The sequence below is a fragment of the Amborella trichopoda genome, chromosome 6 (assembly GCF_054954075.1).
Source record: "Amborella trichopoda isolate Santa Cruz 75 chromosome 6, AtrichopodaSantaCruz75HAP2 v2.0, whole genome shotgun sequence".
Taxonomy (NCBI): Eukaryota; Viridiplantae; Streptophyta; class Magnoliopsida; order Amborellales; family Amborellaceae; genus Amborella; species Amborella trichopoda.
The window spans coordinates 42,110,464-42,225,307 of NC_142341.1; the positions used below are offsets into that span (position 1 = coordinate 42,110,464).

General features: G+C 36.1%; 3 protein-coding genes and 1 long non-coding RNA gene across 8 annotated transcripts; 2 read left to right on the forward strand and 2 right to left on the reverse strand.

The window, feature by feature from the left end:
• Nucleotides 1–18,993: 18,993 nt before the first annotated feature.
• LOC18429904 (large ribosomal subunit protein uL13w) lies at nucleotides 18,994–24,578 on the forward strand. Its single transcript, XM_006840076.4, has 4 exons — nucleotides 18,994–19,346; nucleotides 20,002–20,118; nucleotides 20,254–20,341; nucleotides 24,210–24,578. The coding sequence occupies exons 1-4, from the start codon at nucleotides 19,075–19,077 to the stop codon at nucleotides 24,351–24,353; spliced, it is 621 nt and encodes a 206-aa protein (XP_006840139.1). The 5' UTR covers nucleotides 18,994–19,074; the 3' UTR covers nucleotides 24,354–24,578.
• Nucleotides 24,579–36,204: 11,626 nt separating this feature from the next.
• On the forward strand, nucleotides 36,205–72,782 carry PBS2 (cysteine and histidine-rich domain-containing protein RAR1). Of its 4 annotated transcripts, XM_088870927.1 has the most exons (6): nucleotides 36,205–36,382; nucleotides 41,060–41,142; nucleotides 68,029–68,183; nucleotides 68,301–68,566; nucleotides 68,683–68,811; nucleotides 69,004–69,221. In XM_088870927.1, the coding sequence occupies exons 1-5, from the start codon at nucleotides 36,281–36,283 to the stop codon at nucleotides 68,776–68,778; spliced, it is 702 nt and encodes a 233-aa protein (XP_088727053.1). In that variant the 5' UTR covers nucleotides 36,205–36,280; the 3' UTR covers nucleotides 68,779–68,811; nucleotides 69,004–69,221. The 4 variants fall into 4 exon arrangements, 2 of the variants coding, with proteins under 2 accessions (XP_088727053.1, XP_088727051.1); XR_016058594.1 differs by lacking the exons at nucleotides 36,205–36,382; nucleotides 68,029–68,183 and adding an exon at nucleotides 72,511–72,782 and having other exon boundaries at nucleotides 41,028–41,142; nucleotides 69,004–69,045; XR_016058593.1 differs by lacking the exons at nucleotides 36,205–36,382; nucleotides 68,029–68,183 and having other exon boundaries at nucleotides 41,028–41,142; nucleotides 69,004–69,045; nucleotides 69,204–69,301.
• Nucleotides 44,738–51,307, reverse strand: LOC148781781 (uncharacterized). Of its 2 annotated transcripts, none has more exons than XR_016058596.1 (2): nucleotides 50,449–51,307; nucleotides 44,738–46,382 (listed from the first exon to the last, which is right to left on the reverse strand). It is a non-coding gene; the product is annotated as an uncharacterized LOC148781781 (long non-coding RNA). The 2 variants fall into 2 exon arrangements; XR_016058595.1 differs by lacking the exon at nucleotides 50,449–51,307 and adding an exon at nucleotides 46,603–47,206.
• A 1,552-nt stretch (nucleotides 72,783–74,334) lies between the features above and the next one.
• LOC18429908 (26S proteasome non-ATPase regulatory subunit 1 homolog A) lies at nucleotides 74,335–100,173 on the reverse strand. Its single transcript, XM_006840074.4, has 14 exons — nucleotides 99,907–100,173; nucleotides 88,464–88,527; nucleotides 86,954–87,059; nucleotides 86,704–86,815; nucleotides 86,452–86,620; nucleotides 80,024–80,161; nucleotides 79,563–79,918; nucleotides 79,326–79,461; nucleotides 78,946–79,194; nucleotides 78,612–78,832; nucleotides 78,248–78,506; nucleotides 77,383–77,615; nucleotides 76,508–77,033; nucleotides 74,335–75,100 (listed from the first exon to the last, which is right to left on the reverse strand). The coding sequence occupies exons 1-14, from the start codon at nucleotides 100,050–100,052 to the stop codon at nucleotides 74,783–74,785; spliced, it is 3,033 nt and encodes a 1,010-aa protein (XP_006840137.1). The 5' UTR covers nucleotides 100,053–100,173; the 3' UTR covers nucleotides 74,335–74,782.
• Between the last annotated feature and the right edge of the window lie 14,671 nt (nucleotides 100,174–114,844).

Below are 114,844 nucleotides of genomic sequence, written 5' to 3' on the forward strand. Positions count from 1 at the left end.
TTTAAAATTTATAAATGTTTATCGATTTGCTCTATCTAGACCATTTTTTAGAACTTTAAAATTTATAATTGGGGACACAAATAGAATTTTAGACCAAGATGTATAGGTGCACCTCATTTTGCTCATTTAAGGTTGGCACGATATGCAAACCACACCCCGTAATAATGATACATGATTTTTGGTGCTTCAACCGAGCAGTTCCTAAATATCTATATAAACATATATTTAGACTTAAAATTTTATATATCATCAATTTGAAAAAAAATAAAATAAAATAAATTGAATAATAAATAATCTTAAATTTTATTTTTTAGAATGTTAATTTTAACTCAAACATGATAAAATTGTACAATTTATTTGACTTATAAAAGCATAAAAACATTTGAAGTGACTTAAGATGCTTTTGAGATCGTAAACCTATCTCTAAAGTGGAGATTTGGAAATTGATTGATATCAAATTGGACCACTTTTTTTCCTTTTTACGGCGTTGGTATTGAATAGGACCGCATTCAAGCATTTCCTCTTTTCCTATTGTGAAGAACAAAGATACATCCAACGTCCAATGTTGTGATAGATGAATAAATATCATTAGAGAGGCTACAGGGACATCGTCAAGATACATTAAATCTTCCATCATCTAGAGTTGGTAATGGGCGGAAGGTTTGGCCCAACCTCATGGGCCGGTCCTACAAATCAGGGTCTAGGCCAAAAAATGTCGCCCAAGCCAAAAGCCAGACCACCAAAGCCTAAAGGCCAATGCCGCACAGGGTTGGCCCGGCCTAGCCTAACCACGGGTGTCCTTTTTTTTTTCTTTGAGTTTATTATGCCCAAGCGACCCCTTTGGCCACGTCCAAGCCATTTTGGACTTCGTCCAAGGGTGGCCAGGCCCGTCCCAGCCCATTACATGCCCTACCACCATCCTTGTGTGAAAAAATCATACGATGCCGCTTGGACTATCGTACCTTGCCAACACGTTAGACTGCAATATACCTAAGAAACAACGACTAGGAATGCGAAGTACATGCCTAAACTCGGGTCAAGCCCATTAGGCCAAGGGAGCTTTACATTCAGGGCCGCCTTGGGCTGTCAAGGGCCAAAACCGGTCATATCAGCCCTGCCAGGTGGCCGTTAAATTGAAAAGTTACAGAACAAGGTAAAAGTTTTCTCAATTTGCACTCACTGTCAAGTAGCCGTTTCACATAACAACCAATTTATAGAGGTTTATCAGAAAAGTTATAGAACAAGGTAAACATTTCGACTAACACAACATATTACCACCACAAATATAACACATTGCACCACCACAAATATAACACATTGCACTACTTTAAGCAGTAGATACAAAACAATCGTATTTTATTAAAAATCTTCTGATTTAATTCAAATCACGTGTGAAACATATCTCTGCTAGCAAAACTAAATTCTTAATGTAAATTTTGATGGAACTTTATAAAAGCTTATATCAATTTATCAATGGGCTTTTAAAGGAAAAAATAATCTAAGATGTTATTTCTAAGATGCCGGACCTCTTAGATTTTATTTTTTGAGTTCAATCTCCACACGTCCTCGTAAGCTTACCAAATTAGGGTTGGCAACAGGCTAGGCCAGCCCTGGCTCTAGCTCGATGCTAGACCTCATAGGGCTGGCACAGGCCCAGCTTGATCCTGACCAGTTCAGAGAGACCTTGGCTCGGGCTGGGGCCAAGCAAACAAATAATAATAATAATAATAATAATAATAATAATAATAATAATAATAATAAGATAAAATAAATAGAAAAATAAAGAAAAAGAGGGTCCGGTTGGGCTGGTCTTTGCTCAGGCTAGGCCAGGGCCTACTATCAGGTCACGATTGCTCGGCCCTTCAGGCCACATTTTGTGGCCCAAGCCCTGGTTTTTAGGGTCAGGCTAACCCGACCGATTACCACTCCTATTAAAATTGGCAATTGACATATTTTCCCCTCCTTGCATTTGAAAATTGAAAATATCGTTTTTTTTCCTTCACTTTTTGTTTCTAAAGTATCGTCCCTATGCTCTCTCTCTCTATAAAAATGTCATACCCTCGTCTCTCTTCTCTTTCAAAACATTTATGTACAGGAATCCTTATAGTCCCTTTCCCCATCTTTCTTGGATGATGCATCATTTGTTGGGCGTCCCATTCCATGAGGGAGGGACACCAATAGAATTGTCGCAGCTTAAAAGGGTAGTTTGAAAGGTGGAATAAGGTGACTTCTTCATCAAGTCACCATACCACAAACGTAGGATCTCACACATATTTTGGTATGGGGAAATATTCTCTTATTTCTTTCAATAAAGGAAGATAGAGATGGACTTTTTTTTTGGAGGTTATGGATATACTTCTAAGATTGGTAGTTATCCTTGGCCCATATACAAAAGGGAATCACATGAGACGCTTCTTGATTTTTGTTGGTTTAGCCAAAGTCACATCTCTGATCATTTTTTGGCGGACTCTTTGGATGTATCAGAGATACAGGAAGCCTTCTTTTGAGAAGAATAAGAGAGAGAGAGGGTTCACTCTAATTGGCCGTAAGGAAGAAAACAAATCCCAAGTCTTTAATCTTAGTCACCGCTTTGGGCTTTTGCCCCAACTTGACTTTCGATTAATTGGGCATACGGGATTTCTTTTGGGATTCAAACTCTCATGCGGAAGCTTTGCCAAAATTTTGTGAAAATTTTTGCAAAGGCCTAATAGACAGTGAATACTGCAACTCACAGACAATAATTAACTGCAACTTACGAGCGATAGTTGACTGCAACTTACGAGCTATAGTTGACTGCAACTTATGAGGGATCGTTGGCTACAATTATGAGAGATAGTTGACTGCAACTTACGAGCTATAGTTTACTGCAACTCATGAGTGATAGTTGACTGCAACTCCCGAGCGATAGTTCACTGCAACTTATGAGCGATAGGTGACTGCAACTTATATGTGATAGTTGATTGGAACCCACGGGCGATAACTAACCATAACGCACGAGCGATAGCTAATCGTAACACACGGGGGATAGACAATGTGTGTAGATAGATGGATTCCAGTACCAGAAGCAGAATGATATAACTCAATGGAAATAACTGGATCATCTGGAAGCCAAAGATGAAAGATCTACTATACTGTAAAGACTTGTACACACCGATTGAAAGGGTAGAACACAAGCTTGAAAGTATCACAGATAAGTGGAAGAGATTAGACTAAAAGACTCTTGGAACTATCTAACAATGGTTGGAAGAAAATATGTTCCACCATGTATCAATGAAGACATCCTCGATGTCATTGTAGGATAAGCTACATGACATGTACGAGAGAAAGACTGTCGAAAATAAGGCGTTATTGATCTGGAAGTTAGTGAACATGAAGTTTAGGGATGGAAAATTCGTTGCGGAGCAACTGAATGAGATCCAAAGAATAGTTATTCAACTCGTGATGATGAAATTGTTCCTGAAAGATGAGCTACAGGCTCCGTTTTTGCTCGGTTTACTGCCGGACAGTTGGGAGACTATGGTGGTCTCTATGAGTAACTCAGCACAGAAAGGGATAGTGACCATGAGTCAGGTTACTAGAAGCTGGCTGAATGAGGAGGTGAAGAAAAGCCTCCAACACATCAAACTCACAAGCCCTTGTCACAAATAGAGGAAAGTCCAGGAATTGGGACCAAAACCGATCAAAGACGAAAAAAGGGATCATGTGTTATCATTGTGGCAAGGAATGATACTTTAAGAAAGATTGCAGGAAGCTCAAAAGAGAGCGGAATGAGGATGATGCCAAGGACAATGGCAGGCAAATCACCATAATTACCATAGATGTTGGCGTGGTCGAAAAATGTGGTGAAGGGTGCATTAAAATTGCATCTTGCAACTTGGATTGAGTTGCGGATACCATATCATTGGAATCGTCTGGTGACTCATCATACCTCGTCACCTTCATCGATGATGATTCATGAATGGTATGGGTGAAATCGAAAGATCAGGAATTTTAGATCTTTTAGGATTTCCACACAATGTGGAAAGGAAGACACACGAGCTGTTAAAGTTTCTTAGAGTTAGGAGCATTTATCCACCACCAAGGTGTATTGGGGTGAAGCAGTCCTCACAACATGCTACCTAAATCGATCCCAGTTGCTTCTTCTGGATGGTCAGATCCCAGAGAGAGGTTAGACCGTAAAGGATATCTCTTTTTGACACTTGATGGTGTTCGAGGCATTGGTGCACGTGCCAAGGAACAAAGATCCAAGCTGAATGAGACAGCACTCCTACGTATCTTTTAAAGGTACTTAGATGAAAAGTTCAGCTGTAGGCTGTGGGATCTTGAGTAAATGAAGGTGATCAGGGGTATGGGTGTAGTCTTTCAGGAAGACCTTACTATTGAATACGTGAAGATGACATCAAAGCCATGAATCTTCAATGGTTCGGAATCAATCATAGTTTCTCCACCGTGGTAAATGAAGACGGGGAAGAAATGAAACAAGAAGATGGGTCCAAAGACTCGACATGTCAGTTCAGAGTGATGAGGAACAGGGAGAGCAGCCTGTTCAAGAAGTGCCACCTACAGTTGAACTAAGGAGGTCCTCTAGGGGACACAAACCCTCTACCAGTTACCCTACAAGGAGTGGAAATCTACCAGGAAGTCAGATCGATAAATACAAAAGGGTATGAGTTAAAGCTATTTAAGATGTGATATATCATTATAAAAATCACACCTATGAACTGCTAGTGTTGCCAAAAGGCAAGATGGGATGAGTTGAGAGTCAGGAAGTTCCTTCAACGAAGAGGAAGAAGGTAAAGATGCCATAGGAAGCACACGTAACAGATGCGTGGTGAGCTCAGTTAGATACTATCGGTGAGTGCCCACTGTGTAAAGAAAGTTTTGAGCAGTAGACCATTAGTCATTACCTTGACCAACAATGAATCATCATTGTACAAAGAAGGTATTGACTAATGGACCGTCAATCACCACTTTGACCAACAATGAATCACTTAATCGCCAATGACTTTATGGACTGACAATAACATCGTGAGCAGATTCAAGTATCGTTAATCTTGACAATGAACACTAGACAATAGTCAATTTGATATTCAAGTATCTCAGATGAGCATCCAAAGTGTGTTTGTGCTTTAAGAGAGGAAACCTATGTTACATGGGTACACAGATGAAGACATCACTGAAGAACTAAACTCCAAGAAGTCAATATCTAAATACTTGATTGCTTTTGCAGGGGGAGTTGTTGTATGACAGTCCATGCTGTAAAGAGGTGAGAAACTATATCAACTAGGGAAAATCCAAACCGACAGGAGAATACCAGATATGATGACGAAGACCTTGGCTAAAGAGAAGTAATAATCATGGAGAAGCATGGCTGGCATGTGTGTCATTTGGGTACCTGGCTAATCTACGAAGGGAGACCTCCCTCCTAGAAATGAAAGGGGAGATTGTTGGGCGTCCCATCCCATGAGGGAGGGACACCAATGGAATTGACCCAACTTAAAAGGGTAGTTTGGGAAGATGGAACATGGTGACTTGTTGACCAAGTCACCATACCACAAATTTAGGATCTCATGTATGTTTTGGTATGGGGAAATATTCTCTTATCTCTTTCCATAAATGGAGATAGAGATAGACTTTATTTTTGGAGGTTATGGATATACTTCTAAAACTGGTAGTTATCCTTGTCCCATATACGAAAAGGGAATCACGTGAGAGGCTTATTGCTTTTGATTGGTGTAGCCAAAGCCACCTCTCTAGGCCATTTTTGGGCAAACTCTTATTGGTATATCAGAAATACAAGAAACCTCTTTCTGAGAAAAAAAGAAGAGAGAGAGAGAGAGAGGGTTGACTCTTCTTGGTTCTCACATAGAAAGGTAAGGGGGTGAGTTGGTCAGTTGGTGTAGGGGTGGGTAACGAGTCGGTACGAGTATGACCCGCCAACCCAATTGGTTGACACGACTTGGGTCCATGTTTGGGCCCTATTTTTAGACCTGATGGGTCAGGTCTAGGTCAAAAAATAAGGACTTGACATCATGTCGAGGCGGGTCCAGGTCTAGGTTGACCCAACTCAACCCAACCCGAATATTTTTGATATACTATTTGTTTTATCATAATAATATCGTACATTATATAATCTACTTTTTTTTATTATATTTTTTATACATGGTATGATATCATCATCATTATCATCCAAGTTTTATCTCAATTATTTCTTCCACTTTCTTTTATCAATGGTTATACCCTCAATAAGACCAAAAGTCACTTTCCTTCATCTTATCATTCCAAATTCTATCATTTCTTGTCTTGACACGCATCCATCTCAATATCCTCATTTCAGCAACACTCATTATAGCCATCAATCTTAACTTCTTCCTTAATTATACTATTGATATTGCTAAACTTGCATTCCATATATTTTGGCTTAGTCTGGTTAATTTTTAAGCCCTATGATTTTAGAGCATCCCTTCAATGTTCTAATTTTGCATTGACTTTGCCTCTAGTCTCATCGATTAAAGCTATGTCATCCGCGAATATCTGCCACATTACCTCATCTTGTAGGCGTCTAGTTAACTTGTTCATAATCAAAACAAAGTGATATGGACACAACACTAACCCCTGATATAAGCCTATTGTTGTTGAAAACTCACTTATCTCTCTACCAGTTGTCCTCACACTATTTAGCGTTCCCTCGTACATATCTATCACCATGTTAACACAACCTTTTGTGATTCCTTTCTTTTCTAACACCTACCAAATTCAATCTATAGGTATTTGTTATATTCGCTAAATCAATAGAGACCATGTGGAGGTCTTTTCACTACTCTGTAAACTTCTCAATCAATTGTTTAAGTAAGAAAATAGCTTCGATTGTTGACTTTCTTGGCATAAAATCGAATTGATTTTCTGATGCAATTATGTCTTAGTCGTTGCTCAATCACTCTCTCCCATAGCTTCATAATTTTGATCGTAAGTTTGATCATTTGATAGTTTGTAGAATTATGTATATTTCTTTTGTGCTTATAAATATGTACGATAATACTTTTTGTCTATTTGTCAGACATTTTCTTTGTTCTCAATACTTTGTTGAACAACTTGGTGAGCCAAGATATACCGATCTCCCTCATGCATTCTCAATCCTCTATCCATATACTATGTGATCCTAATGCATTTTTTATCTTTATCTTTCTCAAAGCTTCTCTCACTTCAAATATCCTAAGCACGCAACCTCTGCCATCATTTATTTTAAATGTTCACCTTAATGTTGTCTTTAAATAGTGTTGATAGTTTGACAATTTTTGAAAATAAATTCTCGTCCTTTTGTTGACTTCATTATATTTTACCAAGACCCTTTGATCCTCACTATTAACACATCTAAATTGATCTAGATCCCTATTCTTGCTCTCTCTTATTTTTGCTAATATAAAGACGTCTTTTTTACCTTCTCTTGTCGTCAATTTTATTGTATAGATTATCATATGCCATAAGATTGCCTTACTTATTATTTCTTTAGTGTTTTTCTTACCATTTTTATTTATTTTAAATTTTAATCATTTTTATTATATTGCTAAGCTTTATAACATGTTGCAACATGTAGTTTCGAATGAATGCCCTAAATAACCCTAGTTCATTTCTCACTACACTAGGGTATCGGCACATCGCATCGCGTCGAGAAAATGCCCTAACTACCCCTTACTCATTTCTATTGCACCCAAGATATGACACGTCGCTTAAGGGGAATGCCCTAGCGTTAGCACATATAATATATGATAGGTGTTTATGATAAAATGTACAAAGTTTTACATTTGTTTCCTACTTATGACAACCCTCGTTCTATACCCATGCTTGGGACCGGCATGATCAGAATGGGGCCAGCCAGGGTGTATGCACTATATAACATAATTTGTAGTATAATGTAATATAATATAATAGCTTATAGCTTGGAACTTAAAAGGTATTCTTAAGAAGACATTTTCTCGCTCTTCCCCTCAACTATTTTATTTATTTTTGTCGTTGAGAATTAGAGGCATAAATAAGAGTAAGAGAGAGGAGTAAGCTAATTACATATCAATTAGTATAAATTACATATAAATAATATTAATTATATATATATAGAGAGAGAGAGAGAAGAAAAGTCTTCCCAACGTCTATAGGCGAAAATGAATAGTGATTTTACCTACCGTTATCACCGTCCAAAGTTTATCACATGGTCACGATTATCTGATAGTGTTTCATTTTTCATTTTTTTTTTACAAATCGGAATGACTTAAAATTTGGAGCATATGTACATATTAGTCAGGCACACCTAAAAAAAATATAAAACTAATAATTCGTGAAAATTAAATTGACCAAAATACCCCTGAAAGGTTTTAAAGGTATTTTGGTCAATTTTTTCATGTAAAATATTTTTTTTGATATTTTTAGTAGATTCGCTTATGCTTAATAAACACACACGTTAAATTTCATGTCATTTTAATTTTTTAAAAAAATAAAAAATCAAACACTACTGGACAATCGCGATCGTACGATAAACTTTGGATGGTGATGAAGATAGGCAAAATCATTGTTCATTTTCGCTTAAAGGTGTTTTGCAGTATCTTCTATATATATGTTTTGCAGTATCTTCTCTCTATATATATATATATATATATATATATATATATATATATATATATATATATATATATATATATATATATATATATATATATATATATATATACTATGAGACCATCTCAGACCCATGTGTATAAGACCCTAAATGATCATCATTAAATTTGGCACAGAGCTCTAGAAAAGTCAGCCCCACATGTCCCACACCCATGTGATAACTTTTCTAGATATCTGTGTAAAATTTAATGGTGATCATTTGGGATCCTACACATATGGGTGTGGGGAGGGTCACATAGAATCATTACTCATATATATATATATATATATATATATATATATATATACATAGGGAAAAGTTTATATAGAGCCTACCTCCAAAATTTTACTAGAAGAGGTTATTTTGATGTCCAAATATCATCAAATTGATCATCTTGACAACAAGATACATGAACATGAGGAAAAAACGGATTTCAAATTTCGAAAATAGAGCATCTTGTAACGCATTTTTTTACTGTCAATTTTCAAGATTTTCAAGTTTTCATATATCTGCTTGATCTACATTATTTTTAAAGCTTTAAATTTTACAATTAAATATGAAAATATTTTTTAAGGCTATTATAAAATTTTATAGTATTGAAACCATATTTCTCGACACTATTTGAAGGTGGGCTCAAATTTGATTGTTTAGAGCCTCGGTTCTATACAAACCGCACATATATATATATATATATATATATATATATATATATATATATATATATATATATATATATATATATATATATATATATATATATATATATATATATATATATATATATATATATAATGATATTATAAACTTCATAACCCTTCAAATTACAAAGGTTCAAGATAGAGAGGGTTGTGAATGGTGAATTTACTAATTTTGCAGTCTATTTCTTTAAAAAAGTTACTTTTGTGGGGTAATTTTGTAAATATTACTACAAGACAAATGGTATTTTTGTCATCTCCATAAGGGGTAAAATTGAAATTTTAACTAAAGGATAAGGGCACTCTACAAACAAAGTTTCAAGACACTAACTTTCAAAACGCCATTGTACTTTTGTGAAAATTTCAAATTTACCATTTCTTAATAAAAAGTTACATATTTAAATAAATTTTTAATAAAAAAGCACTGATACATTTCTAATAAAAAAGCACTGATTGTTTTGACAAATACACCCATCACAACCCCTTATATATATATATATATATATATATATATATATATATATATATATATATATATATATATATATATATATATAGAGGAAAGGATAGTGTACGCAGGCTTCATATTTAACTGAAATATACCAAGGGTGATTAAGAGATGGCCATGGAATGAATAGCGGGGAATATGGCGGCAAAATTCAAACCGTAACGTCTTCTCTCTTCTGATAGCTGACATATGACAGCTTTTTCTCTCACCTTAAAACTCTCTCTCATCAAAATACCTAAAATGTCGTACTTTTTCTCCTCTCTCTCTCCCCTATACCTGCCTCTTCCTCTCTCTCTCCCCTGTGAATGCGGCACTACCATCGCCCAGCCCTACCTCCTCTATTCTTGCAAAACCCTTGCCCTGCCTCTTCTTCTCTCTCTCCCATGTGCTTGCGGCACAACCATCCCCCAGGCTGCTGCAACCTCCCACCTTAGCAAAACCCTCGCCCTGCACGCAATACCGTTGAACTAGGTATGCTCCTCGTCTTTCTCTCTCTCTCTCAATAGAGAACTCAGGTCGCACTTATTTTGGGTATGGGCATTGGAGCCATAGCTGCACTTTCTCTCTCTCTCAATATTTTTTTGGGTATATTTGGGGCATAGGCATTGGACCCATGGCGGCACTTTCCTGCACTTTCTTTGTCTCTCACTCTCTTAAGATTTTCTTGGGTATATTTGGGATATAAGCATTGGAGCCATAGCTGCACTTTCTCTCTCAAGATTTTTTTTTGGTATATTTGGGATATAAGCATTGGAGCCATAGCTGCACTTTCTCTCTCTCTCTCAAGATTTTTTTTGGGCATATATGTTTCAACAATTTAGTGATCCCGACCTGAATTTTTTTGGGTATATATGTTTCATTTCTTTTGAGTGTATGGACATGTAGGAATATTGCTTCTTCTTTCAATTTACATGGCTAGCCTGGTGGGTCGATAGACAGTAAGCTTAAGGAACTTATGGTTGTGATACTCAAAATTGGTTTTGGTTTTTTTAGCACTTTCAACAATAGGGTTTACTTGGGTCATCACACTCCAATACAGCGACTGACGGTGATGGAAGGGGAAAACTTACAACTAATTTAATGATTTGTTTCATGGAACTAGGTTTCAGTGTTTGTTCCTTCTATTTTGTTTTAATTATCACCTTTCGGCATAAAAAATTCAATGAGTTGCTGCCTTCACATCTACAGGACTGGGTTAAGAACAAACCATTCATCGTTTTACGAAGTGGAACATCAAAAATACCCACCTCCAATAAAAAAAGACTTGCTTACATTTTATATCTAAACATGAAGTGATAAAGTTTCCAGAAAAATGTTTACATGTGCCAATGGGCAATTGTATCTTCAATCCCGAACTTGGATTGTTTAAATTCTTCTAGCTAGCTAAAAGACCATGTCCCTAAAGCAAACCAGTAAAGCACAATAGGACATTGTCTCTAGGCCACTCCTTATAACCCACAGCATGGGTGATGCAATCAATTCGGTATATCTCAATAGATCCAAATTTTTTCAACTTGGCAACAAAAAGAATCGATTCTTTTAAGTGCACAGATAAGGCAGTAATCTTTCATCCATTGGTTTTTTTAGTTTTAGACTGTTAAGAATCATGCAAATACTAATGCTTAGATTTTTTTTGTTTATTTCATAATTGATACTTCTATAGTTCTCCATAAATCGTATGGAAAGAACCATGAGCTTGATTTGTTGGCATAAGATGTAATTTCTTACTTTTTGAATAACTTAAATGAAAATGTGTACACAGAGTTATGCTCTAGTCTGTTGATGATTTTAATAAAAATTATGCATGTTGTACAAGGATAGAACCCCGAATTTTAATAAAAATTATGCAAAGTGTACACTGAGTTATCCGAAATACTTAATGATTAGATCTCCTTTGGATTCATTTAAAGTGAAGTGCTTTGTTAGTCATAAGTTCATATAGATGTTTTGTTTTGTGTAGGTTGATTCAAGTACCTGAGATGGGCCGATCTATTTCAGGCAGTGTGTCATCTCCCACATTGTTAGATCAAGACAACATGGGGGACAACATTGAACCCGTCGAGCAAGATCACATGCTCGTAACCCCCCAAAAGAAATTTACAAATACGGAAATCGAAGAACCCCAAATTGAAATGAAGTTTGGTTCTGAAGAAGATGCATGTCAATATTACAAGGCATTTGCATTGGCACATGGGTTTGGCATTCGAAAGGGAACTACACACAATAATAACGATGGACAAAGAATAGATAGATAAATTAATTGCTCTATGGAAGGGTTTAGCGTTGAGAAAGATGTCGTACGTAAAAGGAATATCCCTCTATCAAGGTGTGGATGCAAGGCTAAACTATATATAAGCTTAAATTCTACTAATGAGCTACTAATGTGTGGTTAGTGACTAAGTTTGTAAATGATTACAACCACGACCTTGTCACTCCAAGGAAAGCTAGACTAATTTAATCACACCGAACAATATCGAATGCAACAAAGTTGATGATAAATTCTATGAACTCTGCTTTGGTAAAATCTAGGAATATTTATGATATTTTCACAGAGCAAGCTGGGGGGATTGAGAATCTCCAATGCTCACAAAAAGATATCGAAAACCAAATAGCAAATAACTGTAAAAAATTGAAAGGAGAAGATGGCAATCGTACTAAGCAATGGTTGCAAGAAATAAATGAATCAAACCTTTCATTTTTCTATGGGGTTAAATTAGATGAAGATGACCATCTAATCAATATGATATGGGTAGATGCCATGTCAAGGGTGTTGTACCACTCCTTTTCAAACGTAGTGACTTTTGATACGACATATAAGACGAACTTATTTGGCATGCCCTTTGCTCCCATACTTGGTGTGAATCACCACTTCAACACAACTTTTTTTGGGTTTACACTTATATTTGATGAAAAGGTGGAGTCATTTGTATGGGCATTTGAAACGTGGCTAGAAGCAATGAGTGATCGTCAACCCGGTGTAATTATCACTGATCAGGATCCTGCAATTACTACTGCAATGAGACAAAATCTAAAAGAAAGTAGGCATCACTATTGCAAATGGCACATACTTGCAAAGGTGAAAGAAAAATTGTGCCATGTATTGCGTTGGCATCCCACTCTTCCAGAATTTTTACGAAGTGTATAACAAGTCCAACCGTAGAAGAGTTTGAGACAAATTGGAAATCCCTTATTGAGAAATATAATCTTCAACAAAATGAATGGCTCATTAGGATATACAATTGTTGAATGGAGTGCGTTGATGCATATGTTACTGATGCATGCACAACCGGTATGTCAACGACTCAAAGAAGTGAAGGCATAAATAAGCCCTTTAAGATATACTTAACCCCCACAAGAAGCTTGCACTTTTTGTTAGAAATTACTCAAAAAGTACATGAAAAGAAGCTTTACAAAATGAGGGAGAATGACTAACAAAACATCATGTTTACTCCTATTTTGAGGACCTCTACCTTCATAGAGGAACAAGTTTCGAAGATCTATACACACAAAATGATGAAGTTTTTTGGGGAAGAAGTTGCAGATCCTGTAAATTACAAGATTGAATCCAATGAAGACAACGACATTGTTGCCACCTATAAGGTGACAAAACCTGGAAGTGAAACAAGCGTATTTGTTGTGAAATTCAATAGTCATAATCAAACTGCTTCTTGTACTTGCCACTTATATGATAGGTTAGGCATTCTATGCAGGTATGTGCTTAAAATCTTTTCGGTGAATAATATTTTTCAGATTCCATCACATTTCATAATGAATCGATGGAAAAAGGATGTGCTGAAAGGGGTTGTAGTTGATGAAAAAGGCAAGAAAATTCAAGTATCTCCTGATCTAGCCCGGTCCATTCGTTATAATGAAGTTTGTCAAATGGCTCGAAAATTTACAGAGAATGCCGCACAAAGTGTGGAACTCTATGAATTGATAATGTCTGATTTTGCTGCTACACGTGCAAAAGTAGATGTCAATATTGCAAGTACGATAGATTCAATTGATGTTAATAAGAACCCAGTAGCAGCAGAAGAAATGAGGGATGCCCTCTTCAAAATATCCTTGAGCACCCAGTGGTACAAACAAATGAACAACCTTGCCTTACAAGATATAAATCTCGGTCTGAGGTAGACTCAAAGAAAGCTAAAGCCACAGAAAATGATGGTACTAGAAAGTGTATAGTATGTAAGAAGAGTGGACATGACACAAGAAATTGTCCATCATTCGCTCATTCAAAGTATGCATAAATAATTGCTTCATATTTGTACACTTTGTAAGTGTAACAAGGATTTATTAAATGTTTATAAGGTGTTTTCTTATTACAGGTTAAACGACACTATGGTAGCTATTGATGGGAGTTGTGAAGACATGAAACATATATAGTAATGGTGATGAATCATGTAAGTGTTATGTTATATGCTACTGAATTTGTTGTGTTCTAATGTTGTGTTGCGCTCTTTAGAAATACGCTACATACATTAATGTGATGTAATGATCTTATATTACAGGAAGTAGAGATGTAAGTGTTGTGTTGTTTGACATTTTTGCAGTCTATCATTTGGAATAATTTATAGTATGCAACGCTTAGTGCATTGAGGAGACTCTCATTGGATCCAAAGAATCCGACATTCCTTCATCGAGCCATTCAGGGGTATAAAGATTTTAATTTTATATTCTTTGCTGGAAGGACTGTATATGGTCCATCTTGCCATTAGAATGAAATTTCACCTTCTTATTATTTTTATTAAATAAAATGTCACTAAATCTCTGCCTTGGAGATACTTGCGTGAATCTTGTTGTATCTCAGACCCATCATTTTTTTAGTTGCCATCTCTTTGAAGTTCCAATGTTAATCCATATTGTTTCCATTTTCTGATCATTCATTTGCTTAACTGAATTTACAAATAAATTACATAGGTTGGTATAGAATGTTTACATGTTTGCATGTCTTTGAAATGGGGCTTGGTACATTGCAAAATATTGGACTGACCTTTCTTTCCCTTTGTATCGTTTATTAGTTTTGTTTTCTTTTGGTTGCAGCAAAGCATGTAGGCCCAGGAGCTGGGTTTGCTTCTTAATTATTCTTTTAGTTGTCTTATTTTCATATATTTATAACTGGATAATGACATATGCCAATTTGTGTAGTGTTGTTTAGAAATATGCTACACACATTAATGTGATTTAATGATCTTTTAGAGATGGATATCGCCTTTCAATATTCAAGAATAAGCTAAGAAAAAGCCAGAAGCAGAAAAGCCAGCTATGAGCTTGACTGTGAAGGACCACCCATTGGTGCCTATCTCATTCGCTTCCAATACCAAAGCTGAAGGGCCAAAAAAACTGTTATAGTGACATTTGATTTTCTAGATTGCCCCTTTTTAGTATATTTTGGCATAATTAATGTACAATGATGATTCACATATAAAGCTTCTTTGTTTTTCTTTACTTCTTTTAGTAAGAAATATCAACTTTGATGAATGATGATGCATTGCATCTTGTGGTTGTAACTTTTCTGTCTAGCCCAAAGTTGTTTGATGTAAATTTGACGCCCAGCATTTACAGTTGAAGTTACTGTCTCGGGTGCTCCACTTTTACGTGTTCATATAATTGTATAGTTCAATTGAATGTGACACTCCCCTCCCGCCCCCCCCCCCCCTTCTCACATACGCACACACAATCTCTCTCTCCCTCCCTCTCTCTCTTTCTCACACACACACAAAAGGCACGCATGCGTTCATTGTATCATGAGAATTTGAATGTCGATAAGTAGATTCTGTCGTCCTTATCTTCAATTATGGGGGCTAAAATGGCTTCCTCAGCAATGACAAATTTTTTTTCTCTCTCTCTCTCTCAGCTCTCTCACATATTTTATCTCTCTCTCTCATCTCTCACTCACATACACACACATGCACATACAATGAGACCAAGCAAAATAATGCCTTAAATTGATGAAAGTTACAATGTTTTGTGGAATGACCATTGTTCTCGGATATTGCAAATGACTAAATAGAAGGCTGATTTGCTGTAGAACTTTCAATAAAGATATTACAAACTGTATATTTTCTGTAGAACAAACTGTGTATTTCTTGTAGAACTTCCCATAATGATATTGCAAATGACTAAATAGATAGCTGATTTTCTCCTCCCTTCCCTTTTTCTCTTACTAAACCTGCACTTTTGAAGCCAACTATTAGCTATTCAAGTGAGAAGGTACATTATGAGATTAAGTATTTTACACAGACATTGGATTTCAATTATGTTCCATGGTGCTATGAAACTTTTCAGCAAAAGTATCTCATTAATACTCAACTTTTCAATTATGTTCCTATGATAAACTCTTTGATATTTCAAATTTTCAATAGCTAAACCACAGTGACTTCAAGTACCCTGTCCTACTCATATAGATGCTAATGAGATCCCCCCGATCAGACCCACATGCATTTCCTATAGGGTTCATAATGAAATTTCACGAATGCCTAGGGTTAGGGGCTTATGCACGAGTAACTTCTAGGCCAAAAGAATGAAAGACCCATTGCTTTTTTTTAATGCAAAATGTAGTTTATTTACGATTAAGTTAGAAAACTACACATTACACCTTTTGTATAAGGAGAAAGAAATATACAATATGAAATATTTAAACTCAAAGCTAATATGAATAAAACTACGCACTTCTCAAAATTCTCTTGGGTAATCAAACGTTGTTGGTTCTCTAATAACTTGATCAATGACTTGAAGTTGGATGTCGTTGGCTCCAATATATTGCAGTTTTGGGAGTAACGGAGGTGCATATCAACCCACCAATTCCATAAATTACATGATTTGCACTTAAAGTACTTCTTGTTTGGATTTTGTTCTAGATATGCAGATCTCACATTTGTAGCCACAATTTCTGCAATTCTTGTCTGAATATGTCATGGTATTGCTTGTGGATGAACTTGCCATTTTCCCACCTACACTAATTAGAACACAAATTTGTGAATGACAGAGAGAGAGAAAGTGAACAATTCCCCCCAAAACACCCCAAAACACAAAAAAAGAGAGTAAAAAGCAAAAAAAAAAGAAAAACCAAAATGAAAAAAGTTCCTAATCCTCAATACAATGTAACCAATTCTCCAAGCCAAGTACAAGAAAACATTGTTTTCAAATATGTTAATGGAGTGCACCACACTCGAGCATAACTCAGTGTACACTTTCCATATTAACTGACGCTGCCAACAACTGTAGTTAGGCTCTATCTTAGCAAGTGCACACATCAGGTCACAAACTAAACCAGAAGATTCAAATTACAAGCAAAGCAACTTTGCACTATACATTTTACATCAGAGAGTGTGGACTTCTTAAAATTAACAAACAAAAGAAATCGTGTGATTTTCCTAGAATACACAAAGAAAAAGAAAGAAATACTCTTCCAAGGTCTAAGCTATACCGTAACATAAACAACCCTTCTCTCGTGCCTTTTCCATCTTCTCATATCCCAAATCGACATGCTTCTTTCCACTAAAACCTTGCTCTCAGGGCTCCTCTTGGGCGGAACACGATAACTCTTTTTTTCTCTGTGCACTTATAAGAATCGATTCATGAAAACTCTTGACCTCTTGAGTATCTAAAAAGAAAAACTGGAAATCAGTCTGATGTTCAAGACTCCAACCAATTTGGAAATAAAAGCATAAATAGATACCAGCTAGATGTAAAGTCTTTAGAACTTGGGAGTATGATCCATATGATCATCGGAATAAATGAATGGTGGTTCCATGAAACAAATCATTAAATTAGTTGTAAGTTTTCCCCTTCCATCACTATCAATCGCTGTGTTGGAGTGTGATGACCCAAGTAAACCCTATTGTTGAAAGTGCTAAAAAAGCCAAAACCAATTTTAAGTATCACAAACGTAAGTTCCTTAAGCTTACTGTCCATCGACCCACCAGTGCTAGCCATGTAAATTGAAAGAACAAGCAATATTCCTGCATGTCCATATACTCAAAAGAAATGAAACATATATACCCAAAAAAATTCAAGTCTTTGGGTTCACTACAAGGTTAAAACATATATACCCAAAAATAATCTTGAGAGAGAGTGTAGGAAAGTGCAACTATGGCTCCAATGCTTATATCCCAAATATACCCAAAAAAAAATCTTCAGTGAGAGTGCAGTTATGGCTCCAATGCTTATACCCCAAATATACCAAAAAAAATCTTGAGAGAGAGACAGAGAAGAGAAAGTGCAGGAAAGTGCTGCTATGGCTCCAATGCCTATACCCCAAATATACCCAAAAAAAATCTTGAGAGAGAAAGAGTGTAGGAAAGTACAACTATGACTCCAATGCCTATACCCCAAATAAGTGCAACCTGAGTTCTCTATTGAGAGAGAGAGAAAGAGGAGGAGCATATCTGGTTCAACGGTATTGCGTGTAGGGCGATGGTTTTGCAAAGGTTGGAGGTTGCAACTGCCTGGCCGATGGTTGTACCGCAAGCACAGGGGAGAGAGAAGAAGAGGCAAGGCGAGGGTTTTGCAAGAATGGAGGAGGCAAGGCTGGGCAATGGTAGTGCCGCATGCACAGGGGACAGAAAGAGGAAGAGGCAGGCACAAGGGAGAGAGAGATGGTTGTAACGCAAGCACAGGGGAGAGAGAGAAGAGGCAAGGCGAGAGTTTTGCAAGAATGGAGGAGGCAGGGCTAGGCAATGGTAGTGCCGCATGCACAGGGGAGAGAGAGGAAAGGTAGGCATAGGGGAGAGAGAGAGGAGTAAAAACATGACATGTCATGTATTTTGATGAGACAGTTTATAGGTGAGAGAAATATATATATATATAACTCGACCGAGTGGGTCAGGTATGGGTTCAATTGACTTGGACCCGAATGGATCCAAATCAAGTCCGAGGTCGAGTCAATCGGGACCCGACCCAACCCGGCCGATTCCCACCCTTAATTTGATAGGTTTATGTTGAGGTGAGAAGGCTAAATTAAAAAATTTAAGCCTCAAGGCTCCAATATCTTAAAAATTGCAACTATCAAATAATTTCTTCGATTTCATATAGTAAACTTTCAACAAAATACTACGAAATATTTATTTCTTTACCAAATGACGAAATCACCCTTTAATAAGAATGCCGCATAAATAGCTCTCAGAAACCCTAATTCGTCTGCTCCCAAGAGAACCCTAAATCGTCTACTCCACTTGTAGAGAGAGAGAGAGGAGAGAGGAGCGTGAGTAGAGGGAGTAGCAATGGTTTCTGGTTCAGGGATCTGCGCAAAGGTGGTGGTGGTGGACGCCAGGCACCACATGCTCGGCCGCCTCGCTTCCATCATTGCCAAGGAGCTATTGAATGGGCAGAGAGTGGTCGTTGTGAGATGTGAAGAGATCTGCCTCTCTGGTGGCTTGGTCAGGCAGAAAATGAAGTATCTCAGATTCTTGAGGAAGAGGATGAATACTAAGCCCTCTCATGGCCCTATCCACTTCCGTGCTCCCTCTAAGATCCTATGGAGGACCATCAGAGGGTAATACATTACGTTTCTCTCTCTAGCTACACACTGCTTCCTCTATCTGTTAAATCGGTTGCTTTGTGGGTATTTTTTGGAACCTATTCATCTATCTATCCATCGATGCTTTTGGATAGTTTCATTTTTGGGGATGAAACCCAGCTCTACCGATGCGTCTCTGTTTATAAATTTGTGTATTATTCAGTGATTTGTTTACATTTGTTATGATTTTGTTCTGAACAGTTTATTAGTCATTTCGAACCTATCTGTCTCTATCTGTGTATCACTTCTCTTCGCTGATTTATGTAGCCTTTCTTATGCCTGATTTCTGGTTATGTATTTAATCAAAGTGGTCTCATTTCTCTCAGTGATTTCTTAAGCATTCTTGTGGCTTATTTTTGTATTTTTCATTAATCCAAGTACCCATTGTTTTGTCTCTCCGTCACATTGTCTCCCATTGATTTGTAAGACCTCCCTGTCTCCATCTTTGTCTATATTTCTAGATCTGTGCAGTTGTTTCTCCCTTAATGGTTTGTGGAACCTTTCATATGCTCATCCCTCTTTGTCTGTCTACCCTCTCTCTTCCCCTTACTTATATTGCATTCTCTCAATATAATTGTAAATAAAGCCTCCATTGTACCTGACTGTTGAATATTTCCGTTCCTGTTTGTAGGATGATCCCTCACAAGACAAAGCGTGGAGCTGCTGCTCTTGCCAGGCTCAAAGTTTATGAGGGAGTCCCCCCACCATATGACAAGACCAAGAGAATGGTTATCCCTGATGCTCTCAAGTATGGTTTCTCACTCTAGATTCCTAATTGCTTTCAAACTGTTCTATTCTGTTTCTTTGTTTTAAGTTTTCCTGGCTTTGTTCATGTTTTTTTGTTTTTTTTTGTTATAACATTTGTTGGTTTGTTTAACATCAGGGTTTTGAGGCTTCAACCTGGACACAAATACTGTTTGCTTGGTCGCCTGTCATCCGAGGTTGGCTGGAACCATTATGACACAATCAAGGTAATATCTAACTCCTTTATTGTGGTATCAGTGAATATTCTTTCATTTTCCATCATGAATCTTTTGAAGGGACTATTTTAATCATTTTTAAATATTGTTTGTTCGTGCTTTTTTTTTTTTTTTTTTTTTATGTATTGTATTTTCATGCTTAAATTGAGTAAATTGTGATGCAAGTTGCATGGAGTCTTGCTTACCTGGATAGCTCCAATCTTCTATATTTAATTTTATAAGAAACTTTATACCCATGCCACAATCTATGTTCTGTTGACTTTGATGCAAAGTGGAAATGGTTAACTGCCCTAGTTGCTGTATTTTATCTCTCTGCCATATCATAAGTTTGATATGCTTTTATCTCTCTGCCATATCATAAGTTTGATATGCTTTTATCTCTCTGCCATATCATAAGTTTGATATGCTTTCATTTGTGAGCTTCAAGGAAGCTGCGAAGCAAAGATATTTTGTAAGTCAAATTGTTGTGATGATTTGACGATGGCCTTGAGCAATATGCCACATGTAGTATTCTTCTAGTTTGCATTTAGAAGCTTAATCTTTATTTTGATTCTGAGTTTCAAACAATGGTTCATATTCATTGCATGTAAGATAGTTTGTTGTCCAGAAGATTGGTCGTATAACTGCCAGATAACATGCTGTTGATAAACGATTTAAGTAATTATGTTTAAGGGCCTATGTCGCGTGTATTTACTTTTTGGTCTATATTTACATAGCTATGGTTTCATTTTTCCCTCTGTGATGACAGTGTATATCATTTATTGCATCTGCTTGATTGGTGATTTAGAATAAATGGCTTATTATATGGGCCTGAATAACACCACTCACATATAATATGAGAAGATAAGGCTGTTTTCAATAAATTAGGTTACTGGATTTCTATCTCTCATAAAGAATTGGTAAAATGCTGTTGTGTTTGAAACCTTGTGGTTCGTGATAATGGTTCAAGTGAATTTTAAATTATTCGACTCATTTTTGGCTCCTATACAACTTATGGTCTATTGAATATCTACAGCTTTCATAGTTTCCAGTACAAAGTGTCACATTGTATTACTTTTTCTATTGAAAATCTACAGCTTGCATAGCTTCAAGTTCAAAATGTCACATTGTATTACCTTTTGTTCCCCATCATATGTCATAACATGAGTTTTTAAGAGAATTTTTTAGTTTTTTTGTTAATGGTTATTGAATTTAGGCTCTGTTGGTCTGCCCGGACTTATTAGATTTCTAACTAAATTTAAGGTTATCTCAGCCATTGATACTTTCTCATTCTCCATATTTTTGTTAAATGATGCCTTCAAAGCTCTTTTGCTTCTTTAAGTTGGTTTATTATTGTGAATCAGTTGATTCAAAGGGGGATACATAAGTTTGAAAAGTTTTAGTTGCATGGAGGTGCTTGGAGAGACAATATGTTAACTGTTCCCCCTCCACCCCCAGGTGTATAGATGTCGGGCAGGCGGCCGACTTTTTCAACACTGGGTGGAAAGAAAATATTAAGTAAAAAGATGATTATATTAGTTGGGGTTTTGAAGAAGTAGAGATAATAATGAAGAAAAAGAGGATATTATGGGTGCCTTGATTATGCTGAGATGATCTATGATCCTTGCTCTGATATCATGTGAAAAGAGTGTGTGTTAGAGAGAGAGAGAGAGAGAGAGAGAGAGGTTACAAGTTGCTCCACACCTTTACAGATTTGTGGGAGCATCTTGTTAACTTTGTATCGATGTAAGAGATAGTGCAACAATTTGCTGCCTGAGGCTCAGGAGCTATGTACACCAAATATTGGCTCCCATCAAAAGGAAGCGCTCTACAAAAAGATCCGAGGGGGGTAGGACAATAGAAGAGAGGAGGTTAGAAACAGGAATCAGGAAACGGTGGGATACAAGCCTCTTGAGGAGGGATTGGACTCAGGCTCCAGATTCTGAGCTTTTGACTCCCCTCATTTTACTCCTGAATATTGGTATATGAAGTAATAGCAGGTTCTAACGGGAATGAGGGAAATGTTGGAAGAATGTGCTGGAAACTATGCAAGCTGTACAGAGGGAGGGAGGGTGGGTGGGTTGGGCTAGGCGGGTTGGGCAAATAGTTGGGGTGGATATAAGGAGGTTATAGTCACTGTCTGTAGGTTCAGAAAATTTGAGGCAGTCACTCTTTGCTATAGGGGTTTTATAAGCTATTTTTCTCCGCTGAGGGTTTCTGGTGGGTTATGTAACCTACCATATGTTGATAGGGGTTGAGGTGGCAGCCCATTCTTTTTCTTCCATAAGAGTTGGGGTGACTTGCACTCGGTCACTTATTGATTGGCCAGTTACCAAATCTCTCTATCGATCAATGATTAAAAGTTGATAAGCTGGTGACAACATGTATCAGAGGTTTCAAAGCTGCATGTGGGCACCAGAATATGGATCAACCCTTCTGGATTTTCTCCCTTTTTGTCCAAATTTCCTATCCTATACTTGTGGTCTCAAAGTGGCTGTACGATTCTTGCCATGAAATGAGGTTCTATCCTTGCTATTGCATGATACCAATGGTCTCCCCCCTGTATTTAGGTGGGATAACAATTGAAGCTGTTAGGCCACATTTTTCTTTCAGGCCCTTTGATTTGCATGGCAATGGTTAAACTTCAAAATGATTTTGAAAACAATGGTTGAAATTAAGAGTTTGGACTGGCCATCAGGCTATGTTTCGTTCAGGCCCTTTTACTTCACAACTCTCTGGACAGTTGGCTGTTTCTGCTTTTGGTAGGTTGTAGGTATTGCATCTAAATATATAATGTGGATCCGGTTAAAACTGCAGTGTCATAAATTTCTGATCCTTGATGAGACTCTGGATGGTTAAACCTTAAGGAGTTGATATTTCTGCTGGCTGTCTGATACTTGTGTATCTGGTTGATTGAGCTATTGGGTATTATTAGTCTTGCATAACTGGGTTTCTGGATTGAAAACTTGATCGTCTACTAAGAAAATTAGTATACTTGATTCCTCATATCTATTGATTAGTGATAACCTTCTAAATATCTCCAATGGAAAACATATCAACATACCTGCAGTATAAGATATTCTCTGCCACTTTGATTTTATGGAAAATGTTTATTCTCAGTTTTTGGTATATGCTTCTTGACTTGATGAGGTGATCTGTTCACTTGCCTGTCCACTGTGTGTTTGTTTGGTTAGCAATTTGACCATTACATAATCTGCATCGGTTAGAAATGTGGTTTGGTCTAGACAATTAATGCCACTAGCTGCTTTCATTTACAGTTAATAGATGCAGTGTCAATTAATAGTGCCATATGGTCCAATTAATTGGCAATTGGGCTCTCATGACATGTTAAGGTGGGCTAGCTAGTTTAGTTCCAGAACTTTCTGGTTGTCTTGTTGGAGGCCTTTATTGTTTCATAGTGGCTGGTTCAAAAATTAACTTGTTATTCATTAACTAAGAAAAGTAACGTCTTAGTTAATAGTGGTCCCATTGTTTGAGTGTTATGCTACTGGATTTAGGGTTTAGCTTTTTATTTTCTTAGCAGAATATTGTTTATGTTTTAGTTGTACCTCTACCTTCTAAGGGAAGGTTAACATTTGAGTAATTTAATTGCCATCTCTGCAGTAACATACAAGAACGAATTGTTTCTGAAACTCAAGAGGCATGAAAATTGGTAGTTTGGGCATCTTTTTCTCACTTGCCAAATATAGTTTCTGTAGTTAAGGTTTTGTCCCTACTGTGCTTGTATTCATATATGGTGTGCAATTCAGACCAACAACTTAGTCAACTTCCTCTGAAAAAGTTTAGATCAACAACTTGTAGATTGTTTATGTCAGAGTGGCGTTTTGGTCTTGCCCTGAAAAACATTGTGAATGTGCAGGAGCTGGAGGAGAAGAGGAAGGCTAGGGCCCAGGTGGCATATGAGAGGAGGAAGGAGTTGGCGAAACTCAGAGTTAAAGCTGAGAAATCTGCTGAGCAGCAGCTTGGTCCTAAGCTTGAAATCCTTGCCCCATTGAAGTACTGATTAATCACTCTTTTTTCTTTAAAACAATTGAAGGGTAGTTTTTGAGTGTGTAGTTCTCTAAAACATTTGTCATGATATTGGAGGGGCTTGTCTTTGCATGTTGCTTGTTTTTTATTTTTCATTTGATTCTAAGGTACCAACAATTTTGACTCGTCATATTAATCATCTATCTTTTGTAGACTGAAAGGCTTGCATTTTATTTGACACTTCTTGGTGGCCTCCAAATATGCAGGCGAGGAAGCTTAGTTCTCTCTCTCTCTCTCTCTCTCTCTCTCTCTCTCTCTCTCTCTTTAGCATTTGGAACAATGAGGGGATGGGAAGGGCTTGCGTTATACTTGTTCTATTTATCTGCGTTTAAATGAAGCGATTCCATAATGAAACTGCAGATTATATCCATGGCTATTTACATTAAATCAAGACTTGCCCAACCATTGTTCGCAAACTTGGCCGGTCCAACTCGGAACTCGCCGGTCGGCTTATAGTTTTGGTGGTATGATTGGGTATTTTAAACAAATAAAAAAATATAAAATCTCAAAAATAAGAGATTTTTTTTGTGATGTGTTCTTTGAATGTTACTTGTCATTTTGGCAAAGATTTGCCATGAACATGTATTTTTATATTTTTTCATCTTTTTTTAAAAAATTTCAAAAATATCATTGGGTGCAAATCAATTTTTTAAAGGAAAAAGTTTATACAGAAAATTAGAGCCCATCTCACAAATTTCACTAGAAGAGGTTGTTTTGATGTTCAAATATCCTCAAATTGAGATGTCAAGATGCATGGATATAAGAAAAAAAAATGGATTTCAAGTTTTTGGAAATAGTGCATTTTTATAAATCCACTCGATCTAAATTAATTTTAGAGTTTTAAATTTTATAATTAAAAATAAAAATATATTATAAGGTTGTCACAAATATTATTGAAACTGCAATACTATTTGAAACTAAGGTTTACTTTGATTGTTTAGAGCTTTGGCTCTATATAAGCTGCATTTTGTTTTAAAATCCATTTGTTTTATGGGATTGTCTCATAGAAACTATTTATTTTTTGTATATGGTTACAATCATTCTCACTATGACAAATTAGAAGTCTTGGGGTGAGTTGGAAGTTGAAATATATATATATACATCTTTTGAAACGTTGTGTTTATTCAATGATACTCTTACAATTACCCATTTTGAAATTTAAAGAACAAGAATGATGGTGATCTCTATGTATAAAAGATAAAGGGAAAAGTTTATATAAAGTTGAGATTTTAAACAATCAAATTTGAGCTTACTTCAAAATTTTACTAGAAAAAGTTGTTTTGATGCCCAAATAGCCTCATATTGATCATCTCGACATCAAGATACATGAGCAAGAGAAAAAAATGGATTTTAAGTTTTGGAAATAGTGTATTTTGTAATGCATTTTTTGACCATTAATTTTCAAGATTTTGAAGTTTTCATAAATATGCTCGATCTACACTATTTTTAAAGTGTTAAACTTTATAAATAAATATGATAATATACTTTAAGATTATCATAAAGACTTCCAGTATTGAAACCACATATCTCGACACTATTTGAGGGTCTAATTTGATTGTTTAGAACCTAGGCTCTATACAAACTGCATCGAAAGATAAATGAAACTACGGACACTATTTGTAGGTAGGCTCTAATTTGATTGTTTAGAACCTAGGCTCTATACAAATTGCACGGAAAGATAAATGGTCTCTTTGTAGATAATTTTTTTAAAGAAATCTTTCTATGTTCCCCTACAATATAGAAGTTCTATGTTCCCCCTACCAGCCAGTCGTCCATTTTTTATCGAGAGTGCCACTCATCATTTGATCTTAGATCCGATCTCTCAAAATATTTTATTTTTAATTTTTTTAATACAAATTCTTTTTAATATGAAATTTGGTATGTGCCATCTTCTCATTGGGGCGCACCTATAAAAAATATTAAGAATAATTTTTAGATAAAAAAATAATAACCAAAATACCCCTTGAAACTTTTAGAGGTATTTTGATCATTTTATTTATTGAAAATATTTTTTTATATTTTTCGTTAGTGCGAGTTTAATATAAGAATGGACATTCAAAATTTGGTATCAAAACAGTTTATAAAAAAAAAATTAAAAATAAAACAATATAGAGATGTGACATTATGATTGGGACAATCTTAACCCTCCATTAAAAAATGAACGTTTGGATAAGGTGGCCTCTACTTTGATTTTTTAGAGCCTAGGCTCTATACAAGCTGCACTTAAAGATAAATAGTCTTTTTTTTAGACTTTTTTTTATTTATTACCTCCCAACTTCATTTGAATTTGTTTTGTTTAATCATGTTTTAAATGTAATTTTTACGTTGTTTTGGAGTTTTTGTAATTTTTTATTTTTTAATACTTTTTGGACTGGTCAGAACTCGCCTGATTAGGCAGGCTTACTGGTTACTCGAACCCGGCCCTTGGTTGATTTTTGAAGAGGCTGGTTCGTTTATTTTTAGCAGTGTGCCCAACATATCCATGCATGTGAGGAACAAGAGCATGTCCTTGTTTTGTACTTTTTGTTATTTGAATATTGTTTGATATATTTAGAGAAGGGTGCGGTTTGTATAGACCCGAGGCTCTAAACAATCAAGTTTGAGCCTACCTTCAAATAGTTTAGATCAATGTCAGGAAATTTTGTGATAGCCTTAAATTGTATTTTCATCTTTAGTTATAAAATTTAAAATTTAAAAAATAGTGTAGATCAATCAGATCTATAAAAATTTGAAAATCTTAAAAATTAACGGTCGAAAAATGCGTTACAAGATGCCCTATTTCCAAAACTTGAAATTCATTTTTTCTCATTTCCATGCATCTTGATGTTGAGATTATTAATGTGATGATATTCAGACATCAAAACGACCTATTCTAATAAATGTTTTGAAGTAGGCTCTAATTTAATTATTTAGAGCCTAGGCTCTATGCAAACTTTTACCCTTTAGAGAATCAAACTACTTCTTTCTTTTAGTACAAGGAAACTACTAGGTTACAATTACTCTTTTTCATTAGATTTTAAATTGGGTGGTAGTAAGTATGTCATTGAGAAGTTAAAAAAAATAAATAAATAAGTAAATAAAATTATAGATACCCCCAATTTTAACTTCCTATACATCTTACTCTCAATATTTTTTCTATTATACCTTAAACCCAACATTAATTTTCTTTATATTTACCACTCAATCAAATAATAAATAAATTTAAAACAAAATTGTCCTTTTATCTCTCTCTTCTCCTTTTCAATATATTGTTTTATATTTATCATCTCAAACTATGTCTCAGGTTACCAAAAAAACAAACTTGCCCGATTTCTCTCTATCTACTAACCCAAAAAATTTCTCTTTTTTTCTCTTGTCCCGAACTCTGTCCCTATACTAATCCAAGAAAGCTCTCTTTCTCATCCGAACTCTATCTATCTCTCTCTCTACTTACCAAAAAATCTTTCTAAGAAACGAAATCTCTCTCTCAAACTTTTTTTAAAGAAAGAATGAGAGAATGCAGAGAGAATGTTAGCCACTGTTGCAGCAAACTTGAGTTTCTCACTAATGGTTAGTCAGAATTAGTAATCAGAATTGATGAACATGGAATGAGAAACAATGGCCAAGGCCACCTCGAATTTCACAACCTTCTTCCCATTGATCTCATCCCCCATTAACTCTGGTTCAAGGCCTCCTGGAATCCACAAAAGACCTCACCTCCATTGACAAGCTCCATCACTTGCAGGTTCGGAAACTATTCAGCCATGATCAGAAAGGCCAATCTCCTTCAACTCCTATTTGAAGATCTTAAAGAAACCCTGGCCCCACTGCCCCCTTCTTCATTGCTATGTTTCAGAGAACTTCTCAAAACAATAGGGAGTATGAGAGAGAGAGGGGGCAGGTAGAGAGAGAACGGGAGAGAGAGGGAGAAACATGGAGAGAATGAGAGAGAGGGCGGGTAAAGGGATAAGAAGGGAGAAACAGAAAAAGTGAGAGAAGCAGGCACAGAGAGAATGAGAGAGGGTGGATAGAGAGAATGAGAGAAAGGGTGAAGATAGACTCGAAGAGAGTGAGATCAAAATAATAGCATGTGAATGAACTTTTGAAAAGGAAAAGAGAGAGAAAAAAATGTTTTTTTTTTTTTTTTCAGTCCAAAAGTTCATTAATTATTTAATTGAGAATAAATGTATGTAAAAAAATAGTGTTTGGGTTTAAGGTACAAAACAAAAATACTGAGAGATAAGATGTGTAGAAAGTTGAATTTGGAGGTATCTATAATTTTCCTAAAAAACAAAAAAATATATTTGAACTTCGTGATATACCTAAAGCTATCTAATTGGACTTCTAATTGCTATGAGTGATTGTAACCTCTTGTAACAATCGTAAATGATCTTATTGTGTACATTAGTTAAACTGCTCAAAATGAAATTCACTTTTATTTCATATGATGTATTTTGTTTAAAGGATTGTACATAATGAGATTATTTATTTTTGGTATAAGGAGGTCACAATTACTTACAATCATTGAATGTGAAATTTGATAGCTTGAATGTGTTACAAAGTTCGAAATAATTTTTATTTAATATGGGCGAAAAAGCTAGAAAAGCAATATTACATTTGGCCACCCAAAATGAAAAGGGTAAAAGCTAAAATGAGATTCTATTAAAAATGGATGCCTTTGCAAATACTCATTTGGGAGATGGATTTAGGTTCTGACGTACGCTTTTAGTCACTTCATGTGTAATTCTGCATTGGATTCATTAAAAAAAGTAAATAGTTTATATAGGTCGCAACTTTAAAATGTAGAACTACATATGCACCTCAAAAATCTTTCGAAAAAAGTTGTTTTAATATTGAAAACCCCTTTGATTGATCATCTCGACATCGAGAAGTACGATTTTGAAAAATAAAAAGATTTTGAGTCAAAAAATAGTGCATCTTACAACATACTATCTAGATTGTCCATTTTCAAGATTTTCGTATGTTTATAGATCTACTTGATTTTAACTATTTTTGGAGTTTAAAATTTTATAATTAGATATAAAATTAGATTTTGAGATAATCTAAAAAATATTTTACATCAAAATCATATGTAAGTGCACTTTAATTGAATTTGAAGGTGCACTTTAATTGAATTTTTTAAGGTTGCAACCTTATGGAAACCACACCCTTAAAAGAATAGTACAGATATGCTAGGGCTGTTAATGGACCCGACCAGGCCTGGGAATTTTGGGTTGCTAACCAGCTTCGGACGGGCCGGGCCATAGCAGCCACCAATGCTTATCAGGCCGGGCCTTCAATGGGCTAGCCCAGGAAAAGCCTAATTTTTTTTTTTTCCATCAGGTCTGTCTAGCTCGGTAAGGCCAGAAATATCTAGGGCGGTCCAAATTTAACTTATTAAAATAGACAGTGATGAGTAGTCCCAAAGCAAAATTAAACGGTCTGAACTTTATGATTCAAAGTCCTTTTCAGGGAGATTGCTGCTATAAAACTTTTGACTTTTGGGGCAAGAGGGTTACATCAGTTATAACCAATTTGAACTAAACATTTTCTTTGGTTTTTGAGTGCAGTTGTAGCCGACCTCCTTAGGCGAAAGATAAATAGATAAATAGTTGTATGGTATAGAATGAGATCATTGACCTTTTATACAAAGTTATCACAATGATCTTGATCATGGATGTAAAGTTGGGAGGCTGCAATTATTCCATTGACCAAACTCAAACTTCAAAAGATTTTTCTCGAACTTCGTGACACATCTAAGCTATCAAATTTCACATCAAATGGTTATAAGGAATTGTGACCGCTTTGTATAAAAGATAAATGGTCTCATTGTATACAATCCATTTCCTTTTTCTTTTAGATTCATGATTGTTGTAGTTCAAATTATGAACTTACGAAGTTTTAGATCCAAAGTTATTCGTAAGATGTACAGAGATAGAGTTTTGAAGGATTGAATAGGTGCATTGGTTGGAATGGAAGTGTGGGCGACTCCAACCCAAAAGAAAAATTTGTTTTTATGGTGGCTGTTAGATTGATACTTGGATCATGATGCTTGATCTATAGGGATGCCTCCCTAATCCTAATCAAAATGAAACATTGTCTTTATGGTGGGTGTTAACAAAGATCTAGTTTAGGTGCATCAGACTGGAACACTAAAGATTCTTTCATTTTTTCTATATTCACACAGTGAATGTCACATCTTTATTTATTTTACGGGTAGGAATTGTTGGGTTTATATAGCCTTTAAAGGCCATATGAGAGCTTGTATGAGCATTGTATATAGTGAAATATAAACTCAGTGGGAGTGTGGTCCTCTTGCAGACCATACTAGGCAAACACAGGTTGTCGATACTTGGATTAGGCTTGGCGTGCCAGGTCAGCCAAGTTGGATAATCCAAGTTACATGTGCATAGAGATGAAAGTGATGAGAGTTTAGTAGGTTAGCCCTTGATGAAGTCTGAGTATGCCTGGATGAGAGCTAAGAGACTGTATGACCCTTGTGTATGAATAATATAGAGACAAGACTAAAACATCATTGTTGTATCATCACATGATGTGTACATAGATAGCCGCACTGTGATAACAATCCACCATTGAGAGCGAAGTGTGTACATGTGTGAGAGATTATCCCTATGCACCATATAGTCAAGGTTGCATCATGGTCTAGCGGTTCATGGTTTGTTTTTAGGGGAGAGCCTGAAATCAACATATTGGGATTATATTCCCTAGCCCATTGATTGACTTTGATGGTCCAATCATGAGCCCTTGTAGTGGATTGTGGATCATGGGAACTGCTGGGTTAGTTTGAAAAAGCAAGTGTGGATTGTGGTCCACAGATGAAGGTGGAGTACTCATATGCATTGATTAAATCCTAGACCTATTTGGATTTGATTCTCATCAAAATTAATTTAATTTAATTAATTTTATGTTATTTGATTTTTAAAATATTTATTTAAATTTTTATGAGTATTTTGATATTTGAATTTTATCATTTGAATTTATAAATCAAGAGAAATTCATTTTTAAAGTTTAAAATAAACTAAGATGTTTGAAAAATCTAAAAATCAATTTTTATTGTTTCTAAAATATGTATGGCCCTCTATAATTGTTGGAAACCCCATTTAAATCACATGGGACAATTGGGTGGAGCCCATGAGTGGCCACCAAAGGGTGGCACACCCCACCCTGGCACACCCCACCCACATGGATTGCATTTTCTTGCTAAATATTGTGAGATGCATCTTATGCTGGTTGGCTTTCTTTTTGTGGATATAAGCCTACTTGCAATAAAGGAATAAAATATGTAGCTTTAGAAAATTTTGATAATCAAGAAGGGTTGCTTGAGAAATAATGAATGAATATTTACTATTAGATAAAATAAAGAAAAAAAATAAAGAAATGTTTTCTTTATTTAACTTATTTGGTGGGAATAGATTTAAGAAGCGGATGATAAGGTTCTAGCGCATTCCTTAGCATCTTGATGGTGGATTTAGGGAATTGATGACTCACATCTCTCATCCCACAAGTCTCTTCAGATCGACGGTCAAGATTTGTTCGTACAATTCTATGACAAACCCTAATGCATGAAAATCTATAAAAAATATCATTCTCTTTTTCTTGTCTCTACACCTCTTACTAACTATCTCTTCTCTCTTTAAAATAGAATCTCTCTCCCTATCCTCTCTAAGGGGTATGCCCCACGTTGGTTACTCTCTCTCTCTCTTCAAGAAACTCAAGGAGCCACGTCGCACCTTAGCCTACCTCTTTCTCTCTCTCTCTCTTCAAGAAACTTAAAGAGCCACGCCTCACCTTAGCCTACCTCTATCTCTCTCTCACAAACTATTCCAAAGGAGCATGCCCAAGCTAGGCTAGGTTAAACTTGAATAACTATCATTAGTTCTAAATTAAGCTAGGTTTTGGTTATGTTATTTTGTGGACTGCAAAGGGATCATCCCTAGCTAGTAGTTTTCTCCCTTATGTCTAGATACCTATATCTCATAAGGATCGAGCTAAGGGGTTTGAATTAGGCATAAGCATTGAGGCTTTATGCTGGTGGCTCTAGATTGGGATCCATGTGCATTGATTTAATTTTGTCATAAGAAGGAGAAATCAAGACACCGATCAAAGATCCAAGTATATTGGAAAGAGGAGACTCGACGTAGGGTCCACTAAGCCCGATTGAGGTAATCTCGGACACCCTCTTTTATTTTTTTCATATTTATTTATTATATTTTTTATTTCCGAACATAAGTTGTCGTTTCTTTGTTAATAAAAAGTGTGGTTTTGAATTTGCTTCAAGTTCTCGAGATCCTATTGTATTTATTTATTTTATTTTATTTGAAGTTATTATATTGTAAAAAGATTACTTGCAAATAATCTAAACCGAGAAGAAACTAATTGAAAAAAAAAAGAAAAAAATTATTATATACTCCAGCTAGATTACACGAGTCTTTCTTATAAGAACGATTTATTTTTATTTCCACTGTCATTGATGGTGAGCAGAGGAGATGCAGCTGATGAGATATGTAGAAGATAGGCAAAATATGTGAGAAAACTAAAATAATGGTGATAAATAGGTAAAAAAGTAATATTTAAAATAATCTATTCTTAAAGTTCAAAATCTATTCTTTTTCCCAATTCATGATCCACCTGTAAAGCTTCAAATCCGAAAACTACTATAAACATGATTTTCTAACAAAATAATAATTTGAAGAAATTTGTGAGGAAACTGAGCCTTTTTTTTTTTTTGGGTAAATAAGGAAATCAAACTTGAATAGGTACAAACCTCGTCCAATATTAGAAGCGATGATGGGTTATTTGCCTCTTATTTTACCGTGGGATTAAAAAAAGGAGGCACTTCATGGACGTTACGGTGGGCTGATGCCTCACCATAACATCCAATCCTCCATTCATGTAAAGAAAAAAAGAAAAAAAAATGGAAAAAAGAGTGGGTAAAGCCTCTTTATTTTTTTTGTACTAAAAGTAAATGGTCTTATATGATACAATTGCTAAAAAATTAATAATCTCTCAATGATTTGTGTACTTATGCATCCATTGTATTGTTGTGAAGGGAACTGAGATACATCCAATAACTTGTATTATAGAGGGAGAGAGAGGAACCACCTTAGAGAGGGTATATCATAAAAGGATACCTCATATTTCTACCGCTATTTTTTGTTTTCAACACTTTGTTCATAAGAAAAATATAAAATAAGCTCATTTACCTTGGTACGAGGCAGTAAGAATCGTGCTTAACTATTAAATGTAAAATCAACCAATTAAAAGTGTGCCAACGATTGGACTCAAAATCTAAAAAACAAGTTCATATTTCATGGCTGTAAGGTGTTGAATTTCACATCAAATGACAATAGATGACTGTACCCTTCTTCTACCATAAGTAAATAATCTTATAGTACATAATGCAGGTATATCATCCAAACTGAGGCTTTCCTTAAATGCCCGTAAAGTCTTTATCACATACGGGATCACGTGCAAGAAAGATGCCAGAGATAATGTCATAACCATTGCATTTTATTGAAAATGTCAAATTAAATAACTTATTGGTAGAATAGTTTCTTTAAAAAATTATTTTGCTCAAGTATCTCTCCAATTATGTTGCTAAAAGTTGCCTGAAGTGCTTTTGTTTAAGGTTCAAAAGAGTATTTTAATAATTTGATATCCCTTAAGTGTTTTAATCCAAATGATATAAATAATTTTATTTTATTTTATAGATTTTAAACCTAGAAGATATGATAAAATATTTTGTTATGGGTACGGAATAATCATAACCACAAAAGTGACAAGTGCCAAAAAAAAAAAAAAAAAAACCTACATGTGCCTGTTCAAAATTTGGAACCCTAAAAATGTTTTTTTTATTTTATAAATAATCAGTTATTTTAGGATTGGAACCCAGTGGCCAACTTGGTAATTGGACCATTTGTGTCTCAGATGAAATTTTACTAAAATACCACTCCGTATTGAGGATTTGAAACTTATAATAAAAACATTTTATTTAGGTATTTCACCAAAATAGTTTGAGAAGCATGTGAATGCGATGAGTTTATAAAAGTAACATCGTCTTGATAAAAATGGTTCATGTGACTACTCATTGATAATTGAGTCACCATTTAAATAACCTTTTCTAGATACCATGCCATTTTGGAGATTTACTTAAAAATGTCATTTAATTTTTGAAATTTAAATATATTTTCTACATTTCATAATTTTCACTTAAGTTTCAATTTTTTACAGTATTTATTTAAGGGAAAAAATTTATATAGAGCTGAGGCTCTAAACAATCAAATTCGAGCCTACCTCAAAATTTTCACTAGAAGATATTGTTTTGATGCTCAAATATCCTCAAATTCATCATCTCGATATCAAGATGCATGGACATGATAAAAAAATAGATTTCAAGTTTTAGAAATAGAGTATTTTGTAACGCACTTTTAGACTGTCAAATTTCAAGATTTTCAAGTTTTCATAGATCTCTCGATCTATATTATTTTTTAAGCTTTAAACTTTATAAATAAAGATAAAAATATATTTTAAGGCTATCAAAAAGATTTACAGTACTGAAACAATATTTCTCAACACTATTTGAAGGTAGGCCCTAATTTGATTGTTTAGAGCCGAGGCTCTATACAAACCATACCCTTTATTTAATTTAATTCTCTTATATATTGGATTAAACTCAAGTTTAGGTAATCCATCATTTTCACCATCACACATGTCTATAAAAATATTTAAAAATTAATATATATTATTAAAATATTGCTATAATATATTTCTAATTTTAAATGTTTTGTAGAGAAGCATCGACACCCTAAGTTTGAGTCTAATCTAATGTTAAAAAAAAAACTCAAGTACACTGTATGCTTTGATAAAGGGGGCTTTTAAAATAGAGAACCTATGAATACAAGGGATTTATGAGCGAATATGTTATGCTCCCTTGGAACCATACTATACATTTACTCCCTCGGGAGTATACTATACATTACTCCTTCGGGTAAAACACTTGCTTAAGAGTTTATTTATTTATTTATTTTTATATTTTAAAATCTATCTAATTATAATTAAACTTAAATTTTGAGTTCTTGAACGTATAAATCATTCCCAAAAAACATTACATAATTCTAGTGCAATTTTAGGATGCCCATTCTTTTAGGCATACATAAGAGTGAGAATAAGCTTTCTTCTTTCTTTGAGGTTGGCTGCTGGGTTCCAGAGATTAACCCCTAAAATTTGGGATCCAAAAGATGCCCCTAATGGAAATTTTGCCTAGGGAAGTATTTGCATAGTAAACTCCCGCGGGAGTAGAAAATCCTGAGGCTTTTGACATTCGCAATATAAAGATGAAAAAATTTATATAGAGCCGAGGCTCTAAACAATCAAATTTCAGCCTACCTAAAAAATTTCACTAGAAGAGGTTGTTTTGATGACCAAATATTGTAAAATTGATCATCTCGACATCAAAATGCATGGACATGAGAAAAAAATAATTTCAAATTTTTAAATTAATGTATTTTGTAACACATTTTTTGACCGTCAATTTTTAATATTTTCAAGTTACACATCGATTTACGCTATTTTTAAAGCTTTAAAGTTTATCAATAAAAATAAAAATATATTTTAAGGTCATCATTACATTAAAATTTCCAATATTGAAACCACATTTCTCGATACTATCTTTAAGGTAGGCTCTAATTTGATTTTTTAGAGTGTAGACTCTATACCAACCGCACCCATACGAAATTGTATTATTTTTTTAGTACTCCAGAGTCCAGACACAATTACACTGGACTGGGAATCTGCTAAAGACGAGGCTCGTCTAGCCCTTCCGAGTTACTGAGCAACGATTCTAGAGAGAGAGGGAGAGAGAGGGAGAGAGAGAGAGAGAGAGAGAGAGAGAAGAGAGAGAAGATGGCGGAAGAGAAGGTTAAGGTTCGGTGTCAACGGATTGGCTGCGTTGCATTCTTCTCTGAGGACGACAACCCAGAGGGCTCTTGCACATATCACCATGGGGTAGGCGCCCTCTCTCTCTCTCTCTCTCTCTCTCTCTCTCTTTTATTGCTCTTTTATGGGATTTTGAGCTTTTCCCTTAGGGGTTTCTTGATTTTATGATGTTTAGTTTCTTGAACTGATCAATGCGTTTATCTTTTAGAACTGAAGAGCTTCTGGCCCTTTGTTGGGAATTTTTATGATAATAATGTGGATTTTTGCCTTTTCTTATGGTTTAGTTTTTTTTTCTTGTACTGAACTTTGATTCCCTTCGGATTTTATTGGATGATTGGTTTTGTGTTTATTGGGGCTTTGTTACAAAGATTATTAGACTGGAAAATGCGTGATCAGACAAAACGTTTGCTCTTCCCGCGCTAAGCAATGTCTGTTTTTGGGTCACTTTTTGCCATCAGCTTTGGGCAGCCTTAAAGATCAGAACTTTAGTGAACATGCATTCTTATCTTTGTTCTGTTAATTTGACTATTGATTGCTATTTTACAGGAATTTATAATTTTTAACCCATTGTTTTAGTGATTTGTTCCTGATGGAGGTTCCTGATTTATGTATTTAATCCTACCTAAATTAAGTTCTGTTAAGGAAATCAAAATTTTTTTTTTCTACCGTTGGTGGTTTTTCATGATGCCATTTGATTTATTGGTATGTGATGTTTATTTGATACGTTTGCTAAAATTGATAAATAGGCAACTAAATCATAATAACATTTTTTTTTTTTCCGTTACCTTCCTAAATCTTGTAACCACTAATTGGCCCATGTTTATTAGCAAGCAGTTGCTATTTTCTTTTGCAAATTGCAACATGCAACCTTTACAACCACCAACAAGGCCATTTTAAGTGGCTGGTCTTTGCACCAACATTGTGTTTATGGGTGCTTAACTTGGTGTGTTTTGGCATTTGGGAGAACCTTTACCATATGTGAGGAGCCTAGCTTCTTATTTTAACCAAGTAGAGGGATACTTACTGTTAGTGCACATGCGTGATCGTCCCTGGTGGGACTTTTTGGTGGGTTCACTTTGTTGTTCTACCATATGTTTTAGCAGTAGTTCTTATTTTATTTTCTTTTATCATCTTTAGGTGTTTTCGAAGTGTTGTTGACTCAAGGGCATGCATATTATTCCCATATGTTTTTGGGGAAAGTATAACATCAACTTTAAAAAAGAAAAAGAAAAAAAGTATAACATTTAATTTGGCAACTGAGGCGTGATATTTACCAAATTATGTGTGGAAGCCTAGAGACACAGCTTTTCTTTCTTTGTTTCTTTTTTCTTTTTTCAAATTACAAGCACTGTATTATGAACTGAGCTAGTCATCTGAGGCTTCGAAGCTTGCCTCCTGGTTAACTTGTGTGGGAAGAGCATTGGTTATGTTTTGGATTGCATTTCCATGGTTTCAAGATTCCTATGCTGACCATCTCTCCTTCATTCTCAATGTCCTAGTAAAGATCAGATCAATGTGTAGCAAACATAGTTCGTGCCCACAAGTTACAATTTGCTATGAGCAATGTTCAAGAAGACAGCGCGGTGACCGCCAATGACCTGGGCGGCCACTATGTGGGGAAGAGGGCCCTTTTTCGTTTTTTTTTTAGGGGGGGGGGGGGGGTTGTGTTTCAAATTTCAATCCTATTTGGCCTATGCTAAAAACTTACATTTAAAAACTCAAATTTACATGTCTAAAATACTAAAACTTAATCCTATTTGGCCTGTGCTAAAACCTTACGTTTAAAAACTCAAATTTACATGTATAAAATACTAAAACTTTGAAATGTCTAAAAATCTAAAGCATTTAAACCTTCAAATTTGTATTTGATCCTTATAAAAAAAACCGATTTTGAGCTAAAAACTTAGTTTTTGGGGTACAAATAGAGTTCTCTAGGGTTTTGGGGAGCCAAAATCCCCCCAAATACTATTTCCCCTTTTAAAGGGGGGGATAATATTATTTTCCCTTTTGTCTAGGGCAATTTCCGCCCTAGCCAAAAGGGTTCTCGGTGGCCCAGTGCATGGTGGTGAGGCTTCCAGGCTGCCTAGGTGAGCCGCCGAGGTGGCTAGGCGTCTGACTTTTTGAACTATGGCTACGAGTTTGTGTGGATCTTATGAACCCAGTCTTAAATTAAAGCACTTCCATCATTCGTGATGCCTCTGCAAATGACACTGTTCTACAATTTTCTATATTGTCTTTTTCTTGATTTCATGGAAGTAATCATAAAAGTTACGCGGAGGCTTGAGTTTATGATAGTCATGTTACTTGGAGGCTTTTCCCGTGTATAATTTTATAGTTACTTGCGGCAACATAGCTATATTGTGAAGAGAACCACAACATAGCTATATTATGAAGAAAACCAAATCCAACAATTATTTATCAAATACTAAATTACTAACATTTCATTTCATGATGAGTAGCAAGAGGAAATCAATTATACCTTGGTTGGATGAATCCCTAGATATTCTTAAAGTTCGTATTTCTAAAATGATGTAATCAACGGTTAGTAAACAAAATATTCTAGGAGAATCTGTGCCGATATGTGTCCTACACAGGCCCAAAGAAAAGAGCCTATACGACATAGCTTAGACCATATTTGAGATATTTTAAATCATGATATGTAAGAAGGCAAACAATCTATTGATAAAAAAGGAAAAAAGAACTTTTAGATCTACAATCAATGATCTAGTTATAAACAAGAACATGAGAGTCAGAGACAGTATTTCTTCATAATATATGTGTCTTCACTTATAACTATGACGATAAATACTAGCTTAAATGCTAAATGTGTCTATTTGTTTGGAATATCGTTTGACATTATGTTGCATGCAATATCATCATCATCATCCGAGGCTTATCCCAACTATTTGGGATCAGCTACACGATTCATGTTCTTCCATTCTACTTTATCAAGGGCCATACACTTAGTCAGACCATAAGTCACCATATCCCTTCTCACTACTTCCATCTATGTCCTGCGTGCAATACAAAATGCTATATAAATCTATGGTGTCGTTAAATGTTACCAGTTCTATTCATAATTTCACATCCATATTTACGTATACTATGTTAGGGTGTATTTGAATGTTCTATAAGTCTGCTGCTGCATGATTGGCATTGTCATTTAAGGACAAAGAGGTTTTCAAGGATCTAAAGTTAACATTTATAGCATGGGATTGATGGTGAACCGCCGATGAAAGCGGGGCACTCCTAAATGGCAGGAGCTGACCTAACTCCTGAAATTTTTTGTGCTTAAATGAATTAATAACACTCTGGGAATTACTAGAACTCTAGAAGTAAGTGGTCCACCTAAGCAGTTTGGGGATGGCTTGTGTGAGATTATATTCCAGGAATGCTCTTAATTATTTATCATTCCACTAAAATGAATGAACACCTACTTATTGAAAAAGATCAGCATATCTGTCATTTAATGATGTTTGGGATTCTATTAATTCTAGCAGGTTTCCTTAGAGAACATATATTTGTTTGAATGTAATTATTTCCTTAAAAAGTACCTTGTTTACTTTTTTATTGGTAACCCACCCTCCACACTCCCCCTTTTCTCCCCCCTCTTTCCCTCTTCTATCTCTATTTAATTTCCCCAAATAGCAATTTTGCACCCTCTTCCCACATGTTTTTCAGTTAAGGAAAAAGTTTGTGTAGAGCCGAGACTCTAAACAATCAATTAGAGCCCACCTAAAAAATTTCACTAGAAGAAGTTGTTTTGATGCCCAAATATCCTCAAATTGATCATCGCGACATCAAGATGCATGGACATGAGAAAAAAATGGATTTCAAGTTTTGAAAACAATGCCTCTTGTAACGCATTTTCGGACCGTCAATTTTCTAGATTTTCAAGTTTTTATATATCTGCTCGATCTACACTGTCTTTTAAGCTTTAAATTTTATACTTAAAGATGACAATATATTTTAAGGCTATTACAAAGATTTCCAGTATTAAAACCACATTTCTCAGCACTATTTGAAGGTGCGTCTTGTTTTGATTGTTTAGAGCCTCGGCACTATACAAACAACACCCTTTAGTTAATAGGTTTGAACTGTTCAATGAAACTCCCATTGTAAAGGGTGCTGGGAAACTTTCCTCTCCCTCTCTTCTCTCTCTCTCTCTCTCTCTCTCTCTCTCTCTCTCTGTGGATCTATTCATTTCTTTCTCAAATTCTCTTTCTCGTTGTTCCATCATTCTCTGGAAAATTCTCAATTGTATTTCTGTATAGTCCTCCATAAATTTCTTCTCCCCTCACTCTCTCTTGGTGCATCCACATGGGTTTGGTGTAAAATTAAAGTGTTAGCAAATACTAAATTATATATTAGATCACTGGTCAGTAATAGGATTCATCGTGGTTCCATATATATTGAAAGAACAAGAGCAAAAAAATCGCATCTATAACTCCTCTGCATGCAACACGAGTGGGGTGGAATGCTAGTATATATGTTGTGTGTGTAGCTATAGATGCATATAATACATTTACATGCAGATTTGATATCTTGCATCAACTGATTATTTTTTTGTTTTTGTTTGCCATGTTCTCTTGGTTCTTTCGGTTCCCGGCCCCACTTCATGTCTTTAGCCGGTAAGACAGTTCACTTTTAATTATTTATTTGAAAGTTTAATTCCTCAAATTTCTGCATATCTGTGCATGTGCATGGATTAAGTGTCTGTCTATCAATGATGGATTCTTTGTTCAGCCCATATTTCATGACGGTGGAAAAGAATGGAGCTGTTGCAAACAAAGAAGTCATGATTTTAGTCTGTTCTTGGAGTTACCAGGGTAACTTCCTTTTCTTGTGTAGTTCATTTAGTTTTGGTTTTGTAATGCAAGCAAATGATATTTATATGGATCTCTAGTCACCAGTTTTTCAGATAGATAAGTATGGCCCAACTCTTAATGATTTGCCTTATTGATCTATTTAGTGCTTTTACTTGTATGTGAAAGCAAACAAGCTGAGATTAGGGGTGTCAATGATCCGCGCTTGGACACGTTCAAATGGGGCTTCCATGGTTGGAGGATGAGCATGGCCTTGGCTCAAGCTTGAACTACCCAGCTTGAGCTTGGCTTGGCTTCACTTGTTTACTTAAGCAAGCCCACAAAGAAGCCAAGTAAGGCGAACATAAGCCGTGCTTCTAGGCTTCATGTGTTTTAAAAATTTTCAAGTATAATGTTATATTAATATGCATTATTATTAATTATAGCTAATATATTAAACAAGCTCAACTCAAGCTCAAGCTGACTTGCCTTGAGCTTGGCCTGATTAGTAAATGACTTGTCCAGCTCAGCTTGGTGTGGCTTGTCGAGCTACAAAATACCGTTGAAGCTTTCTCATCACATGCCGAGCCAAGCCGGCTTGGAGCCCCTAGCTAAGATTCATTTTGCTTTGTTAGTTTCCTTTTAATTCTCATTCATTTGTACATCTTCGCTATGTTGAATTCTAAGACCTTTAATTATTCCACAACCAACAGTCCAACTTCCTTCCCCCTCAATTTTATGATGTGGTTACTTTAACCTGTCTATCTCTACCACCTGTTATCTTATTATGAGTCCCGTTCTTACATGAGCTGCTATCTTTATTAGTTTCACATTCTCTGAAAATTCTTTGGACCATTATAATGCATTAATGCACTCCACATATACTTGAGAATTATATTGTAGATTTACCACTTAAAGCATGTAGTGTTGTTGTGAGACAGCCACATATATGTCGTATGCACATTTTTTACCATATTTATTTGATTTCTGTGAAGATAGATCATAGATGACAGGCCTTAGATTTTTCTAGAAGGTGGGGGATGGAGGATCCCTCTTCCCTGAAAATTTAGCTACTGCTTAAGAATGCACGGGAGTTAGGCATATCTATTGAAACACTTTTAGGTATCTTTGGGTAACGATATGGTTTCCCACCTCCGGTTTGTGAGAAACTTTTTTCTGGGGTAGATCATCTCCAAGTGGAAACTTTGACAACGGCGAATAGAATAGATAGTTCAAGAGCCTGTATGGAGCTGAAGGTCACCTTCTATGAAAGCACAGAGACGAAAATAAGGCTGTGGGTTTAGATGATGGACCTGAATGGATACTCCCAAGGATGTAACCTAGAAGTGCTCCGATGTTCATTTGGAAGCAATGCCAAGGTAAACCCAAGAAGTGTCTCTAGATCTAATGTTAAGAGATGCTAGAGAAAATTCTTCCCTATGAAAAGGACATTTTCGATCACTGACTGGCAGCTTGACTCTTGTCATGTCTAGACCGAACAAGATTCCAGTTTAACATTACTGAGACTTTAGAAAAAATGAAAATGGCTTTTCATGGCAGGGTGATCTTTCAGGGCATGTTTGTTTCTTGTGAAAGTGCTTTTCGGGAGACCTGGGAAAGTTCATTCATTGAGAGAGCTTTCCCATCAGCCCAGCAAAGTGCTTTGGCACCTAAATAGGAATGAATCCGCTTGCTCACAAAGATACATAGAGCACTGGGAAAGGCTGGAAAGCCTGTTCCCAGATACTACAGTAACTACCGCTTTGGGAAAGCTGTAGTCCAGTGGAGAATCTCATAGTGCTCCTTCCTGCGAAACAAAGTTGCCCTTCCACATAAATTCAATCTGGCCAGTAGTGAGCGGTTGCATTACCCTGTGGGTTTGGCGATTTAGCGATTAGAAGACTCTGTAAAATTTGTTATGCTCTCCTAGGTAAATGAATTGGTTTCTAGTAAGAGAATACCAATGTTGGATAGAGGTCTTTGTTTGCGAGCAGAATGAACTTCTTAAAGAAAAAATGCTTAATCAACTACCTTAAACTATAGTTCTCCTCCTTTGCTTTGTGAATAACCGAGCGAAGAGTCAAAACAGCTTTCTTGAAGGGACCGCTTCACAATTACCAGAGTTGAAAGCCTATTCCACCCGATTGTATCCTATGAGCTTTGATAGTTGCTCGGAAGCACCTTCAAGAAGCACACAATCTCAGCAGAGGACAGAGGGAGAAAGAGAGACTGTGATGGGTGGAATCTCTCTCTCACTCTCTCTCATTCACTCAGAGTATGGGTATGATGTGGGTATCTTTCTCTATGTTTCTATGTTTAAATGAAACCCATGATCCTCTCTTTTTATTATGAGAAAAAGGCATTGCCCAAAGGCGGTCAAATCCCATCTAACTGGACAATTTGAGTCTGTACCCTACGGATGGTATTTATTTCCAATGGAATCTGGTGCACATTTAAGGCATGACATGGTTTTCTTTATGAATTATCATTAAGAAAAGGGAAGCCTTTCATTGTGAATTTGAATTTTTACACCCTTGCTAGAATCCGCCCTTGGAACGCAAGTTTAATCCTTGGGCCTAGCTGTCAACTAAGTGCTAGGCACCTACAAAAATAATAAACTTGTAAAATAAACTTGAAAAACCCCAAAAATCAATTATATCAAATCATTATTTTAGGTCGGATACAGCCTAAAACCCATAATGGGGAATTATATTTTTTGCATTTTCTAAAATTCTTATTGTTCCATCTGTCTATCTCTTTTATAGTTTTTTTTACTTATGGACACCTTTTGTGTACTTTTATTACCAATTGATTTTATTTTTCCCAAAAATTATGCGGAGCACCCCTCCCCACCGACGCTTTTTTTTTTCTCCCTAAGTTGCCCTGCTGTTCGACAATAACAATACTGGACAAGAGGGGCTAGTTTGTACTGTCCAATGTTCAAGATATCGGACAAATTGCGTTTTGTTATTTGTCTGTCCGGTATGAGTGATGCCGAATATCATTCGCATGTAGTCGAACTTATATTCTAATTTGTTCTGTGTTCCTCATACCGGACATATGTTCAAATGCCCCAAAACCCCGTTCGGCCCTTCTTCCCATTATATCTTCTCCTCTCTCTCTATCCTCTCTCTCTCTACCTAGAGTTCTCTCGCTCTACGGAGCAACCGTCTGAAGCTCTCACATTCGCAAACATTTGGCCATCTATTGGATGCTAATCAGGTAGGTTTCATCTCTTTCTTGGATTCAATTTTTTTAATTTTTTGAGGGAGGTTACCATCATTTTTATACCTACCGAATCATTGACTCTAGGGCTTTGATAATTGGTCCAATCATCAAGAAATTTACTCAAATGTGTAATGGTTGTGTATTATATTGGGAAAAAATATGAGTAATCACTGATTGGGGTTTTGGGGGTCAAGAAACCTAATATTTGGATCCTAAAACCTCACGTAAATAATAAAATATTTTAACATTTCAATAGGGCATTGTTAGTGAATGAATTACAAGTATTTTGGAACAAATTCGAAGTTTTTTGGTTGAGATTTGAAGGAGAACAAGAAAGGATGGCGGATTAGGGTTTTTTGTACTTGTTTGATGATTTTTTTGGCATGTGAAATTTCAACCTAATAGTTGGTACATGACGGAATTCAATTGCATAGGTGGTCCTGTAAGTTTGAACAGTGAAATACGGCTCACAAAAGTCTGTTATCTGGAGGTGACTGTGGTCTATAGCTGCAATTGCATGGGTACATGGCAACCCATTGTTCCACCACACCTTACAAGTGCAACTAGGGCATCGAGATCTACATTGTGCGTCATCTCCTCATTCTCATATTTTCTGCCTGCGATCCATGTGACATGATGGAGGAACTTTGACTTCTCAATCCATTCAGTTATGACTTCTTGTGCTTTAGGCACTAGCACACCGGTCCACATTTCATCCTGCTACCAATGTATAGCAAATCTTGCCACTAACTTTATTTCGATGCCTTCACACATTGCAATGAGAGGCTTGTCACGATCCTCTAAAATACAACTGTTAAACTGCTCAGATATATTAGATGTAAAATGATCGTATCTCTTGCCCTAGAAATAAGCATTCACCTAGTACTCATTTCTCTATTCTATTATCCATTGGTAAGCCCCTTCATCTATTTCTTTAATTTTCAACATCTCTTCCTTGAACCCCTTAGTAGTTACTGCACACATAGCATTCCAAATCTTCTTTGTGAACACTGTGTTCTTCCATTTTCTCCTAAAGTTTTTTACAAGGTGGCGCATGCAATGCGTTGGATAGGATCCCAGGAATACACACTGAATTGCAGTTTTCAAACTCTTTTGACGGTTTGATACAACACAACTGTAAAACAAGGAACCATGTCCACCTCCTAACGAAACACATCATTCAAGCTCTCTAGGAACCAAGTCCAACTTTTAGCCTTCCACGGCAATCGCAACAAGGAACGTGCCATGAGTAGCATCTACGGCTATTGTGGTCAATAGGATCCCCAAATATGTTCCCTTCAAGAACGTTCCATCCAAACCTAATAGTGGCCTACAGCCATACCAAAATCCATTGAGGCATGGACGGTAGGAGAGCAAAAGACACTCAAGTCTATACTACTCATCAGTTCATATGTAGGATATAGTTCAGGGTTGGTGATATTTAGTTTCTCAAGATAGAGGGATAGCTCAGTGTACGATTGCGCTTCTGACCCCCGGATCATTGCCCTCGCAACTTCTTTGCCTCGCCAAGCTTGCATGTATGATAATGACACCCCATTATCCCGTTGAACGTCATTTCCAATATCTTTGGGTTTGAGGTTCATCTGGTCTTTTAGTCGAGCTTTAATTCTTTCAGCAACCCATTGTCTTCTTGCAATAGTTGATGTGCCCTACCCATTGGTTCTCTACAAGTGTGCTCATATATCAACTCCCACCATGAAGGTTTTTTTCATTTTGTCGTTTCGACCCCGGAGCAGCGCAAATGCCAAATGCAATCTGGTGGTCCATTACAGTATCCAATCACTTTTTTTTTCTTTTCTTTTTTTATCATTTTATGTTGCTTTAACACAAAATTCTTATATATCGCATAATCAACTAAGTGATTGCGTAACTCCACAACAGTATCGAAATCTTGTCCCACGCTTAGGTCCACTCGTGGACATGTTGATTTGCACGGGCTCACTAAGGGCGGCAGCATGTCGTATTTGGATTTAGTCTCCTGCTCCCAACTACGTTATTCCTTCCAGGGACGTTCACTGGTACATTAGAGCAGCTGTGAGAAAACGTTTCGAGCATCTAGTAGGTATTGAACCACATGTTAGTCAATATATGTCAAGGAAACAAACATAGTTAAAATATATTATGGCAACAACGTATAATTTCCTAAAATTTACTCATAATTCGATTTCATCTGGTAAGTACTAGGACAGTTGCAATAATATGAATGCATAATTGGAGGTCTTTAATCACACACACCGGTCTCTTGCCGATGGAGCAGAGGTATATTCAAAAGGCTGATGCTCCCCAATCATTGATTGTGATGTCTGATTTGCGGCACACGTATACATTGGACGCCACCATCAGCATACACATCACATCCTCATCGTCTATTAAATCAACTAAATCTATTGATTGGTCCTTTTCTTGATACATAATTCTCAAATTGCTTGGGTCAGATCTCAATATAAATCCCAGATGAGCTTTTAGTTGCTGCGATGAGTTGCCCCCATTATATAGTATGGATTTTAGGTTCCCCTCTTTGTAATAGGTCCATCCATCATTCTGGTTACTCTCAAAATAACCACCCTGGCGAACAAACAATCTCACTCCACCAGTGGCCATAAATCAATCTGGGATACCTACTACTGGAGGACCTAGACAGATGAATGCGTAGTGGTGAGGGAGTAAAACATCATTATGGTCCACATTAATAGAGATTTCTTACTTCATGTCAAATATTCATTAAGAAAAATAATAATTAAAAAACAAACAAGTTCAATATCAAGTACAAGAGATTACTTACTGCAATCGATAAATTTCCAATTAGTCATCAACTCGTACAATTATTCCAGGATCCACGTTAATTATACTAAGAGTGCAAATAAGGAAGCTAGCCTAGGGATTCACTAAAAGCCAAGTACTTAAATGTATTTGTGTGAGGAGTTTATGCATATTAACAACATGATTTCTATATTCATAATATAAATTGTACATGATATTATGACCATGGGATATTACTTGAAAAAATATTTTCTCACATTTTGGGATAGTACTTTCTGTCAATTTATTACTTATACAAAGAAACATCAACCCATTCCTAACATTTTGGGATAAAACTATTTCATGCGGGCTGGACCGCATTTCTACATATGCGGTCCAGAAAGTGTAAAGCATCCATCTGTCCACCATTTTTGCTAAGCCAACTCATTGTTGTCACGAGCATTTAACACTTTTATGGCTTTTTTGTAAAGGGATTACCTTACCTGTTAGGGTCCTGGTAGCTCCCAAGTTTTGTAAGGGACGCTAGACCCAACACTTGTACAAACTCTTATTTTCTTCAATGAAACAGTTAACCTTCTCTCAAAAAAAAAAAAGTGTAAAGCATCCATCTTAAAGATGGACACAAGTAGGTGTTCCATCTAAAAACAATGGAAACTAATGATCCAAATGTTTTCTTACTAGAGTTATTATTTCTAATTTTACATATTTTTTTTTTTTTTCATATTCATGATATCCATGTTTAAAGACTACATGTCCTTAAAAATAAAATCTTAAAATCCATCTCAAAAATAGATTTGTTAAGAGGCCTTCATTTGTACATATGCGGGCTTGGTCGCATAGAAATCGGGTCCTTCTAATAATGGGTCGATGTTTAGATATATATAATATGTAGTATTAGATGCATTGTTAATTAATTAATAAATATTATTATTACATAGTTTTTACTTTATATATATATATATATAGGAAAACACTGCACAATGCCTATAGGCGAAAATGAACAGTGATTTCGCCTATGCTCATCACCGTCCAAAGTTCATCGCACAGTCACAGTTGTTCGGTAGCGTTTCAATTTTCATTTTTTTCTACAAATCAGAATGATCTGAAATTTAAAGCGTGTGTTCATCAAAAATAGGAGAATCTAATAAAAATATAAAAAAAAATAATTCGTATAATATAATTTGACCAAAATACCCCTGAAAATTTACAGGGGTATTTTGGTCAATTTATAATTTGCAAAATATTTTTTCATATTTTTATTAGGTGCACCTCATTAAGATGTACATACACTCTAAATTTCAGATAATTCCGATTTATAGAAAAAAAAAAAATTAAAACACTACCAGACAATCGTGACCGAACAATGAACTTTTGATAGTCATGAGCATAGGCGAAAGCACTGTTCATTTTTGCCTATGGGCGTTGGGAAGACTTTTCCATATATATATATATATATTGGGTGAAGTTTGTATAGAGCCTAGGCTCTAAACAATCAAATTAGAGCCTACCTTCAAATAGTTTTGAGAAATATGGTTTTTAATATTGGAAATCTTTGTTATAGCCTTAAAATATATTTTCATATTTATTTATAAAGTTTAAAGCTTCAAAAATAGAGGAGATCTATGAAAATCTTGAAAATTGATGATCCAAAAATACGTTACAAAATGCACTATTTCCAAAACTTAAAATCCATTTTTTTCTCATATCCATGCATTTGATATCGAGATGATCATTTCGAAGATATTTAAGCATCAAAACAACATCTACTAGTGAAATTTTTGAGGTAGTCTCAAATTTGATTGTTTAGAGCCTCGGCTCTATATAAACTTTTCCCATAGATATATATATATATATATATATATATATGGGAAGTGATTGAATGCAACGGTTCTATAGTAATATAATGAAACGATCTTTAAAAATCTTGATAGGGCTATTTATTTGACTTCAACTTTTAAATGTACACCCTTTTCATTTCAATGAACAATCACAAAAAAGCAAAATTTGAAAACACACTCAAGAATTGTTTTAGCCCATTTAATATTGGCTGCCCATTTCAATGAAATGCTTAGATCTAGGCCCTATAAGGATTTTTTTTCTTTCTAAAATTTTTAGTTGGTTTTCTTATCATTAGATTAATAATGTCAAAAAGAAAAAAATGATTTTGAATTTGTAAAGGCCTAAATCCATTGTTGGAGGGAACTCAATTTGACCATATTTAGGGTGCAAATTGAATTTTATTTTTCTTGAGATTGATTATTAGGATGAAGAGAGTGTGTGCGAAATTTGGGGTCAAATAAATGCCATACACATGATTTTTTAAAAGTGTGGTTTCATTATATTATTATAATGACACGGTGACATGATATCATTCATATATATATATATATATATATATATATATATATATGGGTGCATTTTGTATAGAGCCTAGGCTCTAAACAATCAAATTAGAGCCTACCTTCAAATAGTGTCGAGAAATGTGCTTTCAATACTGGATATCTTGTGATAGCCGTAAAATATATTTTCATCTTTATTTATAAAGTTTAAAGCTTAAAAAATAGTGTAGATCGACAGATCTATGAAAACTTGATAATCTTGAAAATTGATGGTCCAAAAATGCATTACAAAATACACTATTTCCAAAACTTGAAATCCATTTTTTTCTCATGTCCATACATCTTGATGTCGAGATGATCAATTTGTGGATATTTGGGCATCACAATAACATCTGCTAGTGAAACTTTTGTGGTAGGCTCCAATTTGATTGTTTAGAGCCGCGGCTATATATATATATATATATATATATATATAACGCTCAGGATCTACAGTCCGATCCTATTGATAACATTTGTTAGAGTATAAGGTGGTAATTATGGATCTAGAGATGTTCTAGATTAAATATGTAAATATTAGACTATTATATTTAATAAGTTCTTGCAGAATTTTATAATAATTGGGAATGAAAAGGATTATGCAAAGAAGGGGTATGATTGATATATCAATAACAAACCATTGAGCATAATTTAAATCTCCAATTTTTACATTAAATAAGATTTTAAACTGCATGCTAAATATATTAAAACATCTGAGACAAACTGATAAACGTCACACTGTATTAATCAAAGTATATAATTACAAACTGTTTAAGCCACAAACATAGTACAGTTACACTGATACCAACTATTACAGACTAATACAAGCTATTACAGACAAATACAAGCTATTACAGACAAACCGAGAAATAAACAAAGATAGGAACAAAGATAGATAGAGCAAAAATAGACAGAGAAAAAGGGATTTTGAAAACAGTAGACTTACTGTTTACAGATGCAGTAACTGGAAAAGAGTTTCCAGTGTTGCGGGCAATATAAAGGAAGAGAGTTTATATTGCAGTCACACATATCAAGAATAGAGAAGAGAGATAGAACCTGGTATTTGATTATGGAGCTATGAAGGTCAGGATAGCTCTTGATTGTTGATATTCTTTATCTTCGGAGATGAAAGAGAAATAGGAGTTGAGAGGAGCAGAGAGAAGCAGAGAGGAGAGGAGCGGAGAGAAGCAGAGAGGAGCGGAGAGGAGCAGCTGAGGAGTGAGTGACCTCTCTCAGGGGAGTGAACGACCTCTGCCGAATGAGAGGGAAGAGGCTTCCTTTTATAAGGGAGGTTGCTTCATGAGGAAGCAAAGAGGACGAAGACAAAAGAGGAAGAGGACAAAGGATTAAAGATGATGTTGACAAAAGATGAGACCAAAAGACAAAAGACAAAAAACAAAAAAGGAAAAAGCATCTTTGTACAGTGTTTCGTCTTGTTTTTTCTAATCATGGCTACAGTGCGTTTTTGGATTATATGCAAGTGGCTACAGTAACTTTTTTGGACTATATGTCGGTGATGGCATCTTCTTTTGGCGTATATGTCGGTGAGAGCATCTTCTTTTGGCGTATATGTCGGTTAGAGCATCTTCTTTTGGCATATATGTCGGTGAGGCTTTTCTCTGGAATCTTCTGAAATCAACTATTGGTGATGATAGTACTAAGGATATTCTTCAAGGTCTCTGGCTAAATTCATCCGGATCATCTTCTTCTGGATTTGTTTCGTCATCCGGATTTGTTGCAGGAAGTTGCAAGTACTGATTGGTGTGTAAAGGTGAAGATTGTACAGTTTCTTCAGAAGAAACTGGTTTTCTTCCCGCTTCAGCAAATATTTCTTTCATTTGTTGCTCTAAGGCTTCCTTTGAGGCATTGGGGTTGGACTGGAGCATATTTCTCAAACAAGTTGGGAAATCAAAAGAGGTGTTGGCAGTATTTGGGCTTGGTTGGTGTTGAGGTGTTTGCTGAGGTATTCTTTTGGGTGTGATTGTTGTGGGATCCATATTGAATATGTCCCACCATTTTACAGAGATAGTTTTTCCTAGTCGGGGAATATAGGTGTAGTCAGTAGTATTATTGACTGAGATGGTATAGTCCCATTTCATAATCCATGGGATTTGGTACAAGGCCATAAAGTATAGGTGAATATCAATGGTAGTATCAATATTATTGTATTCTTTGAATAGTTCCTGCACTGTTTTGAAAGCAGGAGGTAAGATTGAAGATGTTGAGCCCCACACTAAGAACCAGTTTTTAAACCATGTGGGGAATCTTTCAAAAATAGGTAGCCGGAACTGTATCTACCAGCTGTGTGTGTTATTTGGATTTTGGTAGTAAAATAACTTATGCCAGGCTTCAATATATTCGGCATACTTAAAGTATTTATAAGAGAAATCTGGGTTATGCAATTTCTTTCCTTGCACGGGATTACAACCCCACTCATCATAGGGAAGTAAGTTTTTGATTTGAACCTTTGAGTACGCAATGACTCTGGTATTTTGCTGGTAATAATGGATAACGAAAATGGATCCTGTTTCCATAAGGATGGCTTCATAGTACTCTCTGGTTTTTACACCATTGGTTGGGTTTAAGTGATTGAGCAGATATAATGGAGCAAGTTTTATAGGATCTGTATTGATGTGTTGTTCATCAATAGTAATATCCATGAGGTAAGCTCGTTCAATATATGAGGATCTTGGTATATTAGGTCTTGAAGCAGACTTAGACTGGGCTGGAGAATATATGGGATTTGAAGCAGTTGCTTCGGGATAGGTTATTTGATGCATAGGAGAGTGTGAAGGCGAACGGATTGCCAAAGGCGAAGGTTTTCCTTCGAATGGTATTATATTGGTCATTGGGCGTTTATCGTGGCGAGAAGTGCTACGAGAACCCATTATAGGTGAGGTGAAAGTGAAATATTATTATTTCTATTTTCTTCGAACAGCTGTAGTGCAAGGGACAAAAGTGATTCGTCGTTGCTGTCAGTGTTGCCCCCCTTGCAAAAATTCACGGGTTAAGAAATCAGGCAAGGAATTAGAAGACCCGGGAAGGTGTTCGATGGTAAAATCAAAGGCGGACAAGATAGCCTGCCAGCGAGCAAATATTTGTTTAGAAACTAAATTTTGAACATCTTTTTGCAAAATATCTTTGGCTGCTTTGCAGTCAGTTCGTATAAGAAATGATTGATTAAGAATGTCACTATGAAATTTTGTGACACAATGAACAATGGCTAGTAATTCTTCTTTAACCATTGAATAATTTTTTTGTGTGGGATTCCAAGCTTTAGAAGTATACCCGAGTAGTTCTTCTTTTGTCTCAATCCTTTGTTTGAGAATACCACCCAAGCCTATATCAGAGGCGTCGCATTCTATAATTTTGAACGCCGTAGGATGAGGAAGAGAAAGGCAAACAAGAGTTTTTACCTTTTGTTTGTTTATTTGTACTGCACGAGTATGGATATTTGTCCTTGGTGGAGGATTCTTTTTTAGTCTATCATATAAGGGTTTAGAATCTATGACAAGATTAGGATAAAAATCGCTAACATAATTTAAACATCCTAAGAATCTTTGAAGGTTTTTCTTATCAAGTATTTGATTAGGAAATTTATCAGCAAATTGGATTGATCGATCAATGGGAATAATTGTGCCATGGTGGATTATGTGTCCTAGAAACCTAATCTTGGTTTTAAATAAAGTAATCTTTTTCGCAGACACTACTAACCCAGCATTCTGGACTGCATGAATAAATGTATTAATATGTTTGATAAGTTGATCTATAGATTCAGAGAAAATCAAGACATCATCAATATATACTATCATGAATTGATGATAAGCATTGAAAACATCATTCATTATTTTTTGAAATTCTGATGGAGCATTTTTTAAACCGAAGGGCATGACATTCCATTCGTATTGGCCAAATGGTACATTAAATGCTGTTTTATATTTATCTTGTTCTTGGATTTGTATTTGCCAATATCCAGACTTCATATCAAATTTAGAGAAGATACAAGCATTAGCAACTCTATCTAATAAATCTTTTTTATTAGGGATAGGATATCTAATCCATCTTAATACTTTATTGAGAGGTTTATAATTTATAACTAATCAAGGAACTCCTCGTTCTTTTTCAGCATTTTTATTAACATAAAAGGCTGCATAGCTCCAAGGTGAGGAGCTTGGTCTTATTAACTTTTTTATTTGGAGATCCTTGATTTCTTTGCGGCACATATCAAGTAAGCTAGTATTCATATGTATTGGTCTAGCTTTTGTAGGTATTTGGTTTTCATTAAAACCTGGTTCATATGGTAAACTAATACTATGCTTTTTTCTTTTCCAAAAAGCATTGGGATGCTCACTACATATAGAAGTTTCTATTTGTTTTTGTATGCATTTAATTTTTTGTTGAATCAAAGGGTTGTTTATTTGTTCGTCGATATGCTTATATTTAATTTCTTGCTTCAAAGTACAAAGAAATTTTTCCTTATTTTGTAATTGACTTTTGACATTATTTATTTCTTTTAATTTGGGTTTATGTATAAAGTCAAAGTGTATGGGTACATTTTGATAATTAGAAGATATTCCTGTTTGATCTATTGATAATGGATATAAAAGGGTAAGGAATGGAACTCCAAGTATAACTGCTTGGCTTAACCCTTTAACCATTATAAAAGGTGTATTAATACATTGATGATTATTACAAACAGAAGCATTTGATAATTTATAACTTATAAACAATCTACTTCCATCTGCTGTATTCAATATTTGAGTTGTCCTATCAAAATATTTTGAAGGTACTAGACCTTCATTGATGCAATTCAGGTCAGCACCTGAGTCTATTAAAGCTGAAGTTTCAAAACTATAATCTTTTGCAACTATAATTTTGATTTGGACAAACCAATTTTGAATTAGTATTTTATCTATTAAATTGACTGAAGGGATAGTTATCAGATAAGGTTTCTTTTCTGATGTTTCTGGAATCTCTTCTGGTTCTTCAATTTCTGATTTGAAACAAGAAATCAAAGAAATTAAGAAAGAAGTATTTCAATTAACAAAGAGAATTACAACTCTAGAATTACAACAAATATCTCCACAAGACACAGATACAGATGAAATGCTCTTTTCAGGAGGATGTGTACTAGCAGTTGTAGTTTCATCCGTGCTAATATAGGTTTTTTCTTCCAAAGTTTGAAGATTAAATGAAAATAAATTTCATATTGGAGACAATAATAAATCCTTAATGGATCAATTAATAGCCAAACTAGCTCAGCTAGATATTAAAGGAATACCATCTCCCAAAATTACTATTCCTACACCAAATATACCTAGTGCAACATCTGAATCTTCAGACAAAGGCAAAGCTAAAATCCCAGAGCATGAGACAATGATGCTCCAAGAAGAACCAATAATAGAAGATACTATCCAAAACCAAGAAAATGCATTTATGGATACCACTCCTATTGATCTGAATAGAATAACTTACGGAAAAAATTGGAAACCAATTACTGCTCTTCCATATCATAAAAGACCTACACCTGTTGACATTCAACTGGAAGAGGATGCTATACAACAAGTAATATTATACTCAGGAAGATCAATAGTCAATTGGACAATAGATGGTTTATCTGAATTAAAGATTTTAGATGTCATGAGACATATGACAATGTTTGCCTCTGCAAATAAAATGGCAGGCAACCCAGATCAAGAGGTTGCAAAAGCAATAGTTAATGGATTTACTGGCTGGTTAAGAGGATGGTGGGATTTTTATGTAGATGATGAAACAAAAAATAGAATCCTCACCAATACTAGACAATGGACCGCCAGAAATGAACAAAATCAAGAAATAATTTATACGGAAAGTGATGCCGTCAATACTTTAATATATACCATTACACTTCACTTTGTAGGCAGTACAACACTGTTAGCAGCAAGATCAGAGGATCTGCTTTCCAATCTTCGCTGTCTTACATTATCTCATTATAAATGGTATAAAGATGTATTTTTCTCACGATTATTAATACGAGAAGACTGTCAACTAGACCACTGGAAAGAGAAATTCATAGCTGGTCTACCATATTTATTTGCTGAAAAAGTCAAGGAAAGACTTAGGAAAAAACATAATGGAATCATTATATATTCATCATATACACTTGGAGAACTTTCAGCAGAAATATGTGTTGAAGGCTTAGCTTTATGCACAGATATGAAACTCAAAAAACAATTGGATAAACAACAAATCACGAAGCGTAAAGAACTTGGTGATTTTTGTGAACAATTTGGATATTACCTTGATAGAAAAAATATGCCTAAAAAACTCTATTAGAAAAAGAAAAAATATAAAAAGGACAAGTATAAATCCAAATCTGATAAAGTCCATAAACAATACAAAAAATCTAAAAGAAAACTTATCAATAAATTTTCTCCAAATACAAAACATAAAAGAAAACTTTCAGTATGTTATAAATGTGGAAAGGTTGGTCATTATAAACATCAATGTAAATTAAAAAAGAAAATAGAGTCATTACACTTAGATGATACAATTAAAACAAAATTATATAATATCATCAATTATGATGCTACATCTTCAGATTCTTCTTCCGACTCTCATATAGAAAATATACATGATGATGATCTATTATGGACAGACTCATCTGACTCTTCCAATATGTCAACAGACTCGGAATCATCAAAAGATAATGATTGTAGCTTTCCCATACCTTCACATAATCTTCATACACTTACCCAAGAAGATAATCTCATCTTAGACATTCTTGAAAAAATTACTGATCCAGATGCAAAAAGATCTGTGATTACCCAATTCATTTCGATAACTAAAAATAAAGCAAAAACACCTCCCATCAATAAATCTTCTGATGAAAACAATTTTGCTTCAATAATGAAGAGAGTAGGTGAACAACATACTTCTCAACAAAAAGAACCTTCAATTTCTGATTTGAAACAAGAAATCAAAGAAATTAAGAAAGAAGTATTTCAATTAAAAAAGAGAATTACAACTCTAGAATTACAACAAATATCTCCACAAGACACAGATATAGGTGAAATAGATTTTGATCAAATCATAATGGAAGAACCAGAAGAGATTCCAGAAACATCAGAAAAGAAACCTTAACTGATAAATATCCCTTCAGTCAATTTAATAGATAAAATACTAATTCAAAAATGGTTTGTCCTAGTCAAAATTATAGTTGCAAAAGATTATAGTTTTGAAACTTCAGCTTTAATAGACTCAGGTGCTGACCTGAATTGCATCAATGAAGGTCTAGTACCTTCAAAATATTTTGATAAGACAACTCAAATATTGAATACAGCAGATGGAAGTAGATTGTTTATAAATTATAAGTTATCAAATGCTTCTGTTTGTAATAATCATCAATGTATTAATACACCTTTTATAATGGTTAAAGAGTTCAGCCAAGCAGTTATACTTGGAGTTCCATTCCTTACCCTTTTATATCCATTATCAATAGATCAAACAGGAATATCTTCTAATTATCAAAATGTACCCATACACTTTGACTTTATACATAAACCCAAATTAAAAGAAATAAATAATGTCAAAAGTCAATTACAAAATAAAGAAAAATTTATTTGTACTTTGAAGCAAGAAATTAAATATAAGCATATCGAAGAACAAATAAACAATCCTTTGATATAACAAAAAATTGAATGCATACAAAAACAAATAGAAACTTCTATATGTAGTGAGCATCCCAATGCTTTTTGGGAAAGAAAAAAGCATAGTATTAGTTTACCATTTGAACCAGGTTTTAATGAAAACCAAATACCTACAAAAGCTAGACCAATACAGATGAATACTAACTTACTTCATATGTACCGCAAAGAAATCAAGGATCTCCAAATAAAAAAGTTAATAAGACCAAGCTCCTCACCTTGGAGCTGTGCAGCCTTTTATGTTAATAAAAATGCTGAAAAAGAACGAGGAGTTCCTCTATTAGTTATAAATTATAAACCTCTCAATAAAGTATTGAGATGGATTAGATATCCTATCCCTAGTAAAAAAGATTTATTAGATAGAGTTGCTAATGCTTGTATCTTCTCTAAATTTGATATGAAGTCTGGATATTGGCAAATACAAATCCAAGAACAAGATAAATATAAAACAGCATTTAATGTACCATTTGGCCAATACGAATGGAATGTCATGCCCTTCGGTTTAAAAAATGCTCCATCAGAATTTCAAAAAATAATGAATGATGTTTTCAATGCTTATCATCAATTCATGATAGTATATATTGATGATGTCTTAATTTTCTCTGAATCTATAGATCAACATATCAAACATATTAATACATTTATTCATGCAGTCCAGAATGCTGGGTTAGTAGTGTCTGCGAAAAAGATTACTTTATTCAAAACCAAGATTAGGTTTCTAGGACACATAATCCACCATGGCACAATTATTCCCATTGATCGATCAATCCAATTTGCTGATAAATTTCCTAATCAAATACTTGATAAGAAAAACCTTCAAAGATTCTTAGGATGTTTAAATTATGTTAGCGATTTTTATCCTAATCTTGCCATAGCCTATATGATAGACTCAAAAAGAGTCCTCCACCATGGACAAATATCTATACTCGTGTAGTACAAATAATCAAACAAAAGGTAAAAACTCTTGTTTGCCTTTCTCTTCCTCATCCTACGGCGTTCAAAATTATAGAATGCGACGCCTCTGATATAGGCTTGGGTGGTATTCTCAAACAAAGGATTGAGACAAAACAAGAACTACTCGGGTATACTTTTAAACCTTGGAATCCCACACAAAAAAATTATTCAATGGTTAAAAAAGAATTATTAGCCATTGTTCATTGTGTCACAAAATTTCATAGTGACATTCTTAATCAATCATTTCTTATACGAACTGACTGCAAAGCAGCCAAAGATATTTTGCAAAAAGATGTTCAAAATTTAGTTTCTAAACAAATATTTGCTCGCTGGCAGGCTATCTTGTCCGCCTTTGATTTTTCCATCGAACACCTTCCCGGGTCTTCTAATTCCTTGCCTGATTTCTTAACCCGTGAATTTTTGCAAGGGGGGCAACACTGACAGCAACGACGAATCACTTTTGTCCCTTGCATTACAGCTGTTCGAAGAAAATAGAAATAATAATATTTCACTTTCACCTCACCTATAATGGGTTCTCGTAGCACTTCTCGCCACGATAAACGCCCAATGACCAATATAATACCATTCGAAGGAGAACCTTCGCCTTTGGCAATCCGTTCGCCTTCACACTCTCCTATGCATCAAATAACCTATCCCGAAGCAACTGCTTCAAATCCCATATATTCTCCAGCCCAGTCTAAGTCTGCTTCAAGACCTAATATACCAAGATCCTCATATATTGAACGAGCTTACCTCGTGGATATTACTATTGATGAACAACACATCAATACAGATCCTATAAAACTTGCTCCATTATATCTGCTCAATCACTTAAACCCAACCAATGGTGTAAAAACCAGAGAGTACTATGAAGCCATCCTTATGGAAACGGGATCCATTTCCGTTATCCATTATTACCAACAAAATACCAGAGTCATTGCGTACTCAAAGGTTCAAATCAAAAACTTACTTTCCTATGATGAGTGGGGTTGTAATCCCGCGCAAGGAAAGAAATTGCATAACCCAGATTTCTCTTATAAATACTTTAAGTATGCCGAATATATTGAAGCCTGGCATAAGTTCTTTTACTACCAAAATCCAAATAACACACACAGCTGGTACATACAGTTCCGGCTACCTATTTTTGAAAGATTCCCCACATGGTTTAAAAACTGGTTCTTAGTGTGGGGCTCAACATCTTCAATCTTACCTCCTGCTTTCAAAACAGTGCAGGAACAATTCAAGGAATACTATAATATTGATACTACCATTGATATTCACCTATACTTCATGGCCTTGTACCAAATCCCATGGATTATGAAATGGGACTATACCATCTCAGTCAATAATACTACTGACTACACCTATATTCCCCGACTAAGAAAAACTATCTCTGTAAAATGGTGGGACATATTCAATATGGATCCCACAACAATCACACCCAAAAGAATACCTCAGCAAACACCTCAACACCAACCAAGCCCAAATACTGCCAACACCTCTTTTGATTTCCCAACTTATTTGAGAAATATGCTCCAGTCCAACCCCAATGTCTCAAAGGAAGCCTTAGGAGCAACAAATGAAAGAAATATTTGCTGAAGCGGAAAGAAAACCAGTTTCTTCTGAAGAAACTGTACAATCTTCCCCTTTACACACCAATCAGTACTTGCAACTTCCTGCAACAGATCCGGATGACGAAACAGATCCAGAATAAGATGATCCGAATGAATTAGCCAGAGACCTTGAAGAATATCCTTAGTAATATTATCACCAATAGTTGATTCCAGAAGATTCCAGAGAAAAGCCTCACCGACATATACGCCAAAAGAAGATGCTCTCACCGACATATACGTCAAAAGAAGATGCTCTCACCGACATGTACGCCAAAAGAAGATGCCATCACCGACATATAGTCCAAAAAAGTTACTGTAGCCACTTGCATATAATCCAAAAAAGCACTGTAGCCATGATTAGAAAAAACAAGACGAAACACTGTACAAAGATGCTTTTTCCTTTTTTGTTTTTTGTCTTTTGTCTTTTGGTCTCATCTTTTGTCAACATCATCTTTAATCCTTTGTCCTCTTCCTCTTTTGTCTTCGTCCTCTTTGCTTCCTCATGAAGCCCTCCCTTATAAAAGGAAGCCTCTTCCCTCTCATTCGGCAGAGGTCGTTCACTCCCCTGAGAGAGGTCACTCACTCCTCAGCTGCTCCTCTTCGCTCCTCTCTGCTTCTCTCCGCTCCTCTCCTCTCTGCTCCTCTCAACTAATATTTCTCTTTCATCTCCGAAGATAAAGAATATCAACAATCAAGAGCTATCCTGACCTTCATAGCTCCATAATCAAATACCAGGTTCTATCTCTCTTCTCTATTCTTGATATGTGTGACTGCAATATAAACTCTCTTCCTTCATATTGCCCGCAACACTGGAAACTCTTTTCCAGTTACTGCATCTGTAAACAGTAAGTCTACTGTTTTCAAAATCCCTTTTTCTCTGTCTATTTTTGCTCTATCTATCTTTGTTCCTATCTATCTTTGTTTATTTCTCGGTTTGTCTGTAATAGCTTGTATTTGTCTGTAATATCTTGTATTAGTCTGTAATAGTTGGTATCAGTGTAACTGTACTATGTTTGTGGCTTAAACAGTTTGTAATCATATACTTTGATTAATACAGTGTGACGTTTATCAGTTTGTCTCAGATGTTTTAATATATTTAGCATGCAGTTTAAAATCTTATTTAATGTAAAAATTGGAGATTTAAATTATGCTCAATGGTTTGTTATTGATATATCAATCATACCCCTTTTTTGCATAATCCTTTTCATTCCCAATTATTATAAAATTCTGCAAGAACTTATTAAATATAATAGTCTAATATTTACATATTTAATCTAGAACATCTCTAGATCCATAATTACCACCTTATACTCTAACAAATGTTATAAATAGGATCGGACTGTAGATCCTGGGCGTTTTGGTATCAGAGCCAAACAGTAAGACTGTGCAAACAGTAAGACTGTGCAAACAGTTACACTGTAACAAACAGCAATACTGTTCTTAACAGTAAACTGTAAGAGGTAAAAGTTACACTATTACTGTAGAAACCGATTTAAATTTACATCTAAAAAAGTTGGTCCGAGAGTTAAGACAAGAGACGAAAGGACAAGTCTAGGCAAAGTATCCGCCAAGGTCAGGAAGAGCCGCTTAGGGGAACACGTTGGACCCTTGATCGTCCAGATTGTCATTATCCGCAACCTACAGATGGCAAATTTAATTAGGAATCTTAAAAGTAATAATGCAACTTCATCTCAAACACTTAGAGTTAAAAATAAGGAACAGATCATAATAAATGACATTGAAGATCACATTCAGAATTGGAATATTCCCAAGGTACCAATAACAGATATCTATCATACAGGATCATTTAAATTTAAAATGGGTTATGCTATAAAGGCAGTAGAAGAAAGCTTGTCTGTTACACAAAATCAGGAAGACTTTCAACTACTATCCAAACAAGTTATTGAAAAACATAAGGAAAATCATTACAAATATTTACACATTGGCCTTATTCAAATAGCCATTAAACCTTTAACCCGATTAGGGTTAAACACTTCAGTGCTTGTATGCTTAAGAGATACAAGACACAATAATTTCACTGATTCACTTCTAGGTATGGTTGAATCCAGCCTATGCAGTGGACCAATATATTTTAACTGTTTTTCGAATTTTTCAGTTTCTTTAACTGACCCAAATATCTTAGATATACTATCAATAAATCTGAAAACCCATGGATTTAATATGCTACATGGTTCCCAGAACTTAGCCATAGTATACAGAATATATTATAAAGTAATGAATACTCTTTGTCCTAATATTATGAGAATGGATAAAAAAGATCAAACCATATTATTTCAAACAAATATGGAAAAATCCCATACTATTGTACCTAAAACAATTAAATGGTCAGATATTGTTTTACCACAATCTTGGGCATTGCAACATGTAAATCAACCCCAAGAAGTACCAAGTCATAATATTCCAAATCAGATAATTGAGCATCCAGATGGAAATATTGAAATAAAATTCCAACAATCTCAAATACAGGATGACATAAATGTGAATAGGAAAAGAAATAAAAAACCAATAATACCAAGTAGAAAATATTGTTCTACTACTCCTGATGTCATTATACTTCCTCCTCCTTCTCAATCTTCTTCTTCTCAAACAATACCTTACTCGGATTTGCAATTCCAAGGGATAAGAAGAACAGCCGATCATGTTGTTCTCCCTACATATACTCCTGAGCCAAGTATAGAAGAATTTCAAATATTAACATTACAAATCGAGGACAATCTTTATACTGATGAACGAATAACAGCCTATTTAGCATCCAATAATATATATACGGATGAACAAATGGCAGCCTATTTAGCAGCCAAATTAGAAAGGAAAGCAGAAAGAAAGAAGAAGAAAATCAATACTGAATATATTAAGCAAGATTATATTTCAGATGAAAATAAACAAATTAGAGAATGGTATATTGCAACAGTACCATTAAAATTAAGAGGATTATTACAGGCGAAATATAATAAATTTCTCAAAAAAGAAAGAGAAACAAAAGGATATTTTATATGGTTAAAAGAAAAATATCAAGATCAACTTAATATCCCTTCATTTAATCTTCAAACTTTGGAAGAAAAAACCTATATTAGCACGGATGGAACTACAACTGCTAGTACACATCCTCCTGAAAAGAGCATAATACTTAAAGGAGTTACTCCATCAAATAAAGGAGAACCACCTCAATCTTTATATGATATCATTGCTACTCCATATAAAGTCTTACCTAAAGAACTTGGTAAGAAACAAGAATTAATCCCTCATATTGTAGAACAAAATAATTATACAAATTTATATATGCAATCTTTAGGAAAACAGGCAGAACGAATAGAAAGAATAGTGTCAAAAGAAAAAATAGTTCCTTCTCCTCCTAAAGCAGTTTTGTTCAAACCACCTCCAGAATTAAATAAAAATAAATTTCATATTGGAGACAATAATAAATCCTTAATGGATCAATTAATAGCCAAACTTGCTCAGCTAGATATTAAAGGAATACCATCTCCCAAAATTACTATTCCTACACCAAATATACCTAGTGCAACATCTGAATCTTCAGACAAAGGCAAAGCTAAAATCCCAGAGCATGAGACAATGATGCTCCAAGAAGAACCAATAATAGAAGATACTATCCAAAACCAAGAAAATGCATTTATGGATACCACTCCTATTGATCTGAATAGAATAACTTATGGAAAAAATTGGAAACCAATTACTGCTCTTCCATATCATAAAAGACCTACACCTGTTGACATTCAACTGGAAGAGGATGCTATACAACAAGTAGTATCATACTCAGGAAGATCAATAGTCAATTGGACAATAGATGGTTTATCTGAATTAAAGATTTTAGATGTCATGAGACATATGACAATGCTTGCCTCTGCAAATAAAATGGCAGGCAACCCAGATCAAGAGGTTGCAAAAGCAATAGTTAATGGATTTACTGGCTGGTTAAGAAGATGGTGGGATTTTTATGTAGATGATGAAACAAAAAATAGAATCCTCACCAATACTAGACAATGGACCGCCGGAAATGAACAAAATCAAGAAATAATTTATACGGAAAGTGATGCCGTCAATACTTTAATATATACCATTACACTTCACTTTGTAGGCAGTACAGCACTGTTAGCAGCAAGATCAGAGGATCTGCTTTCCAATCTTCATTGTCCTACATTATCTCATTATAAATGGTATAAAGATGTATTTTTCTCACGATTATTAATACGAGAAGACTGTCAACTAGACCACTGGAAAGAGAATATATATATATATATATATATATATATATATATATATATATGGGTGTGGTTTCCACAAGGTTGCAACCTTAAACAATCCAATTAAGGCTCACCTCCAAATTTTTATCATAATAAGTAATTTTGTGAAAAAATTCTTAGGATTATCTCAAAATCTATATTTATATCTAATTATAAAATTTTAAACTCCAAAAATGGTTAAAATCAAGCAGATATATAAACATATGAAAATCTTGAAAATGGACGATCTAGATAATGTATTGCAAGATGCACTATTTCTGAGACTCAAAATCTTTTTTTTCTTTCATATTCATATATCTTGATGTCGAGATGATCTATTAGAGGTTTTTTCAACATTAAAACAACCTTTTCCAATGGATTTTTGAGGTGCATCTGTAATTCTACATTTTAAGGTTGCAACCTTATATAAATTTTTCCCTATATATATGTATATATATATATATATATATATATATATATATATATATATATATATATATATATATATGGAAAAGTCTTTCCATATATAGGCGAAAATGAATAGTGATTTCGTCTACCTTCATCACCGTCCAAATTTTATCGTGCAGTCATGATTGTACGGTAGTGTTTTATTTTTCATTTTTTTTTTTACAAATTGGAATGACTTGAAATTTAGAGGGTATGTACATCTTACTGAGATGCATCTAATAAAAATATAAAAAGCATTATCCTCTAACAATAAATTGACCAAAATACCCCCGAAACTTTTCCGAAGTATTTTGGTCAATTGTTTTCATGTAAAATATTTTTTTTATAATTTTCGAAGATTTCCCTATTTTTGATGAATACACTCTCCAAATTTTATGTCATTCCGATTTGTAGAAAAAAAATAAAAAGTAAAACACTACCGGACAATCGTGACTACGCGATGAACTAGGACGGTGTTGCCTATAGGCGTTGCGTAGTGTTTTCTTTTATATATATATATATATATAGGGATAATCTAAACTTCACAACCCTTCAAATTACAAAGGTTGAAGATAGAGAGAGTTATGAAGGGTGGATTTATTAATTTTGTAGTCTATTTTTTAAAAAAAGTTACTTTTGTGGGGCAATTTTGTGGATATTACTACATGACAAAGGTTACTTTTGTCATCTCCATAAGGGGTAAAGTTAAAATTTTAACTGAAAGATAAGGACACTCTACAAATAAAGTTCCAAGACACTAACTTCCAAAATGCCATTATACTTTTGTGAAAATTTCAAATTTTCTCTTGCTTGATGGTAAAGTTATCTATTTAAATAATTTTTTAATAAAAAAGTAATGATTGTTTTGATAAATACACCCATCACAACCGTTTTAACTTTAACCTTTGTATTTTGAGGGGTTGTTAACTCTAGACAAACCCATATATATATATATATATATATATATATATATATATATATATATATATATATGGTGCGGTTTGTATAGAGCCTAGGCTCTACACAATCAAATTAGAGCCTACCCCAAATAACGTCAAGAAATGTGGTTTCAATATTGAAAATCTTTGTGATAGCTTTAAAATATATTTTCATATCAATTTATGAAGTTGAAAGCTTCAAAAATAGTGTATATCGACATATCTATGATATCTTAAAAATTGCTGGTCTAAAAATGCGTTACAAAATACACTATTTTCAAAACTTGCAATCCATTTTTTTCTCATGTCCATGCACCTTGATATCGAGGTGATCAATTTGAAGAAATTTGGGCACCAGAACAACCTCTTCTCATGAAATTTTTGAGGTAGGCTCAAATTAGATTGTTTAGAGCCTCGGCCCTATATAAACTTTTCGTATATATATATATATATATAAGGAAAACTCTTAAAAACGCCTATAGGTGAACGTGAATAGTGTTTCGCCCCGCTATGGACATGCTATGTCCATGACGGTTTTGCCTTAAAAGCCGCCACGGATCTACGGGAGCCGTGGTGGTTGCCCGTGTTTTTTTGCATGAAAAAATATCACAACAGACCTACTATATCCGTCGCGGTCTTTTAATCCACGCCGTCCAAAAAAATCGGACAGCGCCAAGCCTATGGGCAAGAATATTGTTCATTTTCACCCATAGCATTGCGTAGTGGCTTCCTATATATATATATATATATATATATATATATATATATATATATATATATATATGTTATTATGTTGAAACTTCAAATCTCAACCAATAAATATCTCCAAATTAATAATTAAGCCTTCTACCAATTCCCTATGGACATTGATCGAATTTATTTATTTGAGGTTTTAAGATCCAAATTTAGGTATTTTTGAGCCTCGAAACCCCAATCTGTCATTACTTGTTCAAAAGGTTCAATATAACGCTCATTGACCCCAAAAGCCCCCATACCCCTCGACCAAAACACTTCAATATGTTGGTAATTGATCAAGCCTGCAAAGACCTCAATTAATTGGTTCAAAAGGTCCATAAATATTTGCTATTTCGATAAAAAGAAATTTACAAAGAATGAAACAAAATAAAACAAAATCATACTTGATAGATTGGAAAATAAATGAGTAGATGCTGGAGTAGATTTAAGACCTCAGATGTCCACTTGAGGCTTTGAGAAAGCTCCCTAAAGAGAGAGAGAGTTAACTCACAAAATGCAATGGGCACTCTTGCTTTTTAAGGGGCTGCAAGCAGCTGTTCGGTACTGAAAATGCCAGACACCGCGGGTGGCCTGACACTACCTGACAATTGTTTTTCTTAAGGAAAAAGTTGCCTCCTGTCTAGTGTTTTTAATACCGGACAAGAGGGCACCTCCGTAAAAGAAAAAAAGCGTCGCTAGGGGAAGGGGTGATCCTCATAATTTTTGGGAAAAATGACATCAAATGGTAATATACGGTCAAAAAGGTGTCAATATGTAAAAAGCTCTATCTTTTAAATTGTCGTGGTGCTTTTTTGAGACCTGTCTAGTACAAATCTCGATTCTACTCATAAATATAGGACCTCCAAACCTTTGGTGTTAGTTCTCAGGGGATCTTAGTAACAGGGAGTTTGATAGTGTCTGTCATCGTTTTGGGTACGTTGAGTTAGTTTTCCATTCTGCCAGGGTTGAAATTGTTTTTTGTGGATTTTGATTCCTGTAAATGCCATTTAGGGTCTAAATATCAAGAACATGATCATCGTGCAGCTATTTACTAAGCTTTAGCCTTTCACAACTTCTGGGATCTACTTTGCAAGCTCCAGAATCATTGAAGCTCAACTTTTATGGCAGCTTCTGCATGAATTCCAGGTTAGCTGGGATTCGTGGTATTTTTAGAGGTAATTTGGGAATTCAAGGAGGATTTTACTTGGGATCAGTTTGGATTTGTGAGTTGGCCTTAGTTTAAGAGACCTTCCTTTTTGTTTTCATGCTCACATTAGCTTTGGGGAATCATGTAATGTAACTAGATGGGCTAGGAGAGTCGTCTGCTCTACTTGGATACCTGGAGTCCCATTCGATCTACCCATAAGAAAGGTTATCAATCAGGCACCCGCTTTATTTTGTACCATTGTTAAACATGCCAAACCTTGAACCAGTAGAATGGTTGGTCTAGTTCAAACTGGTTTGACTGGTGATTTGTAAAGATAACTGAAATCTCGCTGTGCCTTGATCTTACTGTAAGATGACTGGTCAGAAGAACTCGAGACTATGGTACTCCCTGACGCTGACTATGGGATTACCCTCTGCACTCTGCAAGCTTAACTGAATACTTTGGACTTTGCATGATTAAAACACCCTGTACAAACTGCCAGTATGATATAGCATACTTGGGTATATTTTACATGTACTATTTGGACTATCCAATATTAAAATTGAATATATATGAAATTTGCTTTTACGTATCTATCTAACTGAGGATTTGTATATATCTGTTCAAATGTGATCTTATCGCGAATTCATGTGACTATAAATATATTTTCCTTCATAATGAAAAGATAGAACTTCTTTTTAGAAGGGAAGTGGTTACCCATTCTGTGTTCTTTTAATGCATGAAGATGCAAGAAAGGTCAACACACAACAGAGAAACCAATAACAAAGGCAGCCCCAAGCCCAAACAAGCCAATCCCTCTCCCATCTTCAAAAATCGATAACAGCAATGTGAATACAACTTGTTCAAGATGCCGTAATGGCTACTACTGCTCTGATCATGGTACTTTTGCATTAAATGTAGCCTACTATCTCCATTGTCTTTTGTCTTATTATTATTATTATTATTTTATTTTCTGTTAATTGTTCTCTATAATAGACTATTTGTTGAAATTACCAGGTTCTCAAAGTAAACTGTATTCCAATCGTCCGACGCCCTCACCAGTGGTGAAAGCTGAGGTGGAATCTAAAGAGTCGCCTCTTACCGAAAGTAAAGAGGTGCAATCAAAAGAGGCTTCTCCTGCCCCTACCAAGGCTATTGACATTAATCAGATTAAGACATGCAGAAACAAAGGTTGTGGAAAGAGCTTTAGGGAAAAAGATAACCATGAAACAGCCTGCGAGTACCATCCAGGCCCTGCAATTTTCCATGACAGGATCAAAGGGGTAGGCCTTATTTTTCTCCCTGGATTTTGTTCTTTATTTTCAAGGGTTTCTTGTGATACACTGCTTGGCCAATTGTGATGATTGTTTACTGATTTTATATGCGGCAATTTTTGCAGTGGAAATGCTGTGATGTTCATTTGAAGGAATTCGATGAGTTCATGGCCATACCCCCTTGCCAGAAGGGGTGGCACAATGCCAATCCAGACGCTTAAAATATCAATATTGGTGAAAGATACAAATAAACTGTAAGTTCTTGGAAGAATGATAGTATTACTGACTTTTTCTTTTTTATGAGAATCATCTTTGATGCTTGTGTCTAATTAATCCAAGTATGAATACTTCATTAGTGAAACTTAACTGCAAAATAGGAAAAAAATGCAGAAAAGAAAAACTGTAATGAAGTTTTCTGGTTCTAATAGTTTTTTGGAATCTGACAGGCCATGACTTCAAGAACATTGCAGTCCTTTTCTTCAAAGCAGGTAGCTAATATATATCTTCAACGTTTTGGAAGAACTAATTTTGGAGTTTCAAAATGCGCCCCTACCTCTTTTTGTCCAAACAAACCCCATTTCTATTGATTTGCTATAAAGTATTATCGTCTGCAATGCTATATAAGAATCGATTTATTTCATAACAGGATGCTTTTTATGGAAAATTCTGGCTCAACTGATTCCCGGTATAGATTGTGTCCACACTAGGCCCTTTAGCTAATGGAAGTGTTTTCTGATTGCCCAAGTTTCTGCATATGGATAGGCATGTTTCTGAGAGTGAATAAGAACCAGACCAGACAGTTAACAAATTACAAGGCCAGACCTACGGTCTATACTTGGCAGTCTGGTGCTACTTAATTAAGAGCAGCATACTGCTACAGGGTTTTGACTGGTTTTAAGCCAAAAAAATGGGGGCTATCCAAGACAAAGACAGCAAGCCTCCCCAAAGGTGGTTAGGTGAACCGAGCCGTCTCGTCTTTCGTGCACTTATTGAAGGCGGCAAATAGGGCTGGGGGTTTGGCCCGGCCCTAAAATGTTGGGCCTGAGCCAGTGCCAGCCCGGGCTTGGACTGACCCTATGGGGACAAGAGCGCCAAGGCTGGCCCAGCCATGTCTGTTGCTACCCTTAGGTGCAAAGAGGCCGATTTGTACTTGGTGATTTCAATTGATTTTTGAGTTGCATGAAAAAGCTAAATATGTTGAAGCCTCTTTTTCTGTCCAATTGGACGAGTATAGCTTAGTTATTAAAGGGAAAATTTTGTGGTCTCAGTGAATACTAGATTACAAATTTATTTATTTTTTTGAAGTCTCCACTTCAGAAACATCTTTTAAAAATAGAAGTGATTGGGATCTCCAATAATGCTCTTAATCTATTGCAATCCCCCCAAACAGAGATTTGGACCATGCATTTCAATGGGTTGAACTTAAAGAGTTGGGAGCTCTTTTAGAGCTCAAAAGCCAATCTTAAATCTTTTATTGGAGAAGGTATTCCAAAAACAAAATATCCACAACAAAGAATTAAGGAAAGAGCATGAAAAACCCCTCCAAACCTATTGCCACCAAAAACTTGAAATCTTAACCGGACAAGCAAAATCCACCAAAAAAAGAAGAAATTGCATGGAGCTCCAAACACTCCAAACCTATTGTCACCTGAAAGTTCGATGAGAAAAACAACTTGAGGGATTTTATTGGCTGAAAATTTTCAAATCATCTTTGATTTAACTGAGATCAATTTGAGAATGTACGTACAAAAGATGCATCTTTGATTTACCTAGTCACCAATCTAAAAATGTATATCTAAAGGATTTTGAGCTCTTAGAACCCCAGTCATCTACCGAATGGATAATTCTGATTATAGGGGTGGCGATGGACCCTGACCCGAGCTAGGACCTAAAGGGTAGACCGACTTGGGTCCGAGTATAGGTCCAAAAATTGGACCCGGCGGGTTGGGTCCAGGTCCAAATCTTGGACCCAAACACTATTCAGGTAGGGTTCTCGATGCAGGTGGGGGTCCCATATTGTATTTTTTAGGTCCCAATTTATGAAATACATTTAATATATAGATATTTTGATTTTTGGGTCGGGTTCGGGTTTGGGTTTGGGTCCAACATTATATTTTAGGGTTTGGGTCTAGGTTCGGTCGGTCTAGGTCCAAGTTTGGGTCTCAATTTTTTTTCTGATCCGTGTTCAGGTCTGGCCAGACGCGACCTAACACGTTGCCACCCCTAACAATTCGAGGTAAATTTCATTAGAGGAAATTGATTTAGACCATATCTGGATTCAATTAAAAATAGGGTGTGCTTTGCTAAGATTGCAACCTTTAACAGTGAAAATAAGGTCCACCTCCAAACTTTTGTTATAAATGTAATTTTGGTGCCAAAAATTCAGGATGATTTAAGAACTTATTTTCATCTCTAGTTATAAAATTTTAAACTCCAAAAATGATTTAAATAAATTAAATCTATAAATGGATGAAAATCTTGAAACAGGACGGTCCAGATAATGTGTCATAAGATACACTATTTTTGGGAATTGAGATTTTTTTTCTTTTCATATTCAAACATTTTGATGTTGAGATGATCAATCAGACGGTTTTACAACGTCAAAATAGCCTTCTCTGGATTTTTGAGACGCACCTTAATTCAGCAATTAAGGTGTCAACCTTTTATAAAATTTTTCCTTAGAAAATAATTTGCAAGTTTTCAGTACAATAAATATGCTAGTGTTTGGGCTGTGAGACCATATCTATTCATCCCTCAGGACCACGAAATATTTTCTCAGAAATCTCGTCCTATAGCAACTAATAAATTCTTAAACAATATTTTTAAAATTAATAAAAATTAGGGTAATTAATGTAAAAATCCAATGTTATGTTTGAAATTAAGAAGTTATTACAATATTTTTATATTTTCTGTTAGGATCCCTTTTTTGTCAAGTTTTTAAGTTTTGCCCAAAATGCCTTTGGCTTGGTTCTTGAAGTATCAACTGCATCCAAATTTGTTTGGAAAAATGAGTCTAGCCTTTAAGTGAAGATTGACTTCTATATGACTAACCTTTTAGTCACCCTCCCCTTCAAGTGCTTCATTAACCTCTTGCAAGTTTCTTGCCATAGTCGGTCTCTCTCTCTCTAATACTTGAAATGTCAGTCTGAGGTTATTATAGAAAAATTTGTCTTAAGTATTCACATCTTTAGTTGACTTCTCACAAAAAAAAAACAATCCACTACTTTTGAGTTTCATATCAAGGGGCATTTCGGGTAGAATAAAAAACTTTAAAGAAAGATGGACAACGTAAAATATGAACAAATTGTATCATTTTTCTAACTCCAAAACTAAAATAGGATTTTTACTATGCCAGAGTACCTTGATTAAGTCGATTTTTTTTAATATTGTCAAACTTTTTTCCTTGTAATTACCACAACTACCCGCGATCAATTTTTTTTTGTGGTCATTGACCACCGTGGCTACTAAAATTATAAGATGAGTGCCCTATGGTGCTTTAAGATCATCCCAGCTGTCTAAAGTCTATTCTGGATGGCTGGGATGTATCGTCAATCCGCCTGTAGTCTTCAGGAAAAACATTAGGGGGATATTAACCGGAGGAACACAATGTAAACCTTGCTCACATATGATGGGTTGATGTGACATGGTTTTCGGAAATTTTAGTGCTCTCATTTAACCACTTGAAGAATCTTCTTTACTGTCTCTGACGCTTACGGTTATAATGATAATGTTGTATTTTGGTCCGTTCGTGTTCGGAGAAGATGGCTTGTTAGACATCATAGCATCAGGTAACCCATAACAATGGAACCATGGAAAAGATTCAAAATTCTTTGAAATTTTTTCTGGTTTTTAAGACAAATCAATGGAAGAAAAAAGATACCATGTAAGGGGGTTTTCCTAATCATCTGAACAAATGGTGATGATTGGTTTTCTGGATTCCGACAATCGAACAGATCCGTATTAGATCGCAAAAAGTGCTTGGAAGTTTTTCTTGACATCAACTATGCCTAAAGCTTCATGGACTACTCTTGACGGAATTCCAGCTTGGAGGCTTTACTGATGCAGAGAGAATCAGATAAAGACTACTACAGCATTTGGATAATCCCATTCTTCTATTTGTGATTCATTCCTCTTTCTTTCTTTTTGACAAAACCAGTCGACGAATCTCTCATTCTTTCCTCTGCAACTTAGTCTAATATCAAATCTCTCATTCCTTTTTTTGGCATTGATTCATTCTATTTCCTGCTCTCTTGCAATCCTTTCACCACCTTCTCCATTCATGGAGAAAGTGGTCGATGGAAATCACAAACTCCCCACATGGCACACATTCTGATTTATGTATGGCAATGATTCGGCGAAAATGCCACACAACCAGTGGTAATTGAGGAGCTTACAAGACGTCGGATGCTTTCCATCCATAAAATTCGTGCACAGAAAATGACCATTGAAGAGCTTCTCGTGTAATTTGTAGAAGGCCCTACTAGAGGATACCAGTCATTTGAAAATCTCTTTCTACCCCAAATTATAAAATTTGAAGATCCTACCGATCAAGTAAAAATCTATAAACACCTGAAAATATTAAAAATTAATAGTTAATTTAAGAGTCGGAATTTTTATTTATTTATTTTCATATCTATATACCTTGAGGTCTGATCAATTGAAAACCTTTTCAATGTTAGAACAACCTTTTTCAATGGGTTTTTAAAATGCCCCTCTCTTATAAAGTTGGTACCTTATGCAAACTTTTTCGTTAAATAAATAAAACGTCCACTCTACGTTGTATATCATTGAAACATTGATGTTCAGTGCTATTATTTTGGCAGATATGATGGTTTAAATACGTATCCGATTGTCATACCATACTTCTTTATAGCATGCTTTAAAAGTTCTACCCTCTGCCTATATTTAATGGTGGCAATGGGTCGGGTCGGGCAGGGCTGAACCCAAATCCAAAACCAAATAGTATTTGGGTCTAGGTTTTGAATCCGGACCAACTCGTCGGATCCAAAAATGGGAACCATACTTGTACCCTTCTAGTCCCGGGTCTATTCTATTGGGTCCAAAAGTTAGACCCATACCTATACCCATCGGGTCCCGGGTCTATTCCGTCCAGTCACGAGTCTAGTTGAGTCTTTTGCCACTCTCACTATGAGCTGCTGCTTTTCTTCTTCTTTTTTTGTCCTTTCACCATCATATACCCATATTATTAAGAATAAGATCACAATCACCCACAATTAGATTTCAAATCATCTAATTTGTCGTGTAATAATTAAAGATGACTACGTATTCTTGCTGTATAAAATCCTTAATACACCCAAACGAATAAGACTTGAACTATTTTATCTCTTAATTTACAGATATGGGTCGGGGCCACCCGGACCCACATAGTATTCGAGTTCAAGTTTTGGACCCAAACCCGACCCACCAGATCCAAATGTAAGACCCATACCCTACAGGTTCTGAGTCAAGTCTGGGTCCATTGCCACCCCTAGATGTTCAGTATCCTCTTGCTCTATTGTTTTCCAAGCACTGTAGACCGTAGCCTACATTCTACAAACCATGGATTTAGATAAGCATGTGACCAATTTAAACATTGGCCATTTCATCCAATATCAGCAACAACAGCCGATATTCCAATGGTCGCTTTGGCCAATATAACAACAACGATTTATCAGTCATTGTTATGGTTGAGCCCACTTAGAGAATTTGGATACAATACCATTTACAACCAACTTGTTTGAAAACAACACAAAGCATGGGCATGCACCTATCAAAAGTTCCTTCAAAGAAGAGCATCAATCAAATTAATTTCATCCAAGTAACATACTAGAGTTTTTCAATAAGTCAAAACGGATCCAGACTCACTGCAAAAACATAACAAGCGTGGGCGATGCCCATCTGCTATTTATACATTTCTTCAATCGCAGCAATTTCCTTTTTCTAGATTCAGGGTGGGAAAATCATTCTCTAATAGCATGCTTTCCTTACAGAGTAACATAAATCAAACCTCCCCCACCCCGCTCTCTCCTTTCCAATTGAAAAGACAATAAGGGACAAAAACAACTACAAAGATGCCAACAAAACAAGGAAAACCATTGAAAATAAAAGGCCATCTTAAAAAGGAACCCACCAACCCATCTGTTCTTTTGAAGCCAGGGCCCCCATTTGGAAATAGATAAAGAGAGACAAAAACTTGGAGAGCTGTATATGCTTCAACTAACAAGATCATGAGGTGTACTCGAAGGGTTGAGGAGGTTGAGGTTCTTCGTCAACAGCCATGGCTGAGGCAGAGGCAGAAGCCTGCTGAGCCCCACCAGCAGAGGCCACAGATGAAGGGGAATCAGTGAGGGCGAGCACCTCCGGTTCAGAGGGTCGGGTATCTCTGAGGAGAACAAAACCTGAAGGAGCTAACTTGACTGGCACATACCTGCTCTCCTCCAAGAATTTTATGTACTTTTCTTGGGCAGGGACAACACGAGCTGGGTTTGTAAGGATTTCAAAGGATGCCTCTGCTTCTGCCTTCTTCTCAGGAGCACTATCCACCTGAAACAACCCATAATATGTTAATAATACACACAAGCTTATACTTGAAGAAAGAAATAGAGTTTATGAAAAGAGTCAAAAGGATATAATGACTGCGGAGTCCCTGACAAACATGCAGAAATATTTATATTAACAAAATTCATTAGTTCTGTAATAAGTTGATACAGCCTCATTTTTAAGTAGACCTATTACGGCAGTTTTGCTAATGGTGAAAGGCAAATATCAGCATCTCTTTGGAAGAAAACAAAACATAGGTTCAAATATTGGTACTGTGGTGTATGCAGTTCGCGGAAGACATAGTTTTGATTGATGAGACCCATAGCAGCATCAACATAAAGTTATAACTTAAGAAGGATGCTCTAAAATCTAAAGATTTTTAAATTAGGTAGACTAAAACAGCATATGGAATACAAATTTAGCAATTGCAGCAGTAGAGACGAGGAAGTAGTTAAGATTGATGGCCCAAAAATACCAAAAAGAACGCACTTCGATATTTTGGGCTAAGCAGTTAAGATTGATGGCCAAAAAATACCAAAAAGAACGCACTTCGATATCTTGGGCCAATAATCCAAAAAAACAGAGAAATTAAGGACGATGTCGATAACATAAAATTAGAGCTGGGTAGACGAGGAGGAGATGTACAGCCATAGTTTTATGTGATCGCCACATTTACAAATGAAGCTAAAAGAGAAGTTCTATAGACTATAGGACAGCTGTGAGACCAGCTTTGCTTTATAGGCCGAAAATGAGGCGGTCAAAAAACAACATATAGCTATAGGATGAATGAAGCTAACATGAGGATGTTGAGATAGATGAGTGGCAAGACAAGAAGAGATAGAATTCAAAATGAATATATTCAGAAGAACTTAGGTGTGGTCCTAATACGTGATAAGATGAGAGAAAGTAGACTTAGGTAGGCTAGCCATGTGCAGCGCAAACCCAGTAAGGCAACTGTTTGGAGGTGGAAGGCTCAAAAATGGCAAAAGATAAGCCCAAAAGAACATAATTGGAAGTAGTAATAAAAGATATGACAACTTATAGTCTCACTGAAGGTATGGCCATTGATAGAGCAAAATGACAGATCAAGATTCGTGTAGCTGACTCCAAAAATTTGAGAAAAGCTCTAATGATGATAATGATGATTTACTTGTATTTCATCCTTTCCTTTCCATTTTAATTTTCGATAACTCATGTTCAATGCATCATGGAAAATGTCAATGAATATGAAACCCTGAAGTACCTAAAGAAAATCCAAGCGTTCATTTTTACCCCCTTTTCACTTTTAATTTCAGTTCATGTTATTTCACCAATTCATAAAATAATTTCGTGGGGTGGGAGGAGAACATTACAGCAATTTTCCATGATTTGAATAAGCAACAGTTGCTTGAAATCAATTATGTTCCTCACCTGCACGGAGTCACCATCCTTCTCAAGGGATTTACTACTCTTTCCCGAGCTTGAACCAGTATTTGACGAAGACCCATCTTCCCCTGATGGTTTCTCCAAGCTAGCCTTCTGATCTGCCTCTTTCTTGGCCCTGGCTTTAGCCTTTGCGGATGTTGACAAAACAGCAGTCGGCAACTTGACAGTCGATGTAGTGGTTGGTGCGGTTGTAGGGCGTGGATACTCAAAAAGCGAAGGCTTGGCATGCGACAAGAACTCGAATCTGGGGACCTTGATGTCATAGTTGAGCCCAATGAAGGCAGTTGGGGAGAAAGCCAGGCTGATGAAGTAAATAAGAGGATACCAATACCAAAACTGGCTAAAAACAGCAAGCCCAATGACAGCCGTGACTTTATCGTGCTTGTTCTTAGAAAGCAGCTTGATGGTCACATTCCTGCCCCCAGCATCGATAATCCCAGATGCAAGAATTGCCCCCATCTTGCTCATTGTATCCTCATGCTTATCAAGGATTATTTTCTCCAGCTGTCTCCTGCAAATGACTCAGAGGCACAAGCAAATGAGTAGGCAAGATGAACCACAGAAGTAGGAGAGAGGTAAGCAACCCAGCCCACAAGAAACCCCTTTAAATACTCTAAATCCTATGGATGATGTAAAAACCATTGCTTTTAGGTTCAGTTGGGTCCATTCAGATGATAGACACTGATGGTAAGAGAGCGAGACCAACACAAACTCAGATGGCAGGTCCCACATTTCTCTAAATCACCATCCATCATTTCAAAGAACCGTGATGAACCTAAGGACAATGGCTTCTTGATAGCCCCCAGAACATAGCATACTTCCACTAGGAACTAGGCAGGCAAAACCAAAAATAGGCAAACCTAAAAGTGCCGACACGAGGGTCTTGAGACTCATTGATCTGAACCATAACCATTGCCATTGCAATTAAGGCACCCTGGCGAACAAAATCAACAACATCCGAGGTGAGAGGCTCAAGCAAAGAGATTGCCTCACTTAGCCCAGTGCCTGCACAAGAGATGCCCACAGCGAGGGCTGCACCATACCGGACATGAGGGTTGTAGGACTCAGAGAGAAGGGAAACAATCCTGGGAGTCTACAACAATGGAAACACAAAAACTGGTTAAGCATCATTCAACATCTTCTTATGTGAAACAGAAAACTGTATCATAGCTTTAAACACGTTATGAATATAGCCACAAATCTCATTCTCAAGTTTTCAAGAATGTAATTGCTTTGGGAAGAATCTAAAACATTTGGTTTCACTCAGGAAAGTCTTTGGCATATCTACAGAAAAGAAGGCAAGTACAAAAGTTCAGGAGATTCTAAACATAGAAAAGCTAGATTTAAAATCAAGTTTCCGTGAAATATATTTCTTATCTAATAAAATAAATAATAAAATATTTTTCTGGTAATCTGATATTAACATTTGAAAACTACTCCCTCTTTTTCTTCTTTTTTCCCCAATTTGCAAGAGAAGTAAGAAAGGGGTAGATAAATGTCATGATATAGAGATAATTTCCTTTTGAAAAACTGGAGATATTCTTCATTTTCAAAAATTCAATCTCATATTATGGAGATATTTGCCACTATGGTTGCTTTCTTTCCAAGAACAAAATGGCCATGACATGAGTAGAAATTCTCAAGATAAAATGGAATAAAACTGAAGAAAGAAATAGAAAAACGAGTAAACGAGAACCTGTAGAAATCAAAAGTAAAAGAACCAACCTGCTCAGGTTCAGAGTACAGAACAAATCCAAGTGCAAGGACAGCAGTCCTCCGCACATCATCACTCACATCCGACACAGCAAAGTGGAGCAGCTGACGGATAGCCTTGTTATTGGCAGTTCCACTATACGCCAAAGCTAAGGCATACATACCACCATAACGCAATATTGGGTCTTGATCCCGTGTCAATTGTTCGATCAAAGTGTCAGCCTCTTCCTCCCTTCCATATACCGTAAGGGCAATGCCAAGTGCTAGCCCCCTAAACAGTTGTTAAAAGAATAGATTAAGGGGAACTATTCATAGCAAAAGGTAAGAGAAACAAATAATAGGAAGAGAACTATTTTAATTTAAATATTCAACTAACCTGATGATCTTCTCATGTTGGGTGTCATGCGCATAAGTAAGCATCTCACTAGCCTTCTCACTGGCTGTCCCAACCAAGAGCAAACCCATACTTATACCCGCAGCTTCACCAGCCACAGCACTATCAGTATAAAGTGCATGCTTAACGTCCTCATAGATCTCCTCATCTGCTGTCCCAAGGGCTGCCAAACCGAGGCCTAAACATGCACCATGCTGAATGACCTGAACGACAAAGTATTTGGCCATCAGAGTCAAGACAATGAGTTCATTAAGGATATGCAACCACAGAGATTGCATGTGCCAGATGTTCAGCCTCTGCAAAAGAAAATCCTCACCTCAACTGTGGTGTTCCTCAGGCTATCACGGAGGAATTGCTTAATGCCTTCTCCATGGTTGGCATGAATTAGACCCAAAGCATAAAGGGCACCACCTTCTGAATATGGGCTCCCACCACCAGCTGCACCACTTTGTGGTAGGTAAGGAGCCATTAGAGATCTACCTTGTTGGAGGTGACCACTGTGAATGACACCAAGCCCTGCTGTAGCGCTGAACTTCGCCCAGTTAGTAGCACGACTGAGCCAGTCCTGCAAAAGATTCAGATAAAAGCTAAACACGTTTGAACTTGCAATGCATAATTTCCAAATTTGCAGTGCAAATAAGTGACTCAATAAATAGGAAAGGAGAAGGTGAAGGAAAACGAGAAAAATTTATTCACCAGATTTTCTCTAAGGAATGTATCTACAGTTGTTCCTGCATGCATTATTGCATTTGCATAGATAGTGGCACTGTGACAAACACTGTTTCTCATCTCAACTGACTGCTTTATTGTTTTCAGGATTAGAAGATCCGACCTGCATACAAATTAAGGTTAGGAAAATAAGATTAAATTATGATTCACCAGAGTTCAAAAAGGAACAAAATGTCAAAAAGTTCAATTCTCATGATTTATCACCTGTTGTGACTATACAAGAACTGTAACGTCAACTGTATGGATGTTTCACCAGATAAAATTCCTTTTAGTTTGGCCAACTTCTCAGAATAAGTAACATCCCTCGAGTCCATCTCATGTGTGCTACCATTAACAGCAACAGTTTCTTCCTTCATCTGAACATCTCCACCTGCTTCTGCATCACCATTTTGAGTAACCCCTGATCCACTGGCTCCATTCTCAGATGTTTGCTCCGTATTCATACGATTTGAAGTTTGTGGTTTAGGATCAGGGAGACGATCTCTAACACTCAAGAGAAAGGCTTGGTGTTCATTCTCAACTAGATCAAAAGCGATCTGAAAGGCTAGCAGAGCATCATCCTGCATGATATAAGCATCATAGGAACATCAAATCAAATAAATTTCAGGTTTTCAAAAGTGAAATCAGCCTCAAAATTTTGCTGCACAACAAAGCAGAGCAATTACCTTATTGCTTGACTTTAGGAGTTTCTCCAATATGCTAACCACACCTTCTGGTTCATCCAGAAACATTAGACATTGACAAATGCTTAAGTTATCTGGAGAAGGCAATCTTTGATATATTTTGACAAGTAGACGAAGAACCTGCATTCCCCACATAGAGAATAAACTCATATATCCGCAGTTGTTAAAATCACTATGAATGGTTTCAAGAACTTCCATCAAAAAGGCTACATTTTACCATCCAAAAATCACATTCGTCATTACATGCAGGCAAGAGTACAAAATAGAGCTCAAGTGAAAGCAATATTAACCAGTAAAAGGGTCTAGATTTCAGACATGAATATCAAATATTGCAGCATAAACATTCAAGAAAGGAACTTTCAATCATAAGTAATAAATAGCTAAGATACGTAAATCTCACATTACTTGGAATTTGAAAACATATATGCAAACTATAGAGTCAGAACACATACAGCTCATACTAGCCAAACAGAACTCGATTGTGGTTGTTGATTTTGATTGAAATTTCAAGGGATTCATAAAATGCTCCATCAAATCAGCAGACAAAAATAATCATATGACTTAAATGGGTCAAAGAAAACATGTACAGAACATATACAGCTCATCTTCGACAAACAAAACTTGATTGTGGTTTCTTGATTGAATTTTCAATGGATTCATTAAATGCTCATCATTAGCAGTTCAAACAAACATGACTTAAATGGCCACATCAATCATGTTTAGAGAAAAACCATTTCTTTTATAGCAAAAGGATCTACCTTTTTCTTATGGAAAAAGATTTTATAAGGTTGCAATCTTAAAATGTAGAATTACAGATGCGCCTCAAGAATATATTGGAAAAAGTTGTTTTAATGTTGAAAAACCCTCCAATTGATCATCTCGACATATAGATGTATGGTATGAAAGAAAAATAAGATTTTGAATCCCAGAAATAGTGCATCTTGCAATACATTATCTAAACCGTCCATTTTCAAGATTTTCATATGTTTATAGATCTACTTGATTTTAGCCATTTTTTAGTTTAAAATTTTATAATTAGATATGAATTTTCAAATAATTCTAATAATTTTTTACACCAAAATTACATGTTATGATAAAATTTGGAGGTGCGCCTTAATTGGATTGTTTAAGGTTGCAGCCTTATAGAAATCACACCCTTTTCTTATTACTTGGGAGATCAACTCGGTCAAAAATGCATCAACGTTATCGAAAATCATCTTTTTGTAATTTTACACATGTTCATCCAACATGGTCACTTATTCCATTTCAGGAATCCATGCATGCTGACTACACACATCAGGGAAAGAAGCAAAAATAATACCCATCGGTAAGTTGAACTACCTGAGACAGGAACAAGTGCAACAAATAAACATTGGAACTCTACAAAAGAAAGACATAAGAAAGTACCAAATATTACAATTTGTTTCCTACATTCAATCTAGAACGAAGGAAACATACAGAATTGTGCGAACAATCGAAGAATCTAACTTATGAGCCGCAGTATGAAGTTGTCGGAAAGAGTGATTGAACAACGACTAAGACATAAAACAAGTGTATCAAAAACCAATTTGGTTTTATGCCAAGGAGATCAACAACTGAGGCCATTTTCCTACTTAGGCAATTGATTGAGAAGTTTAAGTCGAAGGGAAAGACTTCCACATGGTCTTTCTTGATCTAGAGAAATGTTATGATAGAGTACCTCGAGATTTGATTTGGTGGGTGTTGAAAAAGGAGTCTCCAGACACTACATCGACTTGATGAGAGATATGTACGAGGGAGCGCTAACTAGCATGCCATCAACTAGTGGAAAGACAAGTGAGCTTTCAATAACAATAGATCTACATCAGGGGTCAGCATTGAGCCCATACCTCTTTGTCTTAGTTATGAACGACTTAACTAGGCACCTATAAGATGAGGTACCGTAGTATATGTTGTACGCGGATAACACAATTTTGATTGATGAGACCCGAAATGGCGTCAACACAAAGTTAGAACTTCGGAGGGATGCGTTAGAATCTAAAGGTTTTTAAATCAGCCTGACCAAGACTGAGTTTATAGAATGCAAGTTTAGTATTAATAGTAGTAGTAGAGACGAAGAAGTAGTTAAGATTGATGGCCAAGAAATACCAAAAAGAACGCACTTTCGGTATCTTGGGTCAATAATCCAAGAAAATGGAGAAATTGAAGAAGATGTCGCACATAGAATTAGAGCTGGGTGGATGAGGTGGAGATGTGAAACCAGAGTGTTATGTAATCGCCACATTTACCAATGAAGCTAAAGGAGAAGTTCTATAGGACAATTGTGAGACCAGCTTTGCTTTATGGGGTAGAAAGTTGGGAAGTCAAGAAACAACATACTCATGGAATAAATATATTGATTTGAGGATGTGGAGATGGATGATTGGCACGACAAGGAATAGAATTGGAAATGAATACACTCGAGAGAATTTAAATGTGGCACCAATAGGCGATAAGATGAGAGAAAGTACACTTAGGTGGACACGCCATAAGCAGCGCAAAGCCAATACAACAGCTGTTAGGAGGTGCAAGTTAATTCAAGTGGAAGGCTCAAAAAGGGTAAGGGGTAGACTCAAAGGGCATGGTTGGAAGTAGTGAAAAAAGATATGGAGACTTATGGCCTTACTGAGGGTACGGCCCTTGATAGAGCAAAATAGCAAACTAGGATTTGTATAGTTGATCCCAATTAGTTGGAAAAAAGCTCTGATGACGATGATGATTCACTCTAGAGCTCTATAAAAGAGTTCTGGAATCTTCATCTACCTTGTGCAGGAACTGATAGTATTATTTGGGCCTTGGCATCATCAAGCCACTTCTTAGTGTCATCCATTTTCCACACCCTCACAAACAAGAATCAGACCGAAGCCATTGACTCTGAAGCTTGAGCAATGCAAATCCCCCACAGAGTGCAAGCTTTCTATAAATATCTCTCTGGTAGAATTCTCACGATCAATCAATTTCAATGAAGAGGGTGGCAATTAGCTAATAGATGCATCTTGCGTCCAATAGAAGAGGAATCTTCATATCATCTCTTCATCCACTACAAGTTTGCCTCTTCCTTCTAGTCCAACCATCAATGAGTTTCGATGGAAAATAGCTGCCCCTAAGTCCATTACTCAGCTTTTCTAGGCATTCTTATCACCCTCTTCCTTAAAAGCCAGTCTATTCCTCTGGAGGGCCTTGGTTACGGCCACTCAATGGTTAATCTGGAAAGAGCACAACAAGAGGGTTTTTCAGGGCTTGTGCTCCAGTTTCTAGCCCTCCTAGACCACAGCAAAGCCCTCTTAATATTTTGGGCCAAAGCCAACAGGCACCTTCAAGGTTTCTCCACAACCACCATCTTAAGTAGTTGGCAGAACCTGCTAATCCTCAACCCCAGCCAACTTAAAGCTATCAACCCTAGTCCCCTCCTACAATAAGATCCCATATGTTGAACACTAACAATTGTTCCCTAGGTAACCCCAGCCTACTTGGCATTAGTGGTCTGTTGAGAGACCATAAGGGGATTACCATGCTGTTCTTCCTAGTCTATTGGCTCCACAAACTCAACGGTCAATGAATCTAGAGCCATCCTTGAAGGGTTGCTCTTGATTAATGCCTCAAAATATAGATCCAAGAACATTACCATGGAAAGAGACAACAACAGTGTGATCGTGTGGGCCTCACAAAGAATACAATGCCTTTGGCGCATATTTTCCCTTTGTGCAAGGAAATGAGGGTGGACTTCCATCATGTCCATAAAAGTGCCAACCAAGCTGTGGATGCACTGGCCAAGCAAGGTGCAGCAGCTAATGTAACCATAATTCTCTAGTCGGATTGAGCGTGGTATTTTCCTCCTCAACCAACCCTCCAAATCTCCTCTCTACTCTCACATGATCACTTTCTAGTTTTTTGTTCTGGGATCTAAGCTACCACCCCCCCCCCCCTCCCTCGCCCCAAAGAGGAGGAAAAAATAAATAAATAAACAAACCCCCAACCTTCTATGTCTCCTTTGCTTCTCTGCTACAGTAGCAACGACCTATACTCTCTGTTCCTATCACGAGACCCCCCCCCCCCCCCCCCCCCCCCTCCCTCGCCCCAAAGAGGAGGAAAAAATAAATAAATAAACAAACCCCCAACCTTCTATGTCTCCTTTGCTTCTCTGCTACAGTAGCAACGACCTCTACTCTCTGTTCCTATCACGAGACACACTTGACCTCCTTCATCCCCATCTGTGTACTCTCCCTCTCTCTCTTCTCCTACAATTGGCGAGCAGCCTAACTCACCCTTGTTCTTTTGTGGAAAAGTAATAAGGAAAAACAAAAGGAGAAAAAAAATTAAGATAAGAAAAAGCGAGGAAAAAAAAGAAGAGGGAAAAAAAGAGAGAAGAGTAAAACAGGAAAAGGGAAAAACAAAATTGGGGAAAGAAAAAATGTGCCCATTCTAATCATTGTTAGCCAGCCTGAGACCATTTTTTCAATGCTCTCGGTCCACTACTCCTTAACCTCAAATCTACTCCTTTACTTAACTTCTTCTCACCAAACCTCGCTCAATGGCAACAGCAGCGGTTGTGAGGTTGGCCACTCTCCATTCTAGCACAGATTACAATTAGAGTAATCATTACAAGCCCTAAATTGGAAAGCCCCGACCATAATAGGGATCCTGATGCTGCTGCAAGCCACAGGCTTAGGGTCTCTCCATTCTAGCACGGATTACAATTAGAGTCACCATCATAAGCCCTGAATTGGAAAGCCTCGACCATATTAAGGATCTTGATGCTGCGGCAAGCCACAGGCTCAGGGTTTAGAATTCCTCTCTCTCCAAAGTGTCGCTGCGCAAGTGATCCCCCCTCCACCTCCCGACCTTTATGTCTCAGTTGGAGTACCCTCAATGGGTGGGTGGGTATCCATTCCTCTCTCCCTACCTTATTTCCTCCCACTTCCTCCTCCTTCTCTCTTTTATTCCACCTCGTATCTCTTCCCCATCCTCTCTCTCCTTTTTCCCTTCTCCCTTGTTCTTTTTCTCTCCCCTTCTGGCTCACATCACAAAGGGACTCTGATGCCCTCAAAAGGCATCCCCTTTTCTCGCTGAAAACTTCAAGAGAGACACTCTCCCCCACCTCATCTTTTCCGGTCTCTTTCCTTCACTATCATTATCACTTAATTTTTCCCTTTCCTCTCTCCCTCATTACCCCCTTCTCACTCCTTCCCTCTCTTTCACCTGTTTTCCTTCTCCCTCTCTCTCTTGCACTTTTCTCTCTCTCTTTCACTTGTTCTCTTTCACTTGTTCACTTGTTCACTTGTTTTCTCTAACCTTCTCGTGCCGTCTTTCTCTATGACCTTTTTCCTCTCCCCCACTTTCCCAGAAGAATATCTAATTGGCTTCAAAGCAAAGACCAAGTACGTTCGTGGTTAGATTTGTAAGGTATAAAAACCCTGAGAGGGCCAGCCCCTACACCTTCTAAGAGAGGTTCTCTAGCTGCCTCTTCAGCTGTGTAAGAATGACTCCTGTCTTGAGGCCTACAAATCCTGGTTTTGGGCAGCCACATCCATCCACTCTATCTTTCTCTTATCCACATCTACAGCCCTCTTCAACACCCCCCCACTCCCCCACCCCCCTCATACACTCTGTCTTCATCATCCTCTGTCTCACTGAACCCTGTTTCTTTCTGGTCCCTTTCTCCTGTTTTTATCATTTTGGCCTCTTTCTTTTCTTTTCGTCATATGCTCTCTTTTTCTTCATTTTTGTTTATACTCCATTTCCCCATTTTAAGGGGCTTCCTGGGATTTAAGTTTTGCTTCTTTTTTGGAGGTAAAGTCTGAGCACCAGCCATGTGGGATGCACTCTTCTTTTTTGAGTAAATAGATGCCACTCTCTTTCTCCTCTATCTTTTTGGTATCTTCCTTCTCTATTCCTAATACACTCTCTCTTTCATCATTTTTGTTTGTTTTCTCTGACACAGTATAAGGGGTTCCTGGGATTCATTTTTGCTTCACTTGGATTTAAAGCGCACCCGCCATGTGGGATGCTGCTAACCACTTCTCATGAGTTTTTTTAGAACACTATAATCAGTATTTACAATCAACTTTCTCTCAAAAAAATATTTTTCCCTAGTTTTTAGCAAACACATCTTCAATTTAATGGTAGATACAACCGATCAGTTATCCAGAAGATAGCATAAAGACTTCTCTCAGATGAATGGCGTTAATGGTAGATCAGTTATCAAGAAACTAGCATAAAGACTTCTCTCAGATGAATGGCCCTCAAAATCCACCCCACTTAGTTTCCATATGTTGCTTATGTAATTAGCATTCTACTTCACAAATTGTATCAACTTACTTGCGTAATTCATGCAAGCTTATGTGTGTTCCTTATTTGCTATTGACAAATCAAAGATGACATGATCTCCTTACCTCACGCCGATATTCTCTTCGATTAACAAAAGAATGAGAGACACTAATGCAGTAGGCAAGTGTTCCATGAACGCTCTCACTTTTTGTGATCGCTTCCTCTAACTTATCCAATCTTCTACACTCAATAGCCATCCCCATGGCTTGTTGAAATTTCCCGTCCAAAATACACCTGAACAACGCAACAAGGTAAATAGAAAACCTAAAATTTTCTTAAGCAGAAAATTACAGAAACAGAACATACTACAGGCTTACTTGTCAAGCATTCTTTCAACAATAGCCTCCAATCTAGGATCCACCTTTGCCACTTCTTCATGGGACTCCGCCGCTTTTGTGCGAAGACTTGCATATTCATCTATAGCTTTGGCTGCAGATAAGTACAATGAAATATCAGAAAGCTAGATACTTTCACAATGAAGTAAATCCCAATCAGATTATAGTTTCACAAGGAAGTAAATCCCAATTACAGAAATCAAGCATGAATCAGAAGGGAGAAGGCCGTTACCAAGAAGCGTGTGAACATAATCAGAATCTTCTGATACATTAAACAGAGGCCCAGCACCTAGTGCGTATGATAGTGAATCATTTAGCTCACCAAGGTAGTAGAATACCTGCATAAATAGGGAATCCCTCAGTTTCCAATCAGTCCCTCCCTCCCTATATATATATATATATATATATATATATATATATGGATTATTCTAGAATACACCATACTAAGGTGAACTTAGAATTTAGTACTCCAAAATTTTTGACATCCCCCCAACAAATATAAAAGTATATTAACAGTGCTTACTTGAAAATTTCAAGAAGGGCATTTTTGTAATTTTAACTTACCTTTAAAGTCCAATCATAATTTAAAAAGTCAAAAGAATCTTTTTGAATTTGAAATTGAGTTTTGAATGAATTTTGAAAAGACCAAAATACCCCTTCCAAAGCACATGACATATTTATGGTAAAAAGTCATTTTTGACTATGTAAGGGTATTTTATAGTAAAACATTTTGAAGTACTAAATTCTAGGTTCACCATTAGTGTGGTATATTCTAAAATAACCATATATATATATATATATATATATATATATCATGGATGATCAAAACCTCCCTTCCTCTCAACATAAGAGAGAAGCAATGACAACACACAGCAAAAGAGCAAAGCCAGATAAAAGCGCCACATGATAATCAGGTGACAGAAAATGTGGCAAAAAACAAGATCAGATTGAAAGATATGGAGAACAACTTCAAAGGACATAAGTATCAAAGGTAAAGAGAATGAATGGTGAGACAAGTAGGCAAGGGTGTGGAGCTTAGGACAAGAGGTTTGGAGTAGGAGAGATTAGCAAATAAATAATGAAAAAGAATGATACAACAGGATTTCACCAAATTGAAACACATAGTGCATAAGAGACAGGAAGAGGTTCACAGCTTACCATGTTCCATAAGGAAGGCTGCATGAAGAAGGGACACAGGTCAGGGAAGCAAAAAAGGGAATGGTTGAAATTATAAGAAAATACATGAATCTTATAGAGATATCAATTTGGCAGGGAAAGAAATGGTTCAGGAGGCTAGGTGAAGAATAGGAAAGAGGGTTTTGGCATTTTTATGAAAAACAGATGCAAGAGAGGTTGGGAGGGGTAGGGGTGACATTATAAATCAAAGGATGGGCAAAAAGACAGTGGCTCAATTCAGGGAGCAGTCAACATATTGTGGACTGGACAAGGGGACCCAGTCATTGAGCTTTCAGTTTGTAATCCACTTAGAACCCAATTCCCTTGATTGTTTTTTCAGCTATTCTATTTCTTTTTTCAGCTATTAGAATTAATTATCTGAAAATTTGCATGAACTATTGCAGCCAGATACAACGAGCAAACGAGATTGCATCATCACGAGGAATTGTAGACAATAAGTAAAAGACACATTTTAAGTTGTCTGAAAGACTGATCAAAAGCAATAAAGATCACTATGAGTCTTTGTTGGTCTAATTCCAAAATAAAAGAGCAAAGTCAGTAGCGACCTTTGAAACAACCAAAGCAGCAAGTTGTCTTTGATCAAATTCTTCATCTTCATATAAACTCTCTCTGTGTAAGACAAACCAAAGCCATTAGGTCAAATTTGTGCAATAAACATGTGGTACCCACAAAATGCAAATAATGTACTTAGTAAATCATCACCATCACCATCCAAGCCTTATCCCAATTATTTAATCTAATAAGGGGAAGGAGGACCTTAAACGTTTCCTTAACCCATCCCAAGGCCAGGTAAAGGGGGTGGTCGTGTTAGGTAGGCAACCAGCATAAAACATAGCCACATCTTATCATGAATGTACTTAGTAAATAAATAATAAAACTCAAAAGCAAATAAGATAAGAATGCTAAGTTAGATCCACCTAATAATATTAAGTACCAGAGTAAAAACAGATATAACGAATTCTCCTCAAAACTAAACCCAATTCAACACAATCAAACAGAACCGCAATCTTCTAAGCACACTGAAGATCTGAATCATTCTAACAGCAACAAAAAGGCTCACCACAAACAATGGCATTTCTAGGAATTACATGGTGAATATAGAAGTAAGTGACTACATTCCTCGTAGACACAGCCCAATCCAAGTGCAATTTTCTTGTTATTTGCAAACTCTGTTTGAAAATGCTCATAAAAATGATGGCCATATTTAAAAGGGGTATGGCATAGCATTCATGTAAAGGATACAGGTTTGGAGAGACAAAAAAAAAAAAAAAAACACAAGTTGCCTGCAGATTGATGAAATCAGCTTCCCCAGTACTGCTTCATGTATAGCACGGCATTCTACTAAGGATTATCTTTTTTCTAGTTCTAAAATGAAAAGCAAAGTCCTCAACCAGAAATTACTAATTTACTGATTTAACTAATAAAGAACCCCCTTTTTTTCTGTTGGTGTTGGGACAGGAGGGGAGTCAAACTTTGCACTGATCTGTAGTCAAATATCTTATAATGTTTTGTGGGGTTTAGCCAAATTTCCTAATTTTCTTATAATTAATCTCCCATCTAACCAAAACATGTTACTAACCCAAATTTGTGAGTGTCTCTTGCACATTTAGTACCACATGTCATCGAGACTGGTCCCATCACTTCAAAATCAGGTTCAAAGAATAAAAGAAGACATTTTTTAAATAATCAATGGAAATCACAACTCAATTACTCAAATTAACCATTAATTGCTCCCAATTAACCATTAGTTTCCATTAGGGAATCCAAAAATCAGTGATATATTCCCAAAACTTGTAAGCCTCCTTAATAAGTTAAGGTAACTTGTGGCTTTTGGGGGCGTTGGGGGGGCTAGATTCCACCCCCCCCAACCCCAACTTCTCCCCCTTTCAATGGAAGGGGGGGCGTAAATTTTTGCCCTTGGCTGAGGGCCCTTTCCCACCCTCAGCCAAGTTGTTCCAAGGCGCCTGCCTAGGCATTTTGGCTGCCTGGCCGCCTAGCCGAATTTTCGAGCAATGATAATGATAAATCTGAATTCCTTGGAATTGATGAATACATGCTGAAGATAGATGAGGTCAAATGTGTTTGGCTAAAGAAAACTTTTTATTACCCAAGCATGAGAAAGTCTCTGAATATTGTGCCTAAGTCTTGGTAAGGCCAATTGCGTGACCATTTTCTGGAAATGGAAAGGTCATCATAAAGTCTAAGCAATGCCTTGGGCACTTCAGTTGATGGTTTGTGCCCAGTTGATTATATCAATGAAATCTCAAACTCCAAGTATATGTTTGAGCAAGTTTATGGCTTTCTGGACTAGCCCTATCAGTTTGCAAGAACATATCGATTGAAATCCATGGCTATTCTTAACCAAGTTCCAAGTCTAGTTTTTAAATTACGTGAATCATGTTTAAAAAGAAAATTCAATAAACACCTTTTCCTAAAAATGTAAAAAAAAGGCAAAGATTGTTCAAAAAAATGTGCATTCAGATTTTTGTGGGCCGATGAACGCAAGCATGAATAAACAAGACAGGTATTTCAGAGGTTTTATTGATAACTTTCCTGAGTATGGCCACGTTTATCTTTTAATGGAAATGTATGAATTTCTAAAATTTTCAAATATAGAAGACTTTAGGTTGAGAAGAAAACTAGAAATGAAATCGAAGTGTTGTAAACTGATAAGGGGGTCAGTTTGAGAGTGAAACAAATTTGCTTAATATCTCAAGAACAATGGAGTCATTCACCAAACGACCAAGTCATATAATCCTAACCAAAATTTAGTAGCGGAGAGAATATGATACGCAGTATGATTGCCCATGCTCAGCTCCTAAATATTTCTAGTTGAGGCACCTTTTACTAAGACCCCATCAAAATCAATTGCATCGTCCCTCATGATTTGTTCAACGCAAACCCTCCATATAAAATCTTGAGTTTGGTGTTGTAAGCTCACATCAACAAAGAAACACCATAAACCCAGAGTATGCAGTTTTATAGGATACAGTGATCATGGGACTGGGTGTTAATTCTTCAATCATGTCTAAAGAGTGACCATAAAGTCAATTCATGCAAACTTATTGAGGATCCGTTTGTAGATGTAAGGACAGTGGGAGCCTAGATAATGAAACGCCTGAGTTATAACATAGTGATAATCATAATGCACAATGATCCATGATTGAAAATCATGAACCAATACCAAAAACCTTGAACTCCCAGTGTAGAGTGTGCATCAACCTTTGCCAAAGCATAGTTCTCGCATTAGTCGACCTCCGAGTACTTCACCTTCATCATAGAGCAATGTCAAAAAGAGGATGTGAGCGAGGACCCCTTGAGATATTGTAAGGCATTGACTTCCCCAAATAGAGATTAGGGGCTAGGAATCATGAAGGAGGGAATGCTCCAATGACGCTCAACAATGTTTGGAATTTGATTGATTACCTCCTAATGTGATCCAATGGATCTTCAAAAAATAATCAAAGTCTGAAAGAAAGATTGAAAAATATACAGTACGCCTTGTAGCAAAAGGATATGCACAGCGAGAAGGTATAGATTATGAGGAAAAGTTTTGCACCAGTGACTAAGTTTACTCCTATTCACATCATTATGAGCATGGTGAAACAACTAGACTTGGAACTTACACCAAATGTAAGACCGACCTTGATGAGGACATCTATATGCCTCAGCAAGAAGAACTTATCCCTAAGGGTTTAGAAGACAAAGCGTGCAAGCAAACCCAAGAGATCTATCTATGGCCTAGAACTAGATAGCGATACCTGAAATTCCCTGAAGCTGCCAATTCTTTTGGGTTCAAGGCAAATGAGCAAGATAATTGCATTTATGTCGAAGTACATGGTAGCCATGTTATTTATAAGGCATTGTATGTTGATAGCATTTCAATGATTCAATCGCAGGTAATGTTATGTGAATGGTTAAAGAAATGGAAGATCGCTATCCTCTCAATTTGCCATGAAAAACTGTCTTTGGCATAGAAATCATTTGCGGCCGATCAAAGAGATTTATTGGCTTGCGACAACAAGCCCACTGTGAAGAGGTCTTGGATAGATTTGATATGAAGAATTGCACACCCATTGGAACACCTACCAAAAAGGGAAAGGGATCTTCAACAGCAATGGAATGTCCAAAGATGGAGTTTGTACGACATAGGAGTGTTGTTGGCTCTCTATTGTATGCGATGCTATGCACTCGCCCATATAAATATTTCGCAGTCAGTTTGGTCTCTAGATTCCAAACAAAACCAGGGTCAAATACATTGCAAGCAGTCAAGTGTACATTCATAATTCCGTGGAATTATAAACTACACTTTATTTAATCAGGCTGGCAGTCTTCTACTTTAAGGTTTTTATTATGTGGATTGGCAAGGTGATACCAATAGAGTATGATTCCACAACTGGCACCTTCAACTTGAACCAAGGAGTGATCTGATGGGCTTCTAACAAGCAGGACTGCATGGTACTCTCAACATTAGGGGCCAAACATATAGCCCTTAATGAGGGCGGTAAGGAGACGCATTGGTTTCAACCATATCACCAAGGATTGTTACAGACACCCAGATGAAAGGACCAGCTACGATATTTTGATTTTTGAGACAACCAAGCTGCAGTCCAATTAATTGAGTATCAAAGATTCCATAAGAAGTCCAACCATATTGGTCGGCAATACATTTCACAATTCTATGGCACAAGTTGGAGATATCATAATTTTATATGTAAAGACTATCGATCAAATTGTCGATTCCCCCATTGAGGGCATATTGGATAGTGCCTAAAAGGCACATCCAAGCAAGATGGGACTCCAACCTTTTTAGCCATATTTTTAGTACTCCTCGTATATGTACATTTTTATATTTTTGTGTTACGGATAAACGTCGTTAAGTCCAAGTGGGAGACTTTAGAAATTGTATGTCTGTAAGGCCTAATTGCGAGAAATAAAAGGATGCAATTACAGTCTTTATTAATAAGCACAGACACCTCAATTTTGATGCCAGCGGAGTACAACAACACCCAGCATGGGATGCTCATCCTTTTGAGCAGCCCTAGTTGATTATGATACGGTGTCCTAGCCAGGACATGAGTGTGGAAACCCCGTGGACATGTTGCGGGTCAAGGTGTGATAGAGGTTAATGGGTTAGCCTTGTTGTGGTGTCACTGCCATACATTCTACCGGATGGAAAAGCACAAGTCTTTATATCCGTAATGACAACACTAGGGTTCAGAATCCTATGACTATGAGCATGGGTATCAAACTGACACAAACCCATACCACCAACTACGCCGTTGTTGCAGCTAGCCCATATATACGCTCATGGTGTCACATAATAAAAGAAGCGTGCTTGTGCAAGGGAGACCCTTGGTACATCTATATGTTGTGCCTATGTCATTCATGTGAGGGGGGTGCCTTCAAACTGAGATGGTGTCATGACTTAAACCATGTAGCTGGTGCATAATCTTCGGTTCACACCCCACACATTTGAAAAATGGATCGCATAGCCTGAGTTTATGTAGATGTTGTGTGTTTGAGTGTATTCACCAAGCTTAGAAATTCGATCCAATAAATACCATAAGAAAAGATCACCGAATAAAACATAAAAAATGAGATCACTGAATGAGACATATCAAAGATAACATCGCCAAATGCGACATATACGGTTTCCATGGCCACATCCGATCATCGTTCAATGGAAGCAATGTGCACTTTGAGCAAGAAAGATTATAGATAAAGAGACCATCTAAATGTGATTTATATCCTCCACTATCGAGATGCTAGTAGTCGGTGCTAGTTGTGTGTGGCACACTCACTTCGTTCAAGTCCATCTTTTTCTACATAGACATGGCATTGTCGTTGCAAGGATGCCATTGACAAAATATGGTCTTTTTTTTTGAATTTGGTGCGATTAAGCTTAGTCAATTTATAATGTATTCTTAAACTAAATCAACCTTGTTTCAAGCTATAAAGCCTTTCACAACATTTGTTACCCATTAACATCATCCTCATCCTTGCTTAAACCAAAAGGACATATGTCCCTTGTTTTCATCATAACTTCCTTACTTTAAATCCAATTTATGAACTTTTTTTTTTTAATTCTATACTAAAAACTCTTTTGAAATGGCACATTATTTGTTACATATTATCAAAGATTTGTAACCTATATACAAAATAGTACACTTTATTTTCCAAACCATGGGCTTGGTTTAAATGCAGTATGATTTTTTGGGGCTTGGCTTCAACTGCATTGCATGAACCTATGATAAGCATACAGTAAACAAGTCCCCATATCTTGGTGACTCTTTTCTTCCACAATAAGCAAGTCCAAAATGTTGGAAAATACGCTCGCTCGAGTGCCTAACCTTGCGAGAGTCCTAGGTACATGCCTAGGGGATAGACAGGTACCCAAAGTGTAGGCAGGAGCCTAAGGCAGGCATTACAAAAGGCGCATGCCTTTTGCCCAAGGCGGGCCATACCAACCCCCTTGAAGGAGGAGGAGGAAGAGGGCGGAGGAGGAGGAAGAAAAGACCAAGACAAGGAACAGGAAGAAGAAGAAGAAGAAGAAGAGGAAGAAGACGGCGCACCCTCCAAATGTCAATGAGTGTTCCATGAAGAAGAAAAAAAAGTATAGCGAGAGTGCCCACCCTCCAAGTGTTTGATAAGTGTACCATGTACACGAAGAAGAAGAAGAAGGGTAAGAGCGCCCACCCTCCAAGTGTTTGATGTACATTCCATGAAGAACAAGAAGTCCTTGAAACCCCCCTTACCCCGCCTTCATTCAAACCAACCAAACCAACCCCCACACCTGTCCCCCCCCACCCCACCCCACCCCAACCACACAGAAACCACCCTTAGGACCACCTAGGAATCTAGGTGCCTCTCCAAAATCAGAATTTCAACATCATGTCTACTCATCATAAGTAGGAAGCCTCCATAGTCATAAGATTCTCGATAACAAATAACCTTTCATTTCATGACCCTTAACATTTCAAATAACCCCTCTGCATGAACCTATAAATACCAGCTATTGCTAAGATGTTAAAGAATTCAGTCTTCCACGCAAGAGAGAGATAGGGTCAGAAAATAAGAACTTCATGCTAGTCCTTCTTGATAATTGTAGTATTGTACAAGTCCATGTAAGCATCATCCAAGGGAATGTTTTCCTACACGTAAGAAACGGTACTGGGCTCGTTGGGTCAATAGGAGGTCGCATGTGTTGGGGTTTATTGTCTTCTCTCACCTATTCCTTTTTGTTTCATACATTGTGTGATAGCAGTGCTGGTTTCATTTGTAAATCCTTGTGTAGACTTGAAGAACTTTTTTTCCTTTTATGTTCTATTGGAACATCCTAGGTTTATCCGGCTAGATCATCAAGGTTGTATAGCCCAGATTTCCCAAATGACATATTTGAGACACAAAAAGCAGCTATTCAGCCATGTGGCACAGTGGCTAGCACTGATTCCATCTAGGTTCCCTCATGCCAATTACACTTCCTAATCAGGGCTATGCGATAAATCTATTAAGCACATTATCTACATGAACCATTTAAACACCTGCCAAGGGGGGGGGGGGGGGGCTTCGATGAGGAATATTATCACATAGAATATGCATTTCAGATAATCATTTCACAACTTAACCAAACGAGGGAAGCTGCAAAAAAATCCAACTACAAAGCATAAGAGAGTTCCTCTAACAAACCCAACCCTAATGAAACAAAGTGACACTCCTCAGCAATCTATGGGATGGGGATCATCTATCAGTGACTCCGAACAGAAGCACGAGAGTTCATCACTAGATATCAAAGCGAGAGCAAAAGAGCAACAGTCCAATCACAAATCTCAAAAGATATTGTGCTAGAGATATGCAAGAAATTGGGGCAGATCTATTGTAATCCCTTGAAAGAAGGCCGTTCTTGGCGAGCCAAATGTTCCAGGAGCCAGAGACACCTAAACTTAATAAAGGGAACAGGGAGCTTATAAAACTTGCACTCTCCAATAAATGCAATATGGTGCGGGGGGGTTGGGGGGGAGGGAGGGGCTGAAGAGCTATCGCTTCATATTACACCAAGTCTGAAAAAATGAATATTACACCATGCACTGTGTGAGGCCTCGAAAAAGCCAGATGGTGCAGCACCGTGATGGATGTGATTAATAAGCACAAGGCTGATATAATCTTCATTAATGCATCAAAGTTAGAAAGGGATGCCTACAAAATAATCAGATAATTTGGGGCCAGGACTACTATCCCATCTGGAGGAGCTTAAGGAGGAATTGAAGTGATATGGCATGGCAGGAAAGTAACAAGACACAAGGAATGCCTAAGTGGGGAGTTCTATTTAGGTCCCCATGCATTCAATGGGAGATTGATTTACTCAGTTCATGACAGTTGTATACAGGCCAAATGATCCCTGTTGAAGAGACAAATTCTAGCATGAATTTGATAGGGCTTGAACAGACTAGGATATGCCATGGTGCTTGTCTGAAAACTTTAACGTAATGCACTTCTCTCATGAGAATAAAAGTGGAAGTAGAGTCACTAAAAGCGGGTTAAATTTCTCAGAGTTTGAGGAAGGGCATTGAGTCATTAATCTACCAATAAGAGATGGCATTTACTGAGAGTATCAACAAAAGCAATCCAACTCTTGCATGAAAAGACAGATTTCTCATAATAGGAGAGAGGGAACACAAATTCCAAGGAGTTAATCAGCAGCCAGTTTCCTAAAACTGCATTGGACCATTGTCCAATCATCCTTAACTCGGAATAATAGGACCTTAACTTGGAACTAACAAGAAGAGGTCCATATCATTCCATTCTGGATGACATGGTTGAAATAGTCCAGGTTTAAGCAGATGACATCCTCTTGGTGGAAAGAGCTATGTCACAAAGGAAACAGTGGGCTTGGACTTACAAAAAGGTTTCAATTGCTAAAAGCAAAACACAGGTTGGAAAGAGGAAAAGGAAAAGTTTGGGGATCTCATGGGGAAGAAAGGGCAGATCTTGACAAAGATCCAAGAATTAGATTGTAAAGAAGAACCAAGAGTGTTGCAGCAGGAAGAAAGAACCAACATGGTATCACTGATAATGCAACCCCGAGAGATACTGCTCCAAGAGGTAATTAGATGCCACCAGCACTCACAATTTGAATGGCTCAATGGCTTAAGAAGGGAGACAAGAACACTGTAGATATCCACAAAATTATGAATGCCAGATCAGCCAGACAATGAGAAAATCATATCCGGGCTATCAAGGTGACTGTATCAGGTTTGAGCACGACAACAAAGTGATTTCAGCCATCACAAGATATTATAAAATGTAATAACAGGCTGATAATATTCAGCAGCTGAGCAGAGACAACTAGAATTTGATAAAATAACACATCACAATGCTCAATTCATAGAGCGAACATCCTCAGAGGAAGAATTTAAGGATGCCTTCTTTGTCTTGGGAAGGGACAAGGCCCCTGGTCACGACAAGTAAGCGACAGGTTATGGGAAGCTTTAAAGGAGGAAATCTTGAAAAAAAAATCTGATTTTCACTAGAAAGAGACACTCCATAGGGATCCTCAGCGTAACATTCATTACTCATCTCCTTAGCAAAAAGTGTTTTTATTGAAGGCCGTCAATTGCCAGATAGTGCCATGATAGACAACGAATGCATTGCTTCCAGGCTAAGGGAAGGAAGCCCATGGATGATCTTCAGGATAGACATGGAAAAGGCATATAATTTTGTTGATTGAGATATTCTCCTATGCATGTGTAAAGATCAGCCGACCAGATGGCTGCTACCGTGGCACAAGAAGGCATATACTGAGAGGGCTTCACGAATGGAACACCAACCTCCCTCCTTGAATCCAGCCTTTTTCCATTATTTGTCATTAGAATCTTTATCTCGCTCAATGCTAGCTCTCTCTGATTTTCCCTCCCTCCTTCATCTCCTCTCTTTCCCCCACTCAATAGTACCTATATCTGTTTGTCTGTGCCAATAGGCACAACTTGATGGATATAGTTCAACAGTGCAATCAGCTTGATCATTACAGACGGTCCCCTCACCACCGGCCACCATACGGTTTGGTTTTGTCACTCTAGTGGGGCGGCCCAAGACACATGGATCAAACTAAAAGGCCTTTGACTATAGCAACTACAAGGCCTTTCACTACATAATGAAGATTTGACGTCATTAAATTTGAATGATCCACTTGCAATGAACTTCAATGTTCTAGCATATTGTAGAAGCATGTAGTCATATTTGCATGTCCAAGCACAACTACGTAACTGTTTTCTTGAGCATACACACACACATGCATGTGAAAAATGATTGTTACAAGACAGAGCCACTGCACAAAAAATAATAGATGGAACTAAAAGGAGTTTGATGCTCTAATACCTTGCAATGTTTATTGAAGAAAACTATAATATCCTGTCAATTACAGAGCAATTTGAAAAGGCATATATAATGCAATCTTCATATGTTTAACATGCATCAACTATCAGGAAGAAAAGAACACGGCTGTGTCAAATGGACTTCATTTTTAAGGGCATAACAGCAAAATGCAATGAATTTTCCACAACAGATAAGCAGTTACTCAACAAACAGAGTTCATAAGAGGGTGTGCTTTCCATCTTAGAGCCACAGAATCCTTGCAGTAGCCTCTTACAACAAGAGAAATCACCAGAACAAGGCCCTGATTTGAGAGCTCAAACTCCATACCATAGTACAAGGACCAAAATACTTATTCTAGTCCAAGGTCCTCCATATACCACCAATTCCGTTTTGGGATCGAATTTAAAATAGCTAAACTATTAAGACTGATGTGTGCGCCCATACAATCAAAAGCGCCTTCCATTTTAGACTAGACCAAACAAATCAACAACAGGAAAAATCCAACTAGCTACCCTAAAGATGAAGTTCGAAATTAGTAGGAAGGCACGCTCCAACCCATTCAATCCCTTCAATATACGTACAACTGCAGCTTAAAGGCCCAACTTCGTACCAACATCCAGCCAGATTAACCACTGAGTCAGAAAGTACCATCCAACTAAATCTCCCTATCAAATTATTCAAAAAGGAAAAAGTTCGAAGAAGAAGAAAGTAGCCCAAAGATTACTCCAATAGCAGAGCTAAACCCCCATCAACTTACACAGTTACAAATAAGGGGGGGAGAGAGAGAGCGAAGCGGAAAAAAAAAAAGGGAGCCAAAACCTAAAAGCCCAGATTCATTTCTCATTTTCAAACAGGATAAAAAATGAAACCAACAGTAGGTTATGGAGCACAGGAACTTGCAAGGATCAACCCTAAATCTTCACGAAGCCACAGAAAGGCCAAAACTTGAAACCCCAACTTTTTTATTTTTGAGAAATATGTTAAACTTTGTATATAGACTATAAATTACAGAATGCGGAAACCTAGAGACGGCATCCCACATGCTGGGTGCTCAGACTACATAGTTACAGTTGGGGGGAGGTAGAGAAGAGAGAAAGAGGAAAGAGAGATAGTCACCTGAGTTAAGAAAAGCTAAGATTAAGGGAGAGTATACATAATAGAGGACACAAGATGGGTACTCAACTTCCATAACTTATTAAAACAGTCAAGCATTAAGGGGATTGGACAACTTACAAAATGAAAAATGAAAAACCAATGAGATTAGGAACTGAACTGGAGAAGAGAGGAATCATAAAGAAAACGACCAAATAAAACCCAAACCCAAAACCATAACCATAACCATCAAATCAATCAATCGATCACAAGCAGAAGAAACAAAAAACAAAAAACTAAACCCAATCATGGAGGAGAAAACAATCAACTAAACCTTATTACAGCAAAAAAACTCACAAAACGAATAACCACCAACCAATTCTCATTCTGGGAAAAAAGAAAGAGAAACTCCTGCCAAAACCCCAAAGGAGCCAGCTCTATTGAAACCAATCAATCACAAACAAGATTCGAACAAAATAAACCAGAACAATATCAAATTCAGCCATGGAAGAGAGAGAAACTCACATTGTGGGGACACTAGTGGATATCTCGGGCCAAAAATTATCAACCAAAGTGTTGAGGTTGGTTAGGGCATGGAGCTTCAGGACTGGGTGACTCTCGTTAAGCATGGCCAAGAGGCCACTTGCAGAGCTCACCACTGCCGCCGCCATTGAAGCCGCACTCTAGCTTCAAATCTCCGATCCTTAGAGAGAGAAGGAGAAGAAGCTCGAGGGCCTGGAGAACTTAGAGAGAGAGAAACAAAGTTCGGGGGGGATGAAGTCACCTTTTCCTGCTCAACAAGCAAACCTAAAATTAAGTAAAAAGTCTTGAGAGACAAACTCATGGATGTGCTCGTATAGGACTATAGTGTAATCTACTCCTTCGGACAAATTATCATTTTTTTTTTTCTTATTGAAATTGTGGGATCATGGAGAATATTAAAAAAAAAGGATAAGTATAATAATTTATTTTTGGTACAAAATGGTCATAATTAATTATGAGTATTAGATGTGAAATTAGGTGGCTGCATTTATTCTATAGGATTATCTAGAAAGAGACTATTTATCTTTAAGAAAAGTTTATATAGAGTCGAGGTTCTAAACAATCAAATTTTAGCCTACCTCAAAAATTTCACTGTAAGAGGTTGTTTTGATACTCAAATATCCCTCAAATTGATCATCTTGACATCAAGATGTATGGACATGAGAAAAAAGTGAATTTCAAGTTTTGAATATAGTGTATTTTGCAACGCATTTGTTGCCTGTCAATTTTGAAGATTTTCAAGTTTTCATAGATCCATCGATCTACACTATTTTGAAGCTTTAAACTTTATAAATAAAGATGAAAATATATTTTACAGCTATTACAAATATTTTCAGTATTGAAACTATATTTTTTGATACTATTTGAAGGTAGGCTCTAATTTGATTGTTTAGAGCCTGGGCTCTATACAAACCGCACCCTTTATCTTTTGCACATAGAGGTCACAATTATTCTTGTCACTTAAACTTCAAAATCGGTGGTTGTAAGAGTGTCATTGAATAGACATAAAGTTCCACAAAAAATGTTCTTAGACTTTGTGACCCACCCCAAACCATCTAATTTGACATCTAATGAGTGGGAATGATTGTGATCTTCATATACAAAAGATAAATGATCTCTTCGTAGGTAATCTCTTACTTTCTATTGACCAAGCTCAAAATTTAAAAGTAATTTCTTTGAACTTTATGACGCATCCAAGCTATCAAATTTCATATTGGATGGTTATAAGTAATTGTGATCTCCTTATATTACAAGTAAATGGTCTCATTATATACAATCCCTTAAAAAATTATCTCTATACGCCTCAAATTGGGGCCTCGGGGCCTCAGGATACTTTAACATATGTTCTACCCAATAAAGGAACAATTGATCTGCCAAAAGGAGGAGAGGTACATTGAATGGGTAGAAACATAGTAATGATCTAACTCCACCTGCCAATACCACCGATCAAAATGTCGATACTTGTGCTTTTGGCGGGTCTTTTCCAAAGCAACATTTGTTTTGTAGAAATTTGGTTAAAATAAAACTAATATTTGACTAGTTTCACTTGTACAAGTGGCTGATTTTGATTGGTTAAACTGATCAAATGAAGCTAATGCAACTTTTTTTGTAAGATATTTATTTATTTCTTCATTATTATTATTAATTTTTAATCTTTAAAAATTTGATCCAACAAAATTGATAAGTAATCTAATTAATTTTAATTAAACTAGACCCCTCACTAGTTCAATGTCTAAGGTTATCATAATACAATACATACAAAAGCCCAATCTTCATTTGAAGTATCCATATAACACTTGTTGGGGTTTTGTGGTCATTTAAAGGCCTTATGAAAGTATGTACTGAAATCAGTTTTAGTGATATGTTGGAATGTGGTCCAGATTAGACTGTGAGGCATTATTAGTGTCAAGACTCACTTGAGCTTTGACTGACTATGGCTCAAGATGATGTCTAAAGCCTGTAGCCCTTGTCATTTTGTGCACAACCGATAAGGGTTTCAATGTCGGTTTATCCCTTGATGAGGTCAAAGTTGCGCCCATGACAGTTAGTCAGGGAGTTGAGTGTGACCCTGTGTGATGGGTGGCCTAAGTGTACAATGGTCAAAAACCTCATTATTATCATCACACGGTATATATACTAGATAGTCGTCCAGGAAGCGGCCCTCTGGATGAGAGCAAGTATTGTGTATATGTGTCAAAGAAATGACTCCCTACAATTCTTGTGTGTTGAAATACTCATGGAGTACCGGAATAGGTCATGGACTTGTCCTCAGGGAAGGATCTATAATCCATAGACTAGGACCACATCTCCTACATTTATTGGCTTACTTTAATGTCAAATCATGAACCCCTGTGAAGAGTTGTGGGTCATGAGAACTAGTGGATCATTTTGCAAAGGTGCAGTAAGATACAGTTTCTAGAAAGGATAGAGTCATCAGTATATTTATTATATTTCCAATTCTCTGGATTAAATTCCCATCAAATATTTGTTTAATATTTTACTAATATTTTAATTATATTTGAGATAATTAAAATGAATTTTTAGACATCTCATAATATTTTAATGTATTGAGACAAGATTTTTAAATAAGGAAAAATCATTTTTTTGGATTTATTTTAATTCAAAGAGAAAAACAAAATATTTAATAGATTTCTAAAAATATTTTTACTATTTTTAAATATAATATAGGGTGTGGGGGCCCATTGAGACTTTGGGCCCACCACAATAAGGCCACTACTTGGGGCGTGGGGCCCACATGGCTATCCATGTGTGGGGCGTCCCACTCCATTCTTTCCTTTTTGTGTGGCTTGTGTACTAAGCCATTGATTGAAAAAATAAAGGAAAATGTTTTGTAAATAATTTGATTAATTTCAAATAGAAAGGTGTAGAGAGTAATTACACGTTTGGTTGATGTGAAAATATTTTTCAAAAAACATTTTCACATGAAAAAATTATCTCATATGGTTAAGTGTAAGAAAATTTTTACATCAATTAGTTACCAATTGGTATGAAAAAATGCACTAAGAACAATTGGTATGAAAATATTCCCACACCTAACTACATAAAGGAATTTTTCACATGAAAATAATTTATAATAAATCATTTTTATGCGAACCAAACATACCCTACTTGAAATGGATTTGCAAAAAGATAGTATTTTCCCTACACAATTCTACCTCATTTCTTTTAATCATGACGGTTGGTCTAAGGAATGATTGGATAATATATCTTTTACCTCACAAGTCTCCATGGTCAAATGTTAATATTGAAGTCTCGTAACAATGGTCAAAACCCTAGCCTCAATATTACAAATACTCTCTATGGGGGTTATTTTCTCTACACCTTTTGATTAGCCTCTCTCTCTCTCTCTCTCTGAAACCTAGTGCAGGCACGCCTGTCTCTATCTCTTTGTCTTTCTCTCTCAACTTAGCATTGGGCTCAATTGTAGAAGGTAGAACCCTTAGGGGAGCACGCCCAAGCTAAAAGTGGCCATGCCCTAACCTATGTGCATTGTGATTTCTTCATGTGTTGAGCTTTGATCAAAGTCATATCTTATGTCTCTCAAAAGGTTTTGTCTAGGTTTCTCGAGTTATGAAATAAGGTTAGACTGTGATCCTGTGCGCCATTGGTGGATGAGACTTGGTGTGGGGTATACGAAGTCATCGGGGGTAACTTGAGGCAAGATATTTGATATTATTCTATTTGATGCTTTCTTGAATTCATTCATAGTGTTAAGTAATCTTCAAATTTATGTTATGAATGAGTTTTTGTTTTTATGGCAATCAAGTAACATTCTTCGTATTTTTTAATTACTTCATATATTGTATTTGGATACTTGTAAGTAATTCAGTTGGTGAAAATAAAGAAAAAGTATGAAAAGTTTAAATGGTTTACATTTGCCTAGGTCACATAATCCTAGTTTTAAATTTAAATTTAAATTTAGTCCAACAAATTTGATAAGTGATTTAATTGATTTTAACGAAACTAGACCCGGCACTAATTCAATGTACTATGCCATCATAATACAATGTATACAAAAACCCAATATTCATTTGAAGTATCCTGTCCAAAGGCCATCATTATACAATGCATACAAAAGCCCAATCTCCTTTTGGTGAGCATATATGACGTAGTTTTAACATAAAATAACAGCTTACTTGAATTTAACACCTGCATATTTACTAGTCCACGGGGCATGGTACATAAGGTCCAACCTAATTATGAATTGATTTTAGATTAATTAGTCTATATTGGTATAATATATTTTTGAAACCATCAAAAGCCATAATTGTAAAATAAAAATAGAGAATTTCATATTATCAATGAAATGTTTCATTGTGAAAATATCTGGTTCCCAAAAAATAATGTCTCAAGATTGAACCTGGATGTCCAATTGTTTGAGGCAAGAAATAAGTGTTGAAAACTCAATATTGATTATTATTATTTTTTAAAATAATCACAAGGTGATTCTTAGATAAATCTCAAATTTTCAAATTAGAAAAATCCTCCCTAGTTATTCTTTTGCCCAAGGGAGTTAATGTATGGTATGCTCTTACGAGAACATGTTATAAATGCTAAACTTCATTTATTAGAACATAGCTGTGAAGGTGAATTGTTTTTTTGAATGCAAATTATATATTTGATTCAATGAAAATTAAGACAATTTTATAAAATTATGAAAATTTCATATTTTTTTCTTTTATTTGAAATAAAAATTGGAAATATATATTAATCCTCTATAATCAGTGAAAACTTTATTTATGAAGACTCTATAAAGAGATAATCCTCTAAACTCATATTTTAAATTGATCAAAAGCATTATTGAAGCAACAAACTGCGTAATAAAATAAAAAAGTTACTCATTTAATAATTAATTATGTTCTGCTACATGCAAAGAAACCTTATGTTATTAGAAGGATATGGTGTCAAAGTTATTAATTTTTCAAACCCTTTCATTATTAATTTATAAAAATAGCAGCATTCATAACTAAGAATTCAACTCATCGCGAAGATTTTATATCTCGAATAGCAACTAATTCTATTTTTTCTCAAAAAAAAAAAAACTAATTCTATTTAGTTCATAATTCTCTCGCTAATGAATAATATATCATTCCAACTGTTATTATGGAATCAATTGAAACGAAAGGGAATTATTGAATGGTAATGAGATTTAGGCATGTATCCCAAAATTTAGTATCTGTGGTACATATTTGGTGTATGACGAGTCATCCTTACTATCAAAATTAATTTTCTTTTAGCGATTTACTTCGGAGAGGGGTTTGTGTACATGCTAAAATCTATTCCCAACGCTAATAGGCGAAAATGAACAGTGATTTCGCCTACCCTCATCACCATCCAAACTTTATTGCACGGTCACGGTTGTCTGGTGGTGTTTCATTTTTCATTTTTTTTACTAATCGGAATGATCTGAAATTTGGAACGTGTGTACATCTTAGTGAGGCGCCCCTAATAAAAATATGAAAAAAATAATTCGTAAAATATAAATTGACCAAAATACCCCCAAAAATTAAAAAATGGTAACACTATCGGACAATTGTGACCGTACAATGAAGTTTTATGGTGACAAGGGTAGACAAAATCACTGTTCATTTTCACCTATAGGCATTTTTTAGTATCTTCCTCTCTCTCTCTCTATATATATATATATATATATATATATATATATATTTATAACATATATAGTTATTTTAACTTTAATAATATACAAAATTTGCACTAATCCTAAACCAATACAGATCCAGATCATATATATAGTTCTGCATCTGGATCCGGATCTGAAGCCAATGTATACTTTCCGAATCTAGATCCAGACCAGATCCAAAAAATTCTGATTGTTCACATGAAATGATTGGGAGCTACTATCACACTACTTGAAAACCGCCTCCTGCATAGTATTCTTATTCAAACTAGATCTCACTAATTACCAGTCTTATTCAATCTACCGTTTAAAGAAATTGAGTTTTGACAAGATTAAATTCCGTTTTGACTTTTGTAGCCAAATATGACCTTAATGGAGATGAGCAAATTATTTAGCAATGAATTCTCCAAATTAACGAATTATTTAAAAGGTGAGGTTTGTATATAGCCTAGGCTCTAAACAATCAAATTAGAGCCTTACCTTCAAATAGTGTTGAGAACTGTGGTTTCAATGCCTGAAATCTTTGTGATAGCCTCAAAATATATTTTCGTTTTTATTTTATAGTCTAAAGCTCTAAAAATAGTGTAGATCGACAGATCTATGAAAACTTGAAAATCTTGAAAATTGACGGTCCAAAAATGCATTACAAAATGCATTATTTCCAAAACTTGAAATCCATTTTTTTCTCATGTCCATAAATCTTGATGTCGAGATATCTATTTGAGAATATTTGAGCATCAGAACAACATCTTTTAGTGAAATTTTTTTCATAGGCTCCAATTTGATTGTTTAGAGCCTTGGCTCTATATAAACTTTTCCCTTATTTAAAATAAATGACAATAAATTTGCAAGAGCTTTCTTGCAAGTGTATTTGTTGTTTACCTGACCAAAGCCCTTCTCTCTCACTCCACGCCTCATCTCCTCTCTACACCCCACATTCCCCAAGTCCCAACAACTCTCTCCTTACTCTAAAATTTCAAAAATCTGAATCTTGAAATACTAAAAAGTTCGTAAATTTTGGGCTAGTCAAAATTTAGTTAAACTAGTTGGATTACGTGCGTTGCATGTAGCAATAAAATAAGAATTATGACTTTCTCATACATATATCTACTAAAGGTATTATTATCTTAAGGAAAAAGTTTGTACAAAGTTGCAACCTTAAAATGTAGAATTACAGATGCACCTCAAAAACCCATTAGAAAAGGTTGTTTTAATGTTGAAACCCTCTAATCATCTCGACATTGAGATGTATGATTATGAAAAAAGAAAAGTTTTTGAGTCCTTGAAAAAATGCATCTTGCAACACATGATCTAGACCGTATATTTTCAAGATTGTCATATGTTTATAGATCTACCTTATTTTAACCATTTTTGGGGTTTAAAACTTTAAAATTAGATATGAAAATAGATTTTAAGATAATCTTAAGAATTTTTTACACCACAATTACATGTTGTGATAAAATTTAAAGGTGCGCCTTAATTGGATTGTTTAAGGTTGTAACCTTATAGAAACCACACCCTTATCTTAAACATACAAAAATTCTATAAAATTCTTATGAGCTCTCTCTGTAAATTCTAAAATGAAAAAGAATTTCAAACTAATCATGTAATATTATTGTTTAAATATTCGGTTCAACCAATGCTTGAGAGAGAGAAAATGAGAGAGGAGAGAGAGAGAGGAAAAAGAGAAAATGAATGATTTTTTCAATGGCCAACCTTGAATGTTGAGCTCAAGACAACCAAGGTATAAACGTATTCCTATGCCATGAAACTAAGGTCTGGTATATTGAACTGCATAAATTACACATTCTCAATTCTTATGCAAAATAAGCCTTTAAATTGGATAAAAAACCCAATCAAAAAAATTATATATTCAAATTCCAAAGGAAACGCATATACAAAAGAGAGGCCGAACTGGCTCATGTGTAATTGAATTTTTAGCTAAGAAAAATACAAAGATGCAAGAACAATTAAAAAATTTGCGTATCTCTAAATTATATCAATATCTCTCTCTCTCTCTCTCTCTCTCTCTCTCTCTCTCTCTCTCTCTCTCTCTTTGAGTCACTATGATATAAAAGGTAAACAATCAAAGTATCTCGCATGGTTTCTTATTTCATGGACTGTAGATCATGACATGGTCATTGACTCCCTTGAGTGCAATAATGGGCTCCGGTTCTCTCTCTCTATATCTACCCTTAAACCCATCCATACATGTTTCTCATCCGCTAGTGTGGTGCTCAGCCATGTCTACACCCTTAAACCTACTCCATAAAGAAGATATAGAGTTTACCTATTCCGTAAAGAAGACATAGAGTTCTCAACTGGAAGCGAGATCACCTAGTACCGTGTCGCCATACTAAGGGTCTCGGAAGTACAAATTACGAATGAAACGCAAATACAGAAGAGAGACGAGCTGAGATCCTCTTGCCTTACACATATATTGTTCCTCTCGCCTTACACATATATTGAACCGCCTGAATTTCGAGTATGGTCAATCGTTGGGTTTATGTGGCATTTAAAGGCCTTATAAGAGCGTGTGTGAGCATTTTATATAGTGAAGCATAAACTCAGTGGGAGTGTGGTCCTCTTGTAGAACATACTGAGGAAATGCAATTTGCTGATACTCAGGCTAGGCTTAACGTGCTAGGCCAGCCGAGTTTGAAAAAACCCAAGATACTTCGGCATAGGAATCTACCAAGAAGGGTTTAGTGGCTTAACCCTTGATGACGTCGGAGTATGCCAAGATGAGAGCCGAAGGGCTGTGTGGCCCTTACGTGTGATTAATAGCCTTTAGATACATGGCTAAAAACCTCATTGTTATATCATCACATGACATATACATAGATAGATGTATTGAGATTGACCAATGAGGGTAAAACGTGTACATGTGTGAGAGATTATTCCTATGCACCATAGAGTCATGATTGCATCATGGTCTGGATAACCATGATTTTTTATCTCTAGGGGTGTCACACCCCAAGTTTTATAATATTTTCGATGTGCGACAGACTATTCTTATACTATTTATATATAGAACAAATTTAAAATTTCTACTAGTATATTCGAATTGCACCAAATAGTGTAATTTTAATTTGTACAAAGTTTGCTCACAACTGGAATTAACATGAAGGCTAGATATATACATCTCTTGATGGAACCAAAATTACAATGGTGCCTTTGATCAAAAGTTACAAGGGGAAGGTCAATCATGCCTACAACAAAGATGGTCCTGCTGCATTCGAACTATGAAATTACAATTACCTTGAAAAATATTTATCATAGTTTGATGAGTTTGGCTGCTCAGTAAGTGATAATCATTGTCTTAAAAAATAATCATGAACGGAAGAGGTAAGCATTTTCAAAAAGGGATGTCTATAGGAACAATACGAGGAAAAATACTTATGGATAATAATTTCACTTTCAGAAATGCAGAATTAAACATAATCTAAATGATTGAAATGCATATAAACATTTTAACAGAAATGCATAACTCAAAGGATATCATAAAATACCCTATTGACTTCCCAAGTACGTCACCTATATATCCCATCAGCATTTTGGATGGGTCCAAACAATCCCTGCATATCCAAACATACCTTACTGGCGTACTAGATGAGTCCAAATAGTCCCTACCGATGTAGCTGGATGAGTCCAAATAGTCCCTACCGACATAACTGGATATGTCTACACAATCCCTACAGGTCCAAACATACCTCATCGGCATATCAGATGAATCCAAATAGTCCCTACTGGCGTAACAGGATAGGTCTAAAAGATCCCTGCAGGTCCAAACATATCTCACAAGCATACCAGATAAGTCCAAATAGTCCCTACCTGCGTCCCAGATAGCTCCACACGTATTTAAATTATCTTTGAAATTCTTTAAACATCAAAAAATATCAATATCATGTATTCAAAATATCATTGAAATCCTTAACATGAATTCACTTCCAGCAATTAATAATAATCACTTTCATTGAAACATCTACAAGTAGCCAGTCAAATATTTTGGCAATAATTTCTGAAAGGTAGCAGTTCTGAAGGACATTTCTGAGATGTAACATGATAACAGTCCATTATCAATATAAGAGCTTTTATAGAAATCCAAAGTTAAACAATAAGTATCACAATTTTATGGAAATGCAATTTCGCAAATAATCATTTTACAGGAATATGTACGACTTAGAGCATTTAAAATTCACAGATAGACAAAATACAATTAAATGCAGAAATGCGTACATCTTACAATATTTGGCAATATTACAATTAATTGTAGAAATATCAGTTTTTCACATATTAATTTTACCCGAAATGATGTCACTTACACATAAACTTTATGAAATAAAGACGATGGACTGAAATATTACAATTTTATTAAAAGCAGACTATTTTTCAGGAGAATGCGATCACTTACTTTTTATGTCACTTTGAGAGGAAACTTATTTTCTAGGTCGGCCGCAGACCCTTTATCATTTCGTCTCACTGAGGCCGGGACGCATCTTACCTTACACAAGGGCCTCCACCGCACGGGGCCTGTGTCTTCAACATTTTACTCTTATGACCTGGGCTTTGGACCAAACCATCATTGTTTCCACCATCTCCTATTGTAATATGGACAGCTCCATAAGATCCACCTTTCCCTTGTTGACCCTATTTAAAAGTTTATAAAAGCATGTACATGCTAGCCAATACGATGTCAACCTTGGTTTCATAAAGCAATGGCTCTATGGTTGGCATTATTGATGAAGTGTGATGCACGTGTAGTGTAGTGGTCTCCTTGTTTTATGTACTTATTGAGTTGGTCAAGTACTGTTTGTAGTAGAAGTGGTTTAGTGGTTGAGTTGTCATGGGTTTCTAATTCTTAGGAGCAGGCATAAAAAGTGGAAACTACCTCCACATCTATAAGCCCACGTAGTGTTTTTTTTTCTTTAAGTAGCCCAGATGTGTCATTGTTGGTGTCTTAAAATTGTACTTGTTATTCAGCTAAGAAATAAAGATATGTTGTTTCTCTTGCCCATCTTTATTTTTTTTATTTTTGTAGTAGAATACTACCAGTTTCGAACATTTATGGTATTAGAGCCAGGTTTGGTTGAAGCTAGGCGTGTTGCAATTTGTGGAGGTCGCTTGCTGTAGCAGAGTTCTCTGGGAGTGATTCCATTGCACAAGAGTTGTTTGATAAAAGTTATGTGTAAGTTTTTTAATCATGTCAAATGGTTTTTCAATCTTTGATTCCTATCTTTAGTGGATAAAATTATGAGTTTTGGAGTATTAAAATGAAAACCTTTTCTATTGCACAATAACTATGGGAATTAGTTGAGAATGGTTTTACAGAAACTGCCACAGATGCGAGGGAGCTTCGTAAAACGGATACGACAGCTTTGCTTATTTTGCTACAAGCTATAGCGGCGTCTATTTTCCCACGGATTGCCAGTGCCACCAGGTCAAAACAAGCGTGGACCATCTTGAGGCAGGAGTTCCATGGGACAGGGTAATCGTGGTAAATTGCAAACACTATGTAGAGAATTTGAAACAATTTTATGAAAAGTAGTGATTCTGTTCAAGATTTATTTTGTAGAATTTCTGTTATCATAAATCAGATGAGAAATTTTGTAGAGAATGTCTCAGATCAAAAAGTTATAGAGAAAGTTTTGAGAAGCCTTTCAAATAAATTTGATCATGTTGTTACAACCACTGAAGAGTCTAAGGACTTATCTATTTTTTCCCTTAATGAACTTATGGGTTCTCTTTTAGCACATGAAGAGAGAATGGACAGGTCGATAGAGAATAAGTTTGAGCATGCTTTTAAATCCAAGGTAGAGATCTCGAGCAAAGAGAAAAATGGTGAGGGCTCTTCTGGTCGAAAGCAAGCAAGAAGAGGCTGAGGTAGAGGTGGCTACAGTAGAGGTGGCTACCGTGGTCATGGAAGAGGTCGAGGAAGGTCTGATACGGGACATCAAATGCACGAGAGTGGTGACAAAAGCAACCAAAGGCAGAACTACAGAGGGAAGCAATGCTATTTTTGCAAGGACTATTGGCATATCGAAGCAAATTGCTAGGAAAAGGCAAAGCAACAAGTCAACTTTGCTGAAGAAAAGTAAGAGGAAAGTAGTTTGTTTCTTACTTATTTGAATCCTAATGTAAGTAAGACTGATGTTTGGTTCTTAGATACTAGATGTAGCAACCATATGACTGGACATAAGGGTCATTTCCGCACTATTGACAAGTCAGTTCAATTGCAAGTTCGGCTTGATGATGGCAAGTCAGTTTAGATTGAAGGTAAAAGGACCATTGGAGTTAAGACTAAGTCAGGTAGTTAAAGAATAATCCATGATGTTTACTTTATTCCTAATTGGCACATAACTTGGTTGGTGTGGGTTAGTTGATACAAAAAGAATATTTGGTTTTGTTTCATGATGATGTGTGTGAAATTAAAACTAGAAAATCTGAGAAGCCTATTGTTAAGATCCACATGGCTGAAAACAAAATGTTACCTCTTGAGCTATCATTTTTGGATGATTATGCATTGGTTGCTGATGTTAATAATGACTCTAGGCTTTGGCACTTGAGGTATGGGCATTTGCATTTTTATGGGATGAAATTGTTGAGTCAGAAAAGTATGGTGTCTGAGCTGCCATCTATTATCTTTGTTGATAGAAAGCAACATCATCTGCCCTTTCTGTTGGGAAAGCTTGGAGAGCCAAGATGCATTTGGAATTGGTTCATGCAGATATTTGTGGACCAATGACCACATTGTCTTTGAACAAGAGTAAATATTTACTATTATTTACTGATAATTTACTTGTATGAGTTGGAAGCACTTTCTTGTTCGGAAATCAGAGACATTTGAAAGATTTAAGGAATTCAAAGCTTTTGCAAAGAAACAAAGTGGCTATGTAATTAGAACTCTCAAAACAGACAGAGGGGGAGAATTTTTGCCTGATGAGTTCAGTTCGTTTTGCAAGGAAATGGGATCTGCATGCAGCTGACAACAAGAAAAACTCCAGAACAGAACAACATTGTTGAAAGGAAGAATCGGACGGTTGTGGAAGTGGCACGAAGTATGTTAAATGAGAAAAAACTTCCAAATGATTTTTGGGCTGAGGCAGTGGCAACATTAGTCCATCTTCTCAATATATCTCCAACAAAGACAGTAAGTAATATGACACCTTATGAAGCATGGTGGAAAATCAAGCCCAATGTAAGTGGTTTGAAATTTTTTTGGTTGTATTGCGTATGCCTTAAATTGACTCTAGTGATTGTGCTAAGTTGGATAAGAAGAGTGAGAAATGTATTTTTGTTGGTTATAATGATGAAACAAAAGGTTATCGGTTGTATAATCCTATCACCAAGAAGCTAATCAGTCGTCACCAAGAAGCTAATCAGTCGTCGAGATGTTATTTTTGGTGAAAATAGTGTTTGACAATGGAATGGTAAAAAAAATCAGCACTTACCCCTTGCAAAAGATATGACAGAATCAGTACAGCTAGAGGAGGATGCGGAGTCACCTCAGATTTCTCCAGTACAGAGTCCAACAACAATCCAGTCTCCTTCTAGAGGTTCTAGCAGTCTAAACAACAACGGTGGTGAATCATCCCAAGATAGTGAAACTTACCAAGGAAGTTTCGGCCTTTACAATGAATTTATAAATATACCTTTGCTCTTATGGTTGTAGAACCTACACGTTATGATGAAGCTTGTGGAAAAGGAGAGTGGGGGAATTCCATGAAGGATGAAATGATCGTCATTGAAAAGAACAACACATGGGAGCTTGTGGAATTGCCACCAGGAAATAATGCTATTGGCATGAAATGGGTCTACAAGGTAAAGTATCATCCTAATAGAAATGTGCAAAAATATAAGACGTGGTTGGTCGTCAAAGGGTATATACAAAAATATGGAGTTGATTATTTTGAAACTTTTTCTCGCGTTGTTAGATTCGAAACTGTTAGAATAATTTGGGCTTTAACAACTCAATTGAGATGGAACATCTTCCAATTTGATGTTAAGTCTGCATTTTTAAATGGTTCTTTGAACGAAGATGTGTATGTTGATCAGCCACAAGGATTTGTTATCAATGGCAAAAAGGAGAAAATTTATAAGTTGAAGAAGGCTCTTTATGGTCTTAAGCAAGCACCAAGAGCATGGTATGGTAGGCTTGACTCCTACCTCCATCAGAATGACTTTCATCGGAGTGAAAGTGATCCCACCTTATATGTAACAGTGAAAGGTAATGATGTGCTTATTGTTTGCATTTATGTGGATGATATTATATATGCAGGTTCCTCTAATATTCGTATTAGACAATTCAAAGGCAGCATGATGCATGAATTTGATATGAAAAATTTGGGGTTGTTGCATTATTTTCTTGGTCTTCAAATTCGGCAAGCAGATAATTGTATTTTTATTTCACAAGAGAAGTATGCTTTAGACTTGCTTAAAAAGTATAATATACCGAATTGTAAGGTTGTTTCTACTCCAATGAACACAAGTGAGAAGTTGACAATGGATGATGGAATGACAAAGGCTAATGAGAAACTATTCAGAAGTATTGTTGGTGGGTTGATGTATTTAACTCATACTCGTATAGATACCATGTTTCCTGTCAGCTTAGTCTAAAGATTCATGTATAATCCTTTAGAGCATCAACTTGGAGCAGCCAAACAGATTCTTTGATACATCCGAGCAACCAGCAATTATGGAATTTGGTATAAACCAGTTCCTAATTTTCAATTAGTTGGTTTTACTGACAGTGATTGGGCTGGTTTTGTAGATGATAGGGAAAGCACAAGTGGGTATGTTTTCAATCTTGGTTCCGGTGCTTTTTCATGGAGTTCTTAAAAACAAGCTACTACGGCGTTGTCATCATCCGAAGTAGAGTATATTGCCGCGACAACAATCGTTTGTCAAGCTGTTTGGATTAAGAGAATTTTAAAAGACTTGCAACAAGTTCAAAGGCGCATGACAGAGATTTACTGTGACAACAAGGCAACGATCTCAATGCAAAGAATCTTGTCTTCCATGGTAGGACCAAGCATATTGAGCTTCGTCATCATTTCATCAGAGACGTTGTTGCTGAAGGTGTGATCACAATGAAATATTGTTCAACCAATGAACAAGTTGCTGATGGCTTTCCTAAAGCACTTTCTTATCCAAAGTTTGTGAAATTTAGATCACTTCTTGGTGTATCCGGATTTGTATCGAGGGGGAGTGATGAAGTGTGATGCACGTGTAGTGTAATGGTCTCCTTGTTTTATATAATTG

Coding starts and splice junctions, on each gene's coding strand:
- LOC18429904 (XM_006840076.4), top strand. CDS start 19,075: ATGGTTTCTGGTTCAGGGATCTGCGCAAAGGTGGTGGTGGTGGACGCC. Junction 19,347..20,001: donor CTATGGAGGACCATCAGAGG/GTAATACATTAC, acceptor TCCTGTTTGTAG/GATGATCCCTCACAAGACAA. Junction 20,119..20,253: donor GTTATCCCTGATGCTCTCAA/GTATGGTTTCTC, acceptor GTTTAACATCAG/GGTTTTGAGGCTTCAACCTG.
- PBS2 (XM_088870927.1), top strand. CDS start 36,281: ATGGCGGAAGAGAAGGTTAAGGTTCGGTGTCAACGGATTGGCTGCGTT. Junction 36,383..41,059: donor CTTGCACATATCACCATGGG/GTAGGCGCCCTC, acceptor TTCTTTGTTCAG/CCCATATTTCATGACGGTGG. Junction 68,184..68,300: donor CTACTACTGCTCTGATCATG/GTACTTTTGCAT, acceptor TGAAATTACCAG/GTTCTCAAAGTAAACTGTAT.
- LOC18429908 (XM_006840074.4), bottom strand. CDS start 100,052: ATGGCGGCGGCAGTGGTGAGCTCTGCAAGTGGCCTCTTGGCCATGCTT. Junction 79,195..79,325: donor CATTCCTTAGAGAAAATCTG/GTGAATAAATTT, acceptor AATCTTTTGCAG/GACTGGCTCAGTCGTGCTAC. Junction 77,034..77,382: donor CCTCGTGTCGGCACTTTTAG/GTTTGCCTATTT, acceptor AGTCATTTGCAG/GAGACAGCTGGAGAAAATAA.